At 36.7% G+C, this 144,179-nt stretch overlaps 1 protein-coding gene and 3 non-coding genes across 24 annotated transcripts; 2 read left to right on the forward strand and 2 right to left on the reverse strand.

Annotated features, from left to right (window-relative positions):
- Positions 1-17,810: 17,810 nt before the first annotated feature.
- On the reverse strand, positions 17,811-17,918 carry LOC112781168 (small nucleolar RNA R71). The gene has a single exon (XR_003191961.1). It is a non-coding gene; the product is annotated as a small nucleolar RNA R71 (small nucleolar RNA).
- Positions 17,919-44,927: 27,009 nt separating this feature from the next.
- Positions 44,928-45,035, reverse strand: LOC112781653 (small nucleolar RNA R71). Its single transcript, XR_003192417.1, has one exon. It is a non-coding gene; the product is annotated as a small nucleolar RNA R71 (small nucleolar RNA).
- A 13,251-nt stretch (positions 45,036-58,286) lies between these two features.
- LOC112780496 (small nucleolar RNA R71) lies at positions 58,287-58,395 on the forward strand. The gene has a single exon (XR_003191329.1). It is a non-coding gene; the product is annotated as a small nucleolar RNA R71 (small nucleolar RNA).
- Positions 58,396-92,777: 34,382 nt separating this feature from the next.
- Positions 92,778-97,972, forward strand: LOC112776123 (uncharacterized). 21 transcript variants are annotated; one of them, XM_072226910.1, is made up of 13 exons: positions 92,778-92,971; positions 93,470-93,563; positions 93,650-93,935; positions 94,346-95,129; positions 95,226-95,341; positions 95,478-95,515; positions 95,828-95,895; positions 96,527-96,582; positions 96,892-96,949; positions 97,110-97,227; positions 97,324-97,450; positions 97,551-97,663; positions 97,746-97,972. In XM_072226910.1, the coding sequence occupies exons 8-13, from the start codon at positions 96,540-96,542 to the stop codon at positions 97,887-97,889; spliced, it is 603 nt and encodes a 200-aa protein (XP_072083011.1). In that variant the 5' UTR covers positions 92,778-92,971; positions 93,470-93,563; positions 93,650-93,935; positions 94,346-95,129; positions 95,226-95,341; positions 95,478-95,515; positions 95,828-95,895; positions 96,527-96,539; the 3' UTR covers positions 97,890-97,972. The 21 variants fall into 21 exon arrangements, with proteins under 21 accessions (XP_072083011.1, XP_025675924.1, XP_025675925.1 ...); XM_072226911.1 differs by lacking the exons at positions 92,778-92,971; positions 93,470-93,563; positions 93,650-93,935 and adding an exon at positions 96,135-96,274 and having other exon boundaries at positions 94,612-95,129; positions 95,828-95,990; positions 96,685-96,949; XM_025820137.3 differs by lacking the exons at positions 92,778-92,971; positions 93,470-93,563; positions 93,650-93,935 and adding an exon at positions 96,135-96,274 and having other exon boundaries at positions 94,612-95,129; positions 95,828-95,990.
- Positions 97,973-144,179: the final 46,207 nt, after the last annotated feature.

Genomic DNA, 144,179 nt, shown 5'->3' on the forward strand with positions numbered 1-144,179 from the left:
AGACTTTAATGATGGCTCACATTATGGGTGAGATGAATTCTTGAGAAGGGAGCCATATCCATATGAGAAATCACCATGGCAACCTCCTCAACCAAGCTACTATGATTGCAACTCCTCCTATAATGCATATCATTTCAATGGATATGATGGTTCTTATCATGATTATGCCACTCAACCACCATTATTCCATGCACCATACTCTCAACATAGTCCTCAAACACCATCACCCCAACCACCATATTCCCAATCCACATCCTATTTCCATCAATCACCTCCATACAATCCTAATCCATATCCTCCATATGCACACACTTATAACCATTATGAACAAGCACCCATGGAACCACCACCACTTCAACATCACTACCCTCACAATCCCTCTTTTTCCTCCAACCAAGCCCCTATGGATGATACACTTGGTATCATTCCTCAAGAGCAAGAAGTGCTCCAAACCGCACTCACTAGTTTCACCTCCACCCTCCATGAGCTTATATTCAGTATACCTCTATCTTCTACCAACAACCAAAACACCTTCCAACGTCTAAGCTTTGATGAACCTCCTTTCTAACCACATGATGAATTCTTCTTTCCATCACAACCCTCCATGGAAGAATATCCATGTCCATCAATCCAAGAGTAATATGATCCTACTTATGTTAGTGAAGTGGAACAAGAGCAAAAAGATCGCCTCAAGGAAGCAATGGATCACCTTCAAGCAATCGTCCGTCAAAAGTTGGACTCATGGAATTCATGCCACAAGCAAAGTAAGTCCATGGATGATTGTGGAGAAGCAACCGAAGAGAGGAGTACGAGAGAGATTTTAGAGTCTCAACTTGAGAACAAGAAAATGGAGTGTGTTTTACAACAAGTGGAAGGGATGGAGATTGTTGAAGAAGAAGAAGTGGAAGAAGACCTAGGGGAGGTTGAACAAGAAGGAAGCTCCATCATTAAAGACAACTCTGCAACAAGTGACAATAGTGATCTTGTTGAAACTTCTTTCATTGATTGTGAAACTGATGTTGAGGAGGAATGTGTACAATCTCCAACACATATTTTGATTAATGAGAAAGAGTTGAAAGAAGTTAGCAAACAAGAGGAAATTGAAGATAGTTGTCAAAAGATGGAAGTCATCAAGGAGGAGTCAAAGGAAGTGGAGCCTACAATGTCAAGACCATTGAATATCTTCCTTGCTAAGTCACCATCCAAATTACAAGTTGAATGGGTAATCATCTCATCTTTCAATTTCCTCGGCCCATATCAATATGCATCGTTAGAAAGTAAGAAAGAGTTAGATGTTGGTGGGCAATTTGAATCAAGATGCATATATCTTCCTTGCTAAGTCACCATCCAAATTACAAGTTGAATGGGTAATCATCTCATCTTTCAATTTCCTCGTCCTATATCAATATGCATCGTTAGAAAGTAAGAAAGAGTTGGATGTTGGTGGGCAATTTGAATCAAGATGCATAGGGGATGGAAGTTCAAACTTTGAAATCCAAAAGTAGAGTGAAGCTTAATTCTATGGAATTCGGATGAGAATTAGGAGTTCTAAGGAGAATTCAAGAAGTTTGCCAACCAAGTCACCTAATTGGAAGCATGAAGATCAAGAAGAAAGGGGGGTTGACAAACAAGGTATGGGACCCCGGAATATACATAGATAATCATCAACTTTGGGGCCTTGGTACTCGCTTAAGATCTCTTGGTAGCTTGACACGCTTAGTTTGGGATCCCGGAGGACATTGGAAATACAAGCATTGGTGGGATTCAAGGAAGGATTTAAGCATAAGCCACCATAGCAGAGCCCCCACCAAATGTCCAACTTAAGGACTTTAAATAAAAGTGCTAGGTGGGAGACACCCCACCATGGTAAACTCTTTCCATTCTCTTGTATATATAATCAATGAATGAATTGAATTGCCATTGTTAGGTAGTTTTCTTCTTTTCATATTTTTTCATATCTTGCTTTGATTGCTAAGTTGCTTGTTAGGCTCATGCTTTGATTATAATAGTTGTTTTTGAATTGCATTTTACTTGAAGTGCAAGTTTTGTTTGTTTTGTCTTTGAAAAATTTTTCAAAAACTAAAAGATTTTTGTTAAATTTGAATTTTGGTTGCTTTAGAGTGTTTATAGGTTAGGGAATGCCCTGTTTCTAATTTCTATGTTTAAAAAAAAAGGCCACTCCACGTGTATGCGTCGTATGCTATGTTTGGACTCTTGGTACAAAAACCAGAGAGTTGCGCTGGAGTAGTGCTGCGTTTGTGCGAAGAGCACAAATTCCACCCCACGCGTACACGTCATCTCCATTTTTTCCATGTCACGCGTACGCGTCGCCCACGCGTACGCGTGGCCCCCTTCCCTGTTTACACACCTTATTTTTTTTCTTTTCTTCTTTCCTTTTCTTTTCTTCTTCTCTCTTCTTTTCTTTTATTTCCCTCCTCCAACCATTACCCACCACTCTCATTCACCATCCACCATCTTTTCCTTTAGTTAGTTAGTTAGTTAGTTAGTTAGTTAGTTACTTACTTACTTACTTACTTACTTACTTCAATTTTCTATTTTGGTGCTAAGTGTTGGATTATTGATTTAATTTGCTAATTTTGATGTTAATTGCTGCTGATTACCCATGATATGCTATCCTAGCATCATTGTTGTTAATATTCATTCTCAAAATCCTTTATTGAGGTTATAATTTGTTACTTGGTTTTGAGTTCTTCATGCTTAATTTTGTGCATACCAAGTGCATGAGAATTGCCTTTCAAGCATTTTAAATCTTTTGAATTGCATGTTGTAGTTAGCCACATGTGATTGAAACTCTTTACTTTGACTAGGCAATTTATTGATGCTGGATGTTGTGCATTTATCTCAATGCATTCCGTTGCTTGATCATATGCATCCATATGTTATGCTTATGCCTTAAGGACATGTTGACCCTCAATTGTTTAACTATGTTCTCTACATATACGTGAAAATAGTTATTTTGGCATAATGCCCCAATTGTGAATTTGGATTGTAAGCTCACCTAGTGACATCTTTTTGAAATTGTCAAGCCATAGGGACCTTGCTTGCTATGTGATTGATTTCACCTCTAGTCTCTTTTACTAATTTGCATAGCAACCATGTGTCCTATTTTATGTCCACTAGGTAATGGGAACCAAAATTCAAAGTGTGTCATTAGTTGATGTGTAATTTTCATTGTTCCTTTATCATTAAAGTCTCCTTACACATCAACCAATGTCCCTTCGTCTTCCATTTCACAATTATCGCTTGAATGCTTTCATGCTTCTTTATGACTTGTTTGTTGGTCTTAACTTATAAGTTTCCTTTGAAGCATCTCAAGTACACTAGAATGAGTGAAGTGCATGTTCTTTTTGTGTAACTGTGACATAGCTTTTTATGTTGGTGTGTGTATTCTAAATCGCGCGCAACTTAGAATGCACACTTACTTTTATCCATGTCACACATTGGGTCACTCACTTCATTCTATTGATTATTACCTCATTCCAACAATATATGCTTCCTTGCTTTTTCATTTACTTGTTTTCCTATCTGGTTTTCTATTTTTCATGGAGGATGCACCGTAAGCAATGGTGCATGAAATTGTGATCTCTAAAACGGTGCCAAAAACTTGGTACGCACGATCTTAATCTCAACTCTTTTTCACAACTCTGTATAACTAACCAGCAAGTGCACTGGGTCGTCCAAGTAATACCTTACGTGAGTAAGGGTCGATCCCACGGAGATTGTCGGCTTGAAGCAAGCTATGGTCATCCTTGTAAATCTCAGTCAGGCAGATTCAAATGGTTATGAGGTTTTGATAATAAAAATATAAATAAAATATAAAATAAGATAGAGATACTTATGTAATTCATTGGTGGAAATTTCATATAAGCGTCTGGAGGTGCTTTGTTGCTTCTGAACTTCTGCTTTCCTATTGCCTTCTTCCAACCATGCGTTACCTCCTTCCATGGCAAGCTATATGATCCTCTCGGATGAAAACAAACCCATATGCGCTGTCACCGCACGGCTAATCATCTGTCGGTTCCTGCTAGCGTCGGAATAGGACCATTGTCCTTTTGCACACTGTCACTTGTGCCCCACATTCGCAGCTTTGAAGCTCGTCACAGTCATTCCTTCCCAGATCCTACTCGGAATACCACAGACAAGGTTTAGACTTTCCAGATCCCGGATCCTACTCGAAATACCACAAACAAGGTTTAGACTTTCCGGATCCCAGGAATGGCTGCCAATAATTCTAGCCTATACCACGAAGGTTCTAATCTTAGATTAGAAACCCAAGAGAATATACTTCAGCTGTCGTCCAATGACTACGTTGAACATCATGTAGATCGCTTTGTGGTTGTCAGGCACGCGACCTTGGCTAAGTGAGTAACGAAGATTGGGTGATTGTCACGGGTCACCTCTTCATTCTGACTTAACTGAATTAAGTACGAGAGTATATCTTGGAGAAGAAGTAGGCGTGAATTGAATAGAAAAACAGTAGTAATTGCATTAATTCATGAAGAACAACAGAGCTCCACACATTAATCTATGGGGTCTAGAAACTCCACCGTAGAACATACATAAGTGAAAAAGGTCTAGGCATGGCCATGAGGCCAGCCTCAAAATGTGAACATACAAGTTCCAAAGATGGTCAAAAGATTAAAAGCTAAAAAGATGTAAAATAATTCTCTAAAAGTAGTTTTTATACTAAACTAGTAACCTAGGGTTACAGAAAATGAGTAACTAAGTACAGAAATCTACTTCCGGGGCCCACTTGGTGTATTCTTGGGCTGAGCATTGAAGATTTTTCGTGCTTAGGCTTTTCCTGGAATTAAACGCCAGCTTTGGTGCCAGTTTGAGCGTTTAACTCCAATTCTGGTGCCAGTTTGGGCGTTTTACGCCAAGATGCTTTGGCTAACTTTGAACGCCAGTTTGGGCCATCCAATCTCGGACAAAGTATAAACTATTATATATTTCTGGAAAGCCCATGATGTCTACTTTCCAACGCAATTGAGAGCGCACCAATTGGGCTTCTATAGCCCCAGAAAATTCACTTAGAGTGCAGGGAGGTCAGAATCCAACAGCATCTGCAGTCCTTTTTCAGCCTCTGAATCAGATTTTTGCTCAAGTCCCTCAATTTCAGCCAGAAAATATCTGAAATTACAGAAAAACACACAAACTCATAGTAAAGTCCAAAAATGTGATTTTTGAATAAAAAATAATAAAAATATGATAAAAAGTAATTAAAATATACTAAAAACTATGTAAAAATAATGCCAAAAAGGGTATAAATTATCTACTCATCACAACACCAAACTTAAATTGTTGCTTATTCCCAAGCAACTGAAAACAAAGTAGGATGAAAAGAAGAGAATATACAATGAATTCTAAACTTATCAATGAACTTAGTTCTAATTAAATGAGCAGGACTTGTAGCCTTTTTGCTTCTGAACAGTTTTGGCATCTCACTTTATCCTTTGAAGTTCAGAATGATTGGCATCTATAGGAACTCAGAATTTAGATAGTGTTATTAATTCTCTTAGTTCAATATGTTTATTCTTGAACACAGCTACTTTATGAGTCTTGGCCGTGACCCTAAGCATTTTGTTTTCCAGTATTACCACCGGATACATAAATGCCACAGACACATAACTGGGTGAACCTTTTCAGATTGTGACTCAGCTTTGCTAGAGTCCCCAGTTAGAGGTGTCCAGAGCTCTTAAGCACACTCTTTTTGCTTTAGACCACGACTTTAACCGCTCAGTCTCAAGCTTTTCACTTGACACCTTCACGCCACAAGCACATGGTTAGGGACAGCTTGGTTTAGCCGCTTAGGCCAGGATTTTTTTTCTTTGGGCCCTCCTATCCATTAATGCTCAAAGCCTTGGATCCTTTTTACCCTTGCCTTTTGGTTTAAAGGGCTATTGACTTTTTCTGCATGCTTTTTCTCTTTTTTTTTTTCTTTTTTTTTTGCCATTTTTTTTCTGCAAGCTTTGTCTATTCACTGCTTTTTCTTGCTTCAAGTATCAATTTTATGATTTTTCAGATTATCAAATAACATTTCTCCTTTTTCATCATTCTTTCAAGAGCCAACAATTTAAACATTCATAAATAACAAATTCAAAAATATGCACTGTTCAAGCATTCATTCAGAAAATAAAAGATATTGTCACCACATCAAAATAATTAAACTAATTTCAAGATAGAATTTGAAATCATGTACTTCTTGTTCTTTTGCAATTAAAAATATTTTTCATTTAAAAAAGGTGAAGGATTCATAGGACATTCATAACTTTAAGACATAGACATTAGCCACTAATGATCATGTAATAAAGACACAAACATAAATAAAACATAAGGCATAGGAAACGAAAAACAGGAAAATAAGAGCAAGGAAATTAAAGAACAGGTACACCTTAGTAATGACGGCTAGTTCTTCCTCTTGAAGATCTTATGGAGTGCTTGAGCTCCTCAATGTCTCTTCCTTGCCTTTGTTGCTCTTCTCTTATGGCTCTTTGGTCTTCTCTAATTTCATGGAGGAGAATGGAATGCTCTTGGTGCTCCACCCTTAGTTGTCCCATGTTGGAACTTAATTCTCCTAAGGAGGTGTTGATTTGCTCCCAATAGTTTTGTGGAGGGAAATGCATCCCTTGAGGCATCTCAGGGATTTTTAGATGAGGAACTTCCTCATGCTCTTGTTGAGGTCCATGAGTGGGCTCTCTTGTTTGATCCATCCTTTTCTTAGTGATGGGCTTGTCCTCTTCAATGAGGATGTCTCCCTCTATGACAATTCCAGCTGAATTGCATAGGTGACAAATGAGATAAGGGAAGGCTAACCTTGCCGAAGTAGAAGGCTTGTCTGCTGATGCGCCTTGAGGGTTACGTAGGAATAGATTTTTTCAATAAAGTCCCGTTGCAAGTATAGCTCTACCAACAATAATCCACGAGGATCAAATTTAGAAGGGAATTGGTTGTCACAAGTTCAACCCCAATAAAAGTAACCGAAGTATTCAAACCTCGGGTCGTCTCACAATGAATGGGCAAACATGTGCTTCAACATTGGTTAGAATTTCGGGATTGTGATTCATGAGCAAGAAAATAAAACAGGAATCTTAACAAGCAAGTAATCTTAAAATGCAAGAAACTATTCAAATAACTAAGCAAGATGTGAGCAATTCCAAACTAAAAGGATAACATTTAATATAATTCTACTCTAAAACTAAACAATAACTAAGACTAAGACAAGACAATTAGAATTTGGGTTTTCAAATATGAATGATAAAAGCAACTCTTGGCTAGACATGGGAATTGAAGTCACTATCCTTGTCTAATAACGATATCTTGACAATTATGAGGAACCAAACTCATTAAGTCTACTTCTATACTTGAAGTACGTTAAATGGTTTAGTCAACATCAACCCATAAGGCCTAACCTCACTACTAATTGACTTAGTAGTGGGTTAGTGTCAATGGCTATCAAATTGACCACTAAGGATTCCCAAATCATCAAATCCATTAGACCCAATGACTCAAGTTTTCCTAATTCCCTTAGCCTAGGCCAAGAGTAAAGAGAACTACTCCATAATCAAAGTAAACAATTCATCAAACACATGGTAAGCATTAATAAAACACATGTTCAAATCGTAATTAAATTGAGATTAACAAATACCCACTAACAATCATCAACATATAATTATTCAAACAACACAATTAATCATAGAAATCATCAATGCAACATTAACAAGTCAAGATTCACAACATTCAAGCAATGGGTATAAAGTGACAATTGACAAGAATTCATAAAACTAACACAAGATCTAAGTAAAATTATGCTAAGGAATTCAAATTAAACAATCAAAACTAGTAATTAACAAGATCCAATTCAGAATTCAACAAGGGAAGATCAAATTAAAACTAGATCTATAGAGGAACAAGGGTTTCTCTCTCTAGAAGAACAAGAACCAAAAACTAGCTAAAAATTGTGTCTAAGTGTAAACTGAATGATCCCCCCTTTTCCTCTAGCATTCTTGGGTCTTTTCCATGCAGAAACAGCTTGAATTTGGGCCTAATGAGCCTTAGAAATTGCCAGGCACGATTTCCTTTAATGAGGTCACGTGCAGCTTTTCGCGTGTGCGCACCATGCGTGCGTGCGCGCCGATTATTTTTGTAATCCACGCGTGCGCGTGCGCGTCGGCGAAAATTCTCTGACCTGTGCGGATGTGTCCATCCTTGCGCGCCGCTTCCAGCTATCCTCATGCACGCGTGCGCGTGGAGTGCGCGTGCTCGCCCATGCTGAGTTTCCCAAAATTCAAATCTTCATGTTCCTTCCTCTTGTGCATGCTTTCTTTCTCTCTTCTAGGCCATTCTTGCCCTATTAATTCTGAAATCACTCAACAAATACATCACGGCATCGAATGGCAATAAAAGAGGGTTAGAATATAGCAATTTTAAGGCAAAAGAAGCATATTTTTCATCATGAAGCAATATTAGGAAGAGAACACAAAACCATGCAATTCTTGTGAATAAGTGTGAGAAATATTGACAAAACCCCCTAAATTCTATACAATATAAACCACAAAATTGGGGTTTATCAAATCTCCCCACACTTAAACTAAGCATGTCCTCATGCTTAAAATAAAAAGACCAAAGATCATGGTAAGAAAGGGTTTATGAAATGCAAACTACCTAATTAAATGCATACAACTACTGTAAAATCATCTATCTACTTGGTCAAGGGTAAATCTATCCTCCAAGAACACATATGAGTATACGGGGTTAAAATGCTAGGTGGTTCATAAATCCTACCAAATTGAACATTACTATGAAGTGCATATAACTTGCTAGATGAACGCTTGTGAAAGCCGGAAACAAGGAATTAAGCATCGAACCCTCACCAGAAGTGTATCCGCTCTATTCGCTCGAGTGTATAGGGTTCGTCACTCAATCCTCTCCTAATCATGCTTTCCAAGATTTGTCTTTCATCTAACAATCAACAATTACTTAATGCATGCTTACAAGTATCATGAGGTCTTATTCATGGGTTGTAATAGGGCTAGGGTGAAGGTAAGGGTGTATATGGTCAAGTGAGCTTAAAATTTGAGTCCTTGATTAACCTAGAATCCCACTAGACACATAGAACAACCTATACAACTATAATACATTACCTAGCTACCCTTGAGTTTCACTTTTTGCATACTCATTCATTCTTTTCAATTCACATCCCATATGCATTATTTTTATTACTTTGTCTTGGGGCATCTTTGTCCCCTTTCATTGCTCTCTATTATTATTATTATTATGGTTTACGGTTTTGGTCCCCTTTCTCTTGGGGTTTCATGTACAAAAAATTTCAATGCATATGGTTCAATCATTCAATACATGAGTATGTTCCCAAATCCTAGAATTTTCAATTACAACTACAATACACCTATTTATATCTACCCAAATTTCCCAAGTACACCCTCCCAATTAATTGATATACACCTCCACTTACCTAAGCTAATCAAGGATCCAAATTTAGGGACAATCATTGTTTTCGCTTAAGGTTGTTGATGTGCTCTTTTTAAGAACAAAGAGGGTTTACCATAGGCTCAAAATTGGTTAGCAATGGTAGATAAAAGAGTTAAGGCTGTTTGGGAAAAGTGACTATTGAAATGATGGCCTCAATCATGTAAATACATTCATACACAAAGTAATGGACATATAGAATCAGACAAAGCAAGGATTGCAATCATAGAGAGAGAATAATACACACAAGAATGGAGAATAATGGTTAGAGGATGTAACCATACAATAGGCTCAAAACTTACATGCTTGTATTCTTAGCTCAATCACTATGTTCCAAAATACATTCTTAAAGCAAGTTTACTACAAAAATTTTTCAAAATTTAGTAGGGTACCCCAAAACACAGTTTCTTGGGGAAGAAGTTATTATCTTGACCTAGCAACTCTATAGAAACTAAATATCATGCAAGAAGTATTTACAAACAAAACTAACTACACATGTAATGTATTAACTACTAAGAAAAAGATAAATCCATGGGTTTTGAAAGAAACAGATTGTTACCCATGGAGATCGGTCGAACGACCTCCCCACACTTAGAATTTAGCACGGTCCTCCGTGTTACCAACAATGCGCAAAGCACGGTCGGGACCGGAACCTTCACTATCCCCTCCATCAGAGCTCCCATCACTTGGGTTTGAGGTGGATGTGAATATTTTGGGTTCCTCCATGCTAGGGGTAACACAACGCAGAAGCTTCTTGATGTAGGTGTATCGGTGTTGATTGCGCTGCTCATATCTATCAAGCTTCCGGTGTAGATCTTCTATCCTTTGATGGGTGGATCTTTGCCGTGGTGGTGATGATGAGGTGGAAGGAATAGTAGATGGGAGGGCTATGTCAAGGCTTGGGTTGTTCATGTGAAGATGTAAGTATTTTTCGCTTGGGACCACATCGCCCTTAGCCGGAATTATAGCCTTCGTGTCCATGTCTTCCCAAGGAACACCTGCAGCAGCAACTAAATCGGATACCAATGTTGGAAATGGCAAATTATCCCGGGCGTGGACTTGTCCCATCGCTTGCTTGACAAGAAGCGGAATGTTCACCGGTCTCTCCGTGAGAACACACCAAACAAGCAAGGCGAGATCCGCCGTGAAGGACAACTTGTGGGTGCTAGGTAGCACATAGTGGGATAGGATCTGGGCCCAAGCTCTAGCTTCTACAGTGAGGAAGCGAGCGTCAATGCATTTAGGCCTCATCCGGAGTCGACCATGGATCTAAAATGCCTCTGGTTCAGCAATGATTCGAAGGATCGAGTCCCAATCAAACCCAAACTTTTCACGCTGACGTAAGACCTCTTGGTAGCCATCCATATCACTTGGTATCGGTAAGACATTAAGTACTTGCTGAATAGCCTCTTCTGAAATTGCGACTTGCTTCCAGCGCATGTATACCGATTGAAGAGAGGAAAGATGGTAATTAGTGTAGAATTCTACCACCCATGAAAGGTTGACCTCTTGTGGTTTTCTCAGAAGGAACTCCCATCCTCGCCATTCAATACGGGGAAAAATACAAGGAGCAACCTTGTCCGGTGGAGCGAGTAGATGCTCGGCATGATAGTTCCTCTCAACCATGGCGGGGAACATAAGTTCACAAAAGCGGTTGGGGAATCTTGAAGAATCCTTTGCCGGTTTGCTCTTCTCATTCTCATCAATAGGAGTGGGTGCCTTTGCTTTCTTAGAAAGGGGTTTGGCTCCTAATGAAGAGTGCGCCTTGGAGTTTGATCTTTGGGGTGTCCTCTTTGCGGCTGGTTTCCTTGAAGCTTTCTCCTTGCCTCTCTTGGTGGCCATCCTGAGAAAGGAAGGGAAATAGGAAAATATTAAACTCAAAGAATCATTTTAACAAAAATATGCAAGTGAAGGGTAGTGCCCAAAAGAAGTAGTGCAACAAAGTGATAAAGAGGCATGGGTCACAACACTTGGCATGGGATGCAAGAGGTAGTAAAGCATGCAATAAGGCATGAGAAGAATGATCTCAAGCATCCATAACAAAGAGCAAGTCATGTTCAATGAGTAATTAATTGGCAAGTATACACTCTAAGCAAGTAAAGTGGACTCAATGCCTTTAGAAGAAAGCAAGTGAATGAGGAGAAGCACCAAATTGAAAGTACATGATAAAAATAAACCAAAATGGCATTCGTGCATTTCCTCGAACACTTGGCGTGTAATTATCAAGCAATGAGTAATTATGAGATACTCAACCAATTTGAAGCCCAAAATGAAATATCAATCATCACATAACATCACTAATTGGCAAAGATAATGAAAAATAATCAAGAAGATCCATTAAGGCAAATTAAAACTCAAATTCAACATCCATGGAAAGTAAGAAAAAGTAAACAAACAAAAAGCAAGTAATATAATCATGCAACTAAAAGGAAAATTAAGTAAAGCAACAAGAAGAATCTAACTAAAAGAAGAAATAATGCAAAAAAGTAATAGAGGAGATATGGAAGAAGTAGAACCTTGAGAAGTGTAAAAGAACAAGGTAGAATTTTCTTTTGTGAAGATGAGAGAGAGATAGAAGAGATGTAGGGCCACCGAAAATGGTAGGGGTTGCCGGTGAGTAGCCGGAGATGGTGGTGGTAGATTGTGGAAGAGGGAGAAGAGAAGAGAGGTGATGGAGAAGGAAGAAGGAGAAAGAAGATAAGAAAAGAGGTAAGAAATGGGGATAGAACAGGGCGCGCAGCTTTAAAACTAATTCGCGCAACCCGCGCACACGCGCATGGTGCGCTGGCGCGTCGGTAAGGGCAAAGCGAAGGACGCGTACGCGTCCTGAGTGTGCACGCGTGAGGTCAGTTGTGCCCCTGGCATGGAGTTGGCACCAAGTAGGCTCAACTCTCGGGTGAGTTGTATCAGGGTGGTCATGCAGCACAGGCGCGCGGACGCGCACAGTGCGCAGACGCGTGCCTGATTGGATTGGCGACCGGCGCGGACGCGCCAAGTACGCCGATGCGTGGGTGTTGGCACATAATAGGCATACTCATGGCACAACTCTCTGGTTTTTTGTACCAGAGAGGTCAGATTGCACCATCGGCGCGCGCGCGCACAGTGCGCTTGCGCGTCGATGGGTAAATTACAAAGGGCGCGCAGGCGGCAAGCACGCGGACGCGTGGGTGCTTGGCGCGAGATGGGCACAAAGTGGGCATGACTCTCGGGTTTTTGGCCCAGGAGTTAGAATTGCACCACCGGCGCGTACGCGGGCACGCGGATGCCCTTCTTTGCTTTTTCTTCTCTTTTTTTTTCCACAACATATAAAGAGATATTCTAACACATTCTTGGCAGGTGTTTAAGCTAGTAGGCAAGAAAACACTTATAATTTCATGTACCATTCAAGACAAAGCGTTTTCTCTAACTTCAATGATTTATCCATACCCAAAATGATGAAAACTACATGAACATCCTATCTATCCAACAAGAACAATAAAGCTAGCAATCCTATGCAATCAACAACATCAAGAAGTCACAAAATATACAAAAATCTAGAGCTAAAAGCAAGAATATCTACTCAAAGAAGATCTTACCACGGTGGGGTGCCTCCCACCAAGCACTTTTCTTTAACGTCTTTAAGTTGGACGGTCAGTCGCTCAAGTTTCTCCTTCCCTAGGTGCATCCGCCAATAGGAACACCTCTAGCTTTTTTGGGAGCTTGTAGCCATGATACTTCTTCACTCTATGTCCATTCACCTTGAAAGTTGCTTCACTTTTAGGATCAAACAACTCCACCACTCCATAGGGCTTTATCTCCTTCACCTTGAAAGGTCCTTCCCATCTAGAGCGGAGCTTGCCAGGCATGAATCTAAGCCTCGAGTTGTAGAGGAGAACCTCATCACCTTCTCGGAAATCCTTTTTCCGGATGTGATGGTCATGAAATGCTTTAGTCTTTTCCTTGTAGATCCGGACATTCTCATATGATTCGATCCTCAAACACTCGAGCTCCTCTAGCTGTAACTTCCTGGCTTCACCCGCCTTGGCTAAATCCATGTTGCATTGCTTTACCGCCCAATAGGCTCTGTTCTGAGGGATGTTTGGCGACAAGGCGACCGACCTCTTCAGGTCAGAATATCCAACCTCTTCTCAAAGAGCTCAGCCAAAATGCCAGAAAAGCCCAATAAAGGGCCCAGATAGAGGAGCACGACCCAAATCCAAAGGCAGCCCAAGCCTATAGAGATAAGGGCGGTTCCCTTAAAGATAAGATGACTTCACTCAAATATAAGATAAGATAAGATAACTATCTTATCTCTAGAAAGGTCATCCTCTACTATTATAAATACACTGGAGCACCAAGGTATAACTCATACTCTGATTCCACAAAAAAACCTGCTCAATACCCTTGCTAACTTAAGCATCGGAGTCCCTTGCAGGTGCCACCACCTTCCGGTGACAAAGGATCAGCATCACCAAGTCCAACAAGTCAGACGCAGCGGCTCCAGCCACCATCCACAAGTGGGACACATTAGCACCAACCAACACAGAAGATCTCATCCGAGATCAACCTACAGTTTCAGGTAACCCTCAGAACAGGCTCTATGCTCAATCTCCACCGGAAGGTGGCATGCCTTACCATAGACGATCCGGAAGGGACTCATCCCCAACGGAGTCTTGTAGGCCGTTCTATACGCCCATAGTGCATCTCCTAACCGGAGGCTCCAATCCCTCCTTTGTGGATTGACCACTTTCTCCAAGATTCTCTTAATCTCCCGGTTGGACACTTCCGCTTCCGTTGGTCTGTGGGTGATAAGCAGTGGCAACCTTATGCGACAATCCATAGCGCTTGAGCAATGCCTCTACTTTTCTGTTGCAAAAGTGGGAACCTTGGTCACTCACGATTGCTCGTGGCAACCCATAATAGCATACAATGTTATTTCTAATAAAAGAAAAGACGGTATTGGCGTCGTCAAGGTGGGTAGGTATTCCTTCCACCCACTTTGACACGTAGTCAACCGCTAACAGGATGTACAAATACCCGCTAGAGTTGGGAAATGGTCCCATAAAGTCAATACCCCATACATCAAATATCTCACAGAACAATATAGGTTACTGAGGCATCTCATCCCTTTAGGATGTGTTTCCTGACTTCTGACACTGATGGCAAGACACACAGAACCGGCTAGCATCCTTGAATAAGGTTGGCCACTAGAATCCACAATCCAACACCTTTTTAGCGGTCCTTTGTGGGCCAAAGTGGCCGCCATATTCAGACGAATGGCAAGCTTCAAGAATGGGTTGGATTTCAGATTCTGGGACACATCTTCGAATTACTTGGTCCACTCCCCTCTTCCATAAGTGAGGGTCATCCCAAATATAGTATTTGGAATCACTCCTCAACTCATCCCTTTGGTGTTTAGAAAAGTTGGGAGGGAAGAGTTTTGCAACCAAGTAGTTCGCCATTGGGGCAAACCAAGGAAAGCTATCCGACACAGCATGCAAACTATCCAATGGGAATGAGTCATTGATCGAAAATGGGTCAAATTTTAAATTCTCAATGCGGCTTAAATGATCCACAACCAGGTTTTGAGACCCACTCCGGTCCCTAATTTCAATGTCGAATTCTCGCAAAAGCAAGATCCAACGTATGAGTCTAGGCTTTGACTCATTATTTGTCAATAAGTACTTTAAAGTTGTATGATCCGTGTATACCACTATCTTTGATGCTAGCAAATAAGATCTGAATTTATCTAAAGCATGAACAATAGCTAGGAGTTCCTTTTCAGTAGTGGTATAGTTGGATTATGCTGCATCCAGTGTTTTAGAAGAGTAAGCAATGATATAAGGGAGTTTACCATCGCACTGTGCAAGCGCGGCACCTACAGCTTGGTTTGACGCATCGCACATTATCTCAAATGGCAACGTCCAGTTGGGGCCTCGCACAATCGGTGCCGTGGTAAGAACTCTCCTTAGCTCTTCAAAAGCTTTCACACATTCACTGTCAAACTCAAAGTCCACATCTTTTTGGAGTAGGCGCGACAATGGCAAAGAAATCTTGCTGAAATCTTTGATAAAGCGCCTATAGAATCCTGCATGTCCTAAAAACGAGCGGACCTCCCTCACAGATGAGGGGTGAGGTAAACTGGCGATAACATCGACCTTGGTCGGGTCTACAGAAATGCTTTCATGAGATACTACATGTGTCTTACCATAAAGTGACATTTTTCAAAGTTTAAGACAAGGTTAGTATCAAAACATCTAGCTAAGACCTTGGCCAAGTTCTCTAAGCAACAATCAAATGAAGTTCCATAAACACTTAAGTCATCCATAAAGACTTCCAGACAATTCTCCATTAGATCAGAAAAGACACTCGTCATACACCGCTGAAAAGTAGCAGGTGCATTACATAACCCAAATGGCATCCTTTTATAGGCAAAGGTGCCAAAAGGGCAAGTGAATGTGGTCTTTTCCTAATCTTCAGGAGCAATGTGAATCTGGAAGTAACCAGTGAATCCATCAAGAAAACAATAATGGGATTTACCCGCCAAACGGTCCAACATCTGATCGATAAAGGGCAAAGGGTAGTGGTCCTTTCTTGTAGCGGCGTTCAATCTTCTATAGTTGATGCACACGCGCCACGCATTTTGTACTCTCTTGTGACCACTTCACCATCATCCTTTTCAACCACAGTGATGCCCGATTTCTTGGGAACAACCTGGATCGGGCTCACCCATTCACTATCAGAAATTGGGTATATGATACCCGCATCGAGTAGCCTAGTGACCTCCTTCTTTACCACATCAAGGATGGTCGAGTTGAGCCTCCTTTGTGGTTGCCTAACCGGCCTAGCTCCCTATTGGAGAAATATACGATGCATGCACTTGCGAGGGTCAATCCCCACAATATCAGCTAGGCTCCAACCAATTGCCTTCTTGTACCTTCTCAGAACATCTAGGAGCTTTTCTTCTTCTTCACTCGAAAGCTCACTAGCAATAATGACCGGAAACTCTTGGTTGTTCTCTAAGAAAGCATACTTCAAATGAGATGGAAGAGGTTTTAGTTCACTCTTTGCCTCAAGCTGAGGTTCCTTTTCATCAAGCTCATGGAGTTCATTCTCAACAATTTTCTCATGTTCATCCTCTTGGTCATCCGTCTCTTCAACAATAGGGTAGCATATGTTGTTGTGGTCTTCTTCTTGCACTTCCACTACCACTTCATCAATTACATCACATCAGAGAACAGAATGCTCTTCAGGAGGATTCTTCATGGCTTCATCCAAATTGAACTTGATAGTTTTGTCTCCAACCTCAAAGGAATATGTGCCGGTAAAGGCATCTAACTTGAATTTAGAGGTCTTAAGGAAGGGTCTACCAAGTAGAACGGAGGATGAGCTTCTATTTTCTGTTGGGGGCATTTCAAGGATGTAAAAGTCAACCGAAAAAACCAAATCCTCGATCGCCACAAGTACGTCTTCGGCTATTCCTATCACCGTGATCACACTTTTATCGGCTAAGGCAAACTTCGCCGCCGACTTCTTTAAAGGAGCTAAATTCAACCGCGCAAAAATGGATAATGGCACGATGCTTACACAAGCTCCTAGATCACACATACAGTCATGAAAAGTGCGCCCACCAATACAACAAGACACCAAACAAGGTCCAGGGTCACCACATTTCTTTGGAATAGGCTCCATCAAGGAAGAAATTGAACTACCCAAGGATAATGTCTCCAATTCTTCTATCATATCCTTGTGTGTACACAAGTCTTTCAAAAATTTTGCATACTTTGGAATTTGTTGAATGGCATCAAGAAGTGGCATGGTTACCTCAACCTTTGATAAACCCATATTTCAGGAGTTCTTTTGTGCTTAATTTGAGTGATTTATACAATCTTTCACCTACTTATTCACATTAATTGCATGGTTTTACTTTCCCTTCCTTATTATGTCATATTGTGAAAAACATGTTTCCTAAGCTTTAAAAAATTAATTATTTTAATTACCTTTATTTCCATTCGATGCCGTGATTAGTGTGTTGTGTAGTTTCAGATTTTCTAAGGCAGAATGACTTAAAGGACGGAAAAGGAAACATACATGGCCTACCTGCTCAAGAGCCTATCAAGCACTTGAGAGATTTCCAGGCAGCCTATTCTACTGTCAGGCGTGATGGTACTGATGAAACTTCAATTTTGCTGAAAGCTTTCCCATTTTCTCTTGAGGGAAAAGCAAGAGAGTGGTACTACACTCAACCTCTAGCAAATGTATCCAACTGGGATACACTCAGAAAGGAGTTTTTGGAGAAATTCTTTCCATCTGAAGTTACTGATAAACTGAGGAAGGATATTTCCACAATTGTTCAGGATGACAATGAGACTCTCTTTGAATACTGGGAGCGCTTCAATAATCTTCTGGAAGCATGCCCCCATCACATGATTGACAAGATAGTGTTACTCAGCTATATCACACAGGGCATGAGGCCCCAAGATAAGACCACATTGGAAAGTGCTAGCAATGGGTCTATGAAGAAGTACAAGACCACTGATGAGGCTTGGCAATTGATCAGTGATTTAGCTGAATCTACTAGGAACCACAGGCAAAAGCAAAAGCCGTTGCAGAAGTATCCTCTAACAGAGAGACTGCGGCTCTAGCTCAGAGTATATATGAGATGACCAACTTGCTGAAGCAGATGCAATTGAATCAACAATAAGCTCAGCAAGCTCAGCAACCTCCTCCACCACAGCAAAACCAACAACTAGTCCCACAGAGAGTTTGCAGAATCTGTGCTGATTATAGCCATTATACTGATGAATGCCCGCAGCTCCAACAAGAAGACAACATGATGGCATCCACTCATAACTTCTATGACCGCCCCAACCAAGGGTATAATCAAAGTGGAAATAATAACCATGGATGGCAGGACAATTCTAATCAGAATTGGAGGGACAACAATAACAGTGGAGGCAGAGATAATCACGGAAATCAGAGGTGGAATAATAATAACAACAGGCAGCAGAATCAACCTTACAGAGCACCTCACCTGAGGTAAAACCAAGGACCACAGAATAATCAACAGCAGACCTCTCAATTTACTCATTCTTCTTTATCTCCTAATGAAGAGCTACTACAATCTTTTGAGCGAAGACAACATACCATGGAAAGTAACATCATGAATAGTATTAATACCAGTTTGAATGGTCTCACCTCTACTTTGCAAGCTCTTATGTCATAGATTGGATCAACGCAAAATTCCAGTAATCAACCTTCAAGCTCCACTGGAATCCCCTCTCAACCATTACCCAATCCAAAGGGAGGCATTAATGCCATCACCCTAAGGTCTGGAACCACACTGTAGGAGAAGAATCAGGAGGAACCAAGCCCACCAGAACACACCTCAGCTGAAGAGGTAGTAGAAATAGAAGATGTTGAAGAGGAAGAGGACATGCAGGACATAGCTGAAGAAGAAATAGCTCAACCACAGGAAGAAGCACCAAAAGGCGCAGACACCATAGAAAACACTACTCCTATTCCATTTCCACAACTTGCAAGGAAGCTCAGAAAGCAGCTGGAACCCGACCCCAAAATGGTAGAAATATTCAAAAAGGTTGAGGTAATTGTTCCTCTTTTTTATGTTATTCAGCAGGTACCTAAATATGAAAAGTTTCTAAAAGACTTATGTATCCATAAAGACAAAATTAATGAATTAGAAACTATTCCTTTAGGTAGTTCTATATCTGCTTTAATGGGAGGATTACCTGAAAAATGTAGTGATCCAGGTCCTTGTATAGTTAGCTGTACTATTGGTGCTGTAGTAATTTATGATTGCATGTGTGATTTAGGAGCATGTGTCAGTATAATGCCTTTGTCAATATATGATATTTTGAGGCTCCCTCCCTTAAAAAGGTCGGCAGCTCATTTTGTATTAGCAGATAAAAGCATTATTACAGTGGCTGGAGTTGCTGAAGATGTTTTGGTGAACATTAAAGGGCTTACATTTTCCACTGATTTTTATATCTTGGAGATGCGCCCATAATGATTCAGATAAGCCATCATCAATCCTACTTGGAAGACCATTCCTGAAGACATCAAAATTCAAATTGGATGCCTTTTCAGGAACATACTCCTTTGAAATAAATGGCCGTATAGTAATCTTCAATCTGAATGGAGTCGTTGACAACCCTCTAGAAGATCGTTCTATCTTTCAGTGTGATGTCATAGATGAAAGTGTAGCTGAAGTTCACAAGAAAGAGTTAGAAGAGAGGCACACTAGACAAGGTCCAAGTATGGGGACCCTCTTAACTGACAATGAGGGCACTTCGTCATTTTCACAAGCTCCAGATAATCCAGAGCCTACCCATGATCAAAAGTTAGAATTGAAACCCCTTTCTCCACATCTCAAATATGCTTATCTTGAAGATGAGCAGAGGTTTCCAGTTATCATTGCAAAGGAACTTACTTCTCAACAAAAAGAGCAGTTACTTGATGTGCTGAGAAAGCATAAGAAGGCAATTGGGTGGAGCTTGGCAGACATAGTAGGCATCAACCCTCAAGTATGTGAGCACAGAATATTTTTAGAAGATGGAGCAAGACCTATCCATCAACCCCAAAGAAGATTGAATCCCACGATCTTAGAAGTTGTCAAAAAGGAAGTGACCAGACTATTGGAAGCCGGTATCATATATCCCATTTCAGACAGTGAATGGGTAAGCCCAGTACAAGTGGTGTCCAAGAAGTCTGGAGTCACTACAGTGAAGAATGAGCATGGAGAGCTCATAGCAACTAGAGTTTAGAATGCTTGGAGAGTCTGCATTGATTACAGGCGTCTCAACCAAGCTACCCGTAAGGATCGCTACCCACTTCCATTCTTTGATCAAATGCTGGATCGCCTGTCAGGTAAATCACATTATTGCTTTTTAGATGGTTACACAGGTTATTTCCAGATTCATATAGCTCCTGAGGATCAGGAAAAGACTACTTTTACATGTCCTTTTGGGGCTTATGCTTACAAGAGTATGCCCTTTGGCTTGTGCAATGCACCAGCTACTTTCCAAAGGTGCATGATGAGTCTGTTCTCTGATCTTATTGAGGACTGTATGGAAGTTTTTATGGACGATTTTAGCGTTTATGGTGATTCTTTTAGCCTTTGCTTAGATGGATTATCTAGAGTATTAGATAGATGTGTTAATACAAACCTTGTATTAAATTTCGAAAAATGTCACTTTATGGTAAAACAAGGAATTGTATTAGGACATGTGGTATCTAATAATGGCATTTCTGTAGACCCAGCAAAGGTGAATGTTATTTCTAGTTTACCTTACCCCTCTTCTGTGAGGGAAGTCCGTTCGTTCCTTGGCCATGCAGGTTTTTACAGGAGATTTATTAAGGACTTTAGTAAGGTTGCACTTCCCTTATCTAGATTACTGCAGAAGGATATTGAGTTCGAGTTCAGTGAGGATTGCAAACAAGCATTTGATAAGCTGAAGACTGCTCTGACTCAAGCTCCAATTGTGAGAGGACCAGACTAGAGCCAGCCGTTTGAAATCATGTGCAATGCTTCCAACCATGCAGTAGGAGCAGCGCTGGCTCAGCGTGAAGGTAAGGATCCTTTCATTATTGCTTATGCGTCTAAGACTTTAGACACTACCCAGTCCAACTATACTACTACTGAGAAAGAGCTTCTTGCTATTGTTTTTGCTCTGGATAAATTCCGAGCTTATTTACTTAGTACTAAAGTAGTAGTGTATTCGGACCATGCAGCTTTAAAGTATCTATTAGCTAAAAAAGAATCCAAACCAAGACTCATACGTTGGATACTGCTGTTACAAGAATTTGATTTAGAAATAAAGGATAGGAGTGGTAATCAGAATTTAGTGGCAGACCGCTTGAGTCGCCTTGAGCATATTAAGGACGATTCTACTCCTATAGATGATAATTTTCCTTTTGATAACCTGCAAGCAGTATCTGAGGTAGTCCCTTGGTATGCACCTGTTGCTAATTATTTAGTTAGTCGCACATTTCCTCCAAATTTTTCTAAGCATCAAAGAGACAAGCTGAAAAGCGAGTCTAAATATTATATATGGGATGACCCATATTTATGGAGATGTGGCGCTGATCAAGTAATTAGACGTTGTGTGTCTCAATCAGAATTCCAGTCCATTTTAGAGGCATGTAACTCATCTGAGAGTGGAGGACATTTTGGTCCTCAAAGAACAGCTAGAAAGATCTTAGACTGTGGATTCTGGTGGCCTACTCTTTTTAGAGACGCTGCTGAGTTTTGTAAATCTTGTCTCCCATGCCAGAAACTTGGTAATATATCCAGGAGGGATGAGATGCCTCAACAAATTATGCTTTTCTGTGAAATTTTTTATGTTTGGGGCATTGACTTCATGGGTCCATTTCCAAATTCTAATGGATATTTTTATATATTGTTAGCTGTGGATTATGTTTCCAAATGGGTGGAAGCAATTCCTACCCGTACTGATGATACTAACGCTGTTGTTTCCTTTGTGAGAAACCATATTATATGTCGCTTCGGATCACCACGAGCAATCGTGAGCGATCAAGGCACCCATTTTTGTAACAGGAGACTAACAGGATTAATGAAGAAGCATGGGATAATTCATAAAGTTGCAACAGCTTACCATCCCTAAACTAATGGGCAAGCCGAGGTGTTAAACAGAGAAATTAAGCGTATCTTGCAAAAGATAGTAAAGCCTCATAGAAAAGACTGGAGCACCAGGCTACAAGATGCACTCTGGGCATATAGAACAGCATACAAGACACCCATTGGGATGAGCCCTTTCCGCTTGGTTTATGGAAAAGCTTGTCATCTCCCAGTTGAAGTAGAACACAGAGCTTTTTGGGCAGTTAAGGAGTGCAACATGGGAATTGAGAAAGCCGGAGCTGAAAGGAAGTTGCAACTGCAGGAACTGGAGAGCCTTCGCCTAGAAGCTTATGAAAACTCCAGAATATACAAGGAAAAGATGAAGGCTGTACATGATCAGAACATCAAGAAGAAAGAGTTCCAACCTGGGGATTTAGTCCTCCTTTACAAATCTCAACTAAGGCTCATGCCAAGTAAGTTGAGATCAAGATGGGAAGGCCCATACAGAGTAGAGAAGGCCGAACCGTACGGAGTTTATCACCTAAGCCATCCTTCAAGCTCTGAACTTATTAAGGTTAATGGACAACACCTGAAGCTATACAATGGCGAGAAGATGCAGAGAAACAAGGAGCTTGAGATCTTTCTCTTGGAAGATCCCCACATAGCAGAAGATTGAGCTAGTGGAGCGTCCAACTTACGGACGTTAAAGCAAAGTGCTAGGTGGGAGACAACCCACCATGGTATGATCGTTCTTTTCTTTATTTTTAGTTTTTCCTATTCAATAACTCTTCTCTTTCTTAGTACTATCGTGCATCTGCATTTACATGTTTTTAATTTCAAAAAACAAAAATTTTTTGCTACGCGACGCGATCGCATCAGCGACGCGTCTGCGTCACAGGGAGAATAAAGAAAAATAAAAATGAACAGAAAGTCACGCTGGAGTGTGGCTGGAGGTGTGCCAATGGCACAAATCAACCCACGCGACCGCGTCGCTGACGCGTTCGCGTCGCATGGAATCATGGCCTCCCACGCGACCGCGTGCCCCACGCGGCCGCGTGCCCTGAGTTTTCGACGTAAAAGGGTGCACAATGAAATATTGTGCGAGAGTGATGCTGGAAGCACAATTCTTATCACGCGACCGTGTCGCCGACGCGGCCGCGTCATCCATTTTCTGGCGCACACTCACGCGATCGCGTGACCCACGCGATCGCGCCATCCCAATTTTGGCAAATAAATTAATTTGAATAGAGAGTTGTGCTGGTGCGAGGCTGCACTCACGCCAGAAGCATAACATGGGTCGCGCGACCGCGTGACTGACGCGATCGCATCACCATACTTGAAGCGCATCCACGCGAACGTGTGCCCCACGCGGCCGCGTCGCATGCACCGCACAGCTCAACCTAAAATTGCCACATATCTTATCTTTTTCTCCTCCAAATCCTAATTTTCCTTTTCCCTCCTTATTTCTTCCTTCTCCCTTCCTCCTTCTATCTCACCTTTCACTCTCTATCTCTCTCACCTCCATTAACAAGGTTTTACTTTCTTCCTCCCTCTTTCTTTTTCTATCATTCTTATTATTTTATATGTATTTTCTTTTCTTTTCTTTTTCTTTTTATTATTCATATTTTCTTTCTTTTTCTTTTCCTTTTTACATGGTGTTAGAAATTTACTTGTTTTTCTTTTTTGAGTCATTATCCCTTATTATATGCTTGTGGATTGTTGCAAATTGTTTGACAATTATTTTTATTCTATTTAAGGGATTGCTTGCATGTTCACCTTCATATTTTCTATACCTTATTCAACATGCATGCTATGTGTTTGTGAAAAAGCTCAAATGGCATTATGCACTTCTCTATGTTGTTATACTATTCAATGCTTACTTTTCACAACTTCCCTTTACTATTGTATTAATTGAATTTAATTGTCAATACAAACGTGATGGTTTGTTACAATGTATTGCTTGGTCTATGCTACTCATGCCCTTTGCCGGCATGCCAATAAACACCTTGCAGTCACTTACCTTTATATGCACTAACTATTTTCCATTGTTGGCTTTTCACATGTACTCGCGAGCATGTGATAATGTCAGTATATCTTAATGTGCATCCATCACCCTCTTTTCCGTTTCCTTCCTTGCTGTATATCTCTTTGAATTTAATTTACTTTCTCTTCCCTTCTTTCAGGATGGCCACCAAGAAAGGAAAAGAGAAAGCTACTTCCAAACCACCAACAAGAAGAGGAACTAAAAGAGCATTAGTGGCAGAGCCTTCTTCAACCGCAGTCAAGCCCTCAACAAAAAGAGTTAAGAGGATAATAAAGGTTGATGAGAAGGAGAAAGCCTTTCCAGCAAAGGACACTGCGCGATTTCCCAATCGCTACTATGAACAGATGTTCCCTATCCTGGCAGAACAAAACTATAACAATGAACACCTTCTTATCCTCCCGTCTAATATTGCTTCCTTTGTTGAGCCGCAAATTAAACGAAGACTATGGGGTTTTCTACGGAGACAGCCAAGGCAGGTCAATCTTTCTTGGGTAGTTGAGTTCTACTCTAACTTCTACATGCCAACCCTGCAGTCTGTTTATGTCCGGCAGAAGCAAGTCCCCATCACAGAAGAGGCCATTCAACAAGCTCTGAGTCTTCCCCCTATTCCAGAAGGAATGGACGCCTTCCAAGAAGCCGCACTTAAGCGCCAGAGGTACCAATTTGACTGGGACTCCGTTCTCGAAGTTATCGCATTACCTGGCAGCCGTTGGATCTACGGATACCACCGTACCCGCCCTAAGAGAATCTTGGCTTCAGCACTTACCTTGGAGTCTTGCGTATGGGCACAGATCATGTCCCATTACGTCTTTCCGAGCACTCATGAGTCCTCCTTCACTGCGGACATGGCTGTTCTACTATGGTGCGTCCTTACAGACCAACCTCTGCATCTCTCAAGACATATCCGGAATGCTGTGGGACACGTACAAATTATGGGCAACTTACCTTTCTCCGCCTTGGTCTCAGATCTTGTCTCAGCAGCCGGAGTCTCCTACAGAGCTGGGGACACCAAAGCCGTGCTTCCACGGGATGATCAGTATGTCCCTAACGGGAAATACCTCAAACTCCCAGCAGCCACTACAAGCCTTCCTACTACTCCAGTTGAAGATAATCCTTCTTCAACACCACAAGCACCTACAACTGATGAATTGCTCCAGCAGATAATCGAAAGGTTGGATCGGCAAGAACAGAAAGCAAAGATGAGAGAGCGTCGTAACGAGCGCCGATTCAAACACCTCAAGGAGCTACTCAAGGGACACTTCAGGGACTCGGATACCCCGGACTCCACTTCTTTTACCAGCACTAGGAGCCATAATGGTCCCGACTGTGGAGATACTGCCACCAGCCCACCCCTGTTCCTGACAGACGGCACTGAGGACGGTGCAAAGCCTTAAGTGTGGGGAGGTCGGTCAGTACCTGACTTCCGGAGGTAATTTCTTTTCCCTAGCACCAATTATTAGAATATTTTAGTTAGATTTTCTTTCTTTTATAGAATAGAATAAATTGCATAGGTTAGGATAGTTGCATGCATGTTCTACTTGATTGAAAAGACAATAAGTTTCTTTTAAGACTCTATCTTTGGAACAAAATTTCACTAATTTTTCAAAATTTTATGATAAATTTGCTTGAGTTGTATTTGGAACATGACAATTGAGCTAAAGAACACACAACCTGTGAAAGATTTGAGCCTTTATGTATGGTTACATTATTTAACCATAATTATTTCATTCTTGTGTATTTACTTCTCTATGATTGTAATCTATATTTTGTTTTATCTTATATGTCCAATATTTATTATATTTGCATGCTTGCACATGATTGAGGCCATTATTTGTTTAAACTCACTTATCCAAATTAAGCCTACCCTTTTCAATTACCTTTGTTAACCACTTTGAGCCTTTAAATCCTATTTGTTCTATATTTTACCACATTACTAACCTTAAGCTTAAAAACAATTGTATATCCCAAATTGAATCTTTGGTTAGCTTAAGATAGAATTGTGTGTGCTAGTTAAGTATGGGAAATTGTGGGAACAAAAGTTGTTAAGGGAATATGTCATGAGAATTTAATGGGAATTTGGATACCTACTCATGTGAAACTATAAGAATTAAAAATCTATGTGCATTGGTAAGCTATATTTATTTTAATGTCAAAATAAAATAAAATAAAAATAAAATAAAAATAAAATTTTATATAAATAACTAAGGGGACAAAAATTACCCCAATGTTAAATTCAGAATTCAAAAATCAATGCACATATGATAGAACCAAATATAAAGTTGATACATGAGTATGGATAGAAAAAGGGAATTCTGGATAGCTAGGTATGAACTTTAAGATTACATTAAAAATATATAGGTTGGGTTGAAACTTGGGTTAATTAAAGATTCAATTTATTAGCTCACTTGACCAAATGTATACCCCTACTTGTACCTTAGCCCCATTACAACCCTGAAAAGACCTCATGATGTTTGCATTGGTATATTAACTGTTGTTGATTGGTCAGGAGAAAAAACAAAAGTTAGAAAGCATGATTAGAGAAGGATAGAGTGATTACCCTATACACTAGAGATTAGAGCATACATACATTATCAGTGAGGGTTCAATGCTTGAATTTTCATGTTCTCTGCTTTCATGAGCTATCTTCTTGCACTTTTATCTGTTTTATTGTATAATGATAAAATTAGTGAAATTTGATTTGTAATTGTTTTGAAGAGCTTATTTACTTTTGATCAAGTGGGCAAGAATCATGTAGTTACATTTATTTATATATAAATAGGCTTGCATTACATTTCATAAATTTCTACATGTTCATACTTATTTCCTTATCTCCTTCAATTAAGCATGAGGACATGCTAATGTTTAAGTGTGGGGAGGTTGATAAACCACTATTTTATGGTTTATATTGTGTTTAATTGTGTGGTTTTATCATGATCATTACCCACTTATTCATTAAATTAGCATGAAATTATAATTCCTTCCTGAAATTATAACATGTTTGAAAACTGCTTCCTAGAGACTTTAATTATGTAATTTTAATTCTCCTTTATTCCATTCGATGCCGTGATCTGTGTGTTGAGTGTTTCAGACTTTATAGGGCATGAACGAGTTGGAGATTGGAAAGGAAGCTAGCAAAAATGGAAGGAACACAAGAATTTGAGGAGATAACCAGCGAGAAGTGATGCGGTCGCATGGCTTACGCGACCACGCGAAGGAGAGCAAATCGCAGTGACGCGGCCGCATGGCTTATGGGGCCGCGCGGATTGGAAAAGCTAAAGCGACGCGGTAGCGTGGACGACGCGAACGCGTGGCAAGGAAAAATGCGAATGACGCGTCCGCATGGATGACGCGATCGCGTGACAAGTGCGATCTGCATAATCTGCAGAATTCGTTGGGGGCAATTTTGGACCTTATTTCGACCCAGTTTTCGGTCCGAAACAGCAGACTAGAGCCAGAGAATATGCAGAAACAAAAGACAACAATTCATTCTACACAGTTTTCAGTTTTAGATCTAGTTTTCCTCCTCTAGGTTTCTTTCTCTAGGTTTAAGAATTTTAAATTTTCAATTGGTCTTAGCATTGGAACATTGAGAAGAGTTATTTTCTCATCAAGACTTCGTCATTCTAGTTCGTTCTCTTAACTTGGTTTTAGTCTTCGATGTTCTTTGCTTTGTTCAATTCTGTCATTTGAATACTTTCATGATTATTTAGTACAAGGATTATTTCTTCCATTTTAATTTATTTTCCATTCCAATAACATGTCTTCTTTTAATTCCCTTTCATGTGTTATGGATTTATTATTTACAATGAGTGAGTAGTTTCCTCACTTGATAGGGAGTTGATTGAAAGGAACTCTTGAGTTGGAAGGATTGAAAGAAAAATTGTAATTGGGTTAACTGTTGGATTGTTATCTAATCACTGACACCAATCCCTTTGAACTAAGTGGGTTGCAACTCGTGAACAGATCTAGCATTCCAACTTGTTTGACTTTCCTTTACCTAGTAAAGGATAACTAAACAGAACAACCATTAATTATAAATTAATCTTGAAATTATCCCATCAATGATAGAGATTCCAACTAATCAACTCCCAATCAAGGGTTTTATTCATATTATTTGAATTTTCTCAATTTAATGTTCCACCTACTTAACTCAACTTCTTGGAACATCTGATTAATAAAATAGCACACTTTTCTGCAACTCGTTGGGAGACGACCTGGGATTTAAACTCCCAGTAATTTTTAATTTAAACTCTCTGTGACATATTTCTAAATTGATAGGCAGATTTTCGGTGAGTTAAGAACTATACTTGCAACGTAACTATTTTAATAATTTTTAATTCACCAACTTCTGTGTCTCATCAAGGAGCTATTCAGGTTTTTCCGCATGTGTCAGGGAACTCCGAGAGACTTCGAGGAATGGAAGTGCATTAAGTATGAAGGAGGGCTCCGGAGCGATATCTTAAGTTCAGTGGGACTAATGGAGATCTGAACTTTCTCAGAGTTATTGAATAAGAGCAGAATTGCTGAAGAGTGTGTGAAAAAGGTGGCTACAGAGAAAGGAGATCATAGGGAGCCCAACCAAGGATTCGCATCAAGGGGTCGAGAGTTTAAGGAGAGAGGATACACATAACACTTTCTCCAAGGACGGAATAACTTTGCGACGAATGAGGAGTCCCAAGGTAATGGTAAGGAAAAACAGGCAGCAGCCACTTCAAATGTTTTGAGCTGTCAGAGATGTGGAAGTCATCACCCAAATAGGCCGTGCCGATTGGGGTTAGGTGTATGTTACAAGTGAGGGTTACCAGGGCATGTATCAAGAAATTACCAACAAGGAGGGAGTCAGGATGCAGGCCAATTGCGACAGTAAGATTGAGGTAATTGCAATAATCAGGCTTAAAGGATAGTGCATGATTTTATAATACCACCTTACAATAAAATTGGGAATGTCAAGCTTAGTACTAGACTTAGAACCAAACTGGATGGTCCGAGTAGGGGTTTGCTTTAAACAAAAATGCTTTGGGCTTTGAATACCTGACAAGTTTAGCATATTAATACAAATGGATAAATACATGTGATGTAAATGATTTTCCATTGAGATTAATGTGTTGTGTTTGTCATCTAATTGGATTATTTCTGGAGTTTTTTTTTGTGAAACGGGTTGAATCCGTGACTTTTAGTTTCTTTTGATTTAAATAAATGAGGAATGGTCCTAAATGATGGATTTGGAAAACGTTGATTTGAAATGTTGGTTTCGATTGGGTTGAGGTTGAAAGGAGGGGACCCGTGACGGGTGGCAAACTCCAGTTTTTAGGGGAGATACTGTCAAAATTTTTTCAAGAATTTGAAAGAGTGTTGGCTATGGTTTTGAAAATAATTTTTTATCTGAGTAACTTTAATAAAAGAGATGTGTTTTGAATGCTTTTATAGATTGTTAAAGAAAAGTAGATTCTTATGATTTTGTTAACTTGTTATTTCAAACTCATTTGATTTCTAAAAACGAAGAGAGTTTTGATTAATTAGTCAAAGACTTTAGAATAACAAGTCATATAGAAATTTTAGGACTTGGAAATAAGAAAGTAAGTCTGGAGGTTATGCTTGGAGTTGAGCTATGATTAGTGGTAATTGGCTTGACCGAGAGAGAGGATAGTGATGGAGTGTGATTAAGGTATGGTGATGATCTTTGGTTGATTATAGTGATATAGGATGATTACTATGATTAATAATGATGGTGATATTATTGATGACATGATTTGAGATTTAATAAGATGTGAGTTGACGAGATGATGAAAGTAATGAACGAGGCCGTTGGTCGGCATTGGACGAATGATCGAGATCCTCGGAGATAAAGGAATCAGAGCGCGGCAACGGAAGCGCGCAGAGAAAAAAGACCTTGGGACTACTATGCATTGGATATAGAGGCAAACTACGCTCACGTACTCATGGTGACGATGGAATTTTCGAGGGCGAAAATATCTGTTAGGTGGTAAAATGTAAAATCCGGTCAAACCATAATTAATTAAATAATAAATTGAATATGAGCGAATATGATTAGAAAATTTAGCAATTGGAATTTCATAATTTAAATATAATATTTGGATTCAGTGTATTTTTCTGAGTCAGAAAACATAGTTTTCTGCGTAAAAACGCGCACTGAAATTTTGACCGGTAGTACCGGCTGAGATCTGTCTAGTACTGCAGCTGAGAAAATTAATTATAAGTGAATGAGGCTAAAAAATTAGGATTTATAATTAGGGAAGGTAGAAATATTTAAAATGCGATTTAAAACTTTAATCTTAAAGGTTTTGGCCCAAAATTGGGCCAACGGACAAAAATAAGTGAACTGGGCCCAAGTAGGCCCAAGACCCAACATATATAAATATTAGTTATGAGAAATTCAGCTCATTTACCCTAAAGAAAAGGGTTTGGGGTGCAGCTTTGGTGAAGAGAGAAGAGAGGAGAAAACCTACTCCTAGTTCCAACTTCAAATCACCATAACTTGAGCTACGGAACTCCGATTGACGAGCCGTTTGCAGCCACAGGTCGCTCTTATCATCCTCTACAATTATATCTAGGTTTTGTGGTGAGTATCTCATTCATATCTATCCAGTTTTCGAAATTCCCCACTGTTATGCATTTTTGGGTAGTTAGTGTTGAAATCTTGTGATTTTGGTTGTTTAGGGATACTCTAACATGGATTCTAAGTGGGTTCTATCCCTATTTCATATGGGCTAAGGTAAGATGTACTCAAACCCTTGTGATTTATCAATTTCATGAACCCTAGGTTGATTATAAGTGTGAAAATTTTATGTTAGAGTATTGGGTGATTTTGGTACACAATTGGAAGATTAATATTGCTTGAGGAGCTTTGGTGAAGCTTGAACTAAAAGTTGGTAGAGACTTCCAAGAAGGAGCTCAATTAATTTGGCTACAAGAGGTACGGTTTAACTTTCATTTAAGTACCGTGTGGTGTGATGAGAATTCCTAGGCTAGATGCCCCTAGGATTAAATTTGGATTGTGCAAATGGTTGGTACTAATATGTATAGTTGTTATGTAATGAGAATTGATGATTGAATTGAAAATTGTGTGAATTTGTATGCTTGGTGTGTTGAGAATTTGATGAATTGAATAATGAATATTGGTTTGTAGAATATGCTTTTAAATTGTGAATTTGGGCCGGAGGCCGGAAAGAGGTAAGGAAGGTAAGTTGATATGTGTGTTGTGTGATGATATAAGAGATTGGATGGATTTTAGTTATTGAATGTGTGAATAATTGGTTTGGTTATTGAATAATAAGGTTTGAGGAATTGAGATGTGAAATTTGATAGTTTTGGATGAAATTGTGTAGAGGAGGTAGGTTTGATTTGGTTGAGTGTAATTATGTGAATGTGGTTGGGTTGTGGTCATTTGGATGAGTGGAATGAATTTGGCTTGTGATCATTTGAAAAATTAGTGATTTCTAGTTTTGGGGTAAAAACTAATTTTTGGCCAACTTTGGCGGTCCGTAACTCGGTCCACGGAGTTCGGAATTCTTCAAAAATGGATTTTTATGAAAGGTTATTCAAAGATCTTTCCAACAGTTCAGAAATGGTTGAAAAAAGAATTTCGTAGAAGAAGTTATGTGTGGTGAAAGTTTGAGGTTTAAAAATAAAATTCTGCAGCTTTTTAACTTAGTAAAATTTTTGGCAGAACGCACACCCACGCGTGTGCGTGGCCGACGCGCACGTGTCGTTTTCAAATATTCGCCATCCACGCGTGTGCCTGGCCGACGCGTACGTGTCGATGGGCTAAATCAGTTGCCCAGCTGAAATTCCCGAGAGTTGTGCCTTGGTTGTGCCAGTTTTGTGCATGGGGCACAAAACGCACCCACGCGTACGCGTGGCTGACGCGCAAGCGTCACTTGGCTTTTCTCCCACCCACGCATGCGTGTGGGGGACGCATACGCGTCACTGTAACTTTCCTGCTTTCCACGCGTGTGCGTGGGCGACGCGCACACGTGACCCCATTTTTAAAGCCAAATTTCATATTTCTAAGCCTCCATTTTCATTCTCTAGGTCCTAATTCTTTATAGCATGCCTAGTAATGAAACGATGCTAGGACATGTGATAACTTGTGGATGAAGTAAAGTGAGAATCAATGATGAATAATGATTAATGATGATTGTATGAATTGTTGAGGATGATGGTGAAGGCGCTATGTATGTTATGAGCCGGATGGCTGTGATAAGCATTGAATTATGGCTGAGTATGTATATGTATATGATTAATGATTAAATGATTATGATTGATTAAGGAGGCTTGAACATGTGGTGAGTATGCCGGAAATGCATATTTGATTAATGAATGAATGTGGTAAATGAATAATGATGGAAAAATGTTGAATGTGATGTGTGACCCCGGGTAGTAGACAGTGGCATTGTCCACTTGCTCCGGGTATGAGAAGGGTAAGGAGGATTATGATAAATGAGTTTAATTATGGAGTTTGAATAAATGTGTATATTGTGATACCTGGGTAGTAGCAAGGGTCGTGGTTCGTCCCGCTTGCTCCGGGTCATTGTCTGAGAATTGATAATAATGAAGGGTGATTATGAATAAATGTGTATTTGAGATACATGGGTAGTAGTAAGGGTGGTGGTTCGTTGATAAACCCCGTTTTTAGGGTTTATCTTCTGCTTAATTTAGTAGATTTTATCCATTATTCTCACACTTATTCCTATAATTTGCATGTTTTACATTTTCCTTCCTAATTTTGTACTATGATTGAAAACATGCTTCTTTGGCCTTAGATTTGCTAATTTAATCCCCTCTTATTACCATTCGATGCCGTGATATGTTTGATGAGTGTTTTCAGGGTTTATAGGGCAGGAATGGCTTAGAGGACGGAAAGGAAGCATGCAAAAATGGAAGGAACGCAAAAAAATGATGTTTTGAGAAGCTGGCAGCGACGCGTACACGTGGGCGACGCGTACGCGTGACCAATACAGCAGAAGAGTGACACGTGCTGCATTATACAGAAGACGCTGGTGGGGATTTCTGGGCTCCTTTTGGCCCAGTTTCAAGCCCGAAAGTGAAGCTTAGAGGCTGCAGAGTGGGGCTGGATGGAAGAATCACTCATACACACTTCATTCACATAATTTTAGGTTTTAGATGTAGTTTTCTAGAGAGAGCCTCTCTCTAGGTTTTAGGGTTCTTAGTTTTATTCCTTCTCAATTTCTGAATTTTATCTTATTTCTACTCAGTTCTCTTCTAATTTTAATTATTCTAGCATTCTAGTTTATTTATTTCCCTTGTTGATTACTTTATGTTGTCAATTTAGGTTATGAACTCTCATGTTAGATTTGATTTCCCTTTTAATGCAATTTGAGGTATTTCATGTTTATTGCTTCTTCCGCTATTTGTTATCATTAATTTCGCAATTGTTGATTTTAGATTTCACTTTCTCTTGTTACCTTTCTATGCTCTTATTTTGCGCCTTCCAAGTGTTTGATAAAATGCTTGGTTGGATTTTAAATTAGCTTTTTATGTTCTTAGCTTATATTGATTAATTAGAGACTCTTGAATTGTCAAAGTCTCTTGTTGGTTGGTGGTTGAAACTTGCTGGTTGGCTTGAGCTTCACTAACTCTAGTCTTTGATTAAGACTTGTGAATTCAAGTTAATTTTCTCACTTGACTTACCTTCAATTGTTAGAGGTTAACTAAGTGAGAGCAAAAGGCAATTACTATCACAAGTGACTATGATAATGGGGATAGGACTTCCAATTATCATCCTTGCTAGAACTTTTCTTAACTGTTATTTTATTTCCTTGTTATTTTACTTTCTTGTTCCTCATTTCAAAACCCAAAAAGATACAATCTCATAACCAATTATAAGTACACTTCCCTGCAATTCCTTGAGAGACGACCCGAGGTTTAAATACTTCGGTTGTTTTTTATTGGGTTTGCTTAAGTGACAAACAAATTAAATTTGATTGAGGTTTAATTGTTGGTTTAGATCTATACTTGCAACGTGACTACTTTTGTGAAATTCTTTACTGACGATTTTTCCCCTGTCATTCGTCTCACTTGCTCCAGGTTAATCCTTGAGATTTAGTAACAATGAAGATTGATAATATGAATTGAGATTGAATGAATATATGTTTGAGATACCTGGGCAATAGCAAGGGTTGTGGTTCGTCCCACTTGCTCCGAGCCAATGCTTGAGATACCTGGGTAGTAGCAAGGATGGTGGTTCGTCCCGCTTGCTCCAGGTCAGAGATTGTGATGCCTGGGTAGTAGCAGCAGTAGTGGTTATTCCACTCGCTCCAGGTTGAGCTTTTAAACACCCGCCTGGGTAGTAGCCGCAGTAGTGGTTATTCCACTGGCTCTGGGTTGAGCGGATAGTAGCAAGGGAATTATAGCTCAAACCTACTTACTCCGCGATGGGTGTTTCTGTCCATGGTTAGCTACCAGGACGTGTCGGGTTGGCTATATAACCGACAGATGATATCATCAACCATAGGGCAGGCATACATCATTTGCATATGTTTGAATTGTTTGGGTTTGCCTATTTGTTTTCGATTTCTATATCATATATGCTATGTTACCTGATTATGTGCTATTTGTTCTACTTGCACTTTATTGTGTATTACTTGCCTGTATTGCTTGTGTATGTACAACTGAGAGGTCCCTCATGTTGGTGTCGGTGGACGCTGAGGGTTGTTCTTGATGAGATGAATTGATGATGTGATTGGATAATGATGATGACTATTGAATGAGATAATTGAGTTTTCTGGATAGACGCAGTGAAGTGATTTCACTTGCTCCAGGTGAGAATATAAGATAACGATATAGAATTGCTGAGACAGAATAACTGGTGATGGTTTTGTTTTGTGATTCTGATTCTGATTCGTTGGAAGGTTAGAAAGTTGAGAAGCATGAGGAATATGAACTAGATTTAGCATTCTCTTATGACAGTTGCCCATATATGGATTAGCAAGAACATAGGATGAATATTTGGTGAAAGGAAGTATTAGGATGCTTAGTGAGTTTTTATTACAATACATTGTATTTATTTGGCACTTTTACCGTATTGGGAACCCATGGGTCGGGAGTTCTCATTCTGTATATATCTCTTGTTTTTCAGATACAAGTCCAGGTGCTCAGAAGTGAGCTGTGGTTTATCTGAGAGACGGCTAAGATTTTTATATTCTCTACTTTATATTTTTGCTTAGAATCTCTCCACCTTTACTTTGAAAAGCTTATATTATGTATTGAACTCTTTTGAACTTGCCTATAGAGGCTTTTATATTTCTTTTGGGAGAGATTAGGAGTTTCTGTTGTCAGCTACTTTCATACTGTACCTTAGCCGGCCTAAACTTCGCAGTTCGCGACTAGTGACTATTTACTTATGTTATATATATCTATATGTTGTCCATCTCTTAATCTCCTTTATGTACTTATCCTTATATCGCTTTTCGACTTCACGCTTTATCTCTTAGTTATCGTTATGTGAGTGATACGACTTCGCAATTTTATTTTTACTCGATTAATATTCCTTCAATTATACTTATATTTATGTATTAAAAATCCACCTTGAGAGTCGTACCACCTTATTATCATTGACTTATGACTCGAGCATAAGAATTTATATATTAGGGTGTTACAAATAGTATATAAATAAATAGCGAGTTAATTTTGATAATTTTAAATTGATAATGTCTCTCTTTCACCAAAAAAAAAAATAACAATAATATCCCTCTCAAATTCATATATATTTGTATATTAATTATTCTTAATGTAAAATATATTGTTACTGAATTTTCATCAAATTGGACTAACATTATTATTTTAAAAGTAATCCTTAAATACTTCTTATTAAGTAAAGAATATTGTATTCTTAGTCAATTTAAACAAATTTTAGTTTTTTATTTATTATAATGGTATTTATTACTCTTGTTAATTAGAATAAAAAAATCACATATACCAATCTTAAAATTAAAAATTTTAATAGTATTATTTTATTTTTAATTTAGTTAAAATTTAATTTTAGTTTTTTTATTTTATTTGGTTTAAATTTAAATTTAAATTTAAATATTTTAATTTTAAAAAATATAATTTTAAATTTTAAATATATTAAAAAATTTAAGATATAATATCTAAAAATAATTATTATAATAAATAATAACAAATTAAAAAAATTATGATAAATATTTAGTTGCAACATAAAAAAATTGAGTTGCATAACACCATCATTATTTTGACTACTAATGGTTATTTTTCGGAGAAGTTCAAGGTGGTCTTGTCAATCAAATCAGCAACAACAGCATCGCCATCATCATCAACTTGCATCGGAGGCTGCTTGATATTTTGGTAACATCAAGAACGTATCATAAGATGCTGTTAGAATAAAGCTTTTTTCTTCATTGTTATTCTTTGTTTTAATTTAAATACTTTCGCATTTTAAATTCAACAGAATATCCAGTACAAGTATTAAATCATTTTCAACAAATAAATTTTATAATTTATAGATATAAATTCTGATAAATATAAGTATAAAATAGGTGCTTTATCTATGCAAATACCTACAAATAGAGCTGAAAGTGAGCTAAATTGAGTCGAGCGAGATCAAACTCAACTCACGACTTGATTCATTAATAATTAAGCCTATTTGTAAAGCTCAAATTCTTCGACTCACTTAAAGATCACAAGTTGACTTCAACTCACGAGCTGACCTAAATAACATAATGATAATTTATAACTCTATATAAATAAAAATTTATATCTCTATCGATTATAATTTATGTCACCATTTATAATTATATATAAAAATTATATATATAATTTATTATAAGAGTAAAGTATCGTTTTTGTCCCCAACGTTTGGGGTAAGTCTTAAAGTTGTCCTTAACGTTTCAATCGTCCTATTTAAGTCCCTAACGTTTTAAAATTGACTCAATGTTGTACTGCCGTTAGGGATCCATTAACAGAATTGACGGCAGGACAAAATTGAGACGATTTTGAAACGTTTGGGACTTAAATAGGATGAAAATATTAGGGACAAAAACGATACATAAAAATAAATTTTAATTTAATTTTATCTTTCAATAATATTAATTTTTTACTGTACATATTATTCAATTATTTTTTAATTACATCTAAATAAATTACACTTAATCACATTATTTTATTTTAAATAAATTTATTTTTTATAATTTTAAAGAATTTTGATAATTGATACATTAGAGACAAAGGGTATCATTTATATTTTATTGTATATATATATATATTATTTTTTTCTTTTCTGCAAGTTTATATACTAGTCATTCTACAAACATTTCATGATAACTAAAAATCTTTAAGAGTAAAATTATAAAAAAAATTAATTTATTTAAAATAAAAGTAATATGATTAAGTGTAATTTACTTAGATGTGATTAAAAAATAATTAAATACTATGTATAGTAAAAAATTGATATTATTAAATGATAAAATTAAAAGTTACTTCTATGTATCATTTTTGTCCCCAACGTTTTCGTCCTATTTAAGTCTCTAACATTTCAAAATCGTTTCAATTTTATCCTGCCGTCAACTCTGTTAACAGATCCCTAACGGCAGGATAACATTGAGTCAGTTTTGAAACGTTAGGGACTTAAATTGGACGATTGAAACATTAGGGACAACTTTGGGACTTACCCCAAACGTTAGGGACAAAAACGATACTTTACTCTTTATTATAATTATTGATGTTAATATATAATTTGCATTTTATACACACACACTATATAGAGTTAGTTATGAGATGGACTTACTTAAACTCAAATTTGGCTCATTTAATATATGAATTTAAATTCAGGGTCAAGTTCGACTCACAAGCTCATGAGCTTAACTTATCAAACTATCAACGAGTCAAACTTGACCTGACTTCTGTTAGACTTAACTCACCTCCAGCCCTACTTATAAATATGGATACAAATTTTTGTTAGTTAAATACTAGCGCAAAATAATAATCATTAAAAGAAAATCGCCGAATATCATCGAATTTACTGGTGAAATTACGAAATAATCCGATGGTAATATCTTCGCCGGTAAATATTTACCGTTGAATTTTGTAATTCGATGATAATTACCGGTGGATTCTGTGACGGAACCTGCGAAAAGTGTGACAAAAAAAGTAGTTGGTTACCGACGGAATATTTCTGCTGGTAATTTTGGCGCCAAAGTACATGGTTTCGCCCCTACGTACTGTCAAATTTTTCTCCCGGTGAATCCGATAGTAAGTTCAATTAATTTTTTAATTTTCTTTTAAATTTTTTTAATACAATTAGTAGTCAAATCCTAATTAATAAAAATCAAATATGGATATTGTTAATTACAGTCCACCATATATACTAGGGGTGTTCAAAATCGATCCAATCCGAACAAAACCAACAAATCGAACCAAAAAATCGAAAATCTAACAAACCGAAAAAATGACATTTTTCCATTTTTCTGCGGTTTAGTTTGGTTTTTGTTTCTGGTTGGAAAACCCTAGCCGAATCGAACAGAACCCGTTCTCTTAAATAAAAAACCCTAAATTAAAACAACCCCCCAACATGACCTAGCCCTAGTCGCAGCTCAGTGAGCCCACTAGTAACCCTAAAACCATTGGTGCGCAGAATCCCACACTTCCACACAACTGAACCAGCAAGTGCACTGGGTCATCCAAGTAATACCTGAGCGAGTCAGGGTCGATCCCACGAGGATTGTGATTTGAAGCAAGCTATTGTTATCTTGCAGATCTTAGTCAGGCGGATAGAAGAGTTATTAGATTTGGTTAAAAGCATAAAAGGAATAAAGATATCTTAACTAGGTTGATATGTGTATAATGATAAGAAGATGGTTAAGGCTTGGAGATGCTTTGTTCTTCTAGATTAACTCTGGTCTTACTATCTTCTTTAACTGTGAATGATTTCTTCTATGGCAGGCTGTATGTGATCAACGCCTGTTGAGAGGTCGCCAATACTCCTCCAGATCTAAACCCCAAGGTTAGTGTGGATCCATTCTGATTGAGGGTAAAGCTCCTGCAGTCCATTCTCCTTAATGATCCTACTCAAAATGCCACAGACAAGGTCGAAACTTCCAGATCAAAGAATGCTACGCCTTTGGGTTCTAACCTCTACCACAAAGACTCTAATCTCCCCATACCTCAACTGAACTGGTATCTCGAGAAGTCCCCAACGAAGTCGTGGATTAGCCGTCTAAGAGATGTATAATCAAGCTGGTGATTCAATGCTTTCCAGTTACGTAGTCACACAAACCCAAGAAGAACACGGGTGGTTGTCAGGTACGCGATCTTAGAATGAAGAATGAAGATACATCTTAGAATAGAGAATCAAACACGAATTGAAATAGAACAGTAATACTTTTATTAATCCATAAAACTCAACAGGGCTCCTCCCCTCAACCTAGGAGGTTTAGAAACTCATACTGATAGAAAATACAATGATAAATGTGTAAAGTGTGCATCCTCTCCTGATGAGAGGTGTAAAAAATCTTTAAATACTAAACTAATGACTAAGGATTACATTAAGAAGGGTAAAACTGTCTTTTAGTGCTAAAATTCACTTCCGAGACCCACTTGGTGAGTGTTTGGGCTGAGCTTTAATGAGATCCACTTGCTTGAATGCCTCTAGGGTGTTGAACGCTGGCTAGGGGGTCCTTTATGGGCGTTGGACGCTAGTCTCTTCTCCTTTGGGCGCTGGACGCCAGAATAGGGCAGGAGGCTGATGTTGGACACCAGTTTTGGGCCTTCAATTCTGAAGCAAAGTATGGACTATTATACATTTCTGAAAAGCTCTGGATGTTACCTTTTCATAGCCATTGAAAATGCTCCAATTAGACTTTTGTAGCTCCACAGAAGCTATTTTGTATGCAAGGAGGTCAGATCTGACAACATCTGCAATGCTTTCTCTGTCTCTGAATCAGACTTTTGCTCCAGTTCCTTAATTTCAGCCAGAAAATACCTGAAATTGGATAAAAACACACAAACTGAAAGTAAAATTCAAAAATGTGAATTTTCACTAAAACCTATGAAAACTTAATAAAAATTAAACAAAACATGTTAAAAACTGTATGAAAATGATGTCAAAAAGCGTATAAAATTTCCGCTCATCAAAGGTCATGGTGCCTATGGTGCAAGGGATTAGGAAGCGTCCGGGATCCGGGAGCTTCTGAGGTAGCTTCAGCTGAACCAAAATATTGAGTTCTTTGGAAAGCACTAGAGGTTCTTCCTCCAATGGATTTGTACCAAATAACTTGGCATTCAGCTTCATAAGAGCTCCTAGGTACCAAGCAACTTGCTCTTTCCTAGTGTCTTCATCCTCATCAGAGGATGAGTGTTCATCAGAACTCATGCATTGTAAGAGTACATGCAAGGGAACCTCTGATGAGCGGATAATTTATACGCTTTTTGACATTGTTTTTAGTATGTTTTTAGTAGGATCTAGTTACTTTTAGGGATGTTTTCATTAGTTTTTATGATAAATTCACATTTCTGGACTTTACTATGAGTTTGTGTGTTTTTCTGTGATTTCAGGTATTTTCTGGCTGAAATTGAGGGACTTGAGCAGAAATCAGATTCAGAGGTTGAAGAAGGACTGCTGATGCTGTTGGATTCTGACCTCCCTACACTCAAAGTGAATTTTCTGGAGCTACAGAACTCGAAATGGCGCGCTTCCAATTGCGTTGGAAAGTAGACATCCAGAGATTTCCAGCAATATATAATAGTCCATACTTTGGCCAAGAATTGACGACGTAAACTGGCGTTCAACGCCAGCCTTCTGCCCAAATCTGGCGTCCAGCGCCAGAAAAGGATCCAAAACCAGAGTTGAACGCCCAAACTGGCACAAAAACTGGCGTTCAACTCCACAAATGGCCTCTGCACGTGCAACACTTAAGCTCAGCCCAAACACACACCAAGTGGGCCCCGGAAGTGGATTTATACATCAAATACTTACTCATGTAAACCCTAGTAGCTAGTTTATTATAAATAGGACCTTTTACTATTGTATTAGGATCTTTGGTCTCAGTTTTATTCCATTGTTCATCTTAGGAGACTATTGATCTCGTTTAGGGGGCTGGCCATCTCGGCCATGCCTGGACCTTTCACTTATGTATTTTCAACGGTAGAGTTTCTACACTCCATAGATTAAGGTGTGGAGCTCTGCTGTTCCTCAAAGATTAATGCAAAGTACTACTATTTTCTATTCAATTCTTCTTATTTCGCTTCTAAGATATCCATTCGCACTCAAGAACGTGATGAAGGTGATGATTATGTGTGACGCTCATCACCATCTCCCCTATGAACGCGTGCCTGACAAACACTTCTGTTCTACATGAATTAAGCTAGAATGAGTATCTCTTAGATCTCCTAACCAGAATCTTCGTGGCGTAAGCTAGAATGATGGCGGCATTCAAGAGAATCCGGAAGGTCTAAACCTTGTCTGTGGTATTCCGAGTAGGATTCAATGATTGAATGACTGTGACGAGCTCCGAACTCGCGATTGCAGGGCGTTAGTGACAGACGCAAAAGGATAGTAAATCCTATTCCAGCATGATCGAGAACCAACAGATGAATAGCCGTGCCGTGACAGGGTGCGTGAGCATATTATTCACTGAGAGGATAAGATGAAGCCATTGGCAAGGGTGATGCCTCCAGACGATTAGCCGTGCCGTGACAAGGCATTGGATCATTTTCCCAAGAGATGACCGAAAGTAGCCGTTGACAATGGTGATGTATCACATAAAGCCAGCCATGGAAAGGAGTAAGACTGATTGGATGAAGATAGCAGGAAAGCAGAGGTTCAGAGGAACGAAACGCATCTTCATTCTCTTATCTGAAATTCTCACCAATGAATTACATAAGTATCTCTATTCCTATTCTATTATAAAATATTCAAAAACTCCATTATCACTTTATATCTGCCTGACTGAGATTTACAAGGTGACCATAGCTTGCTTCATACCAACAATCTCCGTGGGATTCGACCCTTACTCACGTAAGGTATTACTTGGACGACCCAGTGCACTTGCTGGTTAGTTGTATCGAAGTTGTGACAATTATGAATTAAGATCAAAGCACCAAGCTTTGGAGCCATTACCAGGGATTGTTCGAGCCTGGACATCACAATTTCGTGCACCAAGTTTTTGGCGCCGTTGCCGGGGATTGTTTGAGTTCTCGGCAAGCTTTTGGTCCGGTAACATCAGTGCCAGATTCCCTTTTGATCCGGCAACAGCACCAAGTTTTTGGCGCCGTTGCCGGGGATTGTTTGAGTTTGGACAACTGACGGTTCATCTTGTTTATTTTCTTTTCAAAAATTTTTCAAAAATTTTTCAAAAACTCTTCTTTTGTTTTCGAAAAAAATAAAAATGTTTTCAAAAATAAATTATTCTATGGCTTCAAAATTTTTAAGAATGAATTCTAGTGTTTCATGAAATATGTTGAATCATATCTGGCTGTAAAGCCATACCCAAACTACTTTGGGATTGGTATTCAACTAATCACTCCAGCCCATGTAATTATATGTTGCAGCCTGGCTGGCTGTAAAGCCATGTCTAAATTCATTTGGACTGAGGCTTGCAATTTGTTATCAAGAGCAAGCTAGTTGGAGTTAATCCACCTGCTACTGTTTCTGATTTACCTGCTGAAGCTTGGCTGGCCATTGGCCATGTCTAGTGTTTTGGACCGGAGCTTTCATTGAAAGCTCGGCTGGCTAGTGAGCCATGTCTAATTCCTGGACTGAAGCTTTAGACTAACATGGCAAGATTCCTGGAATTCATATTAAAAATTTTGGAATCCTTATTTTTCTTTTAATTTTCGAAAATTATAAAATAAAAACCCAAAAAAATTAGAAAATCATAAAAATCAAAAATATTTTCTATTTCTTGTTTGAGTCTTGAGTCACATTATAAGTTTGGTGTCACTTGCATATGCATCTTGCATTTTTCGAAAATATCATGCATTCATAGTGTTCTTCATGATCTTCAAGTTGTTCTTGGTAAGTCTTCTTGCTTGATCTTGATGATTTTTTGTTTTGTGTCTTTTCATGTTTATCATATGCATTCTTGAATTCTTAGTGTCTAAGCATTAAAGAATTCTAAGTTTGGTGTCTTGCATGTTTTCTTTGCATTAAAAATTTTTCAAAAATATGTTCTTGATGTTCATCATGACATTCAAAGTGTTCTTGGTGTTCATCTTGACATTCATAGCATTCTTGCATGCATTCATTGTTTTGATCTAAAAATTTCATGCATTGCATCCTTTTAGTGTTTTTCTCTTGCATCATAAAAATTCAAAAAAATTCAAAAAAATATCTTTCCCTTTTTCTCTCATCAAATTCGAAAATTTGGATTGACTTTTTCAAAAATTTTTAAAATCAAATTGTTTCTCATGAGTCAAATCAAATTTTCAATTTGAAAATTTTATCTTTTTCAAAATCTTTTTCAAAAATCAAATCTTTTTCAAAATTCTTAGTTATTTTCGAAAATTCCAAAAATATTTTTCAAAAATCTTTTTCTTATTTTTGTATTAAATTTTCGAAAATAACATAATCAATTAATGTTTTGATTCAAAAATTTGAAGTTTGTTACTTGCTTGTTAAGAAAGATTCAAACTTTGAGTTCTAGAATCATATCTTGTGAGTTCTTATGAATCAAGTCATTAATTGAGATTTTAAAAATCAAATCTTTTTCAAAACTAATTTCAATCATATCTTTTCAAAAATATCTTCTTATCGTATCTTTTTCAAAAATATCTTTTCAAAATATCTTTTCTAACTTCCTAACTTCCTATCTTTTCAAAATTTGTTTCAACCAACTAACTAACTTTTTGTTTGTTTCTTAACTTTTTCAAAACTACCTAACTAACTCTCTCTCTCTCTAATTTTCGAAATTATCTCTCCTCTTTTTCAAAAATTTCTTTTTAATTAACTAATTATTTTTATTTTCTATTTTTGATTTCAAAAATTTTCGAAAATTACTAACAATTTTTCAAAAACCATTTTCAAAAATCACTAACTCTTTTTTAAAATAATTTTCGAAAATTATCCCTCCTTCTCTCCCATCTTATTCTATTTATTCATTCATATCCTAACATCTCATCTCACATCTCTTCCATTCGTACAGTTGTGTTTCTTCCTTTACATCACATTCTTTGTCTCCCCCTCTTTTCTTCCACTCACAAAGGGATCCCTATACTGTGGTATAAAGGATCTCTATTATTATTATTATTATTCTGTGCATTCTTCCTTGTCATATGAGCAGGAGCAAGGATAAGAACACTCTTGTGGAAGCAGATCCAGAACCTGAAAGGACTCTGAAGAGAAAATTAAGAGAAGCTAAAATACAACAATCCAGAGATAACCTTTCAGAAATTTTCGAACAGGCAGAGGAGATGGCAGCCGAAAATAATAATAATGCAAGGAGGATGCTTGGTGACTTTACTGCACCTAATTCCAATTTACATGGAAGAAGCATCTCCATTCCTGCCATTGGAGCAAACAACTTTGAGCTGAAACCTCAATTAGTTTCTCTGATGCAGCAGAACTGCAAGTTTCATGGACTTCCATCTGAAGATCCTTTTCAGTTCTTAATTGAATTCTTGCAGATATGTGATACTGTTAAGACTAATGGAATAGATCCTGAAGTCTACAGGCTCATGCTTTTCCCTTTTGCTGTAAGAGACAGAGCTAGAATCTGGTTGGACTCTCAACCTAAAGATAGCCTGAACTCTTGGGATAAGCTGGTCACGGCTTTCTTAGCCAAGTACTTTCCTCCTCAAAAGCTGAGCAAGCTTAGAGCTGATGTTCAAACCTTCAGACAGAAAGAAGGTGAATCTCTCTATGAAGCTTGGGAAAGATACAAACAGTTGACCAAAAAGTGTCCTTCTGACATGCTTTCAGAATGGACCATCCTGGATATATTCTATGATGGTTTATCTGAGCTATCAAAAATGTCACTGGACACTTCTGCAGGTGGATCCATTCACCTAAAGAAAACGCCTGCAGAAGCTCAAGAACTCATTGACATGGTTGCTAATAACCAGTTCATGTACACTTCTGAAAGGAATCCTGTGAGTAATGGGACGCCTATGAAGAAGGGAGTTCTTGAGGTTGATACTCTGAATGCCATATTGGCTCAGAATAAAATATTGACTCAGCAAGTCAATATGATCTCTCAGAGTCTGCATGGAATGCAAGCTGCATCCAACAGTACTCAAGAGGCATCTTCTGAAGAAGAAGCCTATGATCCTGAGAACCCTGCAATAGCAGAGGTAAATTACTTAGGTGAACCTTATGGAAACACCTATAACTCAACATGGAGAAATCATCCAAATTTCTCATGGAAGGATCAAAAGCCCCAACAAGGCTTTAATAATGGTGGAAGAAACAGGTTTAGCAATAGCAAGCCTTTTCCATCATCCACTCAGCAACAGACAGAGAACTCTGAACAAAATGCTTCTAATTTAGCAAATCTAGTCTCTGATCTATCTAAGGCCACTGTAAGTTTCATGAATGAAACAAGGTCTTCCATTAGAAATTTGGAAGCACAAGTGGGCCAGCTGAGTAAAAGGATCACTGAAATCCCTCCTAGTACTCTCCCAAGCAATACAGAAGAGAACCCAAAAGGAGAGTGCAAGGCCATTGACATAAGCGCCATGGCCGAACCTGTGAGGAGAGGAGAGGACGTGAATCCCAAGGAGGAAGACCTCCTGGGACGTCCAGTGATCAATAAGGAGCTTCCCTCTGAGGAACCAAAGGACTCTGAGGCTCATCTAGAGACCATAGAGATTCCATTGAACCTCCTTATGCCCTTCATGAGCTCTGATGAGTATTCCTCTTCTGAAGAGAATGAGGATGTTACTGAAGAGCAAACTGCCAAGTTTCTTGGTGCAATCATGAAGCTGAATGCCAAATTATTTGGCATTGATGCTTGGGAGGTTGAACCTCCCTTGTTCATCAATGAACTAAGTGATCTGGATCAACTGACATTGCCTCAAAAGAGACAGGATCCTGGAAAGTTCATAATCCCTTGTACCATAGGCACCATGATCTTTAAGGCTTTGTGTGACCTTGGTTCAGGGATAAACCTCATGCCCCTCTCTGTAATAGAGAAACTAGGAATCTATGGGGTGCAAGCTGCTAAAATCTCACTGGAGATGGCAGACAGCTCAAGAAAACAGGCTTATGGACAAGTAGAAGATGTATTAGTAAAGGTTGAGGGCCTTTACATACCTACTGATTTCATAGTCCTGGATACTGGAAAGGAAGAGGATGAATCCATCATCCTAGGAAGACCTTTCCTGGCCACAGCAAGAGCTGTGATTGATGTTGACAGAGGTGAAATAGTCCTTCAATGGAATGAGAACTCCCTTGTATTCAAAACTCAAGGATCTCCCTCTGCAACCATGGAGAGGAAGCAGGAAAAGCTTCTCTCCAAGCAGAGTCAACCAGAGCCCCCACAGTCAAACTCTAAGTTTGGTGTTGGGAGGCCACAACCAAACTCTAAGTTTGGTGTTGAACTCCCATATCCAAACTCTAAGTTTGGTGTTGGAGAGTTTCAACAAAACTCTGCACATCTGTGAGGCTCCATGAGAGCCCACTGTCAAGCTATTGACATTAAAGAAGCGCTTGTTGGGAGGCAACCCAATGTTTATCTAATTCTTATTTTTCATGTTTTCTTAGGTTCATGATCATGTGGATTCACAAAATAAACAAAAAAAATCAAAAACGGAATCAAAAACAGCAGAAGAAAAATCACACCCTGGAGGAGCATCTGCCTGGCGTTCAAATGCCAGAACAGAGCATAGTTCTGGCGCTGAACGCCCAGAATGGGAGCATCCTGGCGCTGAACGCCCAGAACAAGCATGGTTCTGGCGTTCAACGCCAGAAATGGCAGCAAATGGGCGTTGAACGCCCAAAATGGGCACCAACCTGGCGCTGAACGCCCAGAGTTGTGTGCAAGGGCATTTTGCATGCCTAAATTGGTGCAGGGATGTAAATGCCTTGACACCCCAAGATCTGTGGACCCCACAGGATCCCCACCTACCTTCACTCACTCTCTTCTCTCTTCTCAATCATCCTCTATTCCCAATAAACACTCATCCCTTCTGTCTTCCATTTACCACTCACACCCATACACCCACTTACCTTCAAAAATTCAACATCTCTTCCCCACCCAATCCCACCCATATGGCCGAATACACACAGCCATCCATCTCCTCCATATCCTCTTCTTCTTCTATTCTTTCTTCTTTTGCTCGAGGGCGAGCAATATTGTTTGGTGTGGTAAAAGCATAGCTTTTTTGTTTTTTTTCCATAACCATTGATGGCACCTAAGGCCAGAGAAGCCTCTAGAAAGAGGAAAGGGAAGACAAAAGCTTCCATCAAGGGTCTATAGCTCAGTGGTAGAACATTTGACTGCAAATCAAGAGATCCCTGAGATACCTCAGGGGATACATTTTCTTCCACACAATTATTGGAAGCAACTAAGGGTGGAACATCAAGAGCACTCCTTCATCCTTCATGAAATCAGAGAAGATCTAAAAGCAATGAAGGAGGAGCAGCAAAAACAAGGAAGAGACATAGAAGAGCTCAAGGACATCACTAAGGTGGACTCATTCCTTGTTCTTGCTTTTTCTATTTTTCGTTTTCTATGTTATGTGCTTATCTGTGTTTGTGTCTTCATTACATGATCATTAGTAGTTAGTAACTATGTCTTAAAGTTATAAATGTCCTATGAATCCATCACCTCTCTTAAATGAAAAATGTTTTAATTCAAAAGAACAAGAAGTACATGAGTTTCGAATTTATCCTTGAACTTAGTTTAATTATATTGATGTGGTGACAATGCTTCTTGTTTTCTGAATGTATGCTTGAACAGTGCATATGTCTTTTGAAGTTGTTGTTTAAGAATGTTAAATATGTTGGCTCTTGAAAGAATGATGACTAGGAGACATGTTATTTGATAATCTGAAAAATCATAAAAATGATTCTTGAAGTAAGAAAAAGCAGCAAAGAACAAAGCTTGCAGAAAAAAAAAATAGGCAAAAAAAAAATTATAGAAAGAAAAAGAAAAAGCAAGCAGAAAAAGCCAAAGCTCTTAAAACCAAGAGGCAAGAGCAAAAAGCCAATAACCCTTAAAACCAAAAGGAAAGGGAAATAAAAAGGATCCCAAGGCTTTGAGCATCAGTGGATAGGAGGGCCTAAAGGAATAAAATCCTGGTCTAAGCGGCTAAACCAAGCTGTCCCTAACCATGTGCTTGTGGCGTGTAGGTGTCAAGTGAAAACTTGATACTGAGCGGTTAAAGTCAAGGTCCAAAGCAAAAAAAAAAAAAAGAGTGTGCTTAAGAACCCTGGACACCTCTAATTGGGGACTTTAGCAAAGCTGAGTCACAATCTAAAAAGGTTCACCCAATTATGTGTCTGTGGCATTTATGTATCCGGTGGTAATACTGGAAAACAAAGTGCTTAGGGCCACGGCCAAGACTCATAAAGAAGCTGTGTTCAAGAATCATCATACTGAACTAAGAGAGTCAATAACACTATTCGAAATCTGAAGTTCCTATAGATGCCAATCATTCTAAATTTCAATGGATAAAGTGAGATGCCAAAACTATTCAAGAGGCAAAAAGCTATAAGTCCCGCTCATATGATTGGAGCTCTGTTTCATTGATAGTTTGGAATTTATAGTATATTCTCTTCTTTTTATCCTATTTGATTTTCAGTTGCTTGGGGACAAGCAACAATTTAAGTTTGGTGTTGTGATGAGCGGATAATTTATACGCTTTTTGACATTGTTTTTAGTATGTTTTTAGTAGGATCTAGTTACTTTTAGGGATGTTTTCATTAGTTTTTATGATAAATTCACATTTCTGGACTTTACTATGAGTTTGTGTGTTTTTCTGTGATTTCAGGTATTTTCTGGCTGAAATTGAGGGACTTGAGCAGAAATCAGATTCAGAGGTTGAAGAAGGACTGCTGATGCTGTTGGATTCTGACCTCCCTGAACTCAAAGTGGATTTTCTGGAGCTACAGAACTCGAAATGGCGCGCTTCCAATTGCGTTGGAAAGTAGACATCCAGGGCTTTCCAGAAATATATAATAGTCCATACTTTGGCCAAGAATTGACGACGTAAACTGGCGTTCAACGCCAGCCTTCTGCCCAAATCTGGCGTCCAGCGCCAGAAAAGGATCCAAAACCAGAGTTGAACGCCCAAACTGGCACAAAAACTGGCGTTCAACTCCACAAATGGCCTCTGCACGTGCAACACTTAAGCTCAGCCCAAACACACAACAAGTGGGCCCCGGAAGTGGATTTATACATCAAATACTTACTCATGTAAACCCTAGTAGCTAGTTTATTATAAATAGGACCTTTTACTATTGTATTACGATCTTTGGTCTCAGTTTTATTCCATTGTTCATCTTAGGAGACTATTGATCTCGTTTAGGGGGCTGGCCATCTCGGCCATGCCTGAACCTTTCACTTATGTATTTTCAACGGTAGAGTTTCTACACTCCATAGATTAAGGTGTGGAGCTCTGCTGTTCCTCAAAGATTAATGCAAAGTACTACTGTTTTCTATTCAATTCTTCTTATTTCGCTTCTAAGATATCCATTCGCACTCAAGAACGTGATGAAGGTGATGATTATGTGTGACGCTCATCACCATCTCCCCTATGAACGCGTGCCTGACAAACACTTCTGTTCTACATGAATTAAGCTAGAATGAGTATCTCTTAGATCTCCTAACCAGAATCTTCGTGGCGTAAGCTAGAATGATGGCGGCATTCAAGAGAATCCGGAAGGTCTAAACCTTGTCTGTGGTATTCCGAGTAGGATTTAATGATTGAATGACTGTGACGAGCTCCGAACTCGCGATTGCAGGGCGTTAGTGACAGACGCAAAAGGATAGTAAATCCTATTCCAGCATGATCGAGAACCAATAGATGAATAGCCGTGCCGTGACAGGGTGCGTGAGCATATTATTCACTGAGAGGATAAGATGAAGCCATTGGCAAGGGTGATGCCTCCAGACGATTAGCCGTGCCGTGACAGGGCATTGGATCATTTTTCCGAGAGATGACCGAAAGTAGCCGTTGACAATGGTGATGTATCACATAAAGCCAGCCATGGAAAGGAGTAAGACTGATTGGATGAAGATAGCAGGAAAGCAGAGGTTCAGAGGAACGAAACGCATCTTCATTCTCTTATCTGAAATTCTCACCAATGAATTACATAAGTATCTCTATTCCTATTCTATTATAAAATATTCGAAAACTCCATTATCACTTTATATCTGCCTGACTGAGATTTACAAGGTGACCATAGCTTGCTTCATACCAACAATCTCCGTGGGATTCGACCCTTACTCACGTAAGGTATTACTTGGACGACCCAGTGCACTTGCTGGTTAGTTGTATCGAAGTTGTGACAATTATGAATTAAGATCAAAGCACCAAGCTTTGGAGCCATTACCAGGGATTGTTCGAGCCTGGACATCACAATTTCGTGCACCAACCTCTATGGTCTCTATATGAGCCTTGGCTTCCTTTAGTTCTTGGATAGGGATTTCTTGAGTGGGTATTGAGCACTCAGGGGGGTGTGCCATTACTGCCGTTCAACGCTAGCTCTGGTGGATCTTTGGGTGTTGAACACCCATCATGCACCCCTTCACTGGCATTAAACGCCAGGTTCCTTACCAAGTTGGTCGTTGAATGCCCAGGAGGGACATCCTTCCTGGCGTTCAACGTTAGAGTCCCTGCCTGTTTGGGCGTTGAACGCCCAGTGAGGGCTTCCTCACTGGCGTTCAACACAGACTCTTGGCCAGTTTGGGCGTTGAACGCCCAATGAGGTCTTCCTCACTGGCGTTCAATGCCATCCCATTCTCTCCAGATTCGGCCTCTACCTCTATGGTGATGGCCTTGCACTCTTCTCTTGGGTTTACTTCAGTGTTACTAGGAAGAGTATCAGGAGGAGTCTCAGGGAATCTCTTGCTCAATTGACCAATTTATACCTCCAAATTTCTGATGGAGGATCTTGTTTCAGTTATAAAACTATGAGTGGTCTTAGAGAGGCTGAAGACTAGAATGGCTAAGTCATAAAGGCTCTCCTTAGGAGTCTCCATATTCCCTTGAGAAGATGTGAATGGTGGCCTGTTGTTGAACTTATTCTGGTTTCTTCCACCTTGATTATTATTGAAGCCTTGCTGAGGCTTCTGTTGATCCTTCTGTAACACCCTAAGTTTTTATCCTATCTTTGAGGGTCTTTAAAAATAAGGTGACACACTCGACGAAGAAAAAAAATGACTTAATCGTTACGCAAGGTAGGAGAAAGTGCGCGTAGAGCGGGAAATGAGTAGCACTAGAACGTTGGAATAAATGTGAAATGATATCTTAACCATGAGCACGGTTCAAAATAAAATACTTAGAGAAAATTATAACAGGAAAAGAAACTAATTACGTCCTAAGCTAATCTCGTCGAAGAGGCTCCCATACTTGTATCCCATCCTATCCTTGATTAGGACCCTTCAGTTATTCCCGAGTCGAGGTATCAGGGGTCTCCCTCCAACACATTTTCGCGCAGTGAAGATCCGGTTCTATTGTGTGGGACGAACCAAAATTCGACGAGGTGCCGAAGTGGGGGAATAGGGCACGTATTCCACCTTTGGACTTCCGCAAGGGTTCAACTCCTCCTCTGGATCCTCCCCCATGGTGTCTTCCTTCTGGTCAGGGTCGTCGGATTTCCTCTTCCTCGGTCTCGGAGTCGGACTCGAGGCGTACCACCTTAGATGACCGCTTCCTAGATGCTGAAGCGTTCCTATCTAGGAAGGTTACGATGGGTAGCAGGGGTTCTTCCTTTACGAGCTCTCGACCTAAGTAGATAGTTTGGAGCACGGTAGTAGTGGTCGCAACTACCCACGCGTGCTTCGAGGGGTCATACTCAGAAGTTACCTTCGGGGGGCACTGCGTCGTCTCTATCCGCTGTGCCATGTTCCTCTGGAGACAGTATGGGAAAAGAAAGGGAGTGAGAACCTAACGTCTCAGTAGGAGTGCTATGCAACACCTCCATATCCATCTCCAGCCCACGTGCGGGATTTTAAAAAAAGGGGCGTACGACATGGCATGTAATATGCATCTTTCTTGTAAAACATGTGTGCAAAAAGGAAAGCATATAGGAAAATAGAAGGATAACATCTTAAGTAACATCAACATAATCATAATTAAATCTAAAAGAAAAACATAGAAATCAAACTTTCATTCGTGCCTTCTCCTTTCTTAATTCATAACTTTTATAGAGGGTATTGAGCTCAAACCGGTATAAGTGGGAGTCCCCTTCCCTTACCGAAGGTTCTTATCCCAAACGTTTTGGCGATCACCTTCCCTTACCGAAGGATCATCTCGATCGATCACCTTCCCTTACTGAAGGATCATATCGATATCTTGTCTTTTGGGGTCACCTTCCCTTACCGAAGGATCATTCCCTCAGTTCAATTTACAATTAGGTTGTTTAAACATACACGAGAGAAAAATCATATAAGAAGAGATCATGCAAGAAAAGGGACAATTGAGATGATAAAGGGATATATGAAAATCATGAGACTCTAGCATGTGTATGAATTTTCTAATTAAAAGATCTTGGTAATATAATAGCATGGATTGAAAGAGGTCCTATCAAAGTGCAGGAAATAGGGCATTTTAGATGATTGCATAAAATATTTAAGAAAGCATGTACTCTCGACTTTAAAGGAGTAATAATAACATAATGACATGCACATAATAGAATAGGGTATATTAAATATTTGAATAAAATATTTAAGAAAGCATGTACTCTTGACTTTAAAGGAGTAACAATAACATAATGATATGCACATAATAGAATAGGGTATATTAAATATTTGAATAAAATATTTAAGAAAGCATGTACTCTTGACTTTAAAGGAGTAACAATAACATAATGATATGCACATAATAGAATACGGTATATTAAATATTTGAATAAAATATTTAAGAAAGCATGTACTCTTGACTTTAAAGGAGTAACAATAACATAATGATATGCACATAATAGAATAGGGTATATTAAATATTTGGATAAAATATTATAAATAATAATATAATAATGTAAGAGATCACACATGTGCATATAATAGAATATGGTATGTTAAACAAGACAGTATAAGAAAGGCATGTACTCTCTGTCCTAAGGGAATATTAATATAATAATATAGGAGATTGAATAAGCATTATAAGAAGACATGTACTCTCGACCTAAGGGAATATTAACAATATAATCATATGAAAGAGCACAAAATGAGTATAGTGAATAATTGAATGAACATCACAAGGAGACATATACTAATGATTCAAGAAGACATGAATGACATGATGGACAGACATGATCAACATGAATAAAGGATGAGTGAAAGACAACTAATGTCATGATAACATTCGTGAATGGAAGAAAATAAAAATGGAACATAACACATGCCAAGCATTTAAAAAAAAACATAATTTCCTACTCTTTTTCCTAACGCTTCTTCGAGCTTGCCTCTTGTGTTTGCCCACAGAATATTATTTCTTTGTAGAGAGAGAAGGGAGAGGATTAGTATTTGAGAGGAGTGATTTTCTACCTATAGGTGCACCCCTATTTATATACATTTGGGGATAGGGTGGTTGGGATAATTTTAATTTCAAACGGAGGGTGATTACTAGATTTCTATCCATAAATTTAAAATGCTAAGCCTATCTCCTAACTGATTTTCAAATTTTGAATTTAATTTTGTTTCTAGAAGGGGTGGTTGTTACATTATCACCCCCATAAAAAAAAGAATTTGTCCCCAAATTCTACATTCTAATTTGGTCGATAAAGGTCATTAGTAGGATACATAGTGATTTGGACCTGGGTTAGCTTATCTTACTAGTAGCGGAAAGAGATATGAACGAAAGAGAAGCACCAGTATCATCTAGGATGGTTAAAGGATTCCATTCATTGTGCATTTACCCTCGATTCGATCTTCTGACTCGTGGACTTCCTCGCCGCTGAGGGCAAAGACTCGCCCTTGACACTGTGGTGGATTGGCAGGGGGTGGGAGAACTGCTGGGCATTCTCTGGCAATATGCCCCGGCTGAGAACACCGGAAGCAGACATTTTGTCCGGCAAGGCACCTACCCCTATGTCGCTTCCCACATGAAGCACACTCCTTGAGTTCGGTGGTTTTTGGTGAGGCATCAGTGGGAGTTTCCTGGCAATCCGTGCCCTGTTGAGGTTGCCTTCCTGTAGGTTTCTCAAGAAAGGCCTTCTTCTGCGGCAACTGCTGAGATGATTCTTGATTCAGTTGCCTTTTCTTGAAAGCCTCGCTTCTTTCCGACGCTAGTTTTTTGGTGCATTCTTCGATCACCTGGCACTTGCTAACAAGGGAGGAGAACTCCCGGATTTCCAGTGGGGCTATAGCGGTTAGGACTTCTGCCCTGAGCCTCCTTGATACTTCATACACTTTCACTTTTCATCTGGATTAGCCTTATACATGGCGGAAAATTTGCAGAGTCTCTCAAAAGTCTCTGTGTACTCTGCAATACTCGTCCTATCTTGCCTCAGCTGAAGAAACTCCATCTCCTTGGACTCTCGAACAGAAAGGGGAAAGTACTTCTTGTAGAAAGCTTCTTTGAAGGTGGCCCAACTTATATCTGTTCCAGCATCCTCCAACAACCGTCTTGCTCCATCCTACCAGAACTCGGCATCAGCTTTGAGCATGAAGGTAGCATAACTAACTTGCTGCTCCTCAGTGTACGGAAAAATTGTGAATACCTTTTCCATTTCTGTTAGCCATTCTTCTGCCATATCAGGGTCGAGGGCTCCACGAAACTCAGGTGGACCAATCTTCTTGAAGTCAGCAAAATTTGTACGGGTCTGTCCCACTTCCAGCCTGGAAATACTGGGATCCTTGTCCCTAGTGGACAGTTGTTGGGCCATCAAAGTGGTGGCTTGGGCCTGCTCCTTCATTGCCTTGGCCATCTCCTTCATGTGCTTTGCTAGGTTTGATGAGCTCGAGCTCGAGCCACGTGGGCGTCCACGACTTGCCATGGGTCCCCTGTTTATGGATAACCATAGGAAGAGGTTTCATATCTCCTAGGATCGACTTTGCTCTGATACCAATAATGTAACACCCTAAGTTTTTATCCTATCTTTGAGGGTCTTTAAAAATAAGGTGACACACTCGACGAAGAAAAAGAATGACTTAATCGTTACGCAAGGTAGGAGAAAGTGCGCGTAGAGCGGGAAATGAATAGCACTAGAACGTTGGAATAAATGTGAAATGATATCTTAACCATGAGCACGGTTCAAAATAAAATACTTAGAGAAAATTATAACAGGAAAAGAAACTAATTACGTCCTAAGCTAATCTCGTCGAAGAGGCTCCCATACTTGTATCCCATCCTATCCTTGATCAGGACCCTTCAGTTATTCCTGAGTCGAGGTACCAGGGGTCTCCCTCCAACACCTTTTCGCGCAGTGAAGATCTGGTTCTGTTGTGTGGGACGAACCAAAATTCGACGGGGTGCCGAAGTGGGGGAATAGGGCACGTATTCCACCTTTGGACTTCCGCAAGGGTTCAACTCCTCCTCTGGATCCTCCCCCATGGTGTCTTCCTTCTGGCCAGGGTCGTCGGATTTCCTCTTCCTCGGTCTCGGAGTCGGACTCGAGGCGTACCACCTTAGATGACCGCTTCCTAGATGCTGAAGCGTCCCTATCTAGGAAGGTTACGACGGGTAGCAGGAGTTCTTCCTTTACGAGCTCTCAACCTAAGTAGATAGTTTGGAGCACGGTAGTAGTGGTCGCAACTACCCATGCGTGCTTCGAGGGGTCATACTCAGAAGTTACCTTCGGGGGCACTGCGTCGTCTCTATCCGCTGTGCCATGTTCCTCTGGAGATAGTATGGGAAAAGAAAGGGAGTGAGAACCTAATGTCTCAGTAGGAGTGCTATGCAACACCTCCATATCCATCTCCAGCCCACGTGCGGGATTTTAAAAAAAGGGGCGTACGACATGGCATGTAATATGCATCTTTCTTGTAAAACATGTGTGCAAAAAGGAAAGCATATAGGAAAATAGAAGCATAACATCTTAAGTAACATCAACATAATCATAATTAAATCTAAAAGAAAAACATAGAAATCAAACTTCCATTCGTGCCTTCTCCTTTCTTAATTCATAACTTTTATAGAGGGTATTGAGCTCAAACCGGTATAAGTGGGAGTCCCCTTCCCTTACCGAAGGTTCTTATCCCAAACGTTTTGGCGATCACCTTCCCTTACCGAAGGATCATATCGATATCTTGTCTTTTGGGGTCACCTTCCCTTACCGAAGGATCATTCCCTCAGTTCAATTTACAATTAGGTTGTTTAAACATACACGAGAGAAAAATCATATAAGAAGAGATCATGCAAGAAAAGGGACAATTGTGATGATAAAGGGATATATTAAAATCATGAGACTCTAGCATGTATATGGATTTTCTAATTAAAAGATCTTGGTAATATAATAGCATGGATTGAAAGAGGTCCTATCAAAGTGCAGGAAATAGGGCATTTTAAATGATTGCATAAAATATTTAAGAAAGCATGTACTCTTGACTTTAAAGGAGTAACAATAACATAATGATATGCACATAATAGAATAGGGTATATTAAATTTTTGAATAAAATATTTAAGAAAGCATGTACTCTACTTTAAAGGAGTAACAATAACATAATGATATGCACATAATAGAATAGGGTATATTAAATATTTGAATAAAATATTTAAGAAAGTATGTACTCTTGACTTTAAAGGAGTAACAATAACGTAATGATATACACATAATAGAATACGGTATATTAAATATTTGAATAAATATTTAAGAAAGCATGTACTCTTGACTTTAAATGAGTAACAATAACATAATGATATGCACATAATAGAATAGGGTATATTAAATATTTGGATAAAATATTATAAATAATAATATAATAATGTAAGAGATCATACATGTGCATATAATAGAATATGGTATGTTGAACAAGATAGTATAAGAAAGGCATGTACTCTCTGCCCTAAGAAAATATTAATATAATAATATAGGACATTGAATAAGCATTATAAGAAGACATGTACTCTCGACCTAAGGGAATATTAACAATATAATCATATGAAAGAGCACAAAATGAGTATAGTGAATAATTGAATGAACATCACAAGGAGACATATACTAATGATTCAAGAAGACATGAATGACATGATGGACAGACATGATCAACATGAATAAAGGATGAGTGAAAGACAACTAATGTCATGATAACATTCGTGAATGGAAGAAAATAAAAATGAAACATAACACATGCCAAGCATTTAAAAAAAAACATAATTCCCTACTCTTTTTCCTAACGCTTCTTCGAGCTTGCCTCTTGTGTTTGCCCACAGAAGATTATTTCTTTGTAGAGAGAGAAGGGAGAGGATTAGTATTTGAGAGGAGTGATTTTCTACCTATAGGTGCACCCCTATTTATATACATTTGGGGATAGGGTGGTTGGAATAATTTTAATTTCAAACGGAGGGTGATTACTAGATTTCTATCCATAAATTTAAAATGCTAAGCCTATCTCCTAATTGATTTTCAAATTTCGAATTTAATTTTGTTTCTAGAAGGGGTGGTTGTTACACCTTCCATGAAAGGTTAGGATGATTCCTCTATGAAGGGTTGTAGGTGTTTCCATAGGGTTCTCCCATGTAATTCACCTCCTCTATGGTGGGTTAATCAGGATCATAAGCTTCTACTTCAGAAGAAGCTTCTTGAGTGCTGCCAGTTGCAGCTTTTATTCTAATCAAATGCTGAGAGATCATATTGACCTACTGGATCAAGATCTTGTTATGAGCTAATATGGCATTCAAAGTGTCAACTTCAAGAACTCCTTTCTTCTGAGAGACCCCATTATTCACAGGATTTCTCTCAGAGGTGTACATGAATTGGTTGTTTGCAACCATCTCAATGAGTTCTCTTACTTCTGTAGGCGTTTTCTTCAAGTGGAGTGATCCACCTGCAGAGCTGTCCAATGATATTTTGGACATCTCAGACAGACCATCATAGAAAATTCCTAAGATAGACCATTCTGAGAGCATGTCAGGAGGACATCTCCTAATCAGTTCCTTGTATCTTTCCCAAGCTTCATAGCGGGATTCACCTTCTTTTTGTCTAAAGGTTTTAACTTCCACTTTGATTTTGCTCATCCTTTGAGGAGGAAGGAATTTGGCTAAGAAAGCATTGACCAATTTTTTCCAAGAGTCTAGGCTCTTTTTAGGTTGAGAATCCAACCATATTTTAGCTCTGTCTCTTACAGCAAAGGGAAAGAGCATAAGTCGGTAGACCTTAGGATCCACTCCATTGGTCTTAACAGTGTCACAGATTTGCAAGAATTTTGACAGGAATTAGTGTGGATCTTCCAGTGGAAGTTCATGAAACTTGCAATTTTGTTGCAGAAGAGAGACTAACTGAGGCTTAAACTCAAAGTTGTTAGCTCTAATAGAAGGTTGGAGATACTTCTTCCATAGAAGTCAGAGGTAGGCATGGTGAAAGCACCAAGAACCTTTCTTGCCACTCTTTCATGATTAGGCTCGGCTGCCATGTCTTCACCTTCTTGTTTGAACTTTTCGGATAGGTTTTTTTCGGAGTATTGTACTTTAGCTTGTTGTAAACGCCTCCTTAGAGTTTTCTCAAGTTCAGGATCAAGATTAAAGAGAGGTTCTTTATCCCTGTTCCTGGTCATAAACAAGAAAAAGAAAACAAGAAAGAAGAGGAATGGGAGATCTATGTTCAAGAACAGAGGACTCCCTGTGTGATGTGATGAAGAAAGGAAAGAAGAATGAAGATAGAAGAAGAGAGAAGAAGAATTCGAATAAGAGAGAAGAAGAATTTGAAAATTAGAAGTAGAAATGATAAACAAGAATTAAAATATTTTTTATTTTATTTATTTATTTAATTCGAAATTAAAGGTTAATTAACTAAAAAGAATTGAAAATTAATTGATGAATTTCAAAAAAGAAGAGGGAGGAATAAAGAAGATATTTTCGAAAATAGAAGAGAGCGAGTTAGTTAGGAAGTTTTGAAAAAGAAGAAAGAGAAAACAAGTAACTAATTAAAAAAATTTTGAAAACAAGATAAGATAGAAGATTAGAAAAGATTTGATTTTCAAATTTGAAATTAGAAGAGATAAGATAAGAATTTGAAAAGATTTGAAAAAGATAGGATTTTGAAAATTGAAATTTGAAATTTAAATTTTTAAATTTGAAATTTGAAATTTAAATTTTGAATTTTAAAATTGAAACTTGAATTTTGAAATTTGAATTTTAAATTTTAAAATTTAAATTTTGAAATTTCAAATTTTGAATTTTGAATTTGAAACAATATAAGATAAGATTTTGAAAAAGATATGATTTTTAAAAGATTTGATTTTGAAAAGATTTGAATTTTGAAATTTAAAACTAAGATAAGATAAGATAATCATTTTAAAATTAAAATTTGAAATTTTTGTTGTAATTTTTAAAAATTAATGTAAAGATAAGAAAAGATATTTTATTATTTTTTTTAATTTAATGAAGAAAGAGAAAAACAACAAAAAGACACCAAACTTAAAATTTTTAGATCTAATGACACTACTATGCGAAAAATTTAAAGAAAAACACAAAAAAGACACCAAACTTAAAAATTTTATGATCAAAACAAGAAGAAAAATAAGAACGCTTTCAAGATAAAAAAGAACACCAAGAACAAAACTCAAAGAATTCAAAGAAAACAAGAACATGCAAAGGATACCAAACTTAAAAATTTTGAAAACCAAAGACACAATTTTCGAGAATTATAAAGAAAAGACACAAGAAGACACAAAACTTAAAGATTGACAAAAGAATCAAACAAAGAACACTTTTTTTTGAAATTTTAGAAAAAAGACTCAAAGAAATTCGAAAAATTCAACAAGAACAAAAACAAAAGACTCAAACCAAAAACAAAGATTAAATAAAGAAAAGAAATTTTTTTTTTGAAAAAACTTTTGATTTTTCGAAAAAAAAAAGAAAATAAAATAAAAGACTCTAACAAAATTAAAGACAATACCTAATCTAAGCAACAAGATAATCCGTCAGTTGTCCAAACTCGAACAATCCCTGAACAAGTGCACTGGGTCGTCCAAAAACTTGGTGGCACGAATTCCCACACTTCCGCACAACTAAACCAGCAAGTGCACTGGGTCGTCCAAGTAATACCTGAACAAGTCAGGATCGATCCCATGAGGATTGTGATTTGAAGCAAGCTATGGTTATCTTGCAGATCTTACTCAGGCGGATAGAAGAGTTGTTGGATTTGGTTAAAAGCATAAAAGGAATAAAGAGATCTTAACTAGGTTGATATGTTTATAATGATCAGAAGATGGTTAAGGCTTGGAGATACTTTGTTCTTCTGGATTAACTCTAGTCTTATTGTCTTCTTCAACTGTGAATGATTTCTTCTATGGCAGGCTGTATGTGATCAACGTCGGTTGAGAGGTCGCCAATGCTCCTCCAGATCTGAACCCCAGGGTTAGTGTGGATCCATTCTGATTGAGGGTAAAGCTCCTGCAGTCCATTCTCCTTAATGATCCTACTCAAAACGCTACAGACAAGGTCGAAACTTCTGGATCAGAGAATCCTGCACCTTTGGATTCTAGCCTCTACCACAAAGACTCTAATCTCCTCATACCTCCGCTGAACTGGTGTCTCGAGAAGTCTCCAACGAAGTCATGAATTAGACGTCTAAGAGATGTATAATCAAGCTGATGGTTCAATGCTTTCCAATTACGTAGTCACACAAACCCAAGAAGAACATGGGTGGTTGTCAGGCACGAGGTCTTAGAATGAAGAACGAAGATACATCTTAGAATAGAGAATCAAACAAGAATTGAAATAGAACAGTAATACTTTTATTAATCTAGGAGGTTTAGAAACTCATACTGATAGAAAATACAATGATAAATGTGTAAAGTGTGTGTCCTCCCCTGATGAGAGGTGTAAAAAATCTTTAAATACTACACTAATGACTAAGGATTACATTAAGAAGGGTAAAACAGTCTTTTTGTGCTAAAATCTACTTCCGGAGCCCACTTGGTGAGTGTTTGGGCTGAGCTTTGATAAGATTCATGTGCTAGAAGGCCTCTAGGGTGTTGGACGCTGGCTAGGGGTCCTTTATGGGCGTTGGACGCTGGTCTCTTCTCCTTTGGGCGCCGGACGTTAGAATAGGACAGGAGGCTGGCGTTAGAAGCCAGTTTTTGGCCTTCAATTCTGAAGGAAAGTATCAATTATTATATATTGATAGAAAGCTCTGGATGTTAGCTTTCCATAGCCGTTAAGAACGCTCCATTTGGATTTCTATGGCTCCAGAAAAGCTCTTTCAAGTGCAAGGAGGTCAGATTCGGACAGTATCTACAGTGCTTTCTCTATCTCTGAATCAGACTTTTGCTCCAGCTCCTTAATTTCAGCCAGAAAATACTTGAAATTACATAAAAATACACAAAATAAAAGTAGAATTCAAAAATGTGAATTTTTCACTAAAACCTATGAAAACTTAATAAAAATTAAACAAAACATGCTAAAACTATATGAAAATGATGCCAAAAAGCGTATAAAATATCCGCTCATCAAACATCTTATCATCCCCTCAAACTCTCACAGTACCAAAACTCCACTCTTCCCTCTTCTCCACCATTGATGCTACTGGACAGCACCATCGCGGCAGTGTGGCCCTTTGCTCTCCCTCTCTCTTCCTCGTAGATATTCTCTCTCTCCGTCGCCTGCCACAGCTCCACACACCACTTCTCCAGCAGCACCCTGTCTCCTCCATGCACCAGTTGATGCCATTGTGCTCCATTCTCTGTCTATATCATCAATAAATAAACTCATCTCTCTTATTCACCATCGATGAAGTCCTTTTCTTTTTAGCCTCTCACGCGGCGGCGCGACCCTTTCCTACCTCTCCCTTCTTTATAGTTCTTCTCTCTCTAACTCTCCGTCCTCCACTACGACGCCATGCACTAGCAGCCGCTATCGTCCTCCCGCCATAATAGCAGCATGCACCAGTCACCTCAATAATGGATCCTCCGTGTCTGCTTGGTTCTATTTCTGATTGTTGTTAATTATTGTTCTTTTATTTATTCATTGATGGCTTCTATATTTTTTTTTTGAAATTGTAGTGATGATTTAGGGTTTGATTTTTGTTCTATTTATTTTTTTGCTTTATTTATTTTTTTGTTCTATTTATTAGAGTTTTTATTTTTTAAATTCTATTTTGAATTTTTGTTTTTATGATTATAATTCTTGATGTTCTGTTTGTAAGTTTGTTGTTAAGATTTTGATTTTTTAATTTCTATTTTTATGATCTTATTTCCTTCATAATTTGTTGTTATCATTCTGAATTTTAAATATTTTTATGATTATGTTATAATTTTATTATTTTGAATGGATTTTCTTTTTTAGAGTTTGGAATCAACTAGCACATTTGGGAGAAAAAGGTGAAAGGTGGAAAAAATGCAGCAGCTGAAATCAACTAGCACTTTTGATTTTGTTGATTCTGATTTGGTTGAATTTGTTCTATTCTGATTTGTTTTTTGTTCTGATTTTATTTGTTCTTTCTAATTTAGTTTGGATCTAATTCTGATTCAGTCTCTTTTTGCTTTTTTTTTACTTCTTGATTTTTATCTGAGTCAGGTTGATTAAGTCAGACAGGTTTTTTCTAATTAATTGAAAAATAAAAAAAAACTGAATCAAACCAAACAAATTTTAATTAGTTTGGTGTGGTTTGATTAGCTTTAGTAAAAAAATCGAACCAAACTGAAGTGCAGAATTGATATAACATGGGATCAGATGACCTTTTTCTTGAATAATCGAACCAAACCGTACTGCGAACACCCCTAATATATACAATGTGAAATATCAAGTGTACGTACAGAATAAAAAGTCAAATAAATAAGATACAATCAAATAAAGCAGAACAAAACCCTAATCACTACGAATCTTGATAGTCGTTGTCGGCGTCATTCCCCTGGTCCGGATGAGGCGGCGGTCTAGGCGGTGATGTCGGTGCCCCCTCTAACAATGCTGCTGCCACTAGGGGTGGCAACACTACCCGAACTCGCGGGTATCCACCCCGAGCGGGTAATTACCCGCCCCCGCACCGGGGTGGGTTTTAACGGGGCAGGTTCTTGGGCGGGGCGGGGCGGGTCGGGTTTAGGTTAAACCCGCCCCTACCCGTCCCGATATATATATATATAATATATATAAATATATATATTTTTAATATATAATATATGTAACACATATAAAATAATTAGTAAATGATTAATAATATTATATCATATATAAATTTTTACTTTAGTTTATGTTATGTATGTAAATGGTGGTTATATAATTTTTAAAATTTTATTTTATTTGTTGAATTTAATAATTATAGGGGCGGGTAGGGGCAGGGCGGATACCCGCAGGGACGGATTAGGGTTTAACATTTTTACTACCCGCGGGTAGGGCGGGGCGGGTTTCATGCGAGTTTTTTGTCGGGCGGAGCGGGGTCGGGTAGAGCAAAAACCCGCCCCTACCCGCCCCGTTGCCACCCCTAGCTGCCACCAGCACACATCTACGCATGGTACACCGGCATCTGTTGTCGCCTCCATTGAATCTGCTCTAGCTCCTTCCTAAGCTCCAGCCTGAGAAAATATGTGTTTGACATGCATGTGAGTATCTCATTATACCTCTCCTCAGAGGACTGCAGCTGTTGAGATTGTTCGTGAAGACTTTGGGTGAGATTCTACACCTCCTCCCTCAAATTGACATTGTCCTCGGGATCAGCAGGGCTAGTGGTTAAGGCGAACAAAGGCCTCAATGTGGAGGTGCAGAGGTTGCTACTGAATAACGATCCCAGCCCGTAGGCGTGATTCTTGTACACCTCCGATGCAGTATCGCGCCAAACCGTATCAGGATCAACGACTGAAGCAACGGAGTTGTTGCCATCTTCCCCACTATGCTGAGATTCCTGGGCTACAACCTCCAATCTCTGTGTGTAGGACTCTTGTGTAACACATGTTATGATTAAGACAATAGTTAATTGAAAATGAATAATGTTAAATTTTATATCACAAGATGTTTACTCACATAATAATCTGCAAACTGATGATCAATAAATATCTCCTTGTTCTCCTTCAAGATACGAGTATACTTGAAGGTCTCCATTATCGTCGCATCACGATCTAACGACTTAGACTACACATATTAAAATAGTATGTTAAATCAAGTAATAATTAACAAAATAAAACAAGTTACATACCAGCCTGGCCTTTGTCTTCATGAAAGTCGTTGACCCCCCGATATACTTCGAGGACTTGGTCGATGCCCTGTTGGCCCTGTTTGCAGCTCGGCGACGCCTGACCCTTCATCAGTCTCCCAATAGACATAGAGGTCCTTCTTAATATCTAGGCAGAGCCACTGAATGAGATGGTTGAGCCTCTCATGTACATCCTCAAGCATCTACTGAACTATCTAGCCATCTGATAATTGAAGATCTTTCTAATCATGGTATTGTAAGTCTTCTCCCATATAAATATTTTCTGCACAAAAAAAAATATTTAGCACTAGTTAATCGAAACTAAACACATAATTAAATGAAATAATAAACTAGCTAAAATTCAAATATGTAGAGTTTTTACTATTCACTTCTAAAACCGTCGCTCTTTGGTCTCAACAGGGATCTTCTTGTAGCTCGGTTATGGGTTGTCGTACATCAGCTTAATGACATTGGCACACTGCCATGTACATGCATTGATATGTGGGGCAAATTTTTTAATGAAAAACTTAAGATTAGTAAACATAAATATTATTTAAGAATATCAAAATAAATTACATTTAAAACCAATTAAAATAGTACTCACGTCATCAACCCATCAAGCCAAAGCGTCATCCGTATGATCAGCAGCTGTGCTAGGGCATCTGGCTGGGATCCATAAGAGGACTCCGGCACTGTAATGTCTATCCCTGGAGGTGGCATCAATTGTTGAAGTAGTGAACTGTTGAGCGAGTGGAGGAGGTGGAGGAATCCACTCTAGTGAAGCAGCAAGACGACTGCCTAGAGGAGGGGTGGCGCAGCAGGACCTATGTAGTTAGGGTTAAGGACCGTGATAAAGTGTTGATCCTATGACAACCTAGGGACAACCGAGGTAGAAAACGAGGACTAAGAAGTCCCATGGGAGCCAGTAATCGCCCTCCTTCTATCCCAACTACAAGGCCGGCTCGTGACACCTCTACCTGTCATTAAGTCTACCTAAAACAACGTAATTATATCATGATCTAATGGTCAAATCAATAAAGATATATATTTTGAACCTCAAATTAATTTCACCCACATTTTTGAAAAAATTTGACATAGCCTTCCTTAAAATATGAACATATCCATCTTTACGATTTTCACAAATCTAACTACTCTCTTATTCCACAAGTTCTCAATCCACAACATCAATCAAAAGTTTAAAACTCAATTAATTTCACCAAATCTCATAAACATGATATTAAATTAAAAAATGATCAGATAACTAACAATAATTGTTGAAAATAACTAATCAAATCTCTTTCTCTTTCATTTATTTGATTTTATTATTATTATTTCATCAATATATAATTTATTATTTTGACATTTATTAAATTAATTTAAAGATTAGAATGATTTTTTTATTGCAAATTATTTTCAATTTTATAATTAATAAACTACTAATTTAGACATCAAAAGATTAGATAACATTGATGTCTGAATTCGAAGACTTCAGCTAATTAAAATTTGAAATATAGTGAAAAGACAGAAATCCTAAGAAGAAAAGTGTGAAAGTGAGCTTCTTAACTTGGTTTTTAATACCGTTGACCATTATCCCTTCCATCCCCAATTCTCCTTCTTATATCACCCACACCCCTCCCCTATCCCCAATAGGGGAAAACCTAAGTACTGCATTAAAAAGCCGCTCAAGAAATCAATAACCTGAAGTCATAATCCTCACCTTTTGCATCAAAGTTTTGATGTTTTAGCTCAATCCCAAACGCTAAATTCACATCAACCATCAATGTACTATGTTATCAACCATTTTTCACAGCATTATGCTAATATTTCTTAAGCAAATACCGATACATCAACCAAATCCACAAAAACCTAATAGTAACAATAAACAAGAACCACATGTCCATATTGTAATTCAAATGCATAAAATCAATATAAATGAAAACGACATATCAAAGCATCCAACACATATTCAAATTCACTAATCATACTCGAAAAAAAGAAAGAAAGAAGGTTGAAAGGAGGGAGGAAGACAACCTACTTGGAGGAGGGAGTAGCGGTGACAATAGCGACGACGACAGTAGAACAAACGGCATCACACAGCTCCTCACGAGACGCAACAAGTTCCAGTCGAGTCCAAGGAATCCTTGGAGGCTGTTTGGTGGTGGTCAGTGCTGGCAGAGGTGGTTGTTGGCACACAGAGAGATAGAGAGAGAGAGAGAGAGAGTGGGAATTTCGAAATGAGGGAGGAGGGAGAGCGCAATTCAAATTTAGAACACGTTTATCATTGAATTTATCGGCAAATAATTCCGATGGTAATGCATTGCACATGACCCAAAATGCAGTGTTTCGCTAATTGTATTTACTAGTGGATTTATCTGTAAGAAAATTCAACAGTAACAATCACACCAATTTTTTTCTCTAACTTTAATAGTAAATTTACTGTCAAAAAAATTAATCCATCGATAATATTTTGACCTGACAATTTATTATCAAATTCGCCGATAAAATCACCGTTAATGTATGATACTAAATTCGTCGATAAATTTAATAGTATTTAACGTTTGAATATTTGTTGGTCATGTAATACTATTAGAAATTTAATTCAAGGACATTAGCATCCATTCCTTACATATGTTTATAACGTGTATAAACTTTTATTCTGTGTTGGTTGTAGAGAGTTTTAAGAAAATAGAATTAAATTGAATTTTTACTAACATATGTGGTCTAATAATAATCGTTTGATCCATTAAGTGGTATTAGACAAAGGTCAACCGAAAATGTCATCATGATATTTTGTGTAAATATAGCATGTTGAGTTAAACTAAAACTAACGATTCTTCTCAATCTCAATTGAAAGAGGAGTTAAACCCTCAAAATGGTCTCTAAGATTGGCGTTGTGTACTAAAATTGTTCTTGAGATTTCAATTATACCAATTATATCTCTGAGATTGAGAAAAGTGCACCATATTAGTCCCTGACTCATTTTCCATTAACGACATGATGATGATATGGCTTGATGACGTGGAATGTAAGTAACACGTGTCACTCCATGATTTGGCCACGTATAATGATATGATGATGTGGTGACCAGTGACACGTGGCATGCTGATGTGGATGGTTGTTCCACATGTCACAATGTTATTTGGCCACGTGTTCGTTTGTGCCACGTGTCGCAACAGTATTCGTCCATGTATCGTCCATTATGTCACCATTGTAGATGCACCAAATTAGTCCCTCACTTTGCATTAAGACCATCTCGAGTAGGGAACTCATTTTAGTTCCTATTTATGGTCCACTTGTCATAAAAAGTAACTCCACATCAGCTTTTGCGTCATAAACAGTAAATAGGAACTCAAAGTATCTCTTTCTTCTCCATTAGCAGGAACTAACTTTATTAAAATTTATAAATTAAAAAATATTTTACTATTAAAAATATTAATATTAAAAAAATTAATAACTTCATATATAACAATAGTACACAATATATAATTCGAAATTAAACTAATTTGTAAAATACGCAATATAAAAAAAATAGTGGAACTCTATAGTTAATGCCAAGTATCGTAAAATTGTCATATGTGTTTAGTTAAGTCTTCTTTCAACGGTCAATCCTGCCGCATATTCCGAAATTGGACATTATTTTTAGAGAAATTGATGGTATAGTGCAAAATCTTTCTCTCATAATAACTGAGGTAATTAATATAAATTATTAATTGAATAAATATATAATTATTTAATGTAATTATTTAATTAATTGTTATTTAAATTATTTTATTAGATAATTAATATAAATTAAATTAAATAAAAATATAATTATTTAATATAATTATTTATTAATTATGAATTTATATAATTATTTATTTTTATAATAACTTACCACGTGGCAAGTTATTATTGGATGATGAAAGTCTCTGCTCAGAGGGACTCTCTTCTCTTGAAAATCACGCTGGAACTCACTTTTTTTCTTCTCCAACGGTTGGCCTCTACTTTTGTCAGAAACAGGGACTCATATTTTGGCCATTGGAGTTGCTCTAAGTGACTCATTTTAGACCTTGAAATTGAATGTCGTGCACCAAACTAGTCCTTTCACCAATTTTTTTTATTTTTTTAAATTTAAAATTTTCAATATCTTAAATGCACTAATTTCATTTCTATTTTTTCATATATCGTTTAAATACAAGTGCTTTCATAAAAAGTTTTAAGATTTTAGTTTTAATTATATAATTTTTTAATAATTTAACATTGGTAAATTTTGTAATATATAAGTATGTTATTATAAAAAATAATTATATGATTGATTAGACACATTTTTTCATAATTAAAATAAACATTTTTTTGTTCTTATGAAATACACATTTTCGTTATATTTAAATGAGCTAAATTGAAAGCACTTCAAGCACCCTCACTACCATCTCCGACCTCTGTAGTCTAGACGAAAGATGTCGAAGATGGTAATGAGGGAAGTTTGAAATGCCTTCACATCAACTCCAAAATGGCGGTTAGGGGTATCCGCAAGAGAAAAATATTTTATAAAAATACTAAAAGAGGTCGGAGATGGTAGTGAAGTTACTTGAAATGCCTTCCCGGCTTCACGTCAACTCCAAGTCAGCGGTAAGAGTATTCGCAAAAGAAAAAATATTTTATAAAAGCACTTTTCTTTGATTAACATGTGAAAAATAGAATTGAAATTAATGCATTCAAAAATATTGAGAATTTTGTTTATAGAAAGAATGAAAAAAAACTGGTGAAATGACTAGTTTGGTGCATGACATTTAATTTTAGGGACTAAAATAAAGCACTTAATGTAAAGTGATGGACTAATTTGGTACATCTACAATGATGACATAATGGATGATACGTGGACGAATACTGTTGCAACACGTGGCACAAACGGCCACATGGCCAAATAACATTGTGACACATGGCACAACCATCCACATCAGCATGCCATGTGTCACTGGTCACGACATCATCATATCATTACACGTGGTCAAATCATGGAGTGACACGTGTCACTTACAGTCTACATCATCAAGCCATGTCATTACGTCGTTAATGGAAAATAGATCAGGAACTAATATAGTGCTTTTGTCAATCTCAGGGACGTAATTAGTACAATTAAAATCTCATGGACAATTTTAGTGTACGACGCCAATCTCAAAAACCATTTTAGGGTTTAACTCATTAAAAGAGTTTAACTCTTATCTTCAATTTTATTATGGATATATTAAAAATCATTCGGCAAATTAATTATCTTTATAAAATATATATTTTAAATGTGTCAAACAATACATATATAAATATATACGACTGATTTTTAGTATGTATATTACATTTATAAATTTTACTAATCATATATCATACTTAGATGGAATAATTTAAAAAATTTTATATATAAGAAATAAAACAAAAATACTACACCTATACGTAAACGTAATTATTAAATCAGTTATTATGTATCAATATATATTTATACATATAATTTACATATTTTTTAATTAAATAAATTAGTTATCAGAATAAATAAACAAATAATAAAATTTATTTATAGTAATATAATAGAAAAAAGATGTCAAATATATATTTTTATAAATGGTTGTTAATTGTTGGTTGATTTTTTTGTATGTATGTAATATGATTAGAAATAAAATTGTACCTTTATTAATAATTACAATCTTTGATTTAACATTAATTGAGGCTTATTAATTAAATTAAATTGTATACAGAACTTGAGTAACACGTTTTTCTACCATCTAACTCTCCAATCAACTTTGAAGGAAGTTTTTCCTTCCTTCCGCTCTTACAAGAAAACAATAAATTGAATGGAAGGAAATGAGTTAAAGATGGTGTCGTACAAGTATTTTTGTAATTAAATTTAATTAAATTAATATAATTTTTGAAATATAATAAACAAAATTTTTGAAGTATATATCGCATAAAATTTTATATATAATACAAATTTATCGATATAATATACAAATTTTTATATATAACATATAATTTTTTACTGTAATTGTATTTTATTTAGTTGGATAAATTAATATTTTAGATGTGTAGTTTTTAAAAAAATTTTGTGTTATGCATTAAAATTTATTTATTATGTACTAAGATTTTTGTATTGTACACCAAAATTTATGTGTTATGCGTATTTTATTAGTATAGTATACAAATTTTTACATATATAGCACATAGATATTTGCATATAGCATACAAACTTTTGCACATAGTACACAAATTTTACTACGAATGTATTTTGTTTGTTGGGTGAGTAAATGTTCTGAATATATAGTCCTCCAAAAATTTGTGTGTTGCATATCAAAATTTTTGTATTATGTACCAAAAATTATTGTGTTGTACACTAAAATTTATGTGTTGTATATATTTCATTAATTGGGTGTCAATATTTTGGGTATGTCGTCCTTCAAAAAATTTTGTGCTTTATAATAAAATTTGTATGCTAACCAAAATTTATGTGTTATGCATCAAATTTTACGTGCTCTAGTTTCCTTAACATTTATAAGAGGAAAAGAAGAAGATGGAGACCACGAGGACTACAATAATTATAATAAAAGAGGACGAGGTGGAAAAAAAAGAGAAGAAGATAGTGGTGGACATGACGATGGCGATGGCAACGACAACAACGATGTTAAAGAAAGAAGCGCACAAAAAAAGATGACAACAATGATGATAATAAAGTAAGAGGAGAGAGAAGAAAAAGGAGGAAGAGGAGAAGAAGAAGAAACACGCTAACTTAGTTAAAAATTTGGTTCAAAAAATACTTACAAACATAGTATTCTCTTAATTAAAAAGTTCTATAAAAATAAATAGTGCAATGCTAATTAAAAATTAATTTATTATTAAAAAAGAAAAAATAAAAAAATATTTTAAATTTTAAATTCAAAAATTTAAATTCTAAATCTTAAATTTTAAATAAAAACTATTAATAAATTAAGAGCTAAAATTAATAAAGAATATAATATTCTTTAATTAGTAAAAAAGTTTAAAGATGAGTGCCTACCAATATTAATTAAGAAAATTTAATAGAAAGTTTTGATTGGATTAATACTTACATTTATTGTATTGAAAACTACTTACAAACTTTATCTTTTTTTTATTCACACTTTTTATTGATGGTATCTTCAAAAAGTGTTTTGAAAACATTTGTCAGCAAGATCTTAAACTAAACAATTATGATATATAAACAAAAAAAAAAAATCAGTTAATCAATTATCAGTATATTTAACGTCTCAATTTCATTTGTTATACCACTGTAAATATAAATTTGATTATTCATCTATTACAGATTTAATGATTTTAATATTGATTATTTAGTTAAAAAATATGTAAATTAATAATATATACACATTTATAATAACTAATTTAGTGTATGGTTATTTTTAGTGGATATATTTGTAAATTAAATCATAGTCATTGATTTTCTTAAAATACATTCATTTTGACTCAATCAAATCTAAGGGTTTTGCCAAGTCAAACCGAGTTCACTTTGACTAGCAAACCCCACATCTTAATTACAATACGGTAGGATTAAATTTCAAGACCAAGTTTGCTATTCAATTTGCACAGAGTAGTGTTGGACTATTACTTGGAACTCCATATTCATAATAAATGTCTCTTGGTGTCTGCATCCTTCCCAAAACCAGTTGTGCATATTATTATTATTATTATGAAATGGCAAAGGAGTCCATCTATTTGAACTAAACAATAAACGCCTCATGAGAAAAGTCAAGTCAACATAAATTAAATAGGTGGTTAGTAACGGATACACTATAAATTCTGTTCCCTGCCTGTATTGCTGGTCAATTTTCTGCGGTTCTAGTGTCACTCATGACTCAACTATATGATTCACTTATCACTACTGGGTCTACAAATTTATGGTTTTTTTTTTCTAGAAAAAAAGTATACTATATATAATTATTTATTGGATTAAGTACGAATTTGGTTATTATGATTTAGGTAAAAAATTTTATTTGTTTTCAATTTTTTATTTAAATTTTATCTTTTTTTTTATCTAAATCTTAAAATTTACGACTAAATTACCTCTAACAAAAAATTGTAAATTAAAAAAAAAGAAAAGAAAAAGAGAGATTAGAGAGAGAGAAGCACGGAAGAGAAAAATAAGGGAAGAAGAAGGTGGCGACGACGCTTGTGAGAGAGATTGATGTCATGCATCGCTATCGCCGTTTCTGCTCTACACCAGCACGTTCATGAGTAGGCATAGTGGAAACGGTATTGACGCAAGCAGATCGGACGGTAGAGTCAGAGTTGCATAGCGGCTCCTCTAGTTCGTTGTTCCCGGCGATAGGGGTGAGCACGGGTCGGTTTGGTTTGGGTTCATAGTAAAATTAGAACCGAACCGATCAAAATATAATTGGTTCGGTTTGGTTTGGATTTGTGTTTTTTTGTACATGTACCCGAACCAAACCAAACCGATTAAGAACGGATTGGTTCGGTTCGGATAATTGGGTGTCCGATGACTTTGAAATTCATAAAAAAAAAAAAAAACAAATTTTTATCTTAAAAATTCAACAAGTACAATAAACATGTAACATCAATAGAAATAATCCAAACATGTTAAACACCAAATACATTAAAAACTAAACTCATTAAAATCCAAACATATTAATAGTGAATAATCGTTGTTTAATAGAAAAGTCATATACATATTTTTTTATTTTTTTATTTAATTAATATATGATCGGGTTCGCGGGTTGGTTCGAGTTCTGCACCCTCAGAACCGATACCCGAACCAATCACTAACAAAGACCATCGATTTGGTTTGGGTTGAACCCGATTACCCGTTGGTTCCAGAACCAATTTAATTGGTTTGGTTCGGGTTCGGATAGGTAATCAAGTACCCGCTACCCGTGTTCACCCCTACCCAGCGAGCTTTGCTGCCCTGCGGCTCACTCACTTGCTGCTGCTTCTCACGTGCTTGCCGCTATTCCACGCTACTCATCTCTGCTCCTCGTCGCTCGCATCCTCGTCGTTTTGCAGTTTTTTGTTTTTAATTTTGTTGATTCTTTGATATTTGAAATACAGATTTATTTTTGTCGTCAATCTTTCGTCTTGATACTAATTTTTTATTCTGTTTGTTGTTTATTGCATTGTTTTTTCTTGTTTCCTTGTCGTGTCTTATTGCTGCTGCTGGTGTTTTTTGTTTATTCTTTTTGCTTTTGTTTTAAAATTTTCATTGTTGTTGCTAATGTTATGAAAATTCTTGTTGTTGATAATGTTTTATTTTTTTTAATAATAATTTTATTTAAATTTATTTTAGTGTCGGTAAAAGCAAAAGAAGGATGAAGAAAAAGAAAAAAAAAATATTAAATATTTTGATGAAGAAAGTTATTGAAAAAGGGTTGTTAGATAAAAATATTTTAAATTAAAAAATAATTTTAAAATCAAATTAAATCTTAGAAACAAATTTAAATACAAAAATAATTAAAAATAAATAAAATTAACTTAAACCTTTAAAGACCAAAATATAAATTAATCCTTATGTATTTCTTAGAATAAAATTGTCTCTGTTATGTACCACCAAAAGATAGTGATTGACATCTTCTTCGAAATATATTTGTTATACTTTTGTATCTATCTTATCATGCTATTATTTTTTGTACATCACCCGTGAAAACAAAGAATGCATGAATAAGACTATCGATTGTAACCGGTATTGACGTTGCTTTCATATACCAAAATCTAAATCATAGAGCAATAATTGGAAACGGAAGTAAAATATCTTAACATGAAAAAGATAAAAAAGGGAGCGTTAAGGGTTTTTTTTTTTTAAGATAAAATGAGAATTGAATTTACTCCAAAATTTAAAAATTATTTTTAGAGTAAAGGACAAATCCGTCTCTGACCTTTTTTTCCGCGGATATTTTCGTCCCGAGGTTTGGAAAATACTTTAATGTCCCTGACCCTCCGAAAAAGTGGACATATTTATCCCTCCGTTAGAGTCGCTCCGTTTGCCCTTACGGAAAACGGTGACGTGGCTCCCGTGGCGCTGACCTGGCCGTTACGGACTGCCACGTGGGATAGACTTTTGAAAAGAGGACGTATTAGTCCTTTCACACCAAAACGTGTAGCTTTTCAAAACAGGACATATTAGTCCTCTCACCCCAAAACGACGCCATTTCTCCCCCACCCCCAATCTATGAAATCTTTGAGCCCTAATCCTTCGAATTCAGTGTGAAGGTGAAGCGGGTGAAGGAAGAAAAGGAGCATTCCGACCCATGGCATCCGACGGAGCTCGGCCACAAGTCCGACGGCCAGACCATCGAGTGGCTCCTCTGCCAGGCCGAGCCCTCAATCATCGCCGCCACCGGAACCGGAACCACTCCCGCCAGCTTCTCCTCCGTTTCCGTCTCCGTACGCGGCGGTGCTGGCTCTCTCTCTTCTCCTTCCTCAACCTCCGCATCGTCTTCTATGTGCTGCTTCTAAGCTTTTGCCTTTTTGTAAATTGGTATCTCTATGTTCCAAAGTTAAGTTAAATTCTTTCCAGTTGATGGTAAAGTTACTGGCTTTGTGGTGAAGTTGCTTTCATAAAGTCAGGGAATTTTGTGTTTGTTGAGGAAGATTTGGATTTTGGGGGGAATGAAATCAAGTTTAGTTGTGAAAGGGAGGGTTTAGATGAGGTGTGTATTTAGATGAGAAAGGTATTGGATCCTCTCACTGGAAATTCGCGCTCTATCGCCAGCATAGGAACCAATATGGCATCTTATGATGCAGCAGTTCTCAACGGGAAGCTTCTCGTCAAGGAAGGCTGGTTATGGCTCTTTTATGTCTCTCCAAGGGGACAAGTCTATGATCCCAGAACAGATAATTGGAAAAACATGGCTGTTGGACTTAGAGAAGGCTGGACCGGTTCAAGTGTCGTTGTTTATTGTAACACCCTACCATACAGAGTCTTATGCTTAAGTCATAATTCAGAGATGGTAAGGTATTACGACCTCTAAAACAAAAATTTAGTACGTATAGTAGTATGAATAATTGATTATAACTAGGAGCCTTTGTAGAAAAAGGGGGTAAACAAAAACCGTAATCTCGAACGCGCAACACTCCGATCGATAACGTAACGAGCAAAGGATAAGCTAACGCAAGATCATATGTATACAAAAGAGTGTCAAAAACAGGAATATCAAGACTCAAAATCCGGCCGCGAAGATAACCGGCCTGAGCATAGCAATATATACATATGATAAAATAAGGAAACCCCAAAGGAAACCCAAAGGGACACAAATACAGAAAACCTATTCTCCAAAAATCCCCTCTAGAAGGAGTCATCACAGTTTGTATTATTTAATGGAGATAAAAGTATCTAAACAAGATATATAACCCAAAACAGAGTCCCGAGAACAAAGGATCTTCGCTAATCCAGAAGTCTCCAGCATGCCTCAACGAGAAGCCTCGCGTCCTGCATCTGAAAACCACAAAATCCGCATGGGTGAGAACCAGAGGTCCCCAGCACGGTAACAGCTTCCACATATATAATACATAATAATAGAGGAAAGTCGAAGGCAATCCTAGAACTTCCTCCAGATAATATCAAAGCTTATAAACAAGCTAAACCGTAAGTGGCAACTGACTAAAGATTCTTCAGTCTAACTAATACTTCCCTTTCCAATTCCTTCAGACCTCCCAACCACCAGCAGGAGTATAATATAGCAAACACAGTTATATCAGACAAGAGATTTACAAATAGGAACAGATAAGGCATTTAGGCAATTAGCAAGTAATATGCAGTCAAATAGGCAATCTCAAACAATTCATGTAGTATGCTTATGATGCATGCCTGTCCCTAGTGGCTGATGATATCATCTGTCGGTTATAGAGCCAACCCGACAAGTCCTGGTAGCTAGCCATTGGACTGTCCCTCTGTCGTGCATCCCCAACTCGAGTTATACTCATCATAAACTTGATCATAATCATGATCCATATCCATCACCCTCACTGGTGAATATTTATCCATCACCATCACTGGTGAATATTTATGGGGGCGAGCTCATCCGGGCCTTTCACAGTGCCCGGCCACACTTACGACATTGGGTTAACAGAGCTTCGAGTCTCAACCTGGAGCACATGGTGGCTAGCCATTGCTACTACCCAGGGAAACCCTCATCTCCAATGGTGGAAGTGCCAACATTCACAATTCATTCAATAGCATATATGCATTTATACTTAGCCATAAACATGGCTCCGCCGCCACACGGCATAATCCAGCCATCCGGCTCACGGTTAAATCCATAACCAGCCAATTCATTAACAATTACGGCCATTCGGCCCATGGCATAACAAGCACTTCCACCGCCATCCTCCACATCTCACATAATCATCTTTGATCCTCATGGATCATTCATTTTTCCCTTGCTTCACTCGCAAGTTACCACATTCACTAGCCCTTTTTCTCATGCTAGGCATATCATAATGATTTAAGACATAAGTGGTGAGATTGGAGGCTTAGAAGTATGAAGTTTGGCCTTTAAAACTCAAAAATCAACTTTGGAATGAAAACAGGGCCACGCGTACGCGCACTCCACGCGCACGCGTGGATGATGCTTTCTCGAAGAACGGCGCATACGCGCCAAGTGCGCCTACGCGCGAGGGGTCATTCTGCTAAAAATTTTCTAAGTTAAAAGCTGCAGAATTCACAGATTCAACCCCCAATCTTCCGACGGTCATAACTCTCTCATTTTAAATCATTTTTCACCCGTTCTTCGAACGGCATGGACATCCCGGATCCAATTTCATTTCTAAATAGATTTGGCACAAATCAAAGATCCGTAGTCCAAGTTATGTCCCGTCAAAGTATGTCCAAAAACCATATTTTCATTCAAAACCACAAAGTGCCATTTTCAAAACAAGCCACTTTCAACTCTTTTCAAAATCAATTAAAACATGCCAATTTCATCCCTTTTCTTTGAAATCAATCAAAGTGTACCAAATTCAACAACAAGCCATCCTCAACTCACGCATTGATATTTTACCAAAATTCTCAAAACTACCTCCAACCATTTTAACACTTCTCAATCAAAAGGCCAAAGGATAAACACAATATTATGTCATACATCCTTCTCATCCCAATTTCTAACAATATCAATTTCCAATCAACCATCATTATACATAATCATCATACTCACCAACAATATGGCACCACCCATCAATTCAACCTCAATCATTCATCAAGCATATATCACAACATGCATTTTCTCACATATCACACAATCAAGGCATCAATATTCATAATCACACATATGATTACATCATATATCTCAACCATTCCACAACATCATCAATTCAATGCCTATCTTAGGGCCTCTAGCCTAAGTATTTCCTACCACATTACATATTAGATACGGAAAACCGAAACCATACCTTAGCCGATTTTCCAAGCTCAACCGGAGCACTTCCAAACCACTTGTCCACAAGCTCTCAAGGTATCAACACCTCCAAGAACAGATTTTATCACACAAAACCCTCTTCCAAGCTTTCCAAAATCACCAATCAAGCTCCAATATTCACATATACACAACCTAAGCCACAATCATTGTACCCATACACAATATCTCAATACCCAAACATCATAGAACAATAATTTACACTAGGGTTGAGAATCTTACCACACCCAAGGTCCAAGGAGACAAGATTAACCTTCTCCTTCAAGAGAGTTGGGTCCTATAACATCAAAGAACCCAAAATCTCAACATTTTTACTCATGAAACTCGAAATCAAAGGCTGGAATTTCGAACAGTAAAACGTGGCTTACCTCAAGATTAATTGTATGGGTTTTGTAGAGCTCTCCGCGGTGAACGCGTGGCCGCAAACGGAGCGGCAATCGGAGCTCTAGATCAAAAGTTATGGTGGTTTGAAGATCAAGTGAGAGATAGAACTTGAGAGAGTGTTCTTCCCTCCATGGCCTCCATTTCAGCGTGTTTAGTGTCTCAAATGAGGAGAGAGAGTGCTGAAAACTAGGGTTTTGGTTTAGTTTAGTTGGGCCAAGGGCCCACTTTGGGTCCGGTTGGCCCGGTTTGGCCCGTTCGGTCCAATCTTGGTCCGATTTTTATAAAATTGGTACCGAAATTCTCGTCTCAATTTCCTCTATCATATTAAGCCATAAAAATAACATTTTTGGCTTTCTAGAATAAATTCTCATTTATGGGTTAATTAGCCGTTAATTAACCGGATCTTACATTCTACCCACCTAATTGGGAATTTTGCCCACAAAATTCAAATTCAAAGTCAATTACCTGAGAATAAGTGCGGATAATCCGTTCGCATCTCCGACTCAAGTTCCCAAGTGTGTTCCTCAACACCGCCTCGACTCCAAGCCACTTTGACTAATGAAACCTCTTTTCCACGCAACCGTTTGATACTAGTATCATCAATTCTGACTGGAGCCACTGGAAGCGTCAAATCTTCTCTTAAGTGAACCGATTCGGGTTCTAACACATGGCTAGCATCAGGAGTGTACTTTCGAAGCTGCGACACGTGAAATACGTCGTGCAGGTTTGAAAGATGGGGTGGTAGAGCCACCCGAGACGCCACCGGCCCAATCCTCTCCAAGATCTGAAATGGACCAATGTATCGAGGATTCAACTTCTTTGCTTTAATCGCTCTACCTACTCCTGTGGTCGGAGTAACTTTCAGGAAAACATGATCTCCTGCCTCAAATTCTAAGGGCTTCCGCCTTTGATCGGTGTAACTCTTTTGACGACTCTGCGCCGTAAGCATCCTATCTCGGATTTTCTTGACTTGTTCAGTGGTCTCAGCTATCATTTCCGGCCCCAACAAGCCTTTCTCTCCAGCTTCATACTAACATAGTGGAGATTGACATTTTCTCCCATACAAAGCCTCATACGGAGCCATTCCGATGCTCGCATGGTAACTATTATTGTATGCAAACTCTACTAACGGCATATACCGATCCCAACTCGCCGGTTGGTCCAAAACACAAGCTCTCAACATATCCTCTAGTGTTTGGATCGTCCTCTCGGATTGACCATCTGTTTGAGGATGGTACGCTGTACTCAAGCTTAATCGAGTTCCAAAAACTTTCTGAAATGCACCCCAGAACCTCGAAGTGAAACGAGGATCTCTATCAGAGATTATAGTAGCAGGTACACCATGGAGTCTCACAATCTCCTTTATGTATAACCGAGCTAGCTCCTCAAGGGTGTAAGTCATCCGAACGGGTAAAAAGTGAGCTGACTTCGTCAGTCGGTCCACGATCACCCAGATAGCATCAAAACCAGTCCTAGTCCTTGGCAATCCCGACACAAAGTCCATTGCAATACTTTCCCACTTCCATTGCGGAACCTCTAAGGGTTGCAACATCCCGGAAGGTCTTTGATGTTCAATCTTTACCTTTTGACAAGTTAAGCACTTTGAAACATATTCCGCCACATCATTCTTCATACCCGGCCACCAAAACATCGCCTTTAAATCATGGTACATCTTAGTACTCCCCGGGTGAATGGAGAATCCGCTTTTGTGTGCCTCCTTTAAGATATCTTGTCTCAAAGTGCCAACATCCGGCACAATGATCCTACCCTTGAATCTCCATAACCCATCTTTTTCTTCCGACACTCTCCACTGTTTTCCTTGCTCGATAGCCGGTAACACCTTCCATAACGCTTCATCATTTTCATGAGCCTTTAGGAGTTTGGACTTAAAGTCACTCGAGATTTCTAATCGGCTCAAACACAAGGTTCCAGATACTTCTCGAGCACCAATTTTTAGACTCTCGAATCCCTTGAGCAACTTCTCCTCTTGAAGCATCATCCAAGACGCATATAACGACTTTTGACTTAACGCATCCGCCACTATATTCGCCTTTCCAGGATGGTAATTTAACTCAAAGTCATAGTCTTTCAACAATTCCATCCACCTCCTTTGCCTCATATTAAGCTCTTTCTGATCAAAGAGGTATTTCAAGCTCTTGTGATCGGAGAAGACTTGGAACTTAACCCCATAGAGATAATGCCTCCACACCTTCAAGGCAAACACAACCGCAGCAAGTTCCAAATCGTGCGTAGGATAACTAACTTCGTGAGGTCTCAACTGTCGTGAGGCATACGCCACCACATTATGATGCTGCATCAACACGCACCCTAGGCCCTTTAACGATGCATCACAGTACACCTCAAAAGGCTCGTTCGGCTCAGGTAACACTAACACAGGTGCAGTGGTCAACTTTTTCTTCAATGTCTGAAATCTCTCCTCGCACTCAGGAGTCCAAACAAACGGAGTGTCTTTGCGAGTTAACTTTGTCAACGGCAAAGCTAATTGCGAAAAGCCTTTGATGAACCTTCGATAATAGCCAGCTAAACCGAGAAAACTCCTTATCTCAGTTACTGTGGTTGGTTGCTTTCAATCCATCATAGCTTCTACCTTAGTTGGATCTACGACTATTCCCTTCTTACTCACCACGTGACCCAAAAACTTCACCTCATCCTTCCAAAACTCACACTTAGACAGTTTCGCATAGAGTTTCTTCTCCTTTAAAATCTGCAACACGGTCCTCAAGTGTTCTGCATGCTCTTCTTCAGTCTTGGAGTAAATCAGTATGTCGTCAATGAAGACAACAACGAATTTATCCAGAAACAGACGGAATACTCTATTCATGTAATCCATGAATACTGCAGGAGTGTTCGTCAACCCAAAGGACATTACAGTATACTCGTAATGACCATAACGAGTCCTGAAAGCGGTCTTAGGGATATCCTCACCCCTCACCCTTATCTGGTGATAACCGGATCGCAAATTGATCTTAGAGAAAACCCCAGCTCCTTGTAACTGGTCGATGAGATCATCAATTCTCGGCAATGGGTATTTATTCTTTATGGTGACCTTGTTCAGCTGCCTGTAATCCACACAGTGCCGCATACTTCCATCTTTCTTCTTTACCAGTAACACTGGAGCACCCCACAGGGAAACACTTGGTCGGATAAAGTTCTTACCCAACAATTCCTCTAACTGAGACTTTAGCTCGGCCATCACTAACGGTGACATCCTATAAGGAGCACTTGAGATTGGTCCCGCCCCAGGCACCGACTCAATAGCAAACTCGACCTCTCGGTTAGGTGGAAATTCCTCAATATCATCGGAAAATACTTCCGGAAACTCACACACTACTGGAATCTGATCTAACCTTTGATCATCACCCGAAACACCCGCGGTTAACAACAAAATACCCTGACATTCGATTCCAGAACAGTTCACCATCATCGAATTCAAGTAATAATTATTTACCACGACCGGCCCTTCTGTATCCTCCGGCATAAAGTACACCGACTTGGTAGAAAAATCAAGCAGGACATGGTTTTCGGATAACCAGTCCAATCCCAAGATAAGATCAAGACCGATCATCGGTAAGCAGATTAAATTATGGACAAAATCACGCTGCTTGAACCTAAACGAAACTTTCGGGCATCCTAGCCTAGTTACCATGGCTTCATGGGTAGCATTATACACTTTTAAGTCATAACCTAAGGTTACGATCTTCAATCCTAATTCATGGGCTTTCTCAAATGCAATAAATGAATGCGATGCTCCCGAATCAAATAAAGCATTTAAAGTTTGACCAGCTATTTCACAGTTACCTCGAATGAGTGTCTCAGATCCTTCTGCACCCACAGCTGAGGTGGTGAACACCCGACCAGTTTGCTGTGCTTTCCCAGCACCTTGCTTTTGCTTCTCCGGACAACTTGCGGCTTTATGCCCCACCTTTCCACAATCGTAGCACAAACCCCATCCGGCCTTGCATGGTACTCCTGGATGGTGACTCCCACACCTAGTACAAGCTTGATCATTCTGAGGCTGCTTCCCAAACCTTTTTCCTTGGGAGTAGTTATTGTTGGGCCTCCTAAAAGAACCTCCCCTCTTGAAAGAACGGCCTCTAGGTGCAAAGCTCTTCCCTCGGTTCTGTGGAAATGACCCTTTGTGACTTCCTTTCTCAGCGGCTGCCCTCTTCACACACTCTTCAGCAACCCTACACTTGTTCACCAACTCAGAGAAAGTCCTAATCTCCATTGGTCCCACTGAACTGAAAATATCGCTCCGGAGTCCTCCTTCGTACTTAACACACTTCCATTCCTTATATTCCACCGGAGTCCCTTGACACATACGAGAGAATCTGAACAGCTCCTCAAACTTGTCAGTATACTCAGATACGGACATAGTACCCTGCTTCAGCTGTAACAATTCAAGTTCCTTGGCCGTCCTAGCAGAAGTCGGAAAGTACTTCTTATAGAACTCCTCTTGGAAGATATCCCAGGTAATATAATCATCACCCTGCTGCAGGAGACGTCGGATACCTTGCCACCAATGTGACGCTTCGCCAGTGAGCAAATAGGTAGCAAACTCAACACGCTGTCCTTCAGGCACCACCTGCGCTTGCAGTGCTCGTTCCATGGCCTGAAACCATGTATCGGCCTCAGTCGGGCTAGTAGTTCCCTTGAACTTCGGGGAATTAACCTTCAAAAAGTTTGCCAGTGTCATCGGGCCCTGAACTCCACCTCCGTCATTACCATGGTTGTTCATCTGTTGACCAAGAGCCTCAACAGTGGCTTGCATAGCAGCAACCATGTTCTCCAACGCAGTCATAAAGTTTACCGGGTCATTAGGGTTATTCACCGGCGCACGAGTATTCGTATGACCTCTCCAACGGCCTCTACCGCGTCCACGAGGCGCCATCTGGTTCCTATACACACCAAACAATCGATATTAAGTTGATCAGTCTCAATATCGGAAGTTTACTGCTTCAAAGTCCCAAATGCATGCTCATGAACGTTTATGCTAACTATATCAAGTAGATATACTAACAGCACATAACACACATACAGAGAATGCACAGAAGCATAGTCAGTCCATTCCTCAGGCTCTACAGGAACGAACTGCTCTGATACCATAATGTAACACCCTACCATACAGAGTCTTATGCTTAAGTCATAATTCAGAGATGGTAAGGTATTACGACCTCTAAAACAAAAATTTAGTACGTATAGTAGTATGAATAATTGATTATAACTAGGAGCCTTTGTAGAAAAAGGGGGTAAACAAAAACCGTAATCTCGAACGCGCAACACTCCGATCGATAACGTAACGAGCAAAGGATAAGCTAACGCAAGATCATATGTATACAAAAGAGTGTCAAAAACAGGAATATCAAGACTCAAAATCCGGCCGCGAAGATAACCGGCCTGAGCATAGCAATATATACATATGATAAAATAAGGAAACCCCAAAGGAAACCCAAAGGGACACAAATACAGAAAACCTATTCTCCAAAAATCCCCTCTAGAAGGAGTCATCACAGTTTGTATTATTTAATGGAGATAAAAGTATCTAAACAAGATATATAACCTAAAACAGAGTCCCGAGAACAAAGGATCTTCGCTAATCCAGAAGTCTCCAGCATGCCTCAACGAGAAGCCTCGCGTCCTGCATCTGAAAACCACAAAATCCGCATGGGTGAGAACCAGAGGTCCCCAGCACAGTAACAGCTTCCACATATATAATACATAATAATAGAGGAAAGTCGAAGGCAATCCTAGAACTTCCTCCAGATAATATCAAAGCTTATAAACAAGCTAAACCGTAAGTGGCAACTGACTAAAGATTCTTCAGTCTAACTAATACTTCCCTTTCCAATTCCTTCAGACCTCCCAACCACCAGCAGGAGTATAATATAGCAAACACAGTTATATCAGACAAGAGATTTACAAATAGGAACAGATAAGGCATTTAGGCAATTAGCAAGTAATATGCAGTCAAATAGGCAATCTCAAACAATTCATGTAGTATGCTTATGATGCATGCCTGTCCCTAGTGGCTGATGATATCATCTGTCGGTTATAGAGCCAACCCGACAAGTCCTGGTAGCTAGCCATTGGACTGTCCCTCTGTCGTGCATCCCCAACTCGAGTTATACTCATCATAAACTTGATCATAATCATGATCCATATCCATCACCCTCACTGGTGAATATTTATCCATCACCATCACTGGTGAATATTTATGGGGGCGAGCTCATCCGGGCCTTTCACAGTGCCCGGCCACACTTACGACATTGGGTTAACAGAGCTTCGAGTCTCAACCTGGAGCACATGGTGGCTAGCCATTGCTACTACCCAGGGAAACCCTCATCTCCAATGGTGGAAGTGCCAACATTCACAATTCATTCAATAGCATATATGCATTTATACTTAGCCATAAACATGGCTCCGCCGCCACACGGCATAATCCAGCCATCCGGCTCACGGTTAAATCCATAACCAGCCAATTCATTAACAATTACGGCCATTCGGCCCATGGCATAACAAGCACTTCCACCGCCATCCTCCACATCTCACATAATCATCTTTGATCCTCATGGATCATTCATTTTTCCCTTGCTTCACTCGCAAGTTACCACATTCACTAGCCCTTTTTCTCATGCTAGGCATATCATAATGATTTAAGACATAAGTGGTGAGATTGGAGGCTTAGAAGTATGAAGTTTGGCCTTTAAAACTCAAAAATCAACTTTGGAATGAAAACAGGGCCACGCGTACGCGCACTCCACGCGCACGCGTGGATGATGCTTTCTCGAAGAACGGCGCATACGCGCCAAGTGCGCCTACGCGCGAGGGGTCATTCTGCTAAAAATTTTCTAAGTTAAAAGCTGCAGAATTCACAGATTCAACCCCCAATCTTCCGACGGTCATAACTCTCTCATTTTAAATCATTTTTCACCCGTTCTTCGAACGGCATGGACATCCCGGATCCAATTTCATTTCTAAATAGATTTGGCACAAATCAAAGATCCGTAGTCCAAGTTATGTCCCGTCAAAGTATGTCCAAAAACCATATTTTCATTCAAAACCACAAAGTGCCATTTTCAAAACAAGCCACTTTCAACTCTTTTCAAAATCAATTAAAACATGCCAATTTCATCCCTTTTCTTTGAAATCAATCAAAGTGTACCAAATTCAACAACAAGCCATCCTCAACTCACGCATTGATATTTTACCAAAATTCTCAAAACTACCTCCAACCATTTTAACACTTCTCAATCAAAAGGCCAAAGGATAAACACAATATTATGTCATACATCCTTCTCATCCCAATTTCTAACAATATCAATTTCCAATCAACCATCATTATACATAATCATCATACTCACCAACAATATGGCACCACCCATCAATTCAACCTCAATCATTCATCAAGCATATATCACAACATGCATTTTCTCACATATCACACAATCAAGGCATCAATATTCATAATCACACATATGATTACATCATATATCTCAACCATTCCACAACATCATCAATTCAATGCCTATCTTAGGGCCTCTAGCCTAAGTATTTCCTACCACATTACATATTAGATACGGAAAACCGAAACCATACCTTAGCCGATTTTCCAAGCTCAACCGGAGCACTTCCAAACCACTTGTCCACAAGCTCTCAAGGTATCAACACCTCCAAGAACAGATTTTATCACACAAAACCCTCTTCCAAGCTTTCCAAAATCACCAATCAAGCTCCAATATTCACATATACACAACCTAAGCCACAATCATTGTACCCATACACAATATCTCAATACCCAAACATCATAGAACAATAATTTACACTAGGGTTGAGAATCTTACCACACCCAAGGTCCAAGGAGACAAGATTAACCTTCTCCTTCAAGAGAGTTGGGTCCTATAACATCAAAGAACCCAAAATCTCAACATTTTTACTCATGAAACTCGAAATCAAAGGCTGGAATTTCGAACAGTAAAACGTGGCTTACCTCAAGATTAATTGTATGGGTTTTGTAGAGCTCTCCGCGGTGAACGCGTGGCCGCAAACGGAGCGGCAATCGGAGCTCTAGATCAAAAGTTATGGTGGTTTGAAGATCAAGTGAGAGATAGAACTTGAGAGAGTGTTCTTCCCTCCATGGCCTCCATTTCAGCGTGTTTAGTGTCTCAAATGAGGAGAGAGAGTGCTGAAAACTAGGGTTTTGGTTTAGTTTAGTTGGGCCAAGGGCCCACTTTGGGTCCGGTTGGCCCGGTTTGGCCCGTTCGGTCCAATCTTGGTCCGATTTTTATAAAATTGGTACCGAAATTCTCGTCTCAATTTCCTCTATCATATTAAGCCATAAAAATAACATTTTTGGCTTTCTAGAATAAATTCTCATTTATGGGTTAATTAGCCGTTAGATGGCCCCCCTTTGCCTGAGCAAATATGCAAGCCTTTTGCTGTCAATGCTTGCAATTGCCATATTTATGTCGTGGGCCGAAATCTTCATGTTGCTGTTGGTCATATCTCTAGACTGCTTCCAGACGAAAATTCTGACAAAAAATGGAACTTCAGTGTTCGGTGGCATGTAATCGATGCACCGAAGAGTTTATCTGATCTCACTCCTTCAAGCTCTCAGGTGCTGCTTGCATAATTTTTCTTATTCTCTCAGATCCGTTTTCTCCATATGCAATTTCTGGTAAGTTGCTGATTCTATTTGAGAGTGTAGCAATTTTTCCAGAATTATAAGGAGTTCTTACGTGTTTTTCATAAATTGCACAATCTAGACTGGTTGAAGTGTGAATTGAGCCTGTGAAATTGAATTTGTGCTCTGTTGTTGGTGAATATGTCATTGAATTGCTTGTTGAATCTGAATTTGCTTAGACTCCTGCCTCTCATTTTTCTTGAAATTTCGCTGATGTTGCTGCGATTTGTTACTCTGTTGATTCTTTGTTTATGTGTTTTGGATGCATTGCTGATGATTTTGGAATTGCAGAACTGGAAGTGCTGAATTTGCTACTTCTGGATTTGGTGAAGTATTGTTGATTGAAAATGCAAAAGGGGATTAAAGTGTGTTTGGAGGGGTGGGGGAGAAACGGCGTCGTTTTGGGGTGAGAGGACTAATATGTCCTGTTTTAAAAAGCTACACGTTTTGGTGTGAAAGGACTAATACGTCATCTTTTCAAAAGTCCATCCCACGTGGCAGCCCGTAACGACCAGGTCAGCGCCACGGGAGCCACGTCACCGTTTTCCGTCAGGGCAAACGCAGCGACTCTAACGGAGGGATAAATATGTCCACTTTTTCGGAGGGTCAGGGACATTAAAGTATTTTTCAAACCTCGGGGACGAAAATGTCCGCGGAAAAAAAGGTCAGGGACGGATTTGTCCTTGACTCTTATTTTTATATTTGGGTGGAGAAAAGGGAGTCGCCAGACTGGGCTCGTTGGACTCTATTTCAAAACCCCTTCTCTTTATATCGATATCTAAATGGTAAAATTAATTTTAATTTTATTAAATATATACTAAAATTAACTGTTATTTTATATTAGTACTAATTTTAGTAACTAATTTTAATATATAAATAATTCTTTTAAATTAATTTTTTATATTTTTAAATATCAAATCATTTCAACTCCATTCAAATTTTCTAATAAATGAAAGGATTTAAGATTAGTTATAAAGTAAACCCATATAATTTATAAAGCTTTCCATATGCTAATCGACATTTGTTTCTTATCACTAGTTTGTCAGTAAAGTTTATCTTCGTTTTTGCGACCGTCTATTTCATAGCTAAATGAAGCAAATGAGTAAAGAAGTATGTTAGCCAGAATAACATTGTTCCTTGCTAATATGTTGCAAACTACTTGACATGCATTTGCTGGAGATATACTATTTATGGATATTTTTTTTATCCGTTTAAATTTTTGAAAAAAAAAATAGTATAATAGCCACACTTAGCGGCGGATATCACCCTCACCAATCTATTATATATTTTTAATTTTACAATTAAAATGTGTTATATGTCACTTTTTTATTATAATTAGAATAAAATCTTTTTCTCCAAAATTAAAGAATTTTCTCCTCCTCCTTACTAATTTTACAATCAAAATGTGTCACATGTCACTCCCTCATTGTAATTGAAATTAAATCTTTCCCTCCAAAATTAAAGAATTCTTCCCTCCTCTCTACTAATTTTACAACTAAAATATGCCACATGTCATTCTCTCATTACAATTGAAATCAAATATTTCCCTCCAAAATTAAAGAGTTCTCCTCTCATCCCTTTCTCTTTATCTATTCCTCTCATTCTTTCAACCACTTTATCTCTTTTATATATCATTATCAATGACTAATTACAAATTTGATAATTAAAATGTACAACATGACATTTTTTAATTGTATTAAATTAAGATTTAAATATTAAAATTGAAATTGAAATATAGTTATATTATATATTACTATTACAAAATGTGTCACATGACACTCTTATTAAACTTGAGAGAAAATATTTTTCTACAAAATTAATAAAGATGCTTCCTAAATTATCTCATGTACCTCTCTCCCTTTTTTCTGTTTCTCTCTATCATTCTCACTCTATATATAATTTATTATATATTTATATATTATTATTTAATTTAATAATCAAATATATCATATGACATTCTCTTATTAAAAATGAGAGAAAATATTTTTCTCTAAAACTAATAAACTCCCTTCCTAAATTCTCTCATCTATCTCTCTTCCTTTTTCTATTTCTCTTTACCCTTCCCACTCTATATATAATTTATAATTTATATTTTATATTAGTAATTTGAGAAATCAAAATGTGCCACCTGATATTTTTTATTATAATTAAAATAATTTTATTTTCAAAATTAGCAAACTCCCTCTCTCAGTCTTTATCTTTATCTTTCTCTCTTTTCTCTCATTCTTTATTTTTTTTTATCTTTTTGTTCTACAAAAAATAAAATTAACAAAATAATATAATTTAAATAAAAATATTATTATTATATACATTTTTTTTAATTTTTTATTTAGTTTTAAATTTTTATTGCTTATCTTTTTAATATATTTTCATTTCTTTTCTTTTAAATATTTATTAAATATAATTTGGAGAGAATACTAATGTTATGATTAAAAATTAAAATCAAGATTCAATTATTTAAAAGAAATTGATTTTGAGTTAATTTTATAACTATCAATATAATTTTTTTATGCTAATATCTAATTATATTTTATATACATAGAAAAAAATATTATTTTTAAATAGCAAACATCAAAATTAATTATTTTTATTTGTGCAACAAACTTAACAACTAATAAAAAATATACAAGTTAAATCATTCCAAATTTTAGATAACGAATATTAAAATTAATTATTAGTAATAAATTAAACTCTTTCACATAAAAATAATAACTAAAAATCTTATTATTTGATTTTTTATCTACAGAAACCCTAGTCTTCTTAATCGATGAGAACTTTGGTCCCTTACGATCTTTTTGTAAAAATAGTTTGATTTTATAAATCTTTTGTACCATAATCTATAATGTCAGGATAAAATCGATATAATTCTAAAATATTTATATTCCCGTAATATAATTACGGATACAAATACTAGTACATCACTAAAGTTTGTTTTTAGTGTCCCTTGCAAATGCATTACTAAATCCTATAAATCCTACAAACAATTTATTAGGTTTATCTGTTTCGGGAGCGATATTTTCCTACCTAACAATAATGTATGGATAAAGTCTAAGATTGTACGTTTAGCGATCGACTAATAACTCCTCACAGCGAGGACGACTTCGCAATTGATATACTTTCTGGATGGATAAAATCTTGTAGCGTTCATTTTATTATTGGTTTCTTAATTGTATTATTATTAGTGTTTACGAAAATATAAACTTTTTGAAACTATTCGATTTTGTTCTGATATTATAGTGAAAATTCTTGATGGTTTAGAGAAGGGGTTGAATCTATGATCTTCTTTTAAATTGATTGATTAACTCTTAAAATCAGGAACTGAAACTTTGTTTCTGTTCGTCTGTGTAATAGATTATGCAGGAAACAATGTAGTTTTATCTCATAAATCGCAGAGAGACAAAATAGTGCAAAAAAAAAAGAAAATGGCACCAGCATATATTCTAGTTCAGTTGATTTGTGCAATACAACCTACATCCAGTCTCCACCACAACGTTGGTGAAATTTTCACTATACTTTCAAGTATTACAAACACCAATTCCCTAGGACTCAACATAATCTTATTTGGAACAAACCAAACTTCAACATAAGCTTGATTTGGCTAGGCAACATCCTAGACTTTCACTACACAAGTGCTTACCCAACTTAGTAAGGGATACATCAGATACAAGATGCATAATAGAAATACAAACAAATAGAAATCTGAAATCAATTTTGGCTTTTTTCTCCAAGTTCTTCTCTTTACCTTTTCTCTCTATTTGGCTTTTTCAAATGCCTCACATTTATGCCTTTTTCTGCTCAATAGAAAAATAGAGAAAGATAAACATTAAAATAGAATAATAGAATAATAAACCATGAAGGAGATGATGATTCACAGCTTTGAAGCTATTAGATGAACCAACTTCAAAACTCTCTATGATTGTTCTTCATTTTGGCGGTATGTTTCTTTGATATAGAAACATAGTCCAAAGCGTTGAACTCTCACTGGGAAGCTCTCTATGAAACTCAGATTCTGGTTCTCTCTCCTTGGCTTCATTCTGAAAATTTCTTTTCTTTTTTGTATGATTTCAGTTACCACACCTTGCTTCACACAGTTGACATCTTCTCATAAAATCAGAGCAGCAACGATGCAGAAGAGAGATGGGGCTGTCGCAGAGGTTTTAGATTTCATGCATTCATACTTTCCATCTTCTCTTTAATCCTTTTTTCAATATCTTCAAAGATCTGAACCATTTATTCTTGCTTTGGCTTCAAGTCCCTTTCTTGACCGTTGATCCATAGTAGAATTTCATAACCTCTATTTTCTTTATTTTTTCTAGAAATGGGTATGAGAGAGAAGGGAGCTTCAGCAAGCTACTTTGGGGTACCATAAATGGAAAGATTTTCTGATAATGCCTTAGATCTGATTTCTTCTTCTTTAATGTGAACCCCAGCATAGCCATCTTATCATGCGTAGGTGAGAGAAAAGAAGAAAGAGAACAGAGAGTTGGTTTAGGATTAGTTCAGATACAAATAGAGTTGCATTGCTTTAGTTAGCTACCAATTTAAATTGATTGAATGGACTTAGAACTCTTCTTGGGCTTGTTATGAATCATGGACTTGATTTATCAGTTTGTGACCTGAAGCTGTCCTTAATTTCTCATAAAACCAGCCACTTGTTTTATGGATTTGGACAATTAGTGAGCTTCTCTTTTTTCATGTTACTATATCTGAAACAACATAGATTTCCATCTAAACAAAGCTTTTCTTTGCTTCATTGGCTTGGACTGCTGCACAATTATTTTGGACTTGCATCACTAAATGAAATAATTGAATCCAATTGGATATTTAACCCAATAAATCAATATTTGTCATCATTATTAAATTAATTGTATTTTTAACTCAACATATAGATCATGGTTGAAAAGATTTATAGAATCAAATTAATTTTATAAAAAGATCATACAAGACAAAGATCTCTATCAGCTAAGACTAAGGTCTCCGTATAGATAAAAAATATCAAATAATAAGCTTTTAAATTATTATTTTCGTACGAAAGAGTTTAGTTTTTTACTAATAATTAATTTTAACATTCATTATCTAAAATTTAAAAAAATTTAATTCGTATACTTTTATATTTTGATTATGTGTGAAGTTTGTTATACAAATAAAACTCTTAGAATTCATGGACATACACAACAATTTTATAGTCCTATATATTTTAACTACTCGTAGATATTTTGATTAATGACATGCAAAAGGTGCATATTATTAATACGTATATATAAAAGATGAAAAACTATCAAGCCACTAGCAAAAAGCCTACACAAGGGGCCACTTAGAGTATGGGCATGTGCAGTAATATTATTAGGACCTTATAATAATAAACTGAATCTTCAATAAGCATGCAACTATTATCTCTTCTATCTTGTGCATCAAGTTACTTTTATTGGGATGACTTGTAAATAAAACTATCTTAGCTAGTGTTATTGTTAATTTATTATTGTCTTACTATTCAGTTATTTTTCTTTAATAGTTATACAAACTAAATTAATCATTGTTGATATTATTGGATGGAAATTGATAGGGGAATTCTCAAACTAGTTGTTGGTAAACAACACAAAAATTATTGACTTTTCTGCAGCTTCCTCCCGAGACAAGTCAATAGTTTCAAATGCATCACAAGACAAGTTAGTAGCTGCAAACTATCTCCTATTGTCGTCGTTTTCTTGTTTGAAGATGCTATGAGGTTTGTCGTGTAACTATAAAATGTTTTTTCCCTTATAATTGCAAAGTTGTTTCCACTTTCTTTTTTTTTTCATATTTTACTGTCGAACTTTGCATGAGAGCATGAGAAAATTTTATATTTGTGTTTTGATACTATAATTAACTGTGATCCTAGATGGTAATTGAGGTATTCATTTCTAATAAGATGGCAACCTACTTGAAGTTCATTTTTCACATGATACAGTGCCTTCTACCAAATTAATGGTACTTTTTTTGTTAGTGCTAAACTTTCTTGGTTTTCATTAACTATAAAGCACATTTATTTGTGAACATGAGTTACCAATGCTCTTTTTTTTAAGAAATTCACGAAGAATGCAATGCTATATTCTTATATCCTCGAAAGCACTTCTAGATTGCAATGCTTTATTTTGTTGATATTATTTATTTGTATTATTTTTTTGTCCCTTTCCGTGGTTGTGATCTTAAACCCACCCTATTTGTCACTTTGTTGGTGTGCATTAATCTCTACTCTTTCTTATGTTGTAGATATTTTGTGCCACCATAACCCTCTGTTCATGCTTTAGTGGTTGGCATTAGTATAATCCTGAATAAGTAAATGTTGACTTAGGGGATATATTTACAATACAAACTACGTAGGTGCAATACCTAATCTAATAGTGATTGGAAGTGATTCATAGTATATGTGTAGTATTATGATCTGGTACTGGCATGAATCTGATTAAAATTGTATGACATGTTTAGTTACTATTCCATGTACGGCCATATTGAGAAGTTAGCTGAAGAGATTAAACAGGGGGCTGCTTCCGTGTAAGGAGTAGAAGCAAAACTCTAGCAGGTTTGTATTGAAAAATCTATCTTGTTATAAATCTTTTTTTTAGAACTCATTGTTCTGAGAATTTTTTAGGAATTTGCATGTTGCAGTTATAATATTGTTAACACATGCATGTACCTGAAACACTACCTGAAGAGGTACTTGGGAAGATGGGAGCACCTCCAAAGAGTGATGTGCTGATTATTACACCCAATGAGCTACCTGAGGTTGATGGTTTATTGCTTGGATTCCAACGAGATTTGGACTCATGGTTGCTCAATTTAAGGCATTTTTGGATGCAATCGGAGGCCTATGGCGTACACAGGCACTAGCAGGAAAGCCTGCCAGAATCTTTTACGACACCAGTTTTCAAGGAGGCGGACAGGAGACCACCTCGTGAGTTTCCGAATCTGTCCAATTTTGCTTCCATTACTTCCCATTTTCCCCCATGAGTGTCTTTTTAATGCTGGTTATAGACATTTGTGAACTACATTGCCTTATTTTCCGCATACTTACACCTAGATTTTATCAGAGGCTCCAATGAACAAGCATTTTTACTTTTATATTTAATTTTGATGTTAAAATGAAATAACACTTAAAAAAGGAGATGATTTAATAATATTAATTAACATCTTAATATATCTACATATGTGAAATATTATATTCCCTGCCACTTCCAAATTTGTTAATTAGTTTTTTTAGTTCAGTATATTTTTGTAAGGAGAATATATATTAAGATTTCATTCCTATGAAAATATACTAAACTATCTTATCTGTTTGATAAACCGAGTTTGCAAATATTTAAGGCTAGAGTGGTTATCCTTTTTCGTCTATATCCTCAGCAAATGGAGCCAGATTGAGCCAAGACCAGGTACTAATTATTAGTATTTATCTCTCTCTAAATAGCTAGTTATAATTAGTTGTATTTGATTTATTATTAATACTATTAGTGGAGTAGATAGTAATTGAGTGCCTTGCAGAGTGAATTTATGAACTTTGAGAAATCTAAGAGAAGGATAGAAACAAGATCGAGCCAAAGAGGTTAAAAAGATAGCTACTCCTAATTAACACTACAAGATTTCTATTTGTTTATGGAAGTTTTTTTGTGGAAGTTTTAAAAAACCTCCATAACATATTTGATTTTTGGAAAAATATGAAACCCCCATTAATTAATGCCAATTTAAATTCCTAAGCCCAATTGCCCAAACAAATAACCAATTCCTAATCTCCTGCTCTGGTTAAACCCAAACAAATTTTATTTCAAACAAAAACTTATCCAAAAAAATTAAAAGAGGAAGAAGAGTGAGATATGATGGAACCCTAGATCTACTCGCCGCCACGGTATTCATCTCTCGCCATTATCACCATCAAGCTCGCCGTAGCATCTGAGATAAGAGGGAGAGTAAGCTCGTCGCTGCTGCCATTCATGTCTTCGTCGTTGTCAACATCAAGCTTCTACATCAATGTGTTGTCTCCTTTATATATATGCAATAACTTTTGAGATCATAGAAGAGTGAGTTCGTAGCCACCGCCGGCGCCGCCATCAAGCTTATCCATAAACGTGTTTGGTTTTCTTCGCAATCAGCTAAGGTCAATTTTTATTTGTTCATTTTTCTTTTTCATTGTTATTTATTTAACTCAATTTAGATATTCTTTTGTTTTTCTCTACATTTCATACCTATATAGCATGGTTAGAATTTGATACGAAGAGAGATCGCATCGGTGGTAGTGCGACGATGGTGGCAATGGTGGAGTAGAGAATAGTTCCTCAGAGGGCGCAGAAGGTGAAGAATAGTCGGCAGGTTAAAATACACTTTAATTGTTTGATTTAATCGTCGTTGTGTGCAGTTTAAGTGTTTTTCTTTGTATAAAAAGAAATAAGAAGCTTTGATGGAAGCTGTAGTCATATCATCTTTGATTGTTTTTGTTCTGTTGCAGATAAGAAACTTCATAAAGGAAGAGATTCTTTGGAAAAAGTGAGAAACATTTGAATTCTGAAATAGCAATCATTTGTATAGACACCGGTGGACACGGAAAAAGAAATGAATTTGTTTGTAAGATTGATTCAATATTTCAATTGAAACTGGTTGAGATTGAACTTGTGGAAATGGGACTCCGTATGAGATCCCTCTATAAAGGTTGATTCTAATTTGAAGATAACAGAAAGATGATTAAGAAGAAACCATTTTGGCATTACTGATTTAGATTTAGTTCTTAGGATTATGCGTTTATTCTGGTTGCTTTGCTGTTCTTAGGTAATTTGATATAATTGTAACTATATTTTGAAGGAATTGTTGAAGGTCTGCAAACAATTGAAGCATGTGTTGTCTTGGATCTTCAAGAATTTATCCGTTCAGTAAGAATCTGTTACCAATTCTTGTTTTTAATTGGTTATTTGATTCACTTCAGCTCACATCATATACTATTTGAGAATATGGCAATTGGACACTTGTAAGCTCCGTCAGATCCTTTAAATCACTTCATTCTGCTAATCAATTTGCTCCCTCTTTTTCTTAGTCAACATAGTAATTAAACACTTCAAAAGCTGCTAAAACCTATGACTACTTTCTTTCTTCTTTATTGTTATTTGTCTAGATTTGATTAATATATGTTAGAGCCATGTGGTGTGGGGGACAGTAAGAAGAAGAATGGATGATGGTCAAATTTGAGAGGAATAAACATAAATTAAAGGAAGATTGGGACAGAAAAATTTTTAACCATAAAAAGCAAAACAGGTTTGTGTTTGTGTCCTTTGGAGTTATGGCTAAGTGCTTCTCTTCTTCATCTTTCTTTGATTTTAGTATATCTTTTTTTACCTTAAATTAACCAAATATTTATTATTAATTTATATATATTTACACTATAATAGTTATTGAAGAATATTTTAGTCAAATAAATTATTCTTATATGAACACTTTTCTTTTTTCTGATTTAATTACCATAATAATAATTAATTTATGCAAATTTGTGATTTTGGTCTTGCATAGTGATTGTCACCAGATGTTGATCAGCAACATGTCACAAGATTGGAAGGCACATTTGGGTATATATGCAATGCACTACAATATAATATATAGTACTAATAATTAGTATTATTCATAATTTTAATCAAATTATTTAGGTTGTTATATATCAAAATTGATAGGTATTCTGCTCCTGAATATTTGACGCCTAGCATAGTAGATGAGAAAACAGATGTTTATGCATTTGGGATCCTCTTGCTGGAGATTTTAACCGCGCATAAGGCCTAGGATTATTTGCAACAAAGCATTTTGATATGTATTAACTTTTATACTATTTTCTACAAATTAGTACTTCTTGCTAAAGTAATGCAGTTTGAACATGATTACAGGGAAAAATAATGAGCCTGGTAAAACAAGGACTTCTGCTAATGGAATTCATTCAAATAGGTAAGATTTGTCTTGCTGATGAATCTAACTGTTGAACTATGTCCTCTTATTTAAACATAGTAATCTGGTGTTTCCAAAATGATGCACTTGCTTCCCAAATTCCTGCTAAATAGTTGAGGTTATACTAGACAAGATAATGCTTTTTTTTTTCCTTTGATAGAATTCTTGGCAGAGGTGCATCCGGAACAGCTTACCATGACTTTATTGAGGACATTCAAGTGGCTGTCAAGATGCTTTCCCTATCTTCAGTGCATGGATATCAACAATTTGTTGCAGAGGCAAGTGCTCAAAATATCCATAAGTGAAAGAAATCTCAATCTAAATTATATTGTTGCTATATTTGACAAAAACAAAAAATGGCTTTTGAATGGCAGGTTAAGCTTCTAATAAGAGTATATCATCGAAATCTGACTTCTATTATTGGCTATTGCAATGAAGAAACTAATATAGGACTCATCTATGAATATATGGCAAATGGAAACTTAGGTGAACATCTTTCAGGTGTGATCACGTACAACTATTTCTATTTTAGTATAGTTGAATTAATAAAGTCTATATAATTTTACCAAAATCAAAGCTGACAAGCTCTCTCTCTTTGAAGGCTTTGATCCTGCATCCACCAACTTCCCTCCAAACAACAACATCCTACCACCACAGACCTCTATTGAAGTTGTTAACCAGAGAGATACAGATCTTTTCTTCATGTGGCAAAGGGTATATAAAATAAAACAATGCTCTTTTTTTATCAACTCAGCTTATGATTAACAATGCGAGTTGGTTTTTGTTCTGTTTATAGTACAAGATTTTGGAACATGAAGCAGAAGAAAAGGCACAAGCCCTGAAGAAGATTAGAGAGACGGTGAATCACAAAAATCATATAGATGGTAGTGTAAAATTGATTGGTACTTCATTATTTGGTGTTCCTAAAGTTAAGCAATAATTTGGTAAACAATTGATTGCTTTTTAACATAGTTTCACTTATTTTGAATTTGGTAAGTAATACCCTTTTGAATTTTTTTTCTATATCTTTCATGAGAATTGTGATTTATTAATGTAACACCCTACCATACAAAGTCTTATGCTTAAGTCATAATTCAGAGATGGCAAGGTATTACGACCTCTAAAACAAAAATCTAGTACGAATAGTAGTATGAATGATTGATTATAACTAGGAGCCTTTGCAAAAAAAGGGGTAAACAAAAACCGTAACTCGAACGTGCAACACTCCGATCGATAACATAACGAGCAAAGAATAAGCTAACGCAAGATCATATATACAAGGAGTGTCAAAAACGGGAATATCAAGACTCAAAATCCGGCTGCGAAGATAACCGGTCCGAGCATAATAATATATCCATATAATAAAATAAGGAAACCCTAAAGGAAACCCAAAGGGACACAAATACATAAAACCTATTCTCCAAAATCCCCTCTAGAAGGAGTCATCACAGTTTGTATTATTTAATGGAGATAAAAGTATCTAAACAAGATATATAAACCAAAACAGAGTCCCGAGAACAACGGATCTTCGCTAATCCAGAAGTCTCCAGCATGCCTCAACGAGAAGCCTCGCGTCCTGCATCTGAAAACCACAAAATCCGCATGGGTGAGAACCAGAGGTCCCCAGTACGGTAACAACTTCCACATATATAATACATAATAATAGAGGAAAGCCGAAGGCAATCCTAGAACTTCCTCCATGTAATATCAAAGCTTATAAACAAGCTAAACCGTAAGTGGCAACTGACTAAAGATCCTTCAGTCTAATTAATACTTCCCTTTCCAATTCCTTCAGACCTCCCAACCACCAGCAGGAGTATAATATAGCAAACACAGTTATATTAGACAAGAGATTTACAAATAGGAACAGATAAGGCATTTAGGCAATTAGCAAGTAATATGCAGTCAATAGGCAATCTCAAACAATTCATGTAGTATGCTTATGATGCATGCCTGTCCCTAGTGGCTGATGATATCATCTGTTGGTTATAGAGCCAACCCGACAAGTCCTGGTAGCTAACCATTGGACTGTCCCTTTGTCGTGCATCCCCAACTCGAGTTATACTCATCATAAACTTGATCATAATCATGATCCATATCCATCACCCTCACTGGTGAATATTTATCCATCACCATCACTGGTGAATATTTATGGGGGCGAGCTCATCCGGGCCTTTCACAGTGCCCGGCCACACTTACGACATTGGGTTAACAGAGCTTCGAGTCTCAACCTGGAGCACATGGTGGCTAGCCATTGCTACTACCCAGGGAAACCCTCATCTCCAATGGTGGAAGTGCAAACATTCACAATTCAATCAACAGCATATATGCATTTATACTTGGCCATAAACATGGCTCCGCCGTAACACGGCAATAATCTAGCCATCCGGCTCACGGTTAAATCCATAACCAGCCAATTCATTAACAATTATGGCCTTTCGGCCCATGGCATAACAAGCACTTCCACCGCCATTCTCCGCATCTCACATTTTCATCTTTGATCCTCAATGATCATTCATTTTTCTCCTTGCTTCACTCGCAAGTTACCACATTCACTAGCCCTTTTTCCTCATGCTAGGCATATCACAATGATTTAAGATATAAGTGGTGAGATCGGAGGCTTAGAAGTATGAAATTTGGCTTTTAAAACTCAAAAATCAACTTTGGGATGAAAACAGGGCCACGCGTACGCGCACGCGTGGATGGCCTTAAAACTCATTGACGCGCAAGCGTCATACGCGCGAACGCGTGGGTACTCTTGCGCCCCAGGCATAAAACTGGCACAACTTTGGCACAACTCTCGGGAAAATGGCTGGGCATTGGGTGCAGCACATTCGGCGCGCCCGCGCATATCACGCGCACGCGTGGATGGCGCTTTCTGGAAGAACGGCGCATACGCGCCAAGTGCGCCTACGCGCAGGGGGTCATTCTGCTAAAAATTTTCTAAGTTAAAAACTGCAGAATTCACAGACTCAACCCCCAATCTTCCGACGGTCATAACTCTCTCATTTTAAATCATTTTTCACCCGTTCTTCGAACGGCATGGACATCCCGGATCCAATTTCATTTCTAAACAGATTTGGCACAAATCAGAGATCCGTAGTCCAAGTTATATCCCGTCAAAGTATGCCCAAAAACCATGTTTTCATTCAAAACCACAAAGTGCCATTTTCAAAACAAGCCACTTTCAACTCTTTTCAAAATCAATCAAAACATGCCAATTTCAACCCTTCTCTTTGAAATCATTCAAAATATACCAAAATCAACAACAAGCCATCCTCAACTCACACATTGACATTTTACCAAAATTCCCAAAACCACATCCAACCATTTTAACACTTCTCTATCAAATGGCTAAAGGACAAACACAATATCATGTCATACATCCTTTCTCATCCCAATTTCCAACAATACCATTTCCAATCAACAATCACTATACATAATCAACATCATACTCACCATCAACATGGTACCACCCACCAATTCAACCTTAATCATCCATCAAGCATATATCACAACATGCATTTCTTATATATCACACAATCAAGGCATCAATATTCATAATCACATATATGAACACATCATATATCTCAACCATTCAACAACACTAACAATTCAATGCCTATCTTAGGGCCTCTAGCCTAAGTATTTCCTACCACATTACATATTAGATACGGGAAACCGAAACCATACCTTAGCCGATTTCCCAAGCTCAACCGGAGCACTTCCAAACCATTTTTTCTCAAGCTCTCAAGGTCTCAACACCTCCAAAAACAGATTTTGTCACACAAAACTCTCTTCCAAGCTTTCCAAAATCACCAATCAAGCTCCAATATTCACATATACACAACCTAAGCCACAATCATCATACCCATACACAACATCTCAATGCCCAAACCTCATAGAACAACAAATTACACTAGGGTTGAGAATCTTACCACACCCAAGGTCCAAGGAGACAAGATTAACCTTCTCCTTCAAGAGAGTTGGGTCCTATAACATCAAAGAACCCAAAATCTCAACATTTTTGCTCATGAAACTCGAAATCAAGGGCTGGAATTTCGAACAGTAAAACGTGGCTTACCTCAAGATTAATTGTATGGGTTTTGTAGAGCTCTCCGCGGTGAACGCGTGGCCGCAAACGGAGCGGCAATCGGAGCTCTAGATCAAAAGTTATGGTGGTTTGAAGATCAACCAAGGGAGAGAACTTGAGAGAGTGTTCTTCCCCCCTCCATACCAATTTCAGCGTGTTTGAGTGTGTTGTGAGGAGAGAGAGTGCTGAAAACTAGGGTTTTGGTTTAGTTTAGTTGGGCCAAGGGTCCACTTTGGGTCCAGTTGGACCGGTTTGGCCCGTTTGGTCCAATCTTGGTCCGATTTCTATAAAATTGGTACCAAAATTCTCGTCTCAATCTCCTCTATCACATTTAGCCATAAAAATAACATTTTTGGCTTTCTAGAATAAATTCTCATTTATGGGTTAATTAGCCGTTAATTAACCGGGTCTTACATTCTACCCACCTAATTGGGAATTTTGCCCACAAAATTCAAATGCAATTACCTGAGAATAAGTGCGGATAATCCGTTCGCATCTCCGACTCAAGTTCCCAAGTGTGTTCCTCAACACCGCCTCGACTCCAAGCCACTTTGACTAATGAAACCTCCTTTCCACGCAACCATTTGATACTAGTATCATCAATTCTGACTGGAGCCACTGGAAGCGTCAAATCTTCCCTTAACTGAACCGATTCGGGTTCTAACACATGGCTAGCATCAGGGGTGTACTTCCGAAGCTGCGACACGTGAAACACGTCGTGCAGGTTCGAAAGATGAGGTGGTAGAGCCATCCGATATGCCACCGGTCCAATCCTCTCCAGGATCTGAAATGGACCAATGTATCGAGGATTCAACTTCTTTGCTTTAATCGCTCTACCTATTCCTGTGGTCGGAGTAACCTTAAGGAAAACATGATCTCCTTCCTCAAATTCCAAGGGCTTCCGCCTCTGATCGGCGTAACTCTTTTGGCGACTCTGCGCCGTAAGCATCCTATCTCGGATTTTCTTCACTTGTTCAGTGGTCTCAGCTATCATCTCCGGCCCCAACAAGCCTTTCTCTCCAGCTTCATACCAACATAGCGGAGATTGACATTTCCTCCCATACAATGCCTCATACGGAGCCATTCCGATGCTCGCATGGTAACTATTATTGTATGCAAACTCCACTAACGGCATATACCGATCCCAACTCGCCGGTTGGTCCAAAACACAAGCTCTCAACATATCCTCTAGTGTTTGGATCGTCCTCTCGGATTGACCATCTGTTTGAGGATGGTAAGCTGTACTCAAGCTTAATCGGGTTCCAAAAGCTTTCTGAAATGCACCCCAGAACCTCGAAGTGAAACGAGGATCTCTATCAGAGAATATAGTAGCAGGTACACCATGAAGTCTCACAATCTCCTTTATGTATAACCGTGCTAGCTCCTCAAGGGTGTAAGTCATCCGAATGGGCAAAAAGTGAGCTGACTTCGTCAGTCGGTCCACAATCACCCAGATAGCATCAAAACCAGTCCTAGTCCTTGGCAATCCCGACACAAAGTCCATTGCAATACTTTCCCACTTCCATTGCGGAATCTCTAAAGGTTGCAACATCCCGGAAGGTCTTTGATGTTCAATCTTTATCTTTTGACAAGTTAAGCACTTTGAAACATATTCCGCCACATCATTCTTCATACCCGGCCACCAAAACATCGCCTTTAAATCATGGTACATCTTAGTACTTCCCGGGTGAATAGAGAATCCGCTTTTGTGTGCCTCCTTTAAGATATCTTGCCTCAAAGTGCCAATATCCGGCACAATGATCCTACCCTTGAATCTCCATAACCCATCTTTTTCTTCCGACACTCTCCACTGTTTTCCTTGCTCGATAGCCAGTAACACCTTCCATAACGCTTCATCATTTTCATGAGCCTTTAGGAGTTCGGACTTAAAGTCACTCGAGATTTCTAATCGGCTCAAACACAAGGTTCCAGATACTTCTCGAGCACCAATTTTTAGACTCTCGAATCCCTTGAGCAACTTCTCCTCTTGAAGCATCATCCAAGCCGCATATAACGACTTCCGACTTAACGCATCCGCCACTATATTCGCCTTTCCAGGATGGTAATTTAACTCAAAGTCGTAGTCCTTCAACAATTCCATCCACCTCCTTTGCCTCATATTAAGCTCTTTCTGATCAAAGAGATATTTCAAGCTCTTGTGATCAGAGAAGACTTGGAACTTAACCCCATAGAGATAATGCCTCCACACCTTCAAGGCAAACACGACCGCAGCGAGTTCCAGAGCGTGCGTAGGGTAACTAACTTCATGAGGTCTTAACTGTCGTGAGGCATACGCCACCACATTATGATGCTGCATCAGCACGCACCCTAGACCCTTTAACGATGCATCACAGTACACCTCAAAAGGCTCGTTCGGCTCAGGTAACACTAACACAGGTGCAGTGGTCAACTTTTTCTTCAATGTCTGAAAGCTCTCCTCGCACTCAGGAGTCCAAACAAACGGAGTGTCTTTGTGGGTTAACTTTGTCAACGGCAAGGCTAATTGCGAAAAGCCTTTGATAAACCTTCGGTAATAGCCAGCTAAACCCAGAAAACTCCTTATCTCAGTTACTGTGGTTGGTTGCCTCCAATCCATCACAGCTTCCACCTTAGTTGGATCTACGGCTATTCCCTGCTTACTCACCACGTGACCCAAAAACTTCACCTCACTCTTCCAAAACTCACACTTAGACAGTTTCGCATAGAGTTTCTTCTCCTTTAAAATCTACAACACGGTCCGCAAGTGTTCCGCATGCTCTTCTTCAGTCTTGGAGTAAATCAGTATATCGTCAATGAAGACAACAACGAATTTATCCAGAAACAGACGGAATACTCTATTCATGTAATCCATAAACACTACAGGAGCGTTCGTCAACCCAAAAGACATCACAGTATACTCGTAATGACCATAACGAGTCCTGAAAGAGGTCTTAGGGATATCCTCACCCCTCACCCTTATCTGGTGATAACCGGATCGCAAATCGATCTTAGAGAAAACCCCAGCTCCTTGTAACTGATCCATGAGATCATCAATCCTCGGCAATGGGTACTTATTCTTTATGGTGACCTTGTTCAGCTGCCTGTAATCCACACAGAGCCGCATACTTCCATCTTTCTTCTTTACCAGTAACACTGGAGCACTCCACGGGGAAACACTTGGTCGGATAAAGTTCTTACCCAACAGTTCCTCTAACTGAGACTTTAGCTCGGCCATCTCTAACGGTGACATCCTATAAGGAGCACTTGAGATTGGTCCCACCCCAGGCACCAACTCAATAGCAAACTCGACCTCTCGGTTAGGTGGAAATTCCTCAATATCATCGGGAAACACTTCCGGAAACTCACACAATACCGGAATCTGATCCAACTTTTGATCATCACCTGAAACACCAGCGGTTAACAACAGGATACCCTGACATTCGATTCCAGAACAGTTCACCATCATCGAATTCAAGTAATAATTATTCACCACGACCGGCCCTTCTGTATCCTCCGGCATAAAGTACACCGACTTTGTAGAACAATCAAGCAGGACATGGTTCTCAGATAACCAGTCCAATCCCAAGATAAGATCAAGACCGATCATCGGTAAGCAGATTAAATTATGGACAAAATCACGCTGCTTGAACCTAAACGAAACTTTCGGGCATCCTAGCCTAGTTACCATGGCCTCATGGGTAGCATTATACACTTTTAAGTCATAACCTAAGGTTACGATCTTCAATCCTAACTCATGGGCTTTCTCAAATGCAATAAATAAATGCGATGCTCCCGAATCAAATAAAGCATTTAAAGTTTGACCAGCCATTTCACAGTTACCTCGAATGAGTGTCTCGGATCCCTCTGCACCCACAGCTGAGGTGGTGAACACCTGACCAGTCTGTTGTGCTTTCCCAGCACCTTGCTTTTGCTTCTCCGGACAACTTGTGGCTTTATGCCCCGCTTTTCCACAATTGTAGCACAAACCCCATCCGGCCTTGCATGGTACTCCCGGATGGTGACTTCCACACCTAGTACAAGCTTGATCATTCTGAGGCTGCTTTCCAAACCTTTTCCCTTGGGAGTAGTTGTTGTTGGGCCTCCTAAAAGAACCTCCCCTCTTGAAAGACGGACCTCTAGGTGCAAAGCTCTTCCCTCGGTTCTGTGGAAATGATCCTTTGTGACTTCCTTTCTCAGCGGCTACCCTCTTCACACACTCTTCAGCAACCCTACACTTGTTCACCAATTCGGAGAAAGTCCTAATCTCCATTGGCCCCACCGAACCGAAAATATCGCTCCGGAGTCCTCCTTCGTACTTAACACACTTCCACTCCTCATATTCCACCGGAGTCCCTTGACACATACGAGAGAATCTGAATAGCTCCTCAAACTTGTCAGTATACTCAGATACGGACATAGTACCCTGCTTCAGTTGCAACAATTCAAGCTCCTTGGCCGTCCTAGCAGAAGTCGGAAAGTACTTCTTATAGAACTCCTCTTGGAAGACATCCCAGGTGATATAATCATCACCCTGCTGCAGGAGGCATCGGATTCCTTGCCACCAATGCGACGCTTCCCCAGTGAGCAAATAGGTAGTGAACTCTACACGCTGCCCTTCAGGTACCACCTGCGCTTGCAGTGCTCGTTCCATGGCCTGAAACCATGTATCGGCTTCAGTCGGGCTAGTAGTTCCCTTGAACTTCGGTGGATTAACCTTCAAAAAGTTTGCCAGTGTCATCGGGCCCTGAACTCCACCTCTATCATTACCATGGTTGTTCATCTGTTGACCAAGAGCCTCAACAGTGGCTTGCATAGTAGCAGCCATGTTCTCCAACGCAGTCATAAAGTTCACCGGGTTATTAGGGTTAGTCTCCGGCGCACGAGCATTCGTATGTCCTCTCCCACGGCCTCTACCGCGTCCACGAGGCGCCATCTGGTTCCTATACACACCAAACAATCGATATTAAGTTGATCAGTCTCAATATCAGAAGTTTAGTGCTTCAAAGTCCCAAATGCATGCTTATGAACGTTTATGCCAACCATATCAAGTAGATATACTAACAGCACATAACACACATACAGAGAATGCACAGAAGCATAGTCAGTCCATTCCTCAGGCTCTACAGGAACGAACTGCTCTGATACCATAATGTAACACCCTACCATACAAAGTCTTATGACTTAAGCATAAGACTTTGTATGGTAGGGTGTTACAATTTACGGATAGCAAGCTATGTTAATCTGTTTTTAATTGGATTGGCTTAACTTTGAAGTTTACAGTTGTGTATTGAATTTAATTGGATTATCTTGTTTTATGGCGATTTTATGGAATTTCTGAACCAAATTGGTGTTTAAGACTTCTCTTTAAGTGTGTTTACTGTTTTTGATATTAAAAAATAAATTTCTAATTTAAAAGTATGTAAATAAGATGAGATTAATGAATGATTTAAAATTAAAAATAAATAAATAATTACAGAATTTGTGGAGGTTTCTCACAAAATAATTATTTTTTTAAAATTAAAAAATAATTTGTGAGGGTTTTAAACTGCCACAAAAGTGATTTAAAATCGTCACAAAAGTCCAATATAAAACCCCTACTAAACACATATAAAACCCCACTGAATAGATTGTGGAGGTTTTTAAAAACTCCCACAAAAGACCTCGTGGCACCTCAAATTTTGGGGGTTTTAGAAACCTCCACAAACCATTTGGTGGGGGTTATAAACCTCCACAAATAAGGAAAAAAATTGCCACAAATAAACAAAAACCTTGTAGTGTAATAATGAATTCTTATCGAGTAGCATATTTCTTGTGAGACAGCTGGTTTAGTTTTCTCTTCTTCAAAATGCTAGTAGTTTGCTATTTATTTGAGCAACTATTTATTTCTAATGTTCAATTTTCTTTTGCAGGTAATATTTATTCATACGGACATGAACAATGAAAATGTTGGAAGGGCCTGTAGAAAACTTTTTTAGCATCTCTAGAAAAACTCCCAATGTAATAGAACTAACAATATTTCTTAGTTTGATACTTTGTATAAGAGTTATTACTTTTGATTTGCAATACTAAAAAATCATATATTATGTTTAATACTTTGAGTTATATAATATTTTGTCTATGGATTATGATTTTGTTATCGTGAAATTTTAATAAAAAAATTATTTTTTTAGCACGATAAAAACAACAGTAAAAACTGCATTTTCAAAAGATAAAAAAATGTCACTTTTATCAGATAAAAATGGCGGTTTTTAATTGTAATTTTAAACAATATGAAACGCCATTTTAACCCGGTAAAAACAGAAGTTTCAAATGCTGTTTTAACCACTAAAAATGTCACTGTTAGGACAAAAATGGCGGTTCAAAAATGCCGTTTTAACCAATCGAAAATGCCATTTTTACCCTGGAAATAACGGCGGTTTGAACCGCCATTTTAACCAACTAAAAACCGCCGTTTTATTTGAAAAAATGGCGGTTTAAACTGCCATTTTAACCTATCTAAAAACTGTCGTTTTAACCCAGAAAATTGTGACAGTTTTCTAAAAACTGCCGTAGTAACCAGAATGGCGCCCAGAATTACGTCGCTTTCTAAAACTGCCGTTTTAACCAAAATTTTTTGTAGTAAGTGATTCCCTTAACTGTTGCATCAGAAAATTAAATTGAGGTAGAGGGGGTCCCTTTTTTTGATTTTTCATCCTATTTTGGATTCCGTTCCGTATCATTTGGTATCAGATTTCAGGTATTAGATTAATTTTTTTAATTTATATTTATTTTTCTTGTAAAAAAGATAAAAAACAATGTCTCTTACATCTTTGTCATTCCTGTTCATTCTCATTGCATCGTTAACTCGTTATTGTATCGTTCTTCTTTGTTGATTTCATTGTTTTCTATATATAAAACAAAAAACAAAAAAGGGAAACCCATGTTGAGGTTGGAAGCATCATAAGTCTCATGCTTTCTTCTCTTGGAATATAAACTAATAACCTTGCTCTCTTTTTATAATTATTATTATTTATCTTTTTTTATTTTATCTTTTTGTACTCTGTGTCTTGTGTGTTTTGTCTTTTATTTCAGTTATCTTTTTCTCTTATCGTTGTGTTGGATATTCTCTATTTGTTTTTATTTTTTTTTAATTTCTAAAGTGCAGCAATAAAAGAGTTTTCAAGAATGGTAAAAGGCAAGAGTGTTGATTTCAATTGAGGATAAAAGCCAATTATAAATGCAAACACGAGTGACCTAATCCGAGTACCATCACCATACATCATGAGAAATCAGCATGTGCCATCATCATACCACAACTAGTTTATTGAAAAGCTCCGTTAGTTGAAACAAAATTTTTGTATTTGATGTGAAAAGCTAACGTTAACAAGGGTCCTAAAGTTCTTATAGAAAAACTTCTTAATGGATTAAACAAAGAAATTATGGCAATTGGGGTAGAGGCGCAACAATAGAGGATTTAGTCCATTTGGCAATTGGGGTAGAGGCGCAACAACAATTTATGGCAACTTTACGCTCTTCAGACTCTAATTCTACACAGGGTTCTAAAAGAGCAAAGTTTGAGGATACGACAAAATTTACTGTTGCAAATTTCAAGAAGAATATTATAGATCGGCATCAGCAAATTTCTTCTGATCCTATCTTTAATTCTACCTCACAACCAGTGATGGAAGAATTTGTTAAATATATGATAGATAGAGATGAGTACTTGGAGGAACCAAAAGTTTAACCATTCTCAAACGGGACTTTTGAAAGATGAAGCAAATTGATTAATAATGGCAAGATAGTTTTATAAATTATCTAAAATTTTTATTAAAGATAAATGATGCAAAGGAAGGTGTGCTTTCTTGAATCTCAAGAACAAACTTTGATTTTTTATATAATTGTTATCTATGTGTATTTTGAGAATTTTTTTTACTATGTTACCAAAAGCAATTAATTTACTATGTACTCTTTTCTTATTTTCTTTTTATTTGATTGCTAAGTAAAACTATTATCTATCATGTTGCCTCTTTTGAGGTCATCAGATTGAAAGGTATATAAAGAGCACTCAAGCAGAAATACATTCAAATTGTTCAGTGGAAATTGTTCAAATATTGAATAGGTTGATTGCTTTAAAAATATGTGATTATTGCATGATTAAGCAAGCATTTTTTTCTCCAAATTTTTTCTTTTGCTAATGGAAAAGTATAGATAGACAATGAGAATACTAAACAATGTGAACAAAAAATATGTTGGATGTTCAATTCAATAGGTATGTAGATGATTATGTTCATTATTTTTAATTGGATAGTTATTTCTTTTGATTGTATTTACTCATGCACAGTTAATAATGGCTGGATGTTCAGTTCACTAGATGTGCAGATGGTTATCCTAATATTAAGGTTTAGGAGGTAATTTGAGGGTGGAGTATTTTTTATTTTATTGGGTCAATTTTAGAGCTCATTGTTCATATTATTTACAAAAGTCATTATCTACCTAACAAAACTCTTTGCTAATATATCCAAAAAAATTGCTGTTGTGTAGACATTTTGAATTAAATCAATCACTTTCCACAATGTCAAGTGCTTTTTTGTTTGAATAATGATATGAATAAGTGCTTCACGATTATATGTCATCTCTTTCAAAGAACTTATTCAGTGTTATCAATTTTATGGTTTGTAATGAGTTTGTTGTTTTAATTCATGAAATATAATGACATGGAATTTAATTCATGTATTCTAAAAATTTTGATGCAAAGTTGATCTTTTTTTTTTTTGTTTGAAACTGTTAAGAATAATGTTGTAGGATTTATGTCATCCCTTTCAATGTAGTTAAAGTGACATTTAAATTTAACCTGACTAATATTAGATTGAAATTCATATTTTCTAATTTTTAAGTTTATAATTACTAAAAATACAGAATAAAGAAGCCTAATAAATATAGTCAGCCAATATATTTAGGAGGAGAAGTTGTATTCATTTATGATTTTAATGTAATTAAAAATGGCAAAATTTACTGATTTTAAACACCAAAAATACTCTAATTTTTATCATCTCATCATTGAAATTAAATAGTATGCCTCACAAAACAACTAGCAATCTTTTTCTAATTATTTTATAATTAATATTTTTATTTTCTAATGAGTTTAAGTCTGATAAATAAAAGATATGCAACATCTCTTGAGTCATTAGTTAATATGCATAAGGGAGCAAGTCATTTGTTTCTGGTAACTAAAACCTAAAATTTAATGCATAGTTTGCCTTATTCCTGAGCACTTCAGCTTTGCTTTGCTCACTCTTTTGTTCTCATTTTGCTTGAAAAATTAAATATGTTTATTGATTCGCGAAAAAATTTAAGTATAATACTTTAATTTCTTTGCGCATTATTTTGCGTTTGACATAGAAAATAGGTAGACAGATTTTCAATGGCTTGTATTTTTGTTCGAATGGTTTCTGATTTTTAATTTTCCTATTTTCATGTTACGATACTTCTTTTTTAATCACAAATTCGTATTGATTTTTTGATAATATGTTATGTGCGTTAATCCTGATTATATTGACTTTTTAGTTAGTTTATTGAACTGACTTCTATTTATGTGAAATCAAATTGAAACATACAAAAATAGGCATTACTGTCGAGAGAACCCTCGAGCTTCTTGCTTTGCCCGATGATGGCATTTTTGAATCACTCATGTCAATAATTTATTTGAGAATATCAAAAATGGATAAAATTTCACTATCAATCTCTTACATACTATGCCTCTTTCTTTTCTTACTTTTCTATATTTATTTTTACTTATTTTTTCATTTTATTTTCTGCAGATGTCTTTTACTAGAAGTTCTAGATAAGATTTCACCTGGTCTGTCAATTGGAAACAAGCAACGAAGCCTCCTATACAGATGTCATTTGGAGAAAAGTTCATAACTGCAACCAAGTTATAAAGATTGAATTACAAGAAAAAAAATATTTGTAACAAAAAATTGTTACAAAAAATCTAAATTTTAAAACAAAAGGTATTTGTTACAAAAAAAAAAATGGCTGTTGCAGTATGCTTCGTTACAAAAAATTTTTGTAATAAAAAATAAAATTGTTACAATATAAAGTAATATTTTGTAACAATTTTTTTTAATACAAAAACTAAAATTTGTTACAAAAGTGATAACAATGTTTGACCTTTAAAATATTTTTCGTAACAATTTAAATTTTTGTGTCATAATATTTTGTTACAAAATACTACTTACTTTTGTAACATTTTTTATTTTTAGTTAGAAAAATAGAATATTCATTTTAAAATATTTAATTAAATAATTGATATATCTTACTAAATACGCTAACTTAACATTTATATAATATATAATCATATAGATAATTAGAATATCTTACATATCATTAAGATTCTTTTACAATAAAATAAGTTCTACAAATTCAACTAAACATAACTTTTTCTTAACATAAAATTGTATCATATTGAGTTTATGATTTTTGACTCTTCTAGCATATTTCAGTCAATATAAAGTCGAGCATTTTGGCATCAATTTTGTACCCTGCAATTATGAACAATGAAAACCAAAATTAAAAAACATCATATAACACTATCTTCATCAACACTATCTTCATCAGAGTAAAAATTAAGTTAGAACTTACAAGTTAAAATTAACTAATTCTTTAAGAATCTATTCTCAAAGTTTAAAATTAGCCAATCAAGAATGCAAATTATTAAGAATTGACAATTCAATATATAAACTCGGGCTAATTAATCATAATTCAATTCATTAAATTAACAAAACACAATTTTCACCAAAATTCTCATAACAAATATACTTGACTTTTTTCTTTTTAAGCTTTTACACTCATAAAGTTCCATAATAATATTTATGTCAAAACACAAGATAAGAACATTACAATAAGGGGTAAATACGATTTTGGTCCCTTAAGTTTAGTGCCAGAATCGAATTCGTCCCTCTTGTTATTTTGCAATTAAAATCGTCCTTAATGTTGCATTTGTATTTAACTTCGTCCTTTGTAATTAAAATTTTTTTTTAATGACAATTCTACCCTTCCCCCACCCCCACTGTCCCCTCCCCTTCCCCTTCCCCCACCCCCACTGTCCCCTCCCCTCCCCTTCCCCGTCTCCCCTTTCCCCTTCCCCTTCCCCCTCCCCCTCCCCGCCTCCCATTCCCCCTTCCCCCCACCCCACTGTCCCCTCCCCGCCTCCCATTCCCCTTTCCCCCACCCCCATTGTCCCTTCCCCTCCCCGTCTCCACTGTCCCCTTCCCCCTTCCCCCACCCCCACTGTCCCTTCCCCCTCCCTGCCTCCCATTCCCCCTTCCCCCCACCCCACGCGTCCCCTTCCCCCTCCCCGTCTCCACTGTCCCCTTCCCCCTCCCCCCCACCCCCACTGTCCCCTCCCCCCACTCCCACCCCTACGCGTACCCTCCCCCTCCCCGTCTCCACTGTCCCCTTCCCCCTCCCCCCACCCCCACTGTCCCCTCCCCCCCACTCCCACCCCTACGCGTACCCTCCCCCTCCCCGTCTCCACTGTCCCCTTCCCCCCACCCCCACCCCCACCCCCACGCGTCCCCTCCCCCTCCCCGTCTCCCCTTTCCCCTTTCCGCCTCCCCTCTCCCCCACCCCCAAACAGAAACAGAAACAGAGAAATAGAAATTCAAGAGAAACAGAAACAGAAACAGAGGTCACGGCGACGACGAGGTCATGGCGGCGACGACGGAGGCTTCCCGGCGCCGTCCCCCTCCCCCCTTCCCCCTCCCCCCCTCTTCCTTTCCCCTCCCCTTCCCTCCCCTCCCCCAACGCGTTTTCTTCCCCTCCCCCAACACTGTGTTTTCGTTTTTTTTTTAATTTTATAATTATTATTATTAAAATAGGAATAGGGGTAGTTTAGGAATAAAATAAAAAAATTTATTAAAAAGGACGATTTTAATACGAAAAAAAACATTAAGGACGATTTTAATGGCAAAATAACAAGAGGGACGAATTCGATTCTGGCACTAAACTTAAGGGACCAAAATCGTACTTACCCCTTACAATAATTATCCTAATGAAAATCCAAACCTGAAAAGAGAAAGTTCCAAAGTAGCACACCATCTAAATTTAACAAAGCAGTGAAGCACCTGAACAAGTTTATGTTATTGCAGAAGCAATAGTGATACAAAGAGTTTGGAAATAGAAAAGTATAGCAAGAATGAAAAATTAAAATTGAATTAACTAAAATTGACAATGAGCAAAAAATGCTAATGGAATACAATGAGTATTAGGCTTATACAGAAGGAGACTATTGATAATAAAGCTAAAGGCTCCCTAACCAACTTCTAACAAACTGAATAACAACTTGACAGCTAAGCCATACTATCTTAAACTTTCTTGAACTCTAATTGCTCTTGCTTTTCATCACTAGCTTTAACAGCACCATTAAGAAAATTATTCCAGAATCATTGAAATCAACCATCAACAGTTATTCCAGTTTCATAAAGATTATAGAAATAAAAAGCTTAACAACAGAAGAAGCTGCAACAACGGTATTCTGTCCGAGTTCAAAATAAAAAGAATCAGCACCATAGCACCATCAATAACTCAGAATCAGAAAAATAAGCAACCAACAACTCAGAAATCAGAATCAATAGAATTAACAAAACTTAACAATGCGGTGAAACACTATCGCACCATCAACAACTCAAAATCAGAAAAATCAGTAACCAGCAAACAGGGGATATGCGAGGCTTAGTAGTGATGTTTTTCAGCAACATAAAACTTTACCTCCAAATATGATTTTAAGCACCAAAAAAATTTAGCTCTGTCATAATTTCAGCAACAAATTCAACTTTCATAAAAAAAATTAAAAGCATAGTGATGATTTACAACAATGAAATTGAAAAAAAAAAGAATATGGCCGAAGGAAGCTCACCTCCAGGGACCAACTGACGGTGAAGGAAGTTGACCAACTGATGACCGAAGAAGATAACAACCACCAGCTGAGGGACTAGATGCTGGTTCTGTCTCCCGGTGACGGTAGAAACCAGCTCATTCTCCTCATCGCATTCTGGTCGGCACGGTGTGCATGGCGACGGCGACAGGTCCAATGGGTATGACAGATCTGGCGGCAACGAGAGTCCCAGCAGCGTGAAACGGAGGCTCGAACGACAGCGATGGTGGTTGGAACGAACGGCGATAGCGACAAACCTTCAGCGGCGGTGACAGCGTATGCAATGGTAGCTCGAGGTGATGATGGCGACGAGGACCACCACAACAACGACGGAACAGGACGCGACAGTAGCTCCCTCCTCGTGCTTGCTCTCTCTCTCCTCGACGGCCATGCTGGGATGACAGTAGGCGTTTAGCGACAGAGAGACCAAGTGTAGCACCCATACTATCAGAAATCACACTTCCGGCTGCGCTACTCTGATAGCAAGAAGTATTACGACTACTTTACATACTAAATATTAAAATAGGAGCCTGGGACTCGATACTGTATCGCTGATTCCTTTAAAAACCGGAAAATAAATACTTTATCTTAAGAAAAATACAAGCAGACATAGATTCATATACAAGACTCTTTCTATATTATCTTGTAATATAATAAACATATAAAACATACAACTCCTATCCCTCTTACAAACTTGTAATAACAAAGACGAGGGAAGAAAATAATCTAATTAATACAACAACATATAAACCAAACGCAGTATAACCCTTCTTAGTGCTTCTTCATTCAGTTCCTGAAAAGTAAAGCTGTAGGGGGTGAGAACCTAACCACACAGTCTCACCATGGAGTTTCAAAGTTGTCATAAGAAGATATTTAATAGGAAAATTGTTTTCAAGCTCAGTGATTATCATTGCCTTATGAATCTTTTAAAAAACCAATAGGTAATCCTTCAAAACCTTTTCAAAGAAACAATGTTTAATCTTTCAGAAATCCGAAACATTTCCTTTCTTATAAGAAAATCTCAATCAGAAACCAACCACGCAATCAAACAACACAATCATTAATTCAGCACCAAAGTTCAATCTCAAATGTAGCATGCCAGGGTGAACACAGGCAAGGCAGACAAGGAAAGCACAAGTAGGCAGCAGTTACAGCAAGTAGTTCAAGTAGCAGTTACAAACAGTTTAGCAGTTAGGCAAACCAAAACAAGTTCAAACTCAAGCAAAGCATACAAATGCATATGATGCATGCCTGTCCTATGGCTGATGAGGCTCATCTGTCGGTTATCCAGCCAACCCGACAAGTCTGAATTGTACTTAGACTGTCCCTCGACGTGCATCCCCAAGAGTCTATGCATAGCTTTTTCTCAAATAATTAATATTACTCAATGGGGGTAACATTTCCAAGAATTTATATAGTGCCCAGTCACACACTTACGTCGTAGGGTCAACAGAGTATCGAGTTTTCAACCTGGTACACGTGGTGGCAAGCCACGACACTTAATCCAGGGAACCTCGTATCTCAGATATATCAAATTCATAAGCCATGTGAATAATTCAAAGTTCACATCACAACATTCTCAACATCATAATCATTCATCAATCCAAATCTCATTTCCAAGTTCATTTCAAAGCCATATTTCAAATAAAATCCTCATCATCCTCTTTTCCATTCTGTTCGTTAACAATCTCAATTCCAAAACAAAATTCTTTCTTTGATAAACAAATCAATCTTAAAACGTATAATGCTTAAAAACAAATCTTTTTAATTAATTACTTTAAATAAAACTTCCAATTTTATAAAATTTCGGCAGCATCTCCTCTAAAATTCGGACATTGCCACCCTTTTGGGTCCCATCCAAACATTTCTCAAATATTTTCTCAACCATTTCCAAATCTCAAACATTTTCCAGAATTGAACCAGTTCCAATGTCAAATTATTTTGAAATCAACTAATTCTAACAATAAAACTCTTTTTAAAATCGAATCAGCTCAAATATTAAATCATTCATAAAATCAAACCAACTCACAATCAAACTGCTCCCAGAATCAATTTATTTTCATATCTCAAATTATTTCCAAAATCGTTTCATTTATATTACTAAGTAAACTCTAAAACCAAGAAAATCCACCTTTCTTAATAATCAAGTAAATGACATTCCAAATCGTTTTTTATCCACAACCACACACCACTCACGCAATCAAGCACTCAATAATTCAGTCCAACAAACCATCACATCCATAAGACAAATATAATCACAGAAGTAAATCTCTTTGCATCAATATCTATTTATCAAAACTCTGTAATATAAAATAGATTTTAAGAAAACCTCTACCTTGATACGCGAAACCTTAATCCAAACGCGTCAACTGAACTCGTTTCTCTCTGCCCAAAATTAGCGGCAACTGAAGCCTCTGCTCCGCTTGCTTTCCCAAAAGCAGAAACAGCCTCAATCGCTACATGTAAGCTCGGCTATTGATCCCTAACACATCAATATCGCAAAGACTTTAATACACGTAACAGTACACTAACGCAGAGGTTTTTCAAAACGTAAATACTTACTATAAAAGAACACAGAGCAGCAGCGATTTCAGCACCGGTTGGGCGGCTCTAATGGTGGCGCAGGACAAAAAAACTTGCAGTGACCATGTGATCATACATCCTGACATAGATAATCTCAGCAACCACCCTCACGGTAAAAACCAACTTAATAGACAAAGAAGCTAAAGCAAGCTTAGCGCTTACCACACAGATACCGACTTCAATGGGGTTCCAGGCGGCAGCGGTGTTGTCCGGCGACAGAGGCACGGCCAGAAGCTTTGGCAACGGCAGATCTCACGGGGATGGCACTGGCAAGATGAACGGTGACTGTGTGCAGCGGCTGGACGAGCGCGGTCCTCCCTTCCTCGCGGATCTCTCTCCTCTGCTTCACCCATGGACGACGACGCTGACAGCTGCAGCAACGGCGACAACTTCACGGTGGGGATGACAACGGCGACAGGAACCCGCGAAGACGACGACGAACGCGAGTTCAGTGGCTGGCGCGACGCTTCCTCTCTCACCCGCGAGCTCTTTCTTCCCTCTTCGCGAACGGCGGCGACGACGGCGTCTGGAGGTGGCGGCGTGACGGTAGCTGGGTGTCCTAGCGGCGGTGAGCTCTCCCCCTTCCCGGCGCTCTATTCCTCCCTCCAGATCTCCCTCTTCTCTCTTCCCTTTCACCCTATTCTTTCTTCTCTGTCTCCGTTTATCCCTCTCTCCCTCAACGTTTTCTTTCTTTTCTTTCTTTCTTTTTTTGCTATGTGCTGGGCCTGTTTGGAAGGAAAGGAAAACTAAAAGGGGTGAGGCGGTTGAAGGGAAAGGGGAAATTAGGGTTAGAGTGATATTTTGGGGATTTAGAGTTTTGGTAAAAATTAAGTATAGGGATAGTTTAGTAATTTTAATAAAATTGGAGCATAAAGTATTAATATTTGAAAAACTAATTTAATGTCTAAAATTACTTTAAAATACTATTTGTGGTATAAAAATACTAATTGATTCTCAATAAATTACTCCAATTGAAAATACACGGTAATATGATTAATTTTCTTTATCTTTAACTTATAGTATTAAATGATATAGATTAAATTATCTAAAACCAAATCATATAAAATTCTTATTATTTCATAACTATCAATTTTATAATTTAAATATAGAAAATAATTCAATAATTATAAAATTAAGTAAAATTCTAATTAATTATCAAAACCTGATTTAATTTTTGATTTAATTAACTTTAATAAAATAATTTCTAAAAATAAAATTTCTAATGAATAAATGAATAGAAATTAATTCATCATAAGATTTATTTGAAAATTCTGAGTCTTACATCCTACCCACCTTATAAAAATTTTCGTCCTCGAAAATTGATACAAAATAAAAGAGATTTTCATATTACTTCTCTTGAACTTATTTAAAGAAAAGGCAAAAAGTTCTCAATATATATACTTATAGTTTCAAATACCAGTATTTTCATATAAAAATATGAAGGGTATAAGTATGATGTGAAACAAGGTTACAAGATAGGCTTGATGCATAAAATGATGTTTCAAACATGTGATGGTAAAACAAAGCGATAAAAGGTTACAAAACGGGTTAGAATTAAAACAACGTGCTTAGCGTTCGCATTTGATCTCACACCATCTTCAGAGATTCAATTATTCAAACTTCAACTTAACTTATTCCCTCCATCCTCAATCGTACTTCATCAAACAACTCATCTGAGGGTTTTCAACCTCGTCAAACACTTTGCAAATCTTAATGGTCACAAACCCAACATCAACAAAATCCTTTCACATGAAATAAGGTTCCACAACTCCCTGCAATGTCGTACATTTACAAATTTCACCTTTTGCATCCACCAAACGTACCCTAAAGAATTAATGTGTCGTTTACTAAGTACAATAGGCACACAAGATACCAAAACTATTCTCGAGTATACTCAGAAGGATAGTAGACCTTAGAAAAAAAGAAAAGTAATAAGAACCGTGTTCACGAGAATTTGAAAGAATTGTTGAAATCACAATTAGACAAGGATAAATAAGTAATGAAGAATGTTGGAAAAAGGATCAACTGATAACTTTAAGGGTAACTCTTGAGTCGAAGGGATTCGATAGGATCAATAAGATGAAAAACAACACAGTATTTTGAAACGAATTCAAGCTGAATCAAGAAATATGAGGTTTACAGAAGAAGAATATCCAAACCAAAAACAAAGTTTATAGAACTCAAGAGTATGGTTTAAAAATATTTTCAAATGCATTGTTCGTAAAGAATGGAAAACTTAAGGGGAAATTATTTCATGTTCTGAAAGATAAAATGGATAACAAACATCTTTCAAAAGATTAATAAGCGTAAATGTGGCATTATTTCAATATAAATTCAAGTGGAAATAGATTACACAAACTTTGTAAATGGAAAGATTAATTTGGCTAAGAGCTAAATTGTATTTTCTCTTTTTCAAGCATGTATGAAAACTACAATCTTATTGGAAGAAAACTTGACATAAAGTTTTACTCATAAAAGAAAAGATGATGCATTACAATCGAACAGGTTTAAATTACATACAGAAATTTTCAGAGTATAAAGTAAAGGAGTGTAGGATGAATTGAAAGCGATTTTATTAAAACTTTAATAAACGGTTATATCACCCCAAAACAAGTTCAAATCACATCAAAGAGAGGCACTGCTCAAGTAAAGCAATTCAAAGTCAGGGACAACTTTGTATAAGAATAAATAAAAAGGTTTAAAACAAGACTCCAATAATATACTTGAAATCACAACTTTATAAGGATGTTTAATAATATTAAGATGCGCTAAAAAAGGAACTCAATAACTTAAAAAGTTGATTCAAAACTTAAATTTCTCCAAAAGAATTCAAAACTTCTTCAAAATGGCTCAAACCACCAACAATTAAGAATGGTCAAAAGTCATGAAGTATGCCGGAAGGAAGAATCAAAATGCAAATAGGAAAGAATTTTAATTTCAAAAAAATCTCCAATAGAAACCATAGAGGAAAACAGGGCAATTGCTTACAAAATTCAAGAGAATCATCAAAAACGTAAATATTACGTCATGTTAAAACAAATTCAAGTCGAATTAGATTATGCAAGATTTGTGAAATGAAAATTATTTATGCTAAGGATAAAATTTTTCATCGAAAACTTTGAAAGACTTTTTAGATAATCAAATAAGAATTTGCATAAAAACATAAGCTAGGAAATCAAGTTGTAATCCTAAGAAAGAATTTTAAATTTAAGAACTTTGATAGGAAGAATCAAGATGAAAAACGGTACTTTTATTTAAAACGGATTTGAGCTGAGGGAAAAAGAAGACTAAAAATCAATGGTGGCAGTTACAAAGAATGGATAATCTAAAGAAGGAATGAATTCATTTTCTCAAAAGAAATACAAAAAGTTTAAATAAGGTATTACATCAAAACAATTGTAGTTAAAATAAAATATGCAAAGTTAATAAAATAAAATTTAATTGGGCTATGAATAAAATTTTATTTTATTTTTCTTTAATATTTTTTTTTAAGAATCTTGAAAAATACTCGGATGTAAAATCACATAAGAATACGGTTAAAAATTGTGATAAGGTTGAAAATAAATCAACTTGTAGTTAATGAAGGAAATTCAAAGTAGAAATTGTTTTCTATAGAAGATTAGGTGAAGTTTTACAGATAAACAGATTTAAACCATATAAAGAAATATTTTAGAATCCATGTAGGAAAGTATATGCTAAATTTAAAGGTAATCTTATCCAAAAATTTGAAGGATGATTGGGAAACACAATTAAGTAAGAAAAAGATCAATTCAAAACTTTTCCAATCCAAAATAAGCTCAGATTACGTCAAGGGGATACACAGATTACGTAGAAAAATTCAAGGTCAGGATTTATGATGCCAAGAATTTAGAAGATAATCAAGAATATGGTAAGTTTAAGGTATACATTAGACATGAAGCAAAAGTATCAATTTACAAAGTTAACTTAGTTCAAATCATAATTTTCAAGGTTCAAATCGCTCAAAATTTAAAGATCATGCATTATGCCAAAACAAGTTCAAGATCAGATCAATGAGCACAGGATTCTTGAAGAAGAGTATAATCAATGGTAAAGACAGATGTTTTTAAGACTCAAACAAATTTTTAAGAATACAATCAAGTAAGATTGTGGACTAATAATGAAATACGGTCGGAGAATGATCAATCATGGTTCAAGAAAGGAATCCGAGTCAAAGAACTTCAATGAGATAGTAAACAAAAAAAGATACGATATGCCAACCTAAGCAACATAAACAAGAATCATAAATCGAAACCAAGCACGAAAAGCGAACCCTAGCATCTGCGAACCACGTGACTCGCATTACCGATTACTTATCAATTCCTTTTCGCCTATAATAACCTATTAACTTTTCCGTTCACATAAGCCATCAACATTAAGTTGGCCAGACTTAACATCAACAGATATGCAACGGTAAGCTAACAATGTTAATTAATAGGCAGCCATGTGCATCAAATTCTAATTCTCGTTATTCAAACAAGACCTACTACATGACAGACTCTCAGAGTATGCAATTGAAGCATAATCAGTCCTTTTCCAAGGCTCTACAGAAAAGACCACTCTGATACCATAATGTAACACCCTCACTATAAGAAATCACGCTTCCGGCTGCGCTACTCTGATAGCAAGAAGTATTACGACTACTTTACATACTAAAAATTAAAATAGGAGCCTGTGACTTGACACTGTATCGCTGATTCCTTTAAAAACTGGAAAATAAATACTTTATCTTAAGAAAAATACAAGCAGACATAGATTCACATACAAGACTCTTTCTATATTATCTCGTAATATAATAAACATATAAAACATACAACTTCTATCCCTCTTACAAAATTGTAATAACAAAGACGAGGGAAGAAAATAATCTAATTAATACAACAACATATAAACCAAACGCAGTATAACTCTTCTTAGTGCTTCTTCATTCGGTTCCTGAAAAGTAAAGCTGTAGGGGGGTGAGAACCTAACCACACGGTCTCACCATGGAGTTTCAAAGTTGTCATAAGAAGATATTTAATAGGAAAACTATTTTCAAGCTCAGTGATTATCATTGCCTTATGAATCTTTTAAAAAACCAATAGGTAATCGTTCAATACCTTCTCAAAGAAATAATTAATCTTTCAAAAATCCGAAACATTTCCTTTCTTAAAAGAAAATCTCAATCAGAAACCAACCACGCAATCAAACAACACAATCATTAATTCAGCACCAAAGTTCAATCTCAAATGTAGCACGCCAGGGCAAACACAGGCAAGGCAGACAAGGAAAGCACAAGTAGGCAGCAGTTACAGCAAATAGTTCAAGTAGTAGTTACAAACAGTTTAGCAGTTAGGCAAACCAAAACAAGTTCAAACTCAAGCAAAGCATACAAATGCATATGATGCTTGCCTGTCCTATGGCTGATGAGGCTCATCTGTCGGTTATCCAGCCAAACCGACAAGTCTGAATTGTACTTAGAATGTCCCCCGACGTGCATCCCCAAGAGTCTATGCATAACTTTTTCTCAAATAATCAATATTACTCAATGGGGGTAACATTTCCGAGAATTTATATAGTGCCCAATCACACACTTATGTCGTAGGGTCAACAGAGTATCGAGTTTTCAACCTGGTACACGTGGTGGCAAGCCACGACACTTAATCCAGGGAACCTCGTATCTCAGATATTTCAAATTCATAAGCCATGTGAATAATTCAATGTTCACATCTCAACATTCTCAACATCATAATCATTCATCAATCCAAATCTCATTTCCAAGTTCATTTCAAAGCCATATTTCAAATAAAATCCTCATCATCCTCTTTTTCATTCTGTTCGTTAACAATCTCAATTCTAAAACAAAATTCTTTCTTTGATAGACAAATCAATCTTAAAACGTATAATGCTTAAAAACAAATCTTTTTAAATAATTACTTTAAATAAAACTTCCAATTTTATAAAATTTCGGCAGCATCTCCTCTAAAACTCGGACACTGCCACCCTTTTCGGGTCCCATCCAAACATTTCTCAAACATTTTCTCAACCATTTCCAAATCTCAAACATTTTCCAGAATTGAACCAGTTTCAATGTCAAATTATTTTGAAATCAACCAATTCTAACAATAAAACTCTTTTTAAAATTGAATCAGCTCAAATATTAAATCATACATAAAATCAAACTAACTCACAATCAAACCGCTCCCAGAATCAATTTATTTTCATATCTCAAATTATTTCCAAAATCGTTTCATTTATATTACTAAGTAAACTCTAAAACCAAGAAAATCAACCTTTCTTAATAATCAAGTAAATGACGTTCCAAACCGGTTTTTATCCACAACCACACACCACTCACGCAATCAAGCACTCAATAATTCAGTCCAACAAACCATCACATCCATAAGACAAATATAATCACAGAAGTAAATCTCTTTGCATCAATATCTATTTATCACAACTCTGTAATATAAAATAGATTTTAAGAAAACCCCTACCTCGACACGCAAAACCTTAATCCAAACGTGTCAACTGAACTCGTTTCTCTCTGCCCAAAATTAGCAGCAACTGAAGCCTCTGCTCTGCTTGCTTTTCCAAAAGCAGAAATAGCCTCAATCGCTACATGTAAGCTCGGCTATTGATCCCTAACACATCAATATCGCAAAGACTTTAATACACGTAACAGAACACTAACGCAGAGATTTTTCGAAACGTAAATACTTACTATAAAAGAACACAGAGCAGCAGTGATTTCAGCACCGGTTGGGCGGCTCTAATGGTGGCGCAGGACAGAAAAACTTGCAATGACCATGTGATCATACATCCTGACACAGATAATCTCAGCAACCACCCTCACGGTAAAAACCAACTTAATAGACAAAGAAGCTGAAGCAAGCTTAGTGCTTACCATTTCTTTACAAAAACCAATACAATTTATAACAAAAGAAATCATGTTACAAAATATTAAAAGGTTTTCTAACAAACTGTTATGTTATTACAAAACATTCCTATTTTGTAATTATAACTAATTTTTGTTACAAAAAAACAACAATTTGTAACAAGTTGAAATTGAAGCATTTGTATCAAAAATTTTGTTCAAGTTTTAGGGGTGGTAGTGGGACGAGTAGGGGCGGGTTTTTGCCCAACCCCCACCCAACCCTTCTTAAATTTAGATACCACCTGCCCTACCAATACCCGCAGGTAGTAAAATCCTGTACCCTAACCCATCCCTGTGGGTATCCGCCCCACCCCTACCCGCCCCTATAACAATTAAATAACACTTTAAAATTTAAAATTTATATATTCATACATAAATTAAAATAAAATTATATGATTTATTATTCATACAATGTCAAATAACATAAAATTAAAAAAAAAACAATGTTTGAACATTAAACAAATTTAACACCATAATCAAGAAATTACAACCGTGAATATAAATGGGTCTTCAATTTATTATTCTTGGTCACTTTCTAACTTTTCGTCATCATTAAAAGTTTGAAAGTCAATATTTAAACCTGAAAATTAAATAACATAGTAATTAACAAATTAATTAGTACAATGTAAAAAAATAACAAAAATGAAAATCAAACTCAACATTCACATATGAACCCCTTGTCATTCTTCTTTTTTAAAGATACACCATATAATCGTCACCCAAAATATGCCTGTATCTTCCTTCTCTAGTATTACTAGCCATGAAATAATCTTAAAAACACCTACATTAGAAAAATTAAGAAAACTAAGCAAATCATATATAAAACGCCTATTGGAAAACTAAGTAAATCATTGCAACATTAGCAATTAGATGCACTGCCTACACATATATAAACAAAGAAAAAACACAAAAGCCTAAATCTCAATAACCTATATAAACTATTGCAACATTAGTAATTAGACCCACTGATATAAATTATATCATTTCAGAATCCCACAAACATAATCAAATACCAAAATTGTAAAACCCCACAAATATAATTAAATATCAAAATTGCAGCACAAATTCATAACTTCACAAGTGCAGATTCGGTCATTCACAATGTGAGAGAGGGGGAACTTACTTGGGAACATAGAGAGACAGAAGAGGAAGACTGCAACGCAATCAGAGGAAAGGGGCTCCGGTGACAGGCTCCTAAGAAGCTACAACAACCACAGGCCCAGTAGATTGAAAAGAAATACTGAATATCAACTTCAATAAAAACGTACTAATGGTTAAAGTTTATACTACATTATTTCTAGAAAAAAAAAACATATAAATCATAATAATAAAAAACATAAAAATATATAGATCAAAAATTAAAAATCCTACCAAAATTCATACATCTTTCAGCCACAATAAAAACATATATCTATAACAATATATAAAGCAGATACGAAAATTTGGTATCTAAATCTGTTTTTCTATATTACCCCTATTTTTATAAAGGTTAGTTTGGTATCCAAATCTGTTTTTTTTTATTTTACCTCTATTGTTATAAACTAAAACTACTTAACATTCTGTAACCTCTCCATTAACCGACAAAGAGTTTCCACTCTCAATCGTGAAACGGATTAAACTCAAACTGCTCACTATCAATCATGAAAAAGATTAAAAAACTTAACTTTTAATAATATAAAAATTAAACATAATAAATATAAAAATTATTACTAAAATATTTTATTAATAGTACTCTTTTTATTAATAGTACTCTAAAAATAATTAAAATGTTTAAAATAATTATAATTATACATGTTTAATAATAAATATAAGTATTTTATTATTTTTTAAAATATCTACACACAGAGTTAATATTAAAATCTACACACAAAAATAACATTAAAATAGAAAAATATTTTATTAAGCATTTTGAGTAATATTTTTATAGTAATACTTTTATAGTTATAGGTAATATATAATAGGGATATTGGGAATTTGGTATCCAATTCTTATTTTCTATTTTACCCCTATTTGTATAATCTAAAATTATGTACTCAGTCATGTTTTGAAAACTCTCCATTAACTTACAAGGGAGTTATGCAACTGCTCACTCTCAATCGTGAACAGAATAAAAAACTCCTCCACTTGCAATTGTTTGCTTTTCTTTTTGTCTTCATACCTTATGTTCTGAAAGAAAAATAAAAATGGTGAATTCAACAAATGAGCAATCACGTCAACGTCGACCTACTTGGACAAAATATGCTAGGTGAAGAAGACAGAAACATGACCGAAGAACAAAGACAGTAATACTTGGCTAGAAGAACGTGTAACTTATCGCGAGATGATTCGACAAGGAAAACAAGTTGTCATGTCAACTAATACAACTCCTATTTCAACTCCAATGCCAAACACAGGTGGAGTTACCTGATTAACTACAAGTACAAACAAAGACAGCAATACCTAGCTAAAAGACGTGTAACTTATCGCGAGATGATTCGATAAGGAAAACAAGTTGTCATGTCAACTAATACAAATCCTATTTCAATTCCAATGCTAAACACAGGTGGAGTTACCCGATTAACTATAAATACAGGGGTAGCCCGATTAACTACAATTAGACAAATGGCCAAAGCCACCACCCATAATCAATTTGATACAGGTAACATAAAACTTGACATAGATAATGATAACTAATTTTCTTTGTTATGAACTCAATTAGTCCTTAATATCTATTTTCTACCTTTTGAAAAATACAGTAATGGAAGTACACGATAATATAACTAGCACAAGTAACAGAGTTTCTAATAACATCGTTGGTTGGTACTCAGTACTCTCATATTCTATAACAAAACTAATCAAACTAATATACATGATTTATTTTATATCTGAGTACTAATGTTTAATTTTAGATAGAAAATTATACCTACACCGACATATTCCTTAATCAAGCAATACATTAAACAATATATAAAGTTATAAAGTAACAATATAAACGTCAAAATTAAAGTTTGGAGTTCAACTTTTTCAGATGCATGCTTAAAAAATTTATTACGTAAATTAAATTTAATGATCAAAATAATAATAATTATATTTTTTAATATTCCATCTTCATCATATAATATAATATATAATGCATTATATAATATTTATATATTTATATTTATTTAACAAATAAGATTATGAATTCAATTATAAATACTTAACAAAAATAAAATAAAAAACATATTCATAAGACTAATAATAACAAATATAATAAAGAGAAAAAAATTATATCTCTTATTTTTTGTTGTGTGTACTTTTAAATTTGGGTGGATAAGTATGTCTTACAAAGTAACAACTATGAAATAAAAAAAAAAATTATTACTCTAACTTATAAAAAAAATAATGGATACTTTTCAACTCATGCTTTTAAAATTAACGTAGATAATAAACCTAATTTAAAAATAACGTTTATAAATAAGCATTTAATGATAAGCAAATATTTATAAAAATAAATTGATATAATAGTAATTTTAATATAAAAAATTAAAAAATAATATATGATAGTTATTATATAAATTGATAAAAATAAATTATTACGTTGACATAATAAGATTAAGATTTGATAATATGATAATATGAATTTAATAACCAAATCTTAATAGTAACAAACTGTATATCATATTAACATATTAAAATTTATTATGTTGTTATTATATGATAGTTATTATATAAAAATAAATTGATATTTTAACGAAACATGGGTACTCTTTATTTATATACGTTTATAAATAATTAAATTATAAATAATGTTTGTATCTTAATTTTGTTATATATAATAATAACATAATAAATTTTTTAATATCTTATTTTATTTAATTTAAATTTATAAATTTTATATATTTTAAAAGTTAAATAACCTATAAAATTTTTATATTTATATTTAAATTTTTATATTCTTAACTTTTGGTAATGATATATATTTTTTAAAATTGAAAAATAACACTAAGATATATCTCACTTCAATACAAACACAACAGTTAAAAAAGAATACAGACATATATATATATATATATATATATATATATTATTTAATGTATTTAAAAATATACTGCATAAATAAAGATTTATCCTTTTTATTAAAAAAATTTTGTCCAATTAAAAAATTAACTAATGATAAAATTTGGTAATGGTAAAATGTATTGAATTTAAAAAAAAAGTATAAATACTATATTAAATATTACAAGTTAATAGATAAACAACTTTTAAAATTTGACATCTGTTGAATAACTAATTCAAGTATCAACTATTAATCTAATAATTCTATATTAACCCATGACAATAATCCTAAAACATCTAACATCGTTTATTACTAAAAAATATATCTTAATTTAATAGTATTAAGTAGATAATAAATTCTTCATGATAAAAATATCTCATCAAATTAAAATTTAATAATATGAGATATATCAATGTAAACACAAAAAACAAAGATAAATTAGAGTATAACAAATAAATTATTTTTTATAAATATTTTTACATTCTTAATTGATAAAATACTCATCATATAATCAATTTATAGTAACAAATTAAAAAACAAATTAAAATATGTCACACATTAATAGACGAGAGATAAACTTTTGAAAAAAATTAACATATAAAAAATTAAATAGAAGCATAGAAAAAATAATTTGTTTTATAATAAAGATCTATTATATTGAGCACACTAAAATTACAAAAATTTAAAAGAATTAAAGTCATTAGTATTTTGTTTCACACAATCAAAGTTAACTTTTATTATGATAACTAATAACTCTCTCATGAGTTTAAATTATGCTTATTATCTGTATTGCTCTTTAAAAATATAGGTATAAAATACATGGTAATTGGAGCCGGTCCTAGTAACAAATCTCTAACTGGTTAGTATCCTATATGCTTAAAACATGTAACAATGGCGATATATGTAATTTTATCGTTACAATATCAACATTAGAATAGATAGTTTTGTTCACTAATTTTAACAACTAATGACTAAGGCTTAGTTTGGTAAAACTTTTACTTTTCAAAAGTAGCTTATAAAAGCTAACTTTTAAAAGATGGCTTTTTAAAAGTTGTAGCATTTATGTTTGGTAAATCAAATTAAAAATTGCTTTTAATAAATACAAGCAACAACAATTGCATTTGGTAAAATAGCTTTTAAAATTTAAAAATACTATAATAGACATAAATGCAAGTATTAAATTTGAAAATTAGTTAACATGTGAGGTTATATTAGACTTTTAAATTTTGAAAAGCACAAGCCAACTTTGAAAAGCTCTATCTTAGGTGCTTTCAAAAGTATCCGATCTTTTAAAAGCTGCAAGCACAAGCACATAATCTTTTTTATTTACCAAACACAAAATAAGGTGCTTGAGCTTTTAAAAAGGACAAGCACCTCTTCGAAAAGCTTTACCAAACCAAGCCTCAAATTTTTAACAGATAAATTGATATCTAAAGAGCTCATCAGCATATTAAAAGAGATAAGCGAAAGGAACTTGAACCTCTGCTTTACCCAACAGGTATGCACCAACTACGATTCACATAAATTATAAAAATTATATCATACATCCTTAAAATATATCATTATTGATTTTTTAAGAAATTATAGTTTGCAATGTTTATATTTACTTTGAAAAAAAATTCAAAATTTGATTTCTTTAAACGTCTCTATCAATTTTATAATTTTAGAAATAAAATTATAAAAATTAAAATTTTAAAACCAATAAAAGGTAGAGGTATGTCTTATTTGGGATGTATTATTACTTAATTCTAAAGTAATATATAAAAATACTACTGAAATATATTGTGATACATATATGCAATAAATTATAGGAAACATAATTTCAACCGTTATGGAGTACATGGAAGGATGAGTAATCAATTACATCAATGAGACTAATCAACAATAAAGTAAGGATTATAGCATTAATGACAGTGACAATTGCATTGATGATACATATTTTTGTTTTAGTGTTATTGATCAAACGTGAAATTGACTCAGGTTCATCCACTCAAAATTTATTTTATTGGTTGGGGAGGTACAGTTAGGGATGTCAACAGGACAGGGCGGGGGTGGGGGATGCTTCCCTGCTCCCTATCCCTGCTCCCAAATTTGCTCCCCGTCCCCATCCCTGTTTCCCGCCGTGGGAAAATATTGCTCCCCATCCCTATTTTCCACAGGGTCCCATTTCCCACGGAGACCCCATTCCCCATCTATCTGATAGTTCTAACTAATTATTAATTTTCATATAAATAGAGCTGCAAGTATCTATCCTATACAAAAACATCAAGATTTTATACAAAAAGTCTAAACGACAAGATGGTAACTTCTTTTGAAATGACGCAGTGGGAGGACGTAACGGCGAGCCAGAGGACAGAGCAGTGGACGAGGTGGGAGACGCGGCAACAGAGGGGAGAATGGACACGGCGGCAGAGTTACGGAAAGGAACGCCGCAAATAGAGAGCATGACTCAATGAGGGTGATGGCACGGTGAGGTGTGATGATGCGGTGAGAATGGAGAGTGGCGAGGAGGTGGCTGCAGAGAGGTTGGATGGAGTATGGAGTATGTAGAGCGTTAGGAATCTCTGAATTAAAGAAGGATTATGTAAATGAGGATTAGGAGTTTTGGGTTTATATATATATATATATATATATGTTTTGGATTTCAGAGATTAGTGGGGATGGGACGGGGATCACCGCTCGGGTCCCCGCACCTGCCTCGGGGGAATTTTGTCCCCCGCCCCATCCCCGCGAAAAAAATTTTCCACAGTTGGATCCCCAATCGGGGCAGTCCCCACAGGGATTTTCGCGTCTCGGGGAGTTTTGCCATCCCTAGGTACAATTAAAGCAGACAAAACTCAATTATGAAAGATGGTAAAAAGAGAAATATTAGATCAAAAAAATAAAAGGTAATGCAATAAACTTTTATTACATAATAAATATTTTTGTCTATTTCGTCCTATATACCAATTATGTTAAAACTTTAACTTTTTTTTCAGCCATGAACTTAGAAGAACACAACTAACTCATTTCGATACAAAACAATATCATTGCAGGTAATTGTTATTAAAATACCTAACAAAAAAGATGTAATATCATTTAATTTACATTTTGTCAATGATAAACAAGGATTAATGTCATTTCTTTTGTCCTTTCAGAAAGTTCAATGCAAAACATGATATCACAATTCTACAGGTTTTAATTGAATTCTTCTTTATAATAAGGAATAAATTTAATTGAATAAACCTGAAGCGTTTATATGGTTATTTTTATGGTAAACAAAATCTGATAATTTTTCAAGACGCAAGAAGTTATTGACAAGGAGATGTATGATGAATTACAAAGGATTTTTTCTAGGTACACAATCTTTGTATTCTCCTAATTTTTTCATTAATTCTTTTATAGTTTGATATTTAAAAACGAAAAAAATAAGCATATTCATTTCTTCTATCCTTCTACTATTTGTAGGAAAATGAAGGCCTCTTCAGATTTAGAATCATATTTTGGCCTACCACTTAAAAAAGAAGAAGACAAACATGAATATCCATGATATTTAGACAAAATTAATCTTTTGTAAATAAATAACATGCATTTTGGTTTATAGATATACCCTTTTTAAATTAGGATAACATTTTTGTCGTTATTTCTTGAACTATACCTTTTTCTGATAATATATACATATATCTTTATTGTGTGCTTTTATAATTTAGCATTTTAAAGGTTTTTTATAGTAATTTTACTCTCAACAAAATATCATATAAATAAGGATACGTTAATTTTAAAATGATAAAAAAATACTTATCTGACAAATTTGAAGGGTGAATGATATATTAACACCAACATTCAAATATGATATAAATAAGATCACATCAATGTTAAAATTAAAAAAAGGTGATCTAATAAATTTGAAGAGCGAATAATATATTTTAAAAATAAAATTAATTTTTTAAAAAACAATAGAAAAGCGGCTAAACGTGCCTGTTGAGCTGCTAGTATTAGTAAAAAAAATTAAAATAATTAATCTATCAAAAATTGAAGATTGAAAAATTAAATTAAAACAGCAATCCTACCACACCAAGAAAATAGAAGCGCATAGTAGGCTGTAGAAGAGGAGCTTGATAGGCGCGGAGCTTCTAGTCACAGAGGAGCTTCTGATCACGCCGGCAAGCAAAGTATTAAGGAGGGGTGAGTCGGGTGACGTCAATGACACATGACGAGCTGTGGCGAATCGCGACTAGCAAGCGCGGAGAGCAACGGCGAAGCTAGGCGAACGGCGAAGCTAGGCAAACGACGACGCAGTAAGGAGGAGGTGATACATCAACGTCGGCGAATGGTGGAAGGAGATGAGACTAGCAGTGAGCACGATATAGTGGCGAAAAGGGGGAGGTGAAGCAGCGTGATAGAAGAAGAAGAAGATTAGAAGAACACGGAAGTTATAGGTAGAGGATGGAGCCATGGAGGCTTCAGATTTGGGAAGAAGAAGTGAAGAAGAGTGACGGCTAATTTTTTTATTTATATACACCGGGACGAGTACACTCTAAATCCAATCCTGCCCTGCCCTGCCCAGAACAGACCTCGCCTCGCATTGGGTACTGTGGATTCGGATACTACTGCCACCCTATTGAAATTTCATTAATCAATTGTGCTGACAACGATATTGTGCAGGGGAATAACAATCTCCAACTAAGTCCAATCCTCTACTTTAAAAGCTACTTAGATTCTCTTTTTCTTCATTCCTGGAATATCTTGGTGGATAAATGTACTCATTTTGCTGTTGCTTCTTTCTTTTTGATCTGCCAACTAAAATATGAATTTAGATTGCTCAAAAGTTGAAATCTTTGATTATCGTTTATCTTCCAACTTATTTCTTTGATTGTTGTTTATCAATCAAACTATGGTATTATTTTTTACTTCTTTATTTTTTTTATGTATAACTGTTGTTGGATCTTAATAGACACGATCATGTTAAATTGAACTATGAAAACATTCAAACAAATTTATTCATCAAAATGTCATATATTGAAATCATGACCAATGTCCTCAATCTAAAGAAATAGTTTTAATGCAAAAAATAACCATTTAAGTTTATTTTTCAAAGACTTCAAAGCTTTGCAATTTGAAAATTGCTAGCTATATAAGTTCATTTAAGTTCTTTTATTTTGTAAGTTTATCCAGCTTTCTTTAATCTCTTTTCAAAATTCTTTCTTAATTTTTTATTTACTGTTCATTCCAATCAATTGTTAAAGTGAAGCTCCTTTTTTGGTTGGGAACTAAGACAAATTTTCATTGTAAGGAACATGATTGATGAGCGGATAATTTATACGCTTTTTGGCACTGTTTTTAGTATGTTTTCAGTATGATTTAGTTAGTTTTTAGTATATTTTTATTAGTTTTTAATTAAAAATTACATTTCTGGACTTTACTATGAGTTTGTGTGTTTTTCTGTGATTTCAGGTATTTTCTGGCTGAAATTGAGGGACCTGAGCAAAAATCATATTCAGAGGTTGAAGAAGGACTGCTGATGCTGTTGGATTCTGACCTCCCTGCACTCAAAGTGGATTTTCTGGAGCTACAGAACTCCAAATGGCGCGCTTCCAATTGCGTTGGAAAGTAGACATCCAGGGCTTTCCATCATCATATAATAGTCCATACTTTGAATAAGGATTGATGATGTAAACTGGCATTCAACGCCAGTTCCATACTGCAGTCTGGCGTCCAGCGCTAGAAACAAGTTGCAAAGTGGAGTTCAACGCCAGAAACACATTACAAACTGGCGTTCAACTCCAAGAATGACCTTTCCACGTGTAAACTTCAAGCTCAGCCCAAGCACACACCAAGTGGGCCCCGGAAGTGGATTTCTACATCATTTACTTAATTCTGTAAATCCTAGTAACTAGTTTAGTATAAATAGGACTTTTTACTATTGTATTTACATCTTATGATTTTTAGTTCAACTTTGGATCATATTGATCACGTTTGGGGCTGGCCATTCGGCCATGCCTGGACCTTCATTACTTATGTATTCTCAACGGTAGAGTTTCTGCACTCCATAGATTAAGGTGTGGAGCTCTGCTGTTCCTCATGATTTAATGCAAAGTACTACTGTTTTATATTCAATTCAACTTATTCCGCTTCTAAGATATCCATTCGCACCCAAGAACATGATGAATGTGATGATTATGTGACGCTCATCATCATTCTCACTTATGAACGCGTGCCTGACAAACACTTCCGTTCTACATGCAAACAAGCTAGAATGAGTATCTCTTAGATATCTAATACAGAGGACCGAGTCTGAGATATTAGAATCTTTGTGATATAAGTTAGAACCCATGGATGGCCATTCCTGAGATCCGGAAAGTCTAAACCTTGTCTGTGGTATTCCGAGTAGGATCTGGGAAGGGATGGCTGTGACGAACTTCAAACTCGCGAGTGCTGGGCGTAGTGACAGACGCAAAAGCAGGGTGAATCCTATTCCAGTATGATCGAGAACCTCCAGATGATTAGCCGTGCCGTGACAGAGCATTTGGACCTTTTTCACAGAGAGGATGGGATCTAGCCATTGACAACGGTGATGCCCTATATAAAGCTTGCCATGGAAAGGAGTAGGAATGATTGGATGAAGACAGCAGGAAAGCAGAGGTTCAGAGGAACGAAAGCATCTCTATACGCTTATCTGAAATTCTCACCAATGAAGTACATAAGTATTTCTATCTTTATTTTCTGTTTATTTATTATTATTATTATTCGAAAACTCCATAACCATTTGATATCCGCCTGACTGAGATTTACAAGATGACCATAGCTTGCTTCATACCAACAATCTCCGTGGGATCGACCCTTACTCACGTAAGGTTTTATTACTTGGACGACCCAGTGCACTTGCTGGTTAGTTGTATCGAAGTTGTGACAAATTATGAATTAAGATTAGAGCACCAAGTTTCTGGAGCCATTACCAGGGATCACAATTTTGTGCACCAAGTTTTTGGCGCCGTTGCCGGGGATTGTTCGAGTTTGGACAACTGACGGTTCATCTTGTTGCTCAGATTAGGTAACTTTCTTTTCGTTTTCTTTTCACAAAAAAATTGTTTTCAAAAATCTTTCAAAAAAAAATTTTTTTTCCCTTTGTTTTCGAAAATTTAATTTATGTTCTTCAGAATTTTTAAGAATGAATTCTAGAGTTTCATGAAGCATGTTGAAGCCTGGCTGGCTGTAAAGACATGTCTAATTCTTGGACTGAGGCTTCCACTTATAAGTATATGAAGTTGGATGAAGTATCAGCTGTTGTATGCTTGATAGGTATCTGCTGAAGCTTGGCTGGCCATTGGCCATATCTAGTATTTTGGACCGGAGCTTTCACTGAAAGCTTGGTTGGCTAGTGAGCCATGTCTAATTCCTGGACTGAAGCTTTAGACTAAGAGTGCATGATTCCTGGAATTCATATTAAAAATTTTGGAATCCTTATTTTTCTTTTTCAAATAAATTTCGAAAAATAACAAAAAAAAATTCATAAAATCAAAAAAAAATTCAAAAAAATATTTTTGTGTTTCTTGTTTGAGTCTTGAGTCAATTTTTAAGTTTGGTGTCAATTGCATTTTTCTAAAAATTTATGTAATTTTCGAAAAAAAACATGCATTCATAGTGTTCTTCATGATCTTCAAGTTGTTCTTGGTAAGTCTTCTTGTTTGATCTTTAAATTTTCTTGTTTTGTGTCTTTTCTTATTTTTCATATGCATTTTTCGTTTGTTAGAATCCAAGCATTAAAGATTTCTAAGTTTGGTGTCTTGCATGTTTTTCTTTTCTTGAAAATTTTCAAAAATAAGTCTTGATGTTCATCTTGATCTTCAAAGTGTTCTTGGTGTTTATCTTGACATTCATAGTGTTCTTGCATGCATCACATGTTTTGATCCAAAATTTTCATGCATTGAGTCAATTTTGTGTTTTTCTCTTTCATCATTAAAAATTCAAAAATAAAAAAAATATCTTTCCCTTTTTCTCTCTTAAAATTTCGAAAATTTGGATTGACTTTTTCATAACTTTTTAAAATTTAGTTGTTTCTTATGAGTCAAATCAAATTTTCAATTTAAAAATCTTATCTTTTTCAAAATCTTTTTCAAAAATCATGTCTTTTTCATTTTTCTTATTTATTTTCGAAAATTTTAAAAATATTTTTCAAAAAATCTTTTTCTTAATTTTATATCATATTTTCGAAAATATCATCAACAATTAATGTTTTTGTTCAAAAATTTCAAGTTTGTTACTTACTTGTTAGGAAAGATTCAAACTTTAAGTTCTAGAATCATATCTTGTGATTTCTTGTGGGTCAAGTCATTAATTGTGATTTTAAAAATCAAATCTTTTTCAAAACTAATTTCAATTATATCTTTTCAAAAATATCTTTTTATCTTATCTTTTTCAAAATCATATCTTTTTAATCATACCTCTTCATATCATATCTTTTTCAAATATCTTCTCTAACTTCTTATCTTCTTATCTTTTCAAAATTGATTTTCAAAATTTGTTTCAACTAATTAATTAACTTTTTGTTTGTTTCTTATCTCTTTCAAAACTACCTAACTAACTATCCCTCTCTAATTTTCGAAAATTATCTCCCTCATTTTTCAAAATTCTTTTAATTAACTAATTATTTCAAATTTTGATTTTAATTTTATTCCCCCTTTAACTTTCGAAAATCACTAACTCTTTTTCAAAATTTATTTTCGAAATTCTCCTTCTCTCATTTTATTCTATTTATTTATTTAATTACTAACACTTCTCTTCATCTCAAATCACTGCTCCTATCCTCACCCTTGTGTTTGGATTATCCATTCTTCTTCACTCTTATTCCCTTTCTTCTTCTACTCACACAAAGGAACCTCTCTCTACTGAGGCAAAGAAGATCCCTATTATTATTTTCTGTTCCCTTCTTTTTCATATGAGCAGGAGCAAGGACAAGAACATTCTTGTTGAAGCAGACCCTGAACCTGAAAGGACTCTGAAGAGAAAACTAAGAGAAGCTAAATTACAACAATCCAGAGACAACCTTACAGAAATTTTCGAAAAGGAAGAGGAGATGGCAGCCGAAAATAATAATAATGCAAGGAGGATGCTTGGTGACTTTACTGCACCTAATTCCAATTTACATGGAAGAAGCATCTCCATCCCTGCCATTGGAGCAAACAACTTTGAGCTGAAACCTCAATTAGTTTCTTTGATGCAGCAGAACTGCAAGTTTTATGGACTTCCATCTGAAGATCCTTTTCAGTTCTTAACTGAATTCTTGCAGATATGTGACACTGTTAAGACTAATGGAGTAGATCCTGAAGTCTACAGGCTCATGCTTTTCCCGTTTGCTGTGAGAGACAGAGCTAGAATATGGTTGGACTCTCAACCCAAGGATAGCTTGAACTCTTGGGATAAGCTGGTCACGGCTTTCTTAGCCAAGTTCTTTCCTCCTCAAAAGCTTAGTAATCTTAGAGTGGATGTTCAAACCTTCAGACAGAAAGAAGATGAATCCCTCTAAGAAGCTTGGGAGAGATACAAGCAACTGACCAAAAAGTGTCCTTCTGACATGCTTTCAGAATGGACCATCCTGGATATATTCTATGATGGTCTGTCTGAATTAGCTAAGATGTCATTGGATACTTTTGCAGGTGGATCCATTCACCTAAAGAAAACGCCTGCAGAAGCTCAAGAACTCATTGACATGGTTGCTAATAACCAGTTCATGTACACCTCTGAGAGGAATCCTGTGAGTAATGGGACGCCTCAGAAGAAGGGAGTTCTTGAAATTGATACTCTGAATGCCATATTGGCTCAGAATAAAATATTGACTCAGCAAGTCAATATGATTTCTCAGAGTCTGAATGGAATGCAAGCTGCATCCAACAGTACTCAAGAGGCATCTTTTGAAAAAGAAGCTTATGATCCTGAGAACCCTGCAATAACAGAGGTGAATTACATGGGTGAACCTTATGGAAACACCTATAATCCCTCATGGAGAAATCACCCAAATTTCTCATGGAAGGATCAACAAAAGCCTCAACAAGGCTTTAATAATGGTAGAAGAAACAGGTTTAACAATAGTAAACTTTTTCCATCATCCACTCAGCAACAGACAGAGAACTCTGGACAAAATACCTCTAATTTAGCAAACTTAGTCTCTGATCTATCTAGAGCCACTCTAAGTTTCATGAATGAAACAAGGTGGCCATTAGAAATTTGGAGGCACAAGTGGGCCAGCTGAGTAAGAAGATCACTGAAACCCCTCCTAGTGCTCTCCCAAGCAATACAGAAGAAAATCCAAAAGGAGAGTGCAAGGCCATTGATATAACCATCATGGCCGAATCCAAGGAGGAAGGGGAGGACGTGAATCCCAAGGAGGAAGACCTCCTGGGACGTCCAGTGATCAACAAGGAGTCTCCCTTTGAGGAACCAAAGGAATCTGAGGCTCATTTAGAGATCATAGATATTCCATTAAACATCCTTATGCCATTCATGAGCTCTGATGAGTATTCCTCTTCTGAAGAGAATGAGGATGTTACTGAAGAGCAAGTTGCCAAGTTCCTTGGTGCAATCATGAAGCTGAATGCCAATTTATTTGGTAAAGAGACTTGGGGAGATGAACCTCCCCTGTTCACCAGTGAACTAAATGCATTGGATCAACTGAGATTGCCTCAGAAGAAACAGGATCCTGAAAAGTTCCTAATACCATGTACCATAGGCACCATGACCTTTGAGAAGGCTTTATGTGACCTTGGGTCAGGGATAAACCTCATGCCACTCTCTGTAATGGAGAAACTGGGAATCCTTGAGGTACAGGCTGCCAATTTCTCATTAGAGATGGCAGACAACTCCATGAAAATGGCTTATGGACAAGTAGAGGACGTACTAGTAAAGGTTGAAGGCCTTTACATCCCTGCTGATTTCATAATCCTAGACACTGGGAAGGATAAGGATGAATCCATCATCCTTGGAAGACCCTTCCTAGCCACAGCAAGAGCTGTGATTGATGTAGACAGAGGAGAGTTGGTCCTTCAACTAAATGAGGACAACCTTGTGTTTAAAACTCAAGGATCTCCTTCTGTAACAATGGAGAGGAAGCATGAAAAGCTTCTCTCAATACAGAGTCAACTAAAGCCCCCACAGTCAAACTCTAAGTTTGGTGTTGGGAGGCCTCAGCCAAACTCTAAGTTTGGTGTTGAACTCCCATATCCAAACTCTAAGTTTGGTGTTGGGAGTCTACAAAATTGACCTGATCACCTGTGTGGCTCCATGAGAGCCCACTGTCAAGCTATTGACATTAAAGAAGCGCTTGTTGGGAGGCAACCCAATTTTTATCTAATTTTATTTTTTATTTTTATTGTCCTTCCATGTTTTATTAGGTTCATGATCATGTGGAGTCACAAAATAAATCAAAAAATTAAAAACAGAATCAAAAACAGCAGAAGAAAAATCACACCCTGGAGGAAGGACTTACTGGCATTTAAACGCCAGTAAGGAGCATCTGGCTGGCGTTCAACGCCAGAACAGAGCATGGAGCTGGCGCTGAACGCCAAAAACAAGTATGGAGCTGGCGTTCAACGCCAGAAATATGCTGCATATGGGCGTTGAACGCCCAGAACAAGCATCACTTCGGCGTTTAAACGCCAGAAATGCATGCAAAGGCATTTTACATGCCTAATTGGTGCAGGGATGTAAATCCTTGACACCTCAGGATCTGTGGACCCCACAGGATCCCCACATACCTCCACTTACCTTCCCTCCTCATAATCCTATATCTCTATTCCCCATCACCCCTTCACCACTCACATCCATTTCTTCTTCTTCTATTCTTTCTTCTTTTGCTCGAGGGCGAGCAACATTCTAAGTTTGGTGTGGTAAAAGCATAGTTCTTTTTTGTTTTTCCATCAAGGGTCTATAGCTCAGTGGTAGAACATTTGACTGCAAATCAAGAGATCCCTGAGATACCTCAGGGGATACATTTTCCTCCACATAATTATTGGGAGCAACTAAGGATAGGAGCACCAAGAGCACTCCATCATCCTCCATGAAATTAGAGAAGATCAAAGAGCAATGAGGGAGGAGCAACAAAGACAAGGAAGAGACATAGAAGAGCTCAAGGATATCATTGGTTCCTCAAGAAGAAAACGCCACCATCACTAAGGTGGACTCATTCCTTGTTCTTAAATTTTCTGTTTTTTCGTTTTTTTATGTTAAATGTTTATTCATGTTTGTGTCTTATTACATGATCATTAGTATCAAAGTGTCTATGCCTTAAAGTAGTGAATATGAATCCATCACCTCTCTTAAATGAAAAATGTTTTAATTACAAAGAACAAGAAGTACATGAGTTTCGAATTTATCCTTGAACTTAGTTTAATTATATTGATGTGGTGACAATACTTTTTGTTTTCTGAATGTATGCTTGAACAGTGCATATGTCTTTTGAAGTTGTTGTTTATGAATGTTAAATATGTTGGCTCTTGAAAGAATGATGAACAGGAGACATGTTATTTGATAATCTGAAAAATCATAAAAAAGATTCTTGAAGCAAGAAAAAGCAGTGAATGCAAAAGCTTGCAGAAAAAAAAATAGTGAAAAAAAAGAGAAAGAAAAAGAAAAAGCAAGCAGAAAAAGCCAAAAGCTCTTAAAACCAAAAGGCAAGAGCAAAAAGCCAATAACCCTTAAAACCAAAAGGCAAGGGTAAATAAAAAGGATCCCAAGGCTTTGAGCATCAGTGGATATGAGGGCCTAAAGGAATAAAATCCTGGCCTAAGCGGCTAAACCAAGCTGTCCCTAACCATGTGCTTGTGGCGTGAAGGTGTCAAGTGAAAACTTGAGACTGAACGGTTAAAGTCAAGGTCCAAAGCAAAAGAAGAGTGTGCTTAAGAATCCTGGACACCTCTAATTAGGGACTTTAGCAAAGCTGAGTCATAATATGAAAAGGTTCACCCAATTATGTGTCTGTGGCATTTATGTATCCGGTGGTAATACTGGAAAATAAAGTGCTTAGGGCCACGGCCAAGACTCATAAAGTAGCTGTGTTCAAGAATTAACATACTGAACTAGGAGAATCAATAACACTATCTGAACTCTGAGTTCCTATAGATGCCAACCATTCTGAACTTCAATGGATAAAGTGAGATGCCAAAACTATTCAAGAGGCAAAAAGCTACAAGTCTCGCTCATCTGATTGGAGCTTTGTTTCATTGATATTTTGGAATTTATAGTATATTCTCTGCTTTTTATCCTATTTGAATTTCAGTTGCTTGGGGACAAGCAACAATTTAAGTTTGGTGTTGTGATGAGCGGATAATTTATACGCTTTTTGGCATTGTTTTTAGTATATTTTCAGTATGATTTAGTTAGTTTTTAGTATATTTTTATTAGTTTTTAATTAAAAATCACATTTCTAGACTTTACTATGAGTTTGTGTATTTTTCTGTGATTTCAGGTATTTTCTGGCTGAAATTGAGGGACCTGAGCAAAAATCAGATTCAGAGGTTGAAGAAGGACTGCTGATGCTGTTGGATTCTGACCTCCCTGCACTCAAAGTGGATTTTCTGGAGCTACAGAACTCCAAATGGCGCGCTTCCAATTGCGTTGGAAAGTAGACATCCAGGGCTTTCCAGCAATATATAATAGTCTATACTTTGAATAAGGATTGATGACGTAAACTGGCGTTCAACGCCAGTTCCATGCTGCAGTCTGGCGTCCAGCGCCAGAAACAAGTTGCAAAGTGGAGTTCAACGCCAGAAACACGTTACAAACTGGCGTTCAACTCCAAGAATGACCTTCCCACATGTAAACTTCAAGCTCAGCCCAAGCACACACCAAGTGGGCCCCGGAAGTAGATTTCTACATCATTTACTCAATTTTGTAAACCCTAGTAACTAGTTTAGTATAAATAGGACTTTTTACTATTGTATTTACATCTTATGATTTTTAGTTCAACTTTGGATCATATTGATCACGTTTGGGGGCTGGCCATTCGGCCATGCCTGGACCTTCATTACTTATGTATTCTCAACGGTAGAATTTCTGCACTCCATAGATTAAGGTATGGAGCTCTGCTGTTCCTCATGATTTAATGCAAAGTACTACTGTTTTATATTCAATTCAACTTATTCCGCTTCTAAGATATCCATTCGCACCCAAGAACATGATGAATGTGATGATTATGTGACACTCATCATCATTCTCACTTATGAACGCGTGCCTGACAAACACTTCTGTTCTACATGCAAACAAGCTAGAATGAGTATCTCTTAGATATCTAATACAGAGGACCGAGTCCGAGATATTAGAATCTTCGTGGTATAAGTTAGAACCCATGGATGGCCATTCCTGAGATCCGGAAAGTCTAAACCTTGTCTGTGGTATTCCGAGTAGGATCTGGGAAGGGATGGCTGTGACGAACTTCAAACTCACGAGTGCTGGGCGTAGTGACAGACGCAAAAGCAGGGTGAATCCTATTCCAGTATGATCGAGAACCTCCAGATGATTAGCCGTGCCGTGACAGAGCATTTGGACCTTTTTCACAAAGAGGATGGGATGTAGCCATTGACAACGGTGATGCCCTATATAAAGCTTGCCATGGAAAGGAGTAGGAATGATTGGATGAAGACAGCAGGAAAGCAGAGGTTCAGAGGAACGAAAGCATCTCTATACGCTTATCTAAAATTCTCACCAATGAAGTACATAAGTATTTCTATCTTTATTTTCTGTTTATTTATTATTATTATTCGAAAACTCCATAACCATTTGATATCCGCCTGACTGAGATTTACAAGATAACCATAGCTTGCTTCATACCAACAATCTCCATGGGATCGACCCTTACTCACGTAAGGTTTTATTACTTGGACGACCCAGTGCACTTGTTAGTTAGTTGTATCGAAGTTGTGACAAATTATGAATTAAGATTAGAGCACCAAGTTTTTGGAGCCATTACCAGGGATCACAATTTCGTGCACCAATGATCATTATGTTTTGTTTAATTTCCAAAGAAGTTGAGATTGCATTGAATATTCTTATTGTTGTTGTCTCCAATAAAAAAACATCTATCATATCATTTGGATGCACAATTTGATGTTACACTAATATCTCCACCTTATTTGCTATTTTCATACTTTCAACATTTTAGACGATTTATTTTTCCTATTAATCACTATTTTCCACCGGAAAAAATATGTACTGACACTACAAGAAAAATATGTTTTAGCGACAAACTTTTAGTGGCAATAACATAATGACCACTAATTTCTTAATTTAAATTTTGTTTTTGTGGCAATTATATATTTGTCATTATTATTATATGTTATAGTGGTCATTATTACTATTGCCATAAAATTATTATCTTTTTTCACTTTTAATTTAAATTATTATAGTGGCCATTATCATTATTGCCGCTACACTTTTATTATCACCCTTTTTTTTATCTTTTTTTTTCTAAATTAAATTGAAAAACGGAAAGAGAGAAAAAGTAGCGAAAAACTGAAGAAAGAAAAATATCTTCACTACTTAATTCGCATAATTCTTCCATCGCCGATCACCACCGCCGTAACCGTTGCCATCGCCGACAGCCGCCGTCCATCAACCTACTCCTTGGATCGGACTTTGTTTTCGTTCGATCTGCCTCAGATCCGCATCGCTGTCATCGTTTTTCGTCTCAAATCTACGTCACCAAGGTCTTCCAGCCACCGTTGCTGCTCTTGTCGCAACACCATACCTCTGCCTTGCACCGCCGCCGTTATTGCAGAGTCAAAAAGTGCAAAGCGCAGAAACGCGTGCGCAGTGAGTTAAGTTCATCGCAGTGATGAGCTTCATCTTCGATTCTCAATCAGATTCGAATTTCAAAGCATATTCTTACCTGCATATTGCATAGGTTAGTGAGCTTTTTCTTTTTCTTTAAGCTTTCCGCACTTTCGATGATTCATGTGTGTTTGTCTCCCTTACCTGTTCGATGAAATTCCTCATTCACACTCTGCATTACCAACTTCTATGCATTCCAAAATCTCACCACAAATGATTAACAAGTAACAAATTCGTCTCTTACCAGATATTAAAAAAAATAGATATATTACTATTACTTCATTTTTAATACTGTTATTATTGTATTATTCACATGTTAGATTGAGTTAAATCGATTGATTACAGGTAGAAATAAAGCTATATTATTGCTAATGTTCATATGAATTTTGTAATCTTTGAAGCTACCAGTTGTATTTTACAGTAAGATTATAACACACGATTTTCATTTAGCTTTCTTAGCTTTGCTACAATTTTTCATAGTCCAAAATCCAGATCCCTCAGCTCTCTTTTGAGGTGGACCTAATTTTTGGAGCTATTTCAGTTGTTATTGATCTTCTTGATATATATCAATGGCCCAAAGGATAAGTTAGAGATTCAACTGTTCTTAGTCAGGTAAAGTGGTAAATCTTTTTTACTTCTTTTTGGGTAGTGGTGGTTGTTTTTTTAACAATCTGTTGAACATGAATTTAGAATATAGGGTACATTCATCTTAGTTTATCGTTAAAATAATTAGTGGAGTATTATGGAGTTGGTTTATGTGCAAATAATTGAGCTAGGCAACTTTAGTTAAATGATTGCTTGTCACGCGGAGGGTAATTAGTTTTGGTTGGATGGATATTTTTAAGTCAATTCACATATTGCTGTTGTCAACTTGTGCCTCCAGCATGTGTATTTCATTCAACCTTTTTATAATGT

The sequence above is a fragment of the Arachis hypogaea genome, chromosome 19 (assembly GCF_003086295.3).
Source record: "Arachis hypogaea cultivar Tifrunner chromosome 19, arahy.Tifrunner.gnm2.J5K5, whole genome shotgun sequence".
In the NCBI taxonomy this organism is placed as follows: Eukaryota; Viridiplantae; Streptophyta; class Magnoliopsida; order Fabales; family Fabaceae; genus Arachis; species Arachis hypogaea.

Excerpts from the sequence above, each read along its gene's own strand:
- LOC112776123 (XM_072226906.1), top strand. The coding sequence starts at position 96,192 with ATGATGGTCAAATTTGAGAGGAATAAACATAAATTAAAGGAAGATTGG. Across the intron at positions 96,583-96,891 it reads AGATTGGAAGGCACATTTGG|GGAAAAATAATGAGCCTGGT; the intron begins GTATATATGCAA and ends ACATGATTACAG. Across the intron at positions 96,950-97,109 it reads AATGGAATTCATTCAAATAG|AATTCTTGGCAGAGGTGCAT; the intron begins GTAAGATTTGTC and ends TTCCTTTGATAG.